This window comes from Abramis brama (genome assembly GCF_963993115.1).
Source record: "Abramis brama genome assembly, chromosome: 13".
Classification (NCBI taxonomy): domain Eukaryota; kingdom Metazoa; phylum Chordata; class Actinopteri; order Cypriniformes; family Leuciscidae; genus Abramis; species Abramis brama.
Genome location: NC_139975.1, coordinates 23,019,443 through 23,163,621, shown reverse-complemented (window position 1 = coordinate 23,163,621; position 144,179 = coordinate 23,019,443). Strand labels below are relative to the sequence as shown.

General features: G+C 37.0%; 6 protein-coding genes across 10 annotated transcripts; 3 read left to right on the top strand and 3 right to left on the bottom strand.

The window, feature by feature from the left end:
* Positions 1–6,887: 6,887 nt before the first annotated feature.
* Positions 6,888–16,616, bottom strand: slc26a2 (solute carrier family 26 member 2). Its single transcript, XM_084133297.1, has 4 exons — positions 16,289–16,616; positions 12,188–12,793; positions 11,361–12,100; positions 6,888–9,865 (listed from the first exon to the last, which is right to left on the bottom strand). Exons 2-4 carry the CDS (start codon positions 12,773–12,775, stop codon positions 9,091–9,093), a joined length of 2,103 nt encoding a protein of 700 aa, XP_083989423.1. The 5' UTR covers positions 12,776–12,793; positions 16,289–16,616; the 3' UTR covers positions 6,888–9,090.
* A 9,739-nt stretch (positions 16,617–26,355) lies between these two features.
* On the top strand, positions 26,356–53,985 carry shtn3 (shootin 3). 2 transcript variants are annotated; one of them, XM_084132641.1, is made up of 18 exons: positions 26,356–26,454; positions 29,498–29,556; positions 31,913–31,973; positions 39,571–39,665; positions 40,709–40,871; positions 41,007–41,104; positions 41,354–41,435; positions 43,292–43,386; positions 43,628–43,774; positions 45,700–45,853; positions 45,954–46,113; positions 46,226–46,296; positions 46,392–46,495; positions 47,278–47,292; positions 48,104–48,208; positions 48,448–48,568; positions 50,229–50,505; positions 51,417–53,985. In XM_084132641.1, the coding sequence occupies exons 2-18, from the start codon at positions 29,506–29,508 to the stop codon at positions 51,556–51,558; spliced, it is 1,941 nt and encodes a 646-aa protein (XP_083988767.1). In that variant the 5' UTR covers positions 26,356–26,454; positions 29,498–29,505; the 3' UTR covers positions 51,559–53,985. The 2 variants fall into 2 exon arrangements, with proteins under 2 accessions (XP_083988767.1, XP_083988766.1); XM_084132640.1 differs by lacking the exon at positions 26,356–26,454 and adding an exon at positions 29,299–29,360.
* Positions 53,986–58,119: 4,134 nt separating this feature from the next.
* thoc3 (THO complex 3) lies at positions 58,120–61,364 on the top strand. The gene is made up of 6 exons (XM_084132957.1): positions 58,120–58,339; positions 58,741–58,897; positions 58,984–59,188; positions 59,269–59,430; positions 60,394–60,494; positions 60,584–61,364. Exons 1-6 carry the CDS (start codon positions 58,160–58,162, stop codon positions 60,745–60,747), a joined length of 969 nt encoding a protein of 322 aa, XP_083989083.1. The 5' UTR covers positions 58,120–58,159; the 3' UTR covers positions 60,748–61,364.
* Positions 61,365–70,890: 9,526 nt separating this feature from the next.
* On the bottom strand, positions 70,891–92,087 carry cplx2b (complexin 2b). Of its 4 annotated transcripts, none has more exons than XM_084133168.1 (5): positions 91,979–92,012; positions 81,252–81,290; positions 80,292–80,447; positions 74,931–75,106; positions 70,891–73,646 (listed from the first exon to the last, which is right to left on the bottom strand). In XM_084133168.1, the coding sequence occupies exons 3-5, from the start codon at positions 80,320–80,322 to the stop codon at positions 73,449–73,451; spliced, it is 405 nt and encodes a 134-aa protein (XP_083989294.1). In that variant the 5' UTR covers positions 80,323–80,447; positions 81,252–81,290; positions 91,979–92,012; the 3' UTR covers positions 70,891–73,448. The 4 variants fall into 4 exon arrangements, with proteins under 4 accessions (XP_083989294.1, XP_083989295.1, XP_083989293.1 ...); XM_084133169.1 differs by lacking the exon at positions 91,979–92,012 and adding an exon at positions 91,788–91,803; XM_084133167.1 differs by lacking the exon at positions 81,252–81,290 and having other exon boundaries at positions 91,979–92,087.
* Positions 92,088–95,428: 3,341 nt separating this feature from the next.
* On the bottom strand, positions 95,429–103,442 carry slc25a48 (solute carrier family 25 member 48). Its single transcript, XM_084132335.1, has 7 exons — positions 103,225–103,442; positions 102,337–102,380; positions 102,052–102,123; positions 100,735–100,987; positions 99,275–99,550; positions 97,948–98,081; positions 95,429–96,144 (listed from the first exon to the last, which is right to left on the bottom strand). Exons 1-7 carry the CDS (start codon positions 103,268–103,270, stop codon positions 96,040–96,042), a joined length of 930 nt encoding a protein of 309 aa, XP_083988461.1. The 5' UTR covers positions 103,271–103,442; the 3' UTR covers positions 95,429–96,039.
* Positions 103,443–124,554: 21,112 nt separating this feature from the next.
* Positions 124,555–125,962, top strand: LOC311095355 (uncharacterized protein; the record flags this gene model as incomplete). Its single annotated transcript, XM_084133847.1, has 3 exons — positions 124,555–124,694; positions 124,882–125,164; positions 125,303–125,962. Exons 1-3 carry the CDS (start codon positions 124,609–124,611, stop codon positions 125,960–125,962), a joined length of 1,029 nt encoding a protein of 342 aa, XP_083989973.1. The 5' UTR covers positions 124,555–124,608.
* Positions 125,963–144,179: the final 18,217 nt, after the last annotated feature.

Below are 144,179 nucleotides of genomic sequence, written 5' to 3'. Positions count from 1 at the left end.
GCTGGAGAACTCAGCGGTCACATAAGTCTCCCGGTGCGAGTCCTCTACTGCTGCTGGCCACGGCCTTCTTCAGAGAGAGAGAGACAAGGGGACAGAATGGGATCTCGGATTTGCCCATATTGAACTGTTCCTAACACAGACAGACGGCGGGAGATCCCAATGGGAAGATGGGAGAGCTGGTCTTGCACTGGCCAAACAAAACTAGTTCATCCACTGGCCCTCAATGTAGAGATAAACAGAATAATTGGCAGAGGGGTGGTCACCTTGCATCTGCCATCATGAGCTCACCCTCCAGCCAGACCTTCTGAACAGTCAATGGCTTCATCTTAAATTGCTCTAGCGGGAACAGGCCGGATTATTGACCTCTGTGCCAATCGAACAGAGGTCACACTGGGTGTCACACTCTGTGCCACTGCAGCCCGTTCAGTCCTACTATGCTGTACAATACATGTTCCTATTATATTAATATACCTGATAAATTATTACACTCAAAATATTTAAAGATATATTATGTATGATTACAGTATATATTTATATATACCATATATTTCATATATTTGTTCTCTAATTGAAATGTTTCAAACAAAACATTTTTTATAACTATTTAACTAACAATAAAGGTCCTTAAAGGGGTCATGAAATGCATTATTTTGTTGTTTTATAATGTTTCCTGGGGTGCACTTGTAATGTTGATTTTTACATAAAAAATTGCCATAATTTAGAAATAAAAAGCATTTTTTTTCCTACCCTGATTTTAGCCCTCTGATTTGAAAGCTCTGTTTTAAGGGGCGTGTCTGCTGTGAGACTTCAGTGTTAACGCCCACTGCTGTGATTGGCTAACATCTTTGTATATTGAAATAGGTAGTATTACATGTGGAACTCTCTCGAAACCATTTAACACGTTTTTACTATTACAGCTCTAAAGGTTATCTAATCTAAACTAAACTAGTTGCAGTGATGAAGTAGGCGTTGATCTCCTGCAGAGGCGATCTTTCACCTATCATTGGCACATTCCACAATGAGTCGTTCATTGGGCTTGGTTATAATAAAAGCTGTTTTTGGACTAACAAGGAAGTTTTCAGTTCTGAAACTTACAGGATATTCTTACATGATGACCCCTTATATGCCAAAAGCTCAAGGTAAATGTTAAACATTAACATGTCAATCTACACTCGATAACCCATAATGACAAAGCAAAACCCAGATTTTTGATAACTTTGCCAATATATTAAAAAGAAAAATACTAAAATATCTAATTGCATTAATATTCAGACCATTTACTCAGTTCTTAGTTGATGCACCTGAGCCAGCAATTACAAACTCAAGTCTAATATGATGTAAGAAGCTTTTAGCTTTTTATTTCCATTTCCATTGTTTGGCAGTGGCTAAGTTTGAGCAGAGCATATTTATGAAAGTCTGACCTTTATGGAAATACCTCCTTAAATTGCAACACAAGCATATATATATATATATTTATTTAAGTTACAAAGTTCAAAAGTTGACCCAGCAGACCAGCACACAGTCTGACTCTGCAGCACTGCAATATACTGAGCAGCATTTGTTACAAGGAGCCCCGATGAAAATTTTTGCATAAAGTAATTTAAAAAAAAAAAACTCCATAGGAAATTATGCACTTGTATTTTGAAGAGAAACTCTCTTAAGAAAATAAATGATAGTCCTGCTATAAAGCCACAACACAAAGAGTCTAAAGCACATGGTGTTCTTCCAAGGTAGATTATAGATTCAGCATTCATTAGACCATGAATAGAGATGCCAATAAAGTTAGCTTATCTCAACAACCTGATTCAGAGCTTTATGTCTATGCAAATGTATTTACACCAGCAATGCATACAATCCCAAAACTACATCTTTGCATTTATTCCAAGAACTGTTGTATACCGAGTTGAGAACTACTGGAACAAAATGGATCTTTTCCCTTTACCTCTTATAGCTTACATAGCATTTAAAGACCGTTTCTTATTGATTTGAGGAAATGAGGCACAGGGAAGAGCTTTCATATGAATAAATGTGAAATGAGCTCAAATGGAGATGACAGATGCTTTCACTTATGCCCTGAGGTGGGAGATTTAGGCTGCTGAACCGATGACTGATAATTAATGGCACAATTACACTTCATTAAAGCGATGAGATTCAGATTAAATGAGAGTCCAGTCGATACAGAGAGTTCTTTAGAAACACACTGTTTATTACAGCAATAAGGACTCTACTCATTTTTCATTGTCATTTTAGTCATGATTGTGGACATAATAACTACAAATTCTATTACTCTCTAATTTTTTGTACTATAGCTGTTGTCATTCATATTATTGTTGACACTTTTTATGAAGCATGTATAAAGGTATTTATAATGCTGCTTATTATATTGTTGTTGATTGTGTATATTTTAAGCCGGGGGCACACTGTGCGATATATAATAGTCCTTTACGACTGTTGCATGCCAGAATGAACGAACATGATCTTCGCTGTAAGCCATGTCACACTGTAAGATCTCAGCTGTCATTACTGTCAGACTGTACGGCAGTCAAGATAAAAAAAACAGATGCACACAAGAAGACTCATCTGAAGTTTTACATCATCAATCCATGTCACTTTCAGTGACTGTGAGCTGCATTTACATGCGGGATAGAAATGGTGGTTTGCAAAAAAACAAAAAAAACAATCTCTTGCGTTAATTTTCATCATGGCTTTTCTTAAAAATATTTTTTTTTTTAAAAACGAAGACGAAGACTTGTGTATGGAGCAAGGGGTGATTTGTTGTTGTCTCACTAATATGTCAAACTAGCAATCAAAGACTTCAGATTTTGGCTCCTGATCTGATAAATCTGTTAGGATTCTCAAAATTTGTCACAGAGGGAGTAAAATAGCCCAAGCTTTAAAACAATTATTTTAAACTGAAGATAAGGTAATCTATGTGATAATTTGTTGCTGTGGCTTATTTGTATGTTTCTTTTTAATTTCCCTGTAGCATTATTTACTGTACTTATGTGTTTGTTTGTTTGTTTTTTGTGCGTTTTTTCTTTTCTTTTTTTTGCTGTTATTCTTGCTTTGTATTTTTTTATTATTTAAAATAAGAAAAATGTAATCACAAAAAATTTGTCTCAGATGGCCAAATCGTGGCCAAAATCATACAGCGCTCCAGCTTGGCTCTGTTTAAGGGGATGGGAGCCTAGCATCTGTGCCCCGCGGTGCTGGACCCAAGGCAGAGCGCCATCTACACTTGTGGGGTTAGCAGTTGGTTCTGGCTGACGAGCTTGGGACGGGTCTTTCCCAATCCTCAATCGCCAGTTCTGTTGCTCTCGAGCTGAATCTGGAAGCCCAGTCTCTGGTTTCTTCCTATCCGGCGGAGAACATGTTACTCAGCCGATCTAGTTCTGAGGAGCAAGACGTGACAGGAGTCGAGGAAGACGCTACATCTCAACCTGCCTCCTCCTCGTTACTGGCGTATGGGGAATTGTTGGACAGAATGACCCGCGCCACCGCCAAGTTGAGCTTGGTCGGTAGAAAGGCAGGAACGCGCTCCAAGCAATCGATTGGATGAGCGCTTCCTAGCGAGTCATAAACGTTGCGCCCCTGAGCCTTCCATTCCTCCAAGGACTTTACAGTGAGCTTTTGAGGTCATGGGGGAATCTCTTTTCTGCCCATGTCTTCCCCCCTAGCAAGTCTAATAATGTGAAGGGGTTGGAAGACAGCGGGTACACAAAGATGCCTCAAATGGAGGAATCCCTAGCAGGTTACCTTTCTTCTTCTTCTGTATCTTCATGAAAGGCTCCTACCTTGCCCTCGAAGCCGTGCTAATTTACATCAAAGCTTGTGGGCAAGGCATATTCGGCAGCTGGGAAGGCCGGCGGTACCCTGCATACCATAGTGGGTATGCATACCACTGAATACCACTGAAGGACGCCGATGTGGTGGGGGCCGTGAATCCTGCTGAAATTGAGGAGCTCCGCCACTCTTCTGATCTTGCTCTCCGTGCGCCTCCCTGCAGGCGGCCCGCCATCGGCCGCTCTCTTGCTGCACTGGTCGCCACGGAGAGGCACTTGTGGCTTAACCTGTCGGGGCTAAAGGAGACCCGGTTTCGTCTGCCGGACTTTCGGCACCACCGCAGTCAGCTGTGTTTGGGCGCTACACTACACGTCGCAGAAGACGCCCTTCTGTCCCCCCACCTTAACCTGTCGCTGGGCCCAGCTGGCAACCTGGTCAGAAGGCGAGCGTAGCTGCGGAGAGGAGCCGGGGTTTAGGAGTGGTCTCGCTCGAGGACCTCAGGGAAATCATCGAGGCTAAGAGAGGCAAATCAAAACCCTGCAGTTCCACATCTGACTATTTTATTTTAGTCCCTCTTTCTTGTCCCCTTTTAAAAAAGGGAATATTATTATAGGGACAGCAGAGTCTGTTCAGCCTGTTCTGTCCTAAAACTAAGCTCCCAGCTCCCTCTAGTGGGGACTAAGTTATCTGGGCTAGAGCACTCCTTATGATTTACGACAGTATATAATGAATATATGGAAGATGGGCAGTGTTGATTCTCACATTCCCACTTCTTATAATCTGTTACGCATTGGTACAGAGTGGCCTTCTCTCTGTGTTGCGCTTAAGGCTGTGAGATGTATATGAAGAGGGTGGGCTATTCCCGTGGCTCGCATCCCACCTCTTCAGTTGTGATCCTTACAGTACAATGAATTGTATATTGGTTATATGGAAGATGGGCGATATTGCTTCTCGCGTTCCCACATCTTATAATCTGTTATGCAGTAGTACAGAGTGGCTTTCCCTCTGAAATGCTATTAGGTGGCTCTTGAAACTCCATTCAGTTATGACATTCCCTTAAAGGTGTTCTCAGGAATGCCACGCCCTCGAACTATGCCTGTGGGCTGAATTATTTTTGATAGTCCTTCAGGGAAGGGAGCAAGCTGTGTCTTCTCTGGTAAGGTATGCAGCTCTGGCTTTGGCCGTAGGGAATTAGTCATGACAGCCGATGGTGTGTACCTCAGGGATGGGGACTCCCTAGAGTCTTTGACTTAATGTCAGCCAATAAGACACTCATCCCTTCAGCATGGCGGAGTGGGTACTCGTTCCACAAAGTGTCCTCTGGGGGACGCAGTGCGAGTTCCCATTCAAAGGGGAACATCTCAGGTTATGCATGTAACTATGATTCCCTGAGGAGGGGAACGAGACACTGTGTCCCCTTGCCATGCTTCAGGGATTTCTGTGCATGTCTCCTTCAGACAAGAAGCCGATGTCATGCTCTACAGGTGCCCTTTTATACTCACAGTCGCACCAGTAGTACGTCATAGGCTGTCGCCGGCCAATGTCAAGTTCATTGTCGTGTTTCCACATACTCTTCAGACACTGATCATGCCTGGGGCATTCCCCAAAGTGTCCTCTAGGGACATGCGTTACATGCGTAACCTGAGACGTTTTTTTAAAAAGTACAAATATTCCATGTGGTTTTAATTAAAATGAGGTCATGCAAAATGCTTGTATCATACTTTGTTCATTACGAGTGAATCATTGAGTCAGTCATTCAACCAATTAGTTTTTTCTCATTAAAACCAATTTTTTCTCATTAAAACCAAAGATGTTCATTAGTGATTGTATATCAAGAGCAGGGACACGTTTGTGTGCATTTTGTTTTGTGATTTCAATGGAACGAACAGAGTCTATGCAACGGTTAGCAATAGAGCATCTTTCTGTGCACGAGCTACTGCCATTGATAACAGGCGGAAACCACGAGCACTCATGATTTAAAAAAACAACACATTTCAGCATCAGATCACCTCTTATTTAACAAACAAATTAAATGAATACTACACGGTAAATTAGTACCGTGAGATGTTTCAAAAAGTGGTGGGGACAATATCAACACTGGCAAAAAGTGGTGGGGACATGTCCTACCTGTCCCACATGCAAATTACACCTATGTATCCATGCTTTATAGTAGTGTTGCCGAACATATTTACGTAACTGCAAAATAATGATGTTACAAATTAAATTACAATGAAAAAATGCTTATCTGTAGTGCCTTTTTGCATTTTAACATTTTCAAAATCCTGATGAAAGAATAGACAGCTGCTGTCTTTGCCATCCTAACACCTGCTAATGTCATTGAGATGCTCCATGTCTTTGAGACATCCTTTCTCTCTGGCAGCCTTTGAGATGAGACCAATATAAAATATTTTTGACAGGAGACAAACTGGTCATAGAATCTAAAGGCATCATAAACTGCAGATGCGCTGCCATGCATAGTTCTCACGCCAAACTTTCAGAACACTCATATAAAAAAATACCTGTCAGCAGCTAATAAAACACTGGAATGTTAGTACATTTTCATCTGCGTTATACAATAAATCTGTAGGTTTCTCAGCACTGATATGTCAGTATTTTCAAAGTTAAAGATAGTTCACCCAAAAATAAACATTTTGACTTAATTTACTCACCCTCATTCCAATCCAAACCTATGACTTACTTTTTTTATCTGCAGAACACAGACGATAATAAATAAATATCTTTATTATCAAAACCAAAATAAATCTTCTTTCGCCTCCCACAAAAGAAAGAAAGTCATTCAGGTTGGAATAGCATGAGGGTGAGTAAATGATGACAGAATTTCCATTTTTAGGTGAATTATCCCTTTAAAGACATGCATAATAACATGATCTGTGGCAGAACAATGCTGCACACTGGTGGTAGCTTTGAGTTAAAGCACAAAGTAAACAATATATGATTTTTCCCCTCACTTCAATTTCACTTTAAAAAGAATATAACTATAAAAAGACTAAAAGCACAGAATAAAATATAAAGTCAGTGAAGCAATATAAAAGTAAAGCCAATTTAGGAGATTTCTCAACAAGACAAAAACAACAGTTTTCTTTAAAGACAGATTATATTTGTAGAAGAAAAAAAAATGTAGGATATAGCCTATTTCACACCAATATCTATGATCACAAACATACAATATGTTGTCATATAGTTGCATAGATATGAAAATACCTGGATTTGCATAGAGATATTTTAAGAACATAAAATACATCTGTAACAATTATGTAAAGACTCTGAGCTGATGCAGTAATTATAATGCCAAGTAATTAAGATGCACAGAAACTAAAAGAATCTAAAAGCATTAACTTAAAACCATTAGAAATGTTTCAATAAATAAAGTATCACCATAGACAATGCGTAAGCTTAGAACATAAATAGTTCCCAGTATGCATTAAAAGGTTCACAATCACAATTCAACAGTATTTCTATTTGTGCTAGAATTCGATCAATGACTCATTGCAAAGGCTCCAGCATTTAAGAAACATTTAACAACATACCCTGTTGTAATTCAGCCAACAGGAGGACACACTGTGTCAGTTCCCTGAGCTTAGTACACGGTATCATTGGATCATCCAGCTGTGTCTCCAGCTCCTTCAGACCTGTTCAACAGGTCAGACATGATGCCATTAAAACGCTCTACTCTCTACACAAAACAAAAGCTGAGTCAAAATCGAATTCCTGGCCAATATCTGGCCTCTTTAGCAAAGCCTTTAAAGAAAGAAAGGATGAACATTTTCAAAAGCTACTCTGTGGCTGCACAGTCACAGTGACAAGGCACATCAGCATCTGGTGCTTCTGTAATTGAGGTAAATAACTGGTGACTGGGTGAAAGAGTTCAACTTGCATTCACCCAGACAACTGCTCAGTATATATCAAAGCTTTATGGTCATTTAAACCTGCACAAGTACCCATAAAGCTGGGTAAATGTCACAAATGAGATTATATATACATCACACAATTCTGACTGCATGAGCAACAAAACTAGAGCTTGTCTAGCATAGACCATTTATATTCATGAAGAAAGATCGAGCCCTTACTGAACTAGCTACTTAAATTAAGCTAAATGTGCTATAAAATGTGTAAATACATAATTTTAAGATACAAAATGACCTACATTTAACAACGTTTGAACTACTAACCTTAAAGGCAAAACAGCACATCTTTTTTTTTTTTTCAATACCATTTTTGTTGAAAGATGTGAACAGATGATTGTCAATCCATTTTCAGAACCTTAAAGAAACACTAAAATGTATTACCTGAAATCTTTTAAATATTATTTAAAAATTAAGCATGTTGTTTTGGACCCTACTGACATTCACTGTTCACATTCACTCAATAAAATAATAATAATTATTATTATTCACTGTATGGTCAAAATCACTGTTCAAAATATCTTCTTTTATGTTCCACAGAAGATCACAACATGTGGGTGAGTAAATGATGACAGAATTGTCCTTTTTGGTTAACTATCCCTTAGTTAAATTCAACTATATAATTCTGAAATCATTTAAGGTTGGCCCACACTAAAATATTTTTAAAATCTCATCAGATTTTCAGAGACCACAAACATGGCAATAAAAAAACAAAAAAACAGATTTAACAGTTTTGTTCCTATAGTGTGTGGAGACACGCGATGTGACCAAGAAAGCACACCACATATTAACAGATTCCATTTACAAACCACCAGAGTCTCGACTGTGAACACAGGAAACCTCGCAAAATCTCTCACGGTCAAACGTGACTTTGGAATAAACAAACATTGCGGACGACAGGCAAGAAGAAATGGCAATAATAGTGTTTGGACTGCTTTTCGCAGAAAAAAAAAAGAATAAGGTTTGGATGAAGTCGTGTTATGCTTCCGTCTTCTATCAGCTCATTTTCTGATTTGGTATCGTTTAGTTCCACGTGACAATCTACAGAGTGTGTGCGCGTTTGTCCACAACAGGACTTTTGATCGTAAATATTCATCATGATGGATATTTACGACTTGAGATCAGTGCGGCCCCGATGTTCTTCTGAGCAGATTCATTCACTCTTAACACCTCACTCCACAGGAAAATCTGATAAGATAATCTGTAGAACTATCAAGATAATCAGGACTTTAACCTAGGATAGTCGGAAGGGGAGAATTGGGCCCAAAATCTGCCCGATTATCTTTTAGTGTGTGGGTGCCTTTACATATAAATCTCTATATTATGCCAAAACAGACAAATATTCAAAGACAACTTTGTTTACAAATCAATACATCACAAATTATTACACAACAGTGTCACAATCACCATTCTTTGACTTCGAGCTTTGGGCATAAGAGATGGCATCACCAACAGTGTGAAACTTTATTTCTTTGGTTCCTTTCTTTGGGTCATAGTAGCCTCCCCTTCGCAAAGAATCAATGACGGAGATGTTGCATTGCGCCAAAAATACATTGACTCCCAGCTCCTTGTAGTCCTTGCATACCTCTTTCAAAGCATTGACTCCAGCAGTGTCCAGAAACAGCACAGGACTGCAATCTATGACCAATGCGTGTAAACTGGTGTGCTGTAGCAGATACACATCGGTGGACACATCCATCTCTTGCTTCAGGTCTTCTCCACCTTGTTTCTGATTCCTCTGCTTCTCTAGTTTCCTACGCCTGGCCTTCTCTTTAAGTGGATCCAGTCCCACACTGCGGTACAGTGACTTCTTAAACAGAGTTTGGTTGGCGTAGTAGATGGGAGCCTCGTATCGGAAAACAGCCACTCCTGGTTGGGTCTGAAGGCCCTTGTAAAACCCAATGTCCTCAAAGACCTCACGATCCCCTGCTTGGCCCAGCTGATGGACTTGGGCAGACTGGGTTCGACCTAGCACACAGAATGCAGAGACCAGAACTCCAACTAGCAGGCCTAGCTCAGTGTTCACTAGGGCTGATGTGGACATGGTAACCAGCCAGATGATAGTGTCTACTCGATTGGCACGCCACATTTTGGGAATGTCCACAAACTTTCGCAGTGCCCCACGGAGGTTGACGACTATGATGACGGCCAGAACGCATCTGCAGAGTTAAAGAGGACAAAATTAGGAGAAGTATAGTGGAAATACACACAGTTTCAAGATAAAAATGTGACTGGGAGTGAAAACCTGAATACTTTCCAAGGACACTTGTGTGTCTGAAACAACCTCAAATGTTAAGGTCTCAAAATGATTTTGGGTCAATGAAAAAAAAAAAAAAAAAAAAAAAATTATATATATATATAAAAAATGGTCATGTGATGTGAACAACATGCAGAATTTTATATATATATATATATATATATATATATATATAAAATTCTGCATGTTGTTCACATCACATGACCATTTTTTAAAATATATTAATACTATTTTAACAAAACTGCTGCACTATTTTTTCATTTGGCTTGAGACTTTTTTATAATTATAGTATCAGCCAGAGAGCTCAATCACCCAGATTTTTTTTTTTTTTTTTTTTACTTTATGCCCCCTAAAAATGAATTTCCAAATCAGAAAGTAAAAGCATGTTCATCATACTGTAGGTGCAGGACATTAATTTTTTTGCTCACCAGCCACTGTGGCTAGTGCTTTTCCAAAGTTACTAGCCACATTTTCACTGGCCACAATTTTGACATCAATACCATGGGGAAAAACTGCCATATAGATTTTTTTTATATCATTTCATAATTTGGCAGCAGGTATATTAGGCTGCTGTCTAAGACCTGATGCATAGATCCTTTATACTGTTACACATGAGTTTTCCTTCTCATCTGTTTACATTCACTTAAAACATAACTGACTGTTTACGTGAATACTCAACCCAAGACCAGCATTTTGTCATTATTTTGTGTGTTTTTGACTGTTTAAGTGCAATAAGCAGTGAAAAAGAATTAAAAAACAACTAAATTTAGTACTGAGAGGCGGCTTTATTTGCGCGCACTTTGGGTGTGTGTGTAATGCCGCGTTCCAGGCAACCTGTAACCCGTGTTTTTCCAACCTTATACCCGTGAAAGTGCACTGGAACGGCAGTCAAACCCGCGACTTCCCACCCGTGAACTCGTACTAGATCGATGTACTCCCAGTTACGAGTTGGAAAAACACGGGTTACAGGTTGCCTGGAACGTGGCATAACTCACTGTCGGAGAGATAAGAGATAGAGAAAGTGCAGCTGGTATTGTGTATCTATTCTGCGCAAAGTTAATTTTGAAAGTGTTTCAGATATTTCAGTATCGATATGTATCGAAAAATCGATATTTTCGACAACACTACATTGCACTTAGTTTATCATTTCAGATGCCTTTTTAAAAGGACTACAATAAAAAAAAAAAAAAGAATATATTATATCTAATGTTACTGCTGAAGCCCACCCACATTTGGAGGGTTGGCGGGTGTTAATGTCAATTATTCAAATCACTGTATGTATAATTGCATTTTTATTTAATGTTTTTTAATAAATGATTAGATCCTGACTCTTCCTACACTGACAATTTATTTATTACGAAGTTCATATAAGAGAAACTGACATAATTTATACGTACTTCTGCAACGAGTAGAAGAGAGGTGCAATAACAAGCAGGACGAGCAGCAGCACTAGAGCGGTCACCAACCCCGAGACCTGAGTCTGGCAACCTGTGGACTCCTTCACAAGAGTTTTGGTCAAAGCAGCGCTGGTCGTGAAACAACGGAAAAAGGAAGGAATGATATTACAGAACCCAATGGCATACATCTCCTGGTTAGGGTCCACCATATAACCATGCTTCTTGGCAAACATCTCTGACAGAGACACAGTAATGGCGAAACCAACGATGGCAATCGAGAATGCATCAACAGCGATATTGGGTATAAGAGACCAGTTCGGAAGCTGTGGTGGCATGAAGCCCGTGGGAATGTTGCCAGCTACAGCCGAGTCATAAGTTTCCTTAAACTTTCCGAAGTGGGAAGCTAGAGTAGCAGCAATGACCACAAAGAGCTCAAAAGGAATGGGGGCCTTGAGCTTAGCCTTGAAGCGGTTGTTGAGCTCTTTCGTGGGTATAAGTACAAGCAAGCAGATCACGCTTGTTATGAGGTCACATATGTTGGTATGACCCAGATTCTTCAGAAGACAGATCCAGGTTTTTATGAGCGAACCCCAGCCTTGGACACGAGGAAGGTGAAGCCCCAGAAAGTACTTCATCTGGGATGTGAGGATGGTGAGAGAGGCACCAGTCGCGAAACCGCTCAACAGAGAGTCGGAGAGGAAGACTGAGACAAAGCCAACCTGTAAGAGACCCATTAACACCTGCAACCCAAGCAGAGCAAGACATTAATACAATTAGAGATTTCAAAAATTTTATAGAAGAAGCTTGACCTTGATAGATGGAATAACCTGGTAGACTCCTGCTGTGAAAGTTAGTGTTGCTCCCACCATGATTGCATAGCAGCTTCGGTCACAGATTAGACCAGTGCTGTTGTCCAAATTTCCCATGATGGTCTGATTGGTGTCCGATGTGTATCCTGCCAGAGTAAGTTCTCTGTCAACAACCTGTCCCACCAGAAGGCACAATACCCCAAACATCCCAACAGAGATGTGCCTGGAGGTTCCCAGCAGGGCGTAGATAATGCTGGCAAAGAAGGAAGTATAGAGCCCATAAATAGGGTCTTGTTCTGCCAGTAAAGAATAAGCGATGGACTGGGGAACCAACAGGATGGCGACGATGAGGCCAGACATGGCATCCCCAATGATCCAGTCTTTGAAGTGATATCGCGGCAGCCATTTTATGATTGGAATGGAGTCTACGAGCAGGGCTTTGACTCGAGCATGACTGCAGGAACACTTTTTTTCCACCTTCCTTTTCAACACCTCTTTCCATGGCACCTTCTCTTTTACACACTCTTCTAAAAAGAAAGGAACATCCAACCCCGTATTAGAATCATCCTCTGCTGAAACGCTATCACAGTCCTCTTCAACTGGCATAATGTCCAGAAACTCTTGCTGAAATAGGACACAAAAAGTACATTAATTAATAATATTATTCTGACTTGAAAAGAAATCAGTTTGTATTACATATATAAAAATATAAAGTATCTTAGTAACACTTTTTTTCACATTCATAAAGATAGAGAAAAGAGTGTAGTTTGGTCTTTGGAAATCTTAAGATCTTATGATTACTATTGACTTATTATAAGTCCCTATATTATCTTCTTTTTTCCCTTGAAACACAAAACACACATTTTAGCCTACATCTGTCAAAATTACAATGCACCACACTGGCATGAGGTAGATGTATGGACTTTTCTGACCCTTTTTTTTTTGAAGGAGGGTGGGGGAGCATTTGCTGGATAAATGTAAATAAATTACTCATTGCCTAAGAAAGAGATTAGAATAATTTAATCAATCAATGTCAGTACCAGCAGACTTTATTATAGAAACATTATTAACACATCTACTAACACCTTGACTCTCTCAATCCATAAAAAAAACAAATAAAAAAAACACGTCTTCATCAGAAAAAAACAAAAATGTATAAAGCATCTGGCACAGTCTTGCTACTTTTCCAACTAAAGGATTCAAAGTCTATTGAGATCTGCTGCACGTTTGTCCTTATCAGTGAGGCAACATCGGAACTCTAATTTTATCTGCCTGTGATTTGGGTCACGTTATGTCAGAATTCACACAGTAGTAACATATGAGGACCATAAAGGATTAATGATTATATAGAGCAGTAAAAACTGTACTTTTGGTGAATTGTGAACTACTTAGCAGTACATAAATGGCATAACATAGTACATAAACTGAGTACATTAACTACTCAGCTGGACTGTTTTCAAATATTGGTGTATAATATAGTGGTGTAAATTGAAGAAATGCATATCTTTGCATGCTCTCTATCACACTTATTATATTTGTCATAACTGCTTAACACCAAATAAATTTCCAATGGACTGCAGCTTGCATTCTTCATATGTCTTCTAATGCATACATGTGAAAAATGTCATAGATCACTGAGTGATAATAATAAATGTTTATTGAGCAGCAAATCAGCATATTAGACTCACTTCTGAAGGATCATGTGACACTGAAGTAATGATGCTGAAAATTCAGCTTTGTCATCACAGAAATAAAATACATTTTAAAATATATTACAATAGAAAAACAGTTATTTTAAATTGTAAATCTTTTCACAATATTACCGTTTTTACTGTGTTTTTAATCAAATAATTAAAGACTTAGTGCATTCTTACTGAGCACAACATATTGAACAGTAGTGTAAAGATATAATAAAAAATTTACAGAAGAAAAACACATTCCCAAAACGGTAAAGTTGTATTTTATTAAAGTATCTTGGTAACACTATACAATAAGGTTTCATTTGTTATCATTAGTTAACTACATTAGTTAACAAGCAATATATTCTTACAGCATTTTTTAACCTTTGTTAAGGTTAAATCTTGTAAGTGTTATTTACAATTATTTGGCTTTGTAGAAGTCACATATAGCCTATCCCCAAGTAAAGTGTATAAAGAAACAAGATCATCTTCATGACACTAACCGGATGTGCCACAGTATTTCCAATTAATACAAATCAGCCCGATCATTAAGTACTTCAAGTCCGGATCAGTAGTTGCTGTGGAGTTGCTGAAGAGGTTCTTAGACTAGAGGAGCAGATAAGAAGGCCTGAATGTCCTAAACCGCGAGTACAACCATGCTTGGAAAATGATGATGCCTCCCTCCAGCATTATAATCAACCTTCCCCAGCTGTTAGAATTACGTCTAATCAAACAGAGTTACACATTGAGAGGGTAGCAGAGGTGACCAAGAGGCTTTTTTTTTTTTACTCAACATCTTTGAGTCAGTTTTTCTTTCTTTCCTGACAATGTGTCTAGACTAACCAGGTGAAAATAAACAAGAGATGCTGGCATTGATCACAGTCACACATACACACACAATGAAAACTTTAACGCTTTCCCTGCCATTGACAAACATTCTGTAATTTATGACACAACGCTTCCCCGCCATTGACGGAATTTTCCAGCTTTTCGTGTATTCACTGTTATATGGTAGGGGGCGCCATTAAGCATCTTCTGAAAGAGTACTGAATCTCTGGATCAAAACACGTGCGAAAAAGAAGCAGAAACCATTGATAGAAGCATTGCTATAATTAAAATAAAACGATCAACAAACATTAAACAGCATAAATCAAAACTGCTTAATGTTACAGAATGAAATGTCGACCCAGGATGAGGTATAGGACTGTGAAGCTTTTGGGGTGTTGATGGAATCAATCAAACTTGTGTCTTTTGTTATTTTTGTACTTGGATTGAAAAGCAGGACCACCTGGAGCGAAGACCAACATCCAACTCAAAACATTTCATAGGAACCCTGCTGAGGTTAATCTGCACCAAAACCTCAGTGGGGATAGATATCGCTATCTACCAGACCTCACAAAAGAGTGCTGCAGTGATAGGCTAATGTATTTTTGTAGGCCAACCTAGAAGTTATCATCACCCCGGTTCCCTCAACAAAAACCCAATAGGATTTTTCTATTGGTTTTTGGATTATTGAAGAAAAAAAGCTGTGAAAAACAAGTGCCCTTTTGGTTGGTACTTTGTGGTCCAGTTGGCAGTAAAGTGCGTCACTGTACATGATAACGTTCAGTCTGGGGCCACACACACAGGTCATGGTCGTGCATAAAAAAGAAAAAAGAAAAAAAGAAAAAGACATGTAGATCATAAATCAGCCCATTACATGTAGGCAAATTGGCTCATTTGAAAGGATGTGAAACCTAAAAGTCAGATTGAGCGGTTGGCATCACCTTTTACATTACGAATTTACTTTTTTTGTACTTTTTAAATCACATAAACCAAGTGGCATGAATTAGTGAAAGCTTATTACTGATGACGGGTACACATAACCCATGATCTCATTAAAGATGCCGTGGAATTCAGATGATGTAGCCTTGAATGATCAAAGGAAGTTTAGTTTTATACTAGAAAAGCCACGTTGCAGAAACCGTATTTGTACTTTTTTACTGTAAACTTGTGACAAATTAAAAATCGCAATATATATAGTCTGAAATTCTGAATAACTGCATATAGCCTACTGGTGCCGTTTCTCTCGCTCATGATGCTAATCTCAACAAATGATACCAAACATTCATAAATAACAGTATGCACTCTGCATTGCCTACATATATTAATACAGCGCGACGATAAATATATAAATTCCAAGATCACATCAAGTTTCAGCAAACTTAAACTTCTCGTATAGCCTAATCGTCTAAAATGTATGAAATATCATGAAATATATTGATATATGAAAAATAAGTAGCCTATATGAAAGAAACGACGTAATATAACAGTGGTTTGTTTCATGCTCTGTGATCTAACTTCATGAATGGCACTATTGAAAACAAAACTGCAACGTGTACAACTGACTCACATTAAATCCGCTGACGGAAAAGCTGCACAGATTGTGTTGAAAACTCACCTCAGCCCGTCAGCACAACGAGATCGTTTCATTCACTCATGGTCATCCGAGAGACATTGAATCACTCAAGAGTTTTGTTTGACTAACATTACATGTACAGATAGATACTTGTTGTAGTTCAGGATCTATTCCGTGACTTATGAAGCCATCAGTTTGTAATATCACGTGGACAGCGAAAAGCCATTACCACTGGTCACGTGACTGCTAATTCCTGGCTGGATCTGAAACCTAAAACTGTCTTCTCAGTATTTATATATTTTTGGTAGGTCGACAGCACAACCTCAAAGTTTCTACAGATCCTGTGTCCGGGTTGCGCAAATACTACGGCGAAGGCTTGACTTATGAATATTAATTGTGTGCGCCCAGTAGGTCTAACTCATTGGCCACAAGCAGACATAACACTGTGCTGAAGGTTTGGCTCATGAATATTAATAGAACTAATCGACGTTACAAGAAGGCTTCCAATCAACGTCAGCGTTGTCTATTTAGTCATAAGTTAAACCCTCGCAATAGTAGCCTATATAATTCATACATATTTAATTTATTGTCATCCAGGTCTGAATTAGAAATTAATATGACATAATGCCAAACTGCTTTGATTTACCTTATTGTCAGTAGAGATGAATTAGGGTAATTAATGTCACATAATGGTATAAGGGGTCCTAGATGGTGTATATCTTAAATTTCATAACATTTCTAATTAATTCATTGTCACATTTCTAAGTTAATTATCTGGTAAGGATTTAGGATTAATGTTCTAATAAAAGTCACTACACTGTAAAAATAAATATAATCAATAAGTTATGACAACATTGTGTTGTCATATGTTGCTGTAACTCATCAAAATAATTTAAGCAATTTGTAACTTTTTTCATAAGTTATACAAGATTCATCTCAGTTGTCAGTAAGTCAGTTTAATGTAATTTAAGTTAAAATGACTTAAACATCCAAGTTGATTGTACTTGGATCTATAAAAAAACAAGGCAGCAATTTGGGTTAGCTGAGAATCTGGAAATGTTGAAAGCATTTGTTTTAACAATACTGTGTTTCCTTCAACTGACCAATTAAAAATCCTCTGATAAGTGAGGCCTTGTCAGAAGATTGACAAAATCAACCTTATGTCAACAAGACAAAACAAAGTTTGTGAAAGGGGGGGTGGACTACTCACATGCAGCTCAAGAAAGAGATTAGAATAAATCAATCCATCAATGTCAGGATCAGCAGACCTTATTATCACTATTACATAATTTACCAATACCTTGACTCCCTCAATTAATTTACAAAAATCCAGCAACTTCTTCATCAGAGAAATCAGATGGCGAATATTATCACTCATTATGGACAGAAATGTAAGAAGCATCTGCACAGTCTTGCTACTAAAGGATTCAAAGTATATTGAGATCTGCTGTATGTTTGTTCTTATCAGTGAGGCAACATTGGAACTCTAATTTTATTTAGCTGTGACTGGGTTCATGTTACATCAACATTCACTCAGTAGCACTTTATGAGGACCATAAAGGATTAGTGATTGCAATTAGTAAATGTACTTTGGTTTTACTGTAAACTACTTATGCCAGGTCTTTGATGATTACACAGTATAAGTAAACATTCAGGGACAGGGTAGTTAATCAAAGCTTGTGGTTGTCTTACTTTCAGAACTGATTTTATTAATCAAAAAGATCTGATTAACCAACAATCAGTACACTGGAATGAGGCTGACAATACACACACTATCAAAACGTCTCTCAAAACGTTGAAATGTGTCTGGACATGATTATTTTCATGATTTTATTCTTTTGATTTTGTGTGAAATATGACCCAGATGAGAATCACCTTTGAGCCACAGCATGATTACTAAAGTTTTTAACATTTCTTTGACAGATTTTCTGAGCACCAATATATACATTCTATAGGGTAAAGGAAACCCTGTGGATCTGAGCATGAGTGTAAGTACTCTACTGCTGTGAGGCCACAGATTTTAATCCATATACAGCCTTTAAATTCCACATATACTCGAGGAAATGCAGCCACACACCCCTTGAAGAATCAAAGAGCACAGTGTTTGTGTGTGTGTGTGAGAGTGTGTGTGTGTGTGTGTGTGAGTGTGAATGTTCCTAACACAGGGAGGGGTTTGATGCAGTGCATTGGTGTGTAATCTTTCCATTCCTCAACATTCCTGTGGCAATAATTGTACAATGTTTTAATCATATATATATATATATATATATATATATATATATATATATATGAAGAGTTCAGATGCCAAAACCTCTAAGTGCCATCTGAAATTTTCTTCTAGAATGATCATTTTTATCAAGCTCGTTTATTTAAGTTCAGTAATTTCACTTAAATGGCAATTAATAGGTAATTTTCATTGCCATTTAAGTGAAATTACTGAACTTAAATATACGAGCTTCATAAAAATGATAATTGTAGAAGAAAATTTCAGATGGCACTTAGAGGTTTTTGCATCTGAACTCTTCATATATACACACACATACACCATTTATTTTAACAAAATACAGTAAAATCAATAATATTGTTAAATATTTTTATAATGTAAAACTATTTTCTGTTATAAGATATTTTAAAATGTCAATTTATTCCTTCGATGGAAAAGCTAAATTTTCAGCATCATTAATACATCATTACATTTCTTATCAAGCAAACAGAAAAGGGCTGTTTACTTGTGATGTTGCTCACTATTATATGAATGTTAGTCATTTCAACTGATGACATTCTCATAAATACAGCTCAATGCAATCAAATTAACAATCAGCTAACACATAAGGGAGCAGGCAGTGTCATGTAACAGAATGATTCAGTAGCAGGTGAACGATGAACAAAAATGTCCTCTCATGCACCATGTTTACATGGTTACAGGGCTGTGGCAGAATGAAAAAATATCATGTAATAATTATGTTCATAAAAAATATATTTATTTTTAAAAAGACATTTAAGTTTCATCAAGTTTTTGAATTTTAAACATTTTTAAATTGTTTCAAACATATTATTTGTTTCAGTTATGCTCATCTCTAATTTAATCAGGCTGAAACCATCTTTTCAAGTTTATTTTAGTTCAATGTGGACTGGTTGAAATTGATAGCTTTAGGGTAGGTTCTACCAGGAAGACTCTAATGCCACATATTTCATTCATAACTTGGGCAGAATCCGAATATCGCCCCCTAAACCCTCATTCACTATTCCCTATACGTTAGTCCACTAATACTGTTCACTTGAAGGAGTGAATGAAAAGGAGAGCGAATTCGGACAGCCGTTGAGTGTACAATGGTTCTACACTCGCTATTGCGGTGCAATGTGGGATTGAATGAGTGCACTCAGTTACGTCCACTATGGGTTCGGACACCACTACAAATGTCTGTCCCCTCAAATAATGACCTATTTGAGGGTATATGGGGCGATTTCGAATTTCAGCCTGTCCATCCAGGGGTATAGGCTCCGTTCCTGCCTTCATCTTCAGGCAGGATCAGCCGAATCTGTTTCCCAGGATTTGGACTAAGGACAGGGCCTACGCCAAATAACTTTTCTATACAACTATAGACATGCCACAGTGTATTGCTCTATGAATGGTACTATTGAAAACATGATCGCAAAACTGCAATGTGTACAACCGAGTCATCAAATCTACTGAAGGATAAAACCTGCATATGGATTTACAGTATTACAAACACACCTCTAAATGTTAGATGTTACTGCAATCCTACAATTGCACGCATACACACACCTGGAAGACATTTTTATCCAACTTGTTGTGCATTCAAACTAAGCCTACATTAGTACATATATTGGCATTGTACCCATGACCTTGGTTTTACTTTTCTAACACCCTTACAGGAACTAGAGCCGAGCTACAGGAACTGTCAACAAACCATACATGCAGTGACGTTACCAATGACAAATATGTCAAAGCTTCAGGAACACGTAGTACATACAACAGCTCTTCAATGGACAATATTACGACATTCAAGATAAACAGAAAGCACGTCATTGTTGTGGAAAATAAACAATAAAATATTCTGAATAAGAGACAAATATACTAATTGTATTTGATGAGGTTTATTTTCTTGCAAGAAAAGGTCAGCAGCCATGACAGTGATGGGAGGGTATCCTCTTGACTCTCAGAATGTTATCTCTCTAGGCCAATGATGGTATTTCAACCATATGTGGAACATTCTTAGACTTGTTCATCATCTTTTTATCCTCGACCAACACCCTTTTAACATTCCAATACAATTCCATATTAAGGATTATGTGTGCTCTTTTACTGTCATATGATGGTCACACAGATCTTTTTTTTTTTTTTACATCATAACAGCAGGTGAAGATTCAGGCAAAAATAGCCCATGTCATGTTAAAATAGTGAAATCATGGAAAAGTCACCCTTAAATCATTGAAATTCCTCCGTTCACTACTAAAATGCCCTCTTCCTTCCTAATCATCATGAAAGAAAAGCAAAGCCTTTTAAATTGCAACTGCCTCTTGGGCTCATTCTTCATCGAGCAAGGATACGTGAGTATTGCAGGTTCAGAGAGTTAAAAAAGCTAAAGAAAAAGATAGGAAAACATTAAATGAAGAGTTAAACAAGAGAGAAGTAAATATACAAAATGTAATAGTTATGGAAGAAAATCTTAAAAAAATAGAGGAGAGTAAATGTAAAGGAGCAAGTTTAAGAAGTAAAGCAAAATACATGGTTGAAGGAGAGAAATGTACAAGATTTTTCTTTAACTTAGAAAAAAGTAAAGGGCGAGCAGAAAGGATAAAAGAAATAAGGGGCAAAGATGGAGAACTAGTTCAAGAAACGAAAGGAATTTTGAAGGAAGTTAAAAATTATTATGAAGAACTTTTTAAAACAAAGGGATTAGATGAAGAGAAGAAAAAATATGCTATTACAGCAAATATCAATGAGAGTAGAGAATAAGGACAAAGCAGAATGTGATAAGGGAATAGGACGGGAAGAAATAAAAGGGGCAATAGATCTTTTAAAAACAAAGAAAAGCCCAGGTATAGATGGGATAGGAAATGAGTTTTATAAGGTTTTTAAGGAGGAAATAAGTCTGATTTTAAAAGACGTATATGAGGAGATTTTTAAGAAGGAAGGCCTAAATCAGAAGATGGGTTTAGGGCTGATGAAGATAATATACAAAAGAAAGGGGGACAAAACACTTTTAAAATTTTTTAGACCAATCACCATGTTAAACACAGATTTAAAGATTTTAGCAAAGGTTTTAGCGATTAAAGAATGTACTACCAAGCATTATAGAAACAAATCAGGCATATGGAATAAAGGGAAGAGACATCGCAGAAACAACAAGCAGTATAAGAGATATAATAAGTTATATAAATGGAGAAAAAAATAATGGCTATGTTATTAGCTTAGACTTCGAAAAAGCCTTTGACAGAGTAGAACATGGTTTTTTATTTTCGGTTTTAGAGAAATTTGGGTTTGGGGAAAGTTTTATTAAATGGATAAGAATTTTATATAAGGATACATTAACAGAAGTGAAATGCAATGGATTTTTAACAGAACCTTTTGCTATTTCAAGGTCAATAAGACAAGGGTGCCCATTATCAGCTCAGTTGTATTCACTGGTAGCGGAACCTTTAGGGTTGATAATCAAAAAGGAAAATGAAATAAAAGGAATAGAGATGGATGAAGGGAAGGAAATAAAGAAAATATTTCAATATGCAGACGATACAACAATAGTAGTTAAAAATGAACAAAGTGTTAAACATGCAATGGAAAAAGTAGAATGGTACTGCCAAGGTTCTGGAGCAAAAATTAATGAGGAAAAGACAGTTTACATGAGATTTGGGAAGGTACCGGTTTTAACAGGATGTTTCAGCTTTACCTAAGTACAAGAAATGAGGATTTTAGGAGTGGTTTTAGGGAAAAATGAAAAAATTATAAGAGACATTATGTGGGAAGAGTTAGTAGAAGGAATGGAGAGGAGGTTAATATTCTGGAAAAACAGATTTTTAAATTTAAAGGGGAAGATTTTAATTGTAAATGTGTTGATGTTGTCTAAGATGTGGTATGTTTTATATGTGAATTCAATGCCTATATGGGTTAGACAAAGACTGAAAACATGTATTTTAGATTTTTTATGGGAGAAAACCCCCCCAAGAATAGCTTATAATACTTTGATTGGACTGGCAGAAGAAGGAGGGATGGGGTTAGTAGATCCGGAACAAAAGATGAACAGTATGAGAATTAAAGTGGTTAAGAAGTATTTGGATGAAGAAAATAAAGGGGATTGGAAAAGTATAATGGAATTTTATTTAAATAAATGTGGGAATTTGAATTTGGGGGATAACATTTTATGGATGAAGTTAAAAAAGTGGATGATACAAGGAATACCAGATTTTTATAAAGAAGTTTTAAGTGCTTGGGGTTCTTTTTTACCAGAAGTGAATTTTAAACCATATGGAAGAGAGAGTATTTTAAATCAACCACTGTTTTTAAACAAAAACATTGTAATAAAAGAAAAGGAAATTTATTTTAAGAAATGGGTGGAGGTGGGAATTTTAAAAATAAGGGATGTTCTATATGAATTTAAGGAGGGATTTGTACCAGTACAAGTGATGTTTGATGCCTTGGAGGAAGCAAAGGAGGAATATAATGTGAACACCATAAAGAAACAATACGAAGAAGTAAAAAATGCAATACCGGAAGATTGGTTGAATGTAATTGAAAGTGGGGAGAAAAGTGAGAATAAAATAGAGGTGTTCTTAAAATTGCAAGAAAAGTTTGTGGATTTTAAGTCATGCAATGTTAAATGGTTTTATCATTATTTTCGTAATTCAGTTTTTAAAAAGCCTTTAGCAAATCAACTCTGGCTGAGGCATTTTAAAGAGATTGAAGAAAAGGACATATGGAAAAACATGAAATGGATATTTATGGACACTGATTTAGAATGTTTAGACTTTTTTATAAGACATAATGTGATTTTCACGGGAATGCGGTTATGCAAAATTGGGAGAGAACAAGATGCGATATGTAAAGTTTGCAACAAAGAAGATGAAGGTATTTCTACATTTGTTTTTATTTTGTGAAAAACTGGAAGAATTTTTCATTGTGATGAAAGAGATTGTGAATGAATTAAGAGGTAAAGAGGAAGATTTTAGTTGGAATAAGATTTTTATGTTGGGGCTGAATGAGGAAACTGGGAATAAAAAAGTAATTAATTTGTTGTTAGTCATAGCAAAAAGTGCAATCTGGAAAAGAAGGAATGTAGCGAAAAATAGAAATTTTGTAATGGACTTGTGGCTGTTTTTCAAAGGTTTGGTTGAAGATTATTTGCATACTTTGTACAAATATTTTAAAATGGAAAATAATGTGGATTTGTTTTTTAAGATTTTTAGTAATGATGTAATGAAAATTTTAAGGAAACATAAAGTGTTTCTGCTGAAAGATGTATTTTAAATAATTTCTAATAGGATGAATTTCGAATAAGAGTGAGTTCTGTCATTATGCATGTTCTTACTATGGAAAATATATATGTCTTACTATGTACTCTGTTAGAATAATTTACTGATCTGTACATTTTGTTTATAATTTTTTCAATAAAAAAAAAAAGAAAAAAAAAAAAAGAAAAGCCCTCACTTAACTCTTTGAAAGTATGTGCATACGTTATTCTCCATTAAAACAGAGTCTGGAATTCACTTTTTAATTAGTCCTAAAACAAAAATTTGTTCCAAACAATCTATCCTGTGGTAAAGTTCATATCTGAGCCCATTATGGAGCCACTACAATGCAACTGAGCAGCAGGGGTGTTCAGGAAACCCATTTAGACATTGCAATTCAAATTTGATGACTGGTGTAGAAACATTATCATATCAGATAATCATAATTAGAAAATATAAAGTCATAAAAAGTCATAAATGTGACAATGTTAGGAAATATAGACGCAATACGGTGAGATGACTACACCAGTTTATTGCAGTGTTAATGGAAAAGCAGGTAAGTTATTTAGGATGCAAAATTGAACAGCTCAATAACCAGAGTATTATCTGTGTTGCAGGTATTGTTGGAGATAGTGGATTTGTGGATAGTGAACGTGGAGAGCACAAACTTTCAGGAATGGTCCAAACATATGGAAAGTGGCTTATTGGCAGTGAAGAGGATCGTTGGGGACACAAGGAGAAGAGATTGCTGGAGAAACGTTGGAGTATTGTTAGAGGTAAGTATACAGGTGAGTAAAATGTAGTCCATGGCTGCATCCGAAAACTGAAAAATGCTGCCTTCGGAGGATGCATTCTAAGGTAGGAAGGCATCAAGGAATGTCCGAATCCAAAGTTAGCTTCACTTCATGTCTCCTGAGATCTGATTGATTTTTGAAGGCATCATAGATGTATCTTTCACTGCCTTTGAAATCTTACAATCCTGTGCTTTCCATTCCATTTTTTTCCACTTTTGATGTAATTACTATTGTAGTAAATAAACATTCACTTAGTTATCACCAATGCTCACCCTATTTTGTTGTAGATCATTAAACTGTTACAGTGCCTCAGAAATCAGTTTTGTGAGGTAGCCTACACCTGTAAAATTCCATACATTTACAGATTTGTTTTACAGTGTACCTTTGTGTACAAATGCTGCCTGCAAAGTCATTGCCTGATAGGGCAGCGAGTTGAAGCCCTTGTTGAAGACCAGACCGACTGAATGAGAAGTGTGTGCTCATAGTGCTCTTGATGAGGGTGCTGATTGGTGCCAGGTGATGCCAGATCAGTAATTGTATTATCATGAGGGCTGTGAGTGTGTAGGAACAAACAGGCAGGCAAAGGACACATAAAGGTGACTCTTAAAAGTCATAATTATGACAAAAATGTTGACTTTTAATCTCAAAATAATGACTTTTACCACATAATTGTGGATTATTATCTCACAATTATGACCAGTGTTGGGGAAGTTAGTTTTTAAAGTAATGTGTTACAATATTGCGTTACTCCCTAAAAAAGTAACTATTTGTTACTTACCCAGCAAACACAGAACGTTGGCACAACGCACCCAACCTTCTAACAACTTTTTAACAACATGGCCAAAAGGTTGCTATAACTACGTTGTGCGGTGAAAGCTGTTACAGCGTTGTCACAATGTTGACATTGAACCACCGTTCAGGGCCATTGCTTAAGGTTGTGCCTAATGGTGTCTTGACAACCACTGGACTACATTATGTACTCGTCACTGCCCTGAAAATCAGCCTTTTAAATTGCAACTGCCTGTTGGGCTCATTCTTCATCGAGCAAGGATACGTGAGTATTGCAGCTGAAGTAATTTAGCTTACCTCAGCTAAATAAGATACGCAATTATTCAAACACAACCTGCTACCGAGCTTTATCGCCTGGCTTTCGACTATGCTCCCCTCTCTGCAATGTACAGAACCCGGTTTTGTTCATTAAATGTTCTGATCTTTGCTTTTTATGTGTTATTTATTATACTTAAATTTGTATATTCGTTTATTTAATTTTTTTCACAAATGTATGACTTTTGGAAGTGCAATTTGATTAGGCTACCATATGCAGTTTTAATAAAGTAGAATTAACGTAACCTTCTGTCATTTTTACTCTTCAAAGTGTACACTTGCAGGTGTTGATTATAATTAGGCTAATTTACTGATAGCCTGTGGTGGATTTTCAATAGATAAAATAGTAAACATATTAAACTAACCATGTTTCTAACATCTAACCTTACTTTTTTTTTTAGGCCTAACATGATTACACTTTGAAACACAATGTACTAAAACGTTCTGTCCTGTGTTTTTGTATGTTGTGTTGCCATACCCCTTTTACTTTGGTTGTGTGAGTGTATAAATAACAAATTTGGGAATTGAAACTAGACCGATGACTAAATTTGAACCTTGTGATTAACAATGAAGTAATCATTAAAACAAAGTTTGCTTTACCTAGTAACAGAAGGGTTTGTCTATGAAAACCAATCAAATTGTGGGGAAATTATGTAATGCAGCATGGCATTTTTACCATACTTCTTTATTCTATAAAAACTGTTGTATTCTTTTAGCTGGTGGGATTCTCAATGGAATTTGTCTGAGATCCTCCGGCCTTGCTTCTTCTTGGGGGAGATTCTCTGAGAACTGTTCGATAGATCCTCTGGCCGTGATTAAAGCATTTGAAGGACATTTGCTGAGGTCTGTTTGTCGATTATTCCTGCGCAGGAAGTAAGCTAGTTATGGGAACAGGTATTAGCACCCAGCCGATGTGTAGACGCGCTAGGGTATAGGATTAGCACCCAGCCGATGTGTAGACGCGCTAGGGTATAGGATTAGCACCCAGCCGACGTAGATGTGTAGACGCGCTAGGGTATAGGGTATAAATATTATAGGCGCAGGTAGACTTAGGTCAGATGAGACAGGACTCAGTTAGGTTTAGGGAAAAATCTACGACAAGCCATTAACTAATAATAAGGATAAATAATATTTAAAAAGTATAGAATTATCTAACATCTGACTATTTAAAAAAATTAACCTCAAAACATAAAATGCTAAATGGGGGATATCTATATGCCTATCCAGCATAAAAAATAGTAATAATAATTTAAAAAAATTGTCAGAACATCATCTCTCAGTTGCTACAGCCCTGTCGCGTCTTACAATTCTACGTTGTTACAATGTTGCGAGCACGTAGAGAGCGATGTTGCTATGGCAGAGATGCAATTGTAAAATGCAAATGTAAAAATTGTCATAATTGTGACTTTTATGGCATAATTTGTCATAATTATAATTTACTATATGCTTTTTTTTTGTCCTATGTGGAGAAAATGGGCTTCCATAATTATGAGATTTAAAATGACATGTAAAAAGCTTGTAGAAAGTTGCAACAAGGGCGATGTCTTGGGTGAATGGAGCTATGGAGTGATCACTGAAGTATATTGGAATCATCATCAGAGGAATTAAAAAGAAATGTGGGTCAAGGAGAAACCAGGCATGTGCAGGTGAATGTGGAACGAATAGCTGAAGAGAAGTGTGTAAGCCAAAGAGGAGAAGAGCATGTGAAAGTGAGCATGACTGTTTGGAGAGGAGAAACGTGGAGAGGGTGCTGGGTTAAGTGTTGCAACTGTTGCATGTTAGGGCTTTGAAATCATATAATGCACAAGTGCAACAAGTGTGAGCTAAATATAGTGTATCATATGCAGAAGTGGTGAAAGCTGTTGAAATGAGGATCAAATGGAAGAGAAAGAAGACTAATGTCAGAAACTACAAAATGAATGTTATTGCTTGGCCAGTGCACTGCAAATGGATGGTTATGTTGTGTTAACCTGCATTCTTGCGATAACTGTGGTGTTGATAACACACATCAGTACTCAAGCAATATCGTTACTTTCAAATATCTGTCCCATGATGACTTGAATATACAGCAAGCAGCATTGCATGAAACTTAGCATATTTCACTAGAAACGTCTGTTTACATCTGCCATAATAGACCAAGGACCCCTTGTTGGACAGAGACTGAGCAGTTGTTAAATATTATATGGAACTGACTGAGTATTGTATTTTAAGAAAAACTTATCCTATAATAAGAAAAACTCTTATCCTATAATAATATGCATAATATATTAATGTATTTGCATAGCCTACTTTATGCTTCCATTTAAATAATCTTTTTTTTTTGATGAACAGAGTATTGGGAATTCATTTTTTACTTACATTTTAAAGAAATATTATAAGAGAATTTTAACTTTTGTTGAAGTTTTGGCTTAAAATAAAAAGGATAATAGAGGATACTATCTCGTAAACAGATGAGATGGATATAGTAAAAGTATCTGAGAGATTCTTAGATGCAAAAGAGCTGGTGTTATTGACTTATGCGATAGTTCAGACACTGGAAGAGGAGACGGATTTCAGGCAAATAACACACTATAGGGAGAAGTAGCAAGGTTTACTGTTAAATGCTGTACATTTTCCAATATTGAGTTCCCTTGTGATTTCTGTTGGGATAAGGAGGGGGACTCATCGAAAGCCATCAGAGGTCACAGAAGAGGGCACTATTGAGACGCTTTTCTCTAAAAGAGATCAAGATAAAAACGGGAAGACCTATCTAGATTTAATGGAAGCGGAATTAGCAATAACCAATGCTTCTTGATGTTTTACCTTTGAATCTTCTGTATTATTCCATAGAAAGAAACCTTTTTTTTTTTTTTTTTTTTTTTTAAATCGTTGTAGGCTATATAGACTATTCAGTAGGCCTATCTTCTTATTAGTGATTTCTCTTTTTTGCTTTAAATATAGGCCTATATATATGTATATGTATATGTATGTATGTATATATATATATGTATATGTTTTATGTTTGATACAAATAATGATGTTTGTGATGTTGATTTGTATTGTAATGTGATGTCATCGCTATTGTTTAATGTCACATTAAGAAAATAAACTACTATTTGATATTAATTAAAGGACAAAAAAATTATTTTAATGTTATTGCAAAATAAACAAATAGTCTGACTCACTGCTTTATGGGCGTGGGCGGTGCTGGGTGTTTTGGCGCGATATCCAATTAGATTTCTCTGGCGAATCCAAGAAGAAACAGTCTTTTGGATAATGAGTAAGTTAAGCCTACGTGTAGCTCTTCACCGGGAATTCATTCTCTGTTTCTTTTTAAGAGGTAAATAAAGATGAAATCGCATAGCTTTCTCTAAAATGAACATGTCATGCCAAACATACCCTATACAATAAGCAGATAGGCACTCAATGTATTATATTACAATATGTTTCCTCTCAGTAGTTCATTTAGCGTACTGAAGCGTCGTTGACTTCCATTGAAACTGCCTCTGTCGCTTTAAGCGGAGTTTGGCTCCCTCTCGAGGAGGGGATTTGCAGCGAGCGTCTTGTCACGTGACCTAAATGAATATTCAGTAGTTATATTCTCCTTACAGCAAATCAAGTACGTCGAACGTGACATAAGTATCTTAATATTCATGAGTCAAGCCTTCGCCATAGTAGACGCCCGGGCGGTACTGGTACATTGACTGGCTGAGTCTTGTGTGTGTGAGGAGGGGAGATGATGGATGCGCTGCCGCTGACTACCGGCTGTGGTACTGAACATTTCAAATATAACACTCGAGTCGACTAGTTTTGAATGGCAACGATTTTACTGAGGAAAGCAGCATATGAGATGATTGTTTAAATGTTGAAGGTATTGTTGTATGAGTAATTGTGTTTATTTGTGCAGTGAGTGAGATGGAGGCCGGTGGAGATGAAGAGGGAGAGGCTCGGGAGGAGAGCAAGGAGGTGAGAGAAGATGCATGCATAAAATAATAGACTATATCTTTAATGCCTTCGCGTCTATTTATTATAAACATTCTCTGTTCATGAACATACATTATTCTGTATGTAGTGTGTAAAGGGATGTGGCTGTGTGAGTTAACCGGCGTTTTAATCCATTCGAGGGTTGACACCCTTTTCATGTGACAGGGTCTGCGCATCTTTTGTATTTCATATAATAGTGCAGATCATACAGATGATGACCTTAAAGGAAAAATATTCATTAGTTTGCTTTGACACGCATCATTTGTGGTTGCAGATAACACCTCTTAATTTCTCCATTTGTGGTTTCATGCATTTTCATATTTTGGATGTGGTTCCGTTCGTATTAATATTTCTAATTCTTGAATGAAACGTTCCAAATAAACTGCATTTATTTAAATTTACGAACGTATTGATGGTTTATAGTGACACTAAGGTTTCAGGTATCAGTGGAACAGTATTTACATGCGTTTGCAATGTGAAGGAGAATTATGTGGTTTACTTAGAAAGATGCCAGGAGGTTTTCCAGAGCATTGCACCACTGACACTAAATCTGACAAAGCCCAAATGTATAATATTTACAGTGTAGGACCTAAGACAGGTGTATTCGTTTTGGGACACAAGACATCCTTAATGACCGATTGATATCCAGAATAAGCTAGCAGGAACATACAGTGTATACATACCCTCACATCTGCAGAAATCTGGTTCAGTAACTCAAATTGCAGAGCAACCTGTCAGAGAACCACAACACTGATATTTATTTGCACGCTATTGTGTTAAATGTAATGCTACAAACCCTACAGTTTTTTCTTTTTGAACACTACAGTTCAAAAGTTTGGGGTTGGTAAGAATTTTTAATGTTTTTTTTAAGTATGTTTTTTAAAAATCCTCCTGAATTCATTATAAAATGCTGATTTGCTGCTCAAGAAACCATGTCTTATTATCAATGTTGAAAACAGTTGTGCTGCTTAAAGGGATAGTTCACTCAAAAATGAAAACTGGACATTAATTACTCACTCTCATGTCGTTCTAAACCTTCTAAAAAGAAGATCTTTTGATGAAATCTGAGAGCTTTCTGTCCCTCCATTGACAGCTACGCAACTGATACTTTGACGCTTTAAAACGTTCATCAAGAGGTCATAAAACCAATCCATATGAATTGAGCTGTTTAATCAATTTTCTGAAGAGACTCGATCGCTTTATATGATGAACAGATTGAATTTAGGCTTTTATTCACATATAAACCTTCACCTCATACATCAGTTGTGGTAAATGGAAGCTCAAGCATGCTTGCTTAACATGCAAGAACCAATTAGGTTCATTCTCGTGTGACGCAGCGTGTTTGAGCTTCTGCAGGAACCAATGAGCTTTGTTCTTTCATATACACTGAAAACATAATTTTTTTTTTTTTTTTGGCTGCTTGTTCAAATTGCTTCATTAAAATGAGCTTAAAGGGATGGTTCAGAGTAAAATCAACCTAAGGTCCTTTGCACCATGACCTTGAGCCAAACACCCCCCAGAAGCCTTTTTTCCCTTGGTCGAACATTATTAAAGTTAGAGCTTATTTAGAGAAATCAGACGGATGACTTAGTGCAGGTGCTAATGGATCCAAGGATGTATCTCGTAAATGACTCCACTAATAATGTCCGGAATGGTACCAAACTTCTACAGTAGTACAAATAGGTTCTGTACTCATAAAACGAGGCATTGGAAAGTTTGTAAGTACATCAGGAGTTTATTTAAATAACACTTGCCTGGCGGCTCATGTTACTGCTAACCAGTAATTGTGACGTCGACGTCCGGGTTAGCAGTAGCATGAGCTTACATAGATTCAAAAAAGTTCCATTAATGTTAATAAATTATTTGCTTGTGTGGAACCACTGTCCATAATTAAATTAAGTTGGTTTAAAGAATCATTTTTAAAGTGTAGATTCGTTTTATGATCTCTTTTTTAACTTTTTGAAGCATCAAAGTGTCAGTTGTGTAGCTGTCAATGGAGGGACAGAAACCTCTCAGATTTCATCAAAAAGATCTTCATTTGTGTTCATGGTAATTGATGACAGAAGTTTAATTTTTGGGTAAACTAACCCTTTAATATTTTTTTTGTGGAAACCATGATATATATTTTTTCTGGACTCTGATGAAGAAAGTTCAAAAGAACAGCATTTTTTTTTAATAAGTAAAAACTTTTCTAACATTATACATGTCTTTCTGTCACTTTTGATCAATTTAATGGATCCTTGCTAAATCAAATTATTAATTTATTTGAAAAAAATCTTACTGACCCCAAAAGTTTGAATGAAATGGCATATATAATGTTTCTTGTTGTGTTTTTTAGTGCCAGAGACTCACTGCAGAGAGAGATGAGGCTGAAAGGCAACTCAAGCACATTAAACGAGGTAAGATCAAGAAAACTGACTGTTGTGAAAGAATGTAAAGTCATCATCTGCTATTTTTTTTTTTTTTTTTTTTTCTCTTTGTAAGGTACTGTATGTTTGTCATTCAAAGTGGGAAGAATAATATTGTAATGTGCAGTATAGAGATTCTGTTTATAGGTGCGGTACATAATCACTTGGATGTCATTAGTGGTAAAGCATCAGATTCATTTTCTGATCATCTGTATTGACCAGAGGTCACCAATCAGATTCATGCGGTCCAGATCCCGGCTCAGTCTGGACCACAAATCAATTCTTACAAATTAATATAATTATAAATTGCTTCTTTTTTTCATAGCACCCAACGTAACCCCCGCTGGTTCTTTTACTATGCTCCAAAAGTCTTGAGATCACATTAAACTGAAGTTACGATAGCCTTTTTGTCTATATGATGACGTATATTCAAGTGAAATATTCGGACAAGAAAAAAAATTTAGGTTGGGACTTGATATTGTCCATCAGGAATTGATTGGATGGTTGTGGTTTGCTATTGCTGTGATGTCATATGAGTGACAGGTTGTCCCGTCCTCACGCCAGTAAACATCATCAGAGATGAGATGTTGCTGCAAGAGGGAGGGGAAGTTATTTAAATGGAAGATTACAAGATTTAATTAAAGCTGCAAGCAGCATTTATCGGGGTTCAAGCAGTTAAGGCCCAAAAGCATCAAAAGTTATTAAGTTTTATTTAGCAAGCATGTAACCACTGACATCATAGATGGAAAATACCATTTACAGCCAATACAGGCAATGTACCATAAAATTTGGCATGCTTGTTAAGGATGTTATGTCACATATGCTAGAGTCCAGAGAATTGCCCTAGAGTCTAGGTCAAACGGCCTAAGAGTTATGAGCGATTCTGTACTTTTGGTTGCTGTAGCGCCACCTATGGGCCAATCGGGGCCATAGTCTGATAGGTTGTCCCCAAATTGAGGCCTACCATCTGGCCAGGTTTCACGTCTCTAGGCCTTACGGTTTGGCCTGCACGATGCGTTTTACAAATCCTTACAATTACAATAGGGTTTCAGCATTTCATGCTTGAACCCCTAATGATGATTCTTTTAATTCTCCTCCAATTCTCCTTGGGTATACCCTGTACCCATACATCACCTTTTTACGAAGATGAAGAGGTGAAGATGATCTCACTTGGCTCATCCCACTAAACTGACGCTTGGTGTTGTCTTATCTCATTTCCTATCCCCTCACCCTCACCCATATCACCATTACCTGAGGGCTCTTCTGAATGGTCTATTATACATAGGTGTTAGCAGGCGTTCCAGTCTCCATGGCTACTGGGAGCCAACCGTGGAGATGCTTTAGTGTTAAGGTGACCTTACCTGCTTTCATTCCATTTTGTGACATGTAAGGAAACCCATCCTCAGTTAACTAGCTAATTTGTTAGCACTCTGACAACACTCTAGCGGCTGCCAGGAACTGGATCTGGAAATTGTTCTCAGGTGAGAAAATGTTAATTCTTCTCTGCAAGATTGAAATTAGGGTTTCATTTGACAGGGTTTCACTTGCTTTTTCATAAAAAAGGCCCAATGTTGAACTTTTGCACTTATGTTTATATAGTGAATATGTGCAGCGCTGAGGAGTGTTTTTAACGCAGATTCAACTCTAAGTGCCTATTATTTATGTAGAAAATAGTAAAGAAAGCCTATTTTTAATTCTTTGGGGACACATTCTTTTTTGCTTGGTTTTATTGGTAATGTGGTATGAACAGACTTGTGCAATTACTACGGTTAATTGTTACCACATATTTTCTTAATCATAAAATGTATTCAGTGATAAAGTATGGGAGATCAGTTTATAATTTTACTTGGAAGCCTATTCGGTAAATCATTGTGAATATTAGTTATTGTGCATAACTGAATACTGAGATTAATCCAGTTTTATTTTAGACTATAGTTTTGCTTCTGCTTTTAGGTTATGCTTGCTACTCTTTTTTTTTATTGTTTTATTTTTTTTATTGGTGTCCTGGAATTGTCAGACCTTCCCTAGGGAAGCAACGTAGAGCAGCTGTATTCAGCTCTCATCACTGTCTTGTTATATCACTAAATTATTAAAAATCACCAATTATGAATTATTTATCAGTAGAAAATGAATAGGCACCTTCCTTTCAACCTTCCATTGTAGTTCATGCCAAAACCCTCATGCGCTTTCATATAATTTCTGAACTGCATGTCACCTTGAATACAATTTAGTGGAAACATATTCAATATGAATGTCTTATAAAATGTAATGTTCACAAAATGCATGGTATTTTCACAATTACCTTGAGAGTTATGTTAGACTTGTGCACCACTCTCGGTCATTTTTCAATGTTTTGTCAGTGCATTTATTTTATAACCTCACTAAATGGCACAAACATGACACAGCAAATGTCACAGTAGTTTGCCCTACTTGCTGACATACAGGACAATAGTCTTGTGCAGAGTGCATGTGATTGGTCTGTGTTCTATTTAATGATTGGCTGCTGCAGGGGAACTGCTGTTGAGTATCTGGGAGGTACTGGATCTGTGTCTGGCAAAGCAGCTGTCTCCCACCTCCTCTTTGGGACGCTTCATTAAGAATACCCTCTGCACTTATGCAAATTAAAACACAGGCCCGTGTGTCAAGCTATCGGCCCCATTACTCAGCTAATTTACCTTTACACTTTCCATATCTTACAGTTTGTGTGTGGAAAGAGAAAAAATGAATGCTGTTAACATTTTAATGCAGTCTACACATCCGCCCTGCGTTTGAAGTAGATTATAGGTTGCAAGCACAGACACAATTAGTCCTGGAGTTGAAATCAAAATTGCTGGGTGATTAAACCTGAACTGTTACGATGTATTAAAAGAGCTTAATCGCTGTGATCAAAATTGGAATGGAAGTGCTTCAGACTAAAGCCAGCCTAACATTTTCTTAAAGTGGCAGACAAATGCTTGTTTTAAGCGGCTGTTTCCTGTCTGCTAAGGATGCTGCTGCATTACTTTAAGCTTTCGTCTCTGTTCGACTGACTCCGCAGAGCCATATTTTGTTCGTACAGCATTAAGCGTGGTGGACTTGCTGACCTAGAATCTGCACAAAGAAGAAAGCCCAGAAGCAGCGCTCTCTCGGTCAATCATTGGAAGCCAAATGAGATGAGCAGATGAATTTGGACTGATCTGCAAGGGAAAGAGAGAGCCACACCCCTTTTATTGTCCTGCTTTATTTTCATGGGCCGCACGTGCAAACGGACTCAGTGTCAGATGCAGAATTAATGAATGACCCAGATGTAGTGTTGGGGGTAACATATTACAAGTAAAACGAGTTACGTAATCAGATTACTTTTTCAAGTAATCAGTAAAGTAATGCATTACTTTTAAATTTACAACGAAATATCTGAGTTACTTTTTCAAATAAGTATTAACAAGTATAACATGATCCTAATTGTAGTTCTAGACTAAAAGTGAGCATACATTTACTCCTCTTACTTGCACAAAAACAGATTCAGTATTCCTTAAAATGAGTAAAAACTGTGAAATGCAAACTCGGAATATTATCCAAACCTGCAATAATTAAATTGACATAAAACATATACTGTATACTTTATGTATTTAATCTCACTTTATTAACCAACGTCTTTGCTGCTGACCTGTGATGATCCAATTCAACCATACTAATAATCAAAAATGGCTTTAGATAAACATCCCATTTGTGTTTCATTGTTTTTGTTTTTATTGCTGAAGTTAGAGTTTTGAACTTTCTTCTCTTGCGTCCTATTCTTCTGCAATACAGAACGGCATCACATCTGAAAGGTTCGTTTGAGCTGCGCCCTCTACTGTACAGGTGTGAATTTGCATTTACTTCAGCCTGTGGCTTATTCATCTCACTTTTGGTGTGAAAGGGCCTTTACATTTGCCAAAAATACAACTTAAGATAAAAAAATGGTGATTTAAACAGTATACAGCTAGTTGGCGTGAAATTTCAAGCAGTTTCTGCTAGGGGTGTAACGGTACGTGTATTCGTACCGGACCGTTTCGGTACAGGGCTTTCGGTTCGGTGCACGTGTGTACCGAATGCAATATTTTGTGTGCGGAACATAGGTACATTTTCGTGTTTCCACACGAACATATTAAGTGGCGGAAGTCTCCGTGTTCAGCGCAAATCCCGCCCTGCAGCTGATTCTAAAGCATTACCAGAGCCCGTCTACGGAGAGCCTGCCCACTCCCTATTAAGTCCTATTGTACCGAATTTTGGTTGTAGTTCCACCAGAGATCCACTGGGGGTGATCGCCCATGAGTGCAAAATGAATGGGAGTCTATGGGGCTAGACGGCTAAATGTGTCTCTTTCATCCGATTACCGTTGAGAAATCTCGTTGAAAGTTCAACATGGGTTATAGGTTGAAAGTTGAATGAACGAGTACTTATGTCCTTTCGATTTCTTACAAGTTAAGTTGTTGTTTCCCATAACACGCTAGCATTCTGCTAATGAACGCTGATTGGTCAGTGAAGGACTGATTACGACCAGAGATACCGCTTGATGGCATCGTGGCATCCGAAGCGGGACCAGAAACAAACAAAACAAAAACTCTTCTAGCACGTGTATTTACCTGTGTCAGCTGTGTTGTCGATGCCTCAAGTGAAAAGAAAGTGCAGAGCGCGAACGCACCAGAGTGACTGAAGGATTGCCGTAAAGCAGTATCCTTGGTCGTACGATGTGTATGACGTCATTGACACTTTAAAAGACTTTTTAAAGCAAATAAGTGACTCTAAAAAATCTAACACCCCGCAATGTGCATTTCTTTGCATCTCCTTTTGAATACAACATTCAAATTACTAGACAAAAAATTATATCCTGAGAAAAGTGGATTTTGATGTGTATAGCGCCATAGACCTCCATTCATTCTGCACTCGTCCTGTGAGCGCCCTCATATGGAATCAGAGTGGAACTGCAACCAGTTCAGAAGCCGGAAGTGTACTGAGAGTGAAACTTCTCGCCTTATTAGACATTCTCTGGTATTACCTGTCGTCACTGTAACCTAAACCAATGAAATCGACTGCAGGGCGAAAAAAAGCTTTTCCGCTCTGTGTGCGCCGCCGCACTCTCCGTTCCGTGTGTGTGTGTGTGTGTGTGTGTGTGTGCGTTCTGCTCTGTCGTTAACGGCCCAAACACTCCAATCATGTACCGATCACGCACTGGAAAAGCAAAGTCCGCTCAAATAAGGTGAAATTTCTCAGTAGTAGACTTCTGTTTGCTGAGCTGGTATATGCTGGCAACAATGGTAAAATGACCTGCTCTGGTAATAGCTTTGTAGGACTATATTTTATTTTGATAATTAGTAAAAAAATGAAGAAAAAAAAAAATCTTAAATTGATTATGTTGATTGATTATTGAAAAATAATACATTAATATATTTGTTTAATATTATTTTAATATAGGGCTATTTTCTGTTCCTTTTTTTCCCCGGTGTTTCATTTTAATTAGGTGATTCTAAGTTTAATTATTGATGATAACAAGCTTGGAGGAATTGCAATTAATTACAGCAAATTGTGCAATTAATTAATTTTTTTTAATCGATTCCCAGCCTTAATTTTTAAATATGAGCAGGCCTACAAGCTGGGATTGGTAATGCTGCACTGTAATCATAGTTATTTATTTATATTTTTCATTAAATTTATTATGTGATATTGGTTTGAGACTGAGAGTATTTTATTTAGTGGAGAATTTTGCAGCAGTATTTTATTTCTTATTCTTTTTTTTTATTTTATATATATTTTATTAAAAAGTGTTTAAAAAAAGTGTAAACAAATTGTTAAAAAAAAGTTTATAGTAATAAACAACCTGCAGTTTAATGTTTGCATTTCTTTCCCTTACTGTACCGAAAATAAACCGAACCGTGACTTTAAAACCGAGGTACGTACCGAACCGTGATTTTTGCGTACCGTTACACCGCTAGTTTATGCTGTGTTCAGTGGTGTGATTTTTGGTTTAAAACGAATTATTATTCGTCTTCATATCCTTATGTTAATTAAGAAATGTCGACAAACCTTTTGTCTAGATTTGATTACATGATGTACAGTATGCTTGTAGACAATAGCATTAGCAAGCATTATGTGTTGGGTCAGTGGCTGTGATGGATCAATAAGCTAAAAAATGGATGGGAATGGATTTTGTATGACTTTTGCTATACTGAATTATACTTTGCTATACTATTTTGATTTTAGGTTTAAGCAAATGCTCTGATTAAAGTTGTGTAAAGATGTTAAAGCTGCGAACTTCACACGTCCCTGCCAGGTCATTCTCTCACTGGCTCTGCAGAGCTGCTCGCTGCCGCACTGATGCCCATCCTGCATATTTAACAGGAATGAAGAAACGGGTGTCTAAATCCTGCTGCATTTGATTATCCAATAGGATAATGTGAATTGATATATTATAAAAATCCAAATGTTTTAATGGTAAATATTATTAAATACAAAATAATCACATTTGTTTAAATTGAAGGACTGTTTTTTTATTATTGCTTTTTTTTTTTCATGTGATATCAGAATCAGTTTCATGCACCAATCCCTAAATAAGGGGTCAAAGTGAGGACAAGCATTGATAACGCTCCGCTTTCCATTCTCACAATTTACAGTATGTTACCACATAAAAAGAAAATTAGGCGAAATGTTTATTCCGAGAAAGGGCTCCAGGGCAGGCTGGTGATGTACTTTGCTGTGACTGCATGTTGAGAGACGCATCGTTCCTGCATAATTCAACAGCCTTTCATGGAATAATGTATTATAAACTCCCTCTCGAGATCATTTCCTGTGAAATGCACGGGCACAAACAATGCATTTTCCATTTTATTTTGACCGAACACATTATGTTATAATTGATTGTAAAAAATGTACCATTTTAAAGAACTGCTGAAAGTTTTTTTTTTTTTTTTTTTTGATGCCACTTTAATGTATTTTAGAAATGGTGCAATGCACTAAACACAAACGACTTGTTTAGGAGCCTCTTTGATGTGAGCTGCTCTGACATTTGCTATGACATCCAATCCTCTATTTGAGAGGCCAGTGTAGTGTATAGAGTTACAGTCCATCAATGGTACCCAAAGTGTTGGGAAATGGTCCCCATTGTGAGCATGTAACTGATAACTGTCTATCTCATTAGACTCCGGTAATGTGTCACTGATAATAAAACCACATCTAAATGAAAACGTACTTGTACAGCCTTGTACAGTTGCTATTTCCTCATTTAAGATATGTTCTATAATAAAAAGTAGCATTTGTGGATCATTTCTGTGCATCCGGATTTGACAGACCCCTCATGAACTGTGTAGAAGAGAGTGTGATGTTCACTTCAAGAAATACTGTAAAGAATATAAATGAAAACATGACTATACTCCCACTTTTATTGCCATGATAACAGACTTATATAGCTTCCTAGCTGATGCTTGTATCTAAGTAAAATGTGCATCTGTCATACAGGACTGTATTTCTATAGAGTTACTTCTATAGAGCACAGTTCCTGCATGATGGATTGGACTGTAAATATGACCTGCTGTGCTTTCATTTACTCATAAATGCATTTCCTTTCTTTGCACAGTTTCCCAAATGGTGATCGAGGAGGTGAACGTACTACAGACCCAGCTTGAGATTGAGAAATCTTGCCGGGAAAATGCAGAGGCTCTGGCTACCAAGGTGTTTATCCAACAATACTATTCTTCTGTTTTGTCGGAAAACCTTAAAAGCCCTGAGATACTCACAGCAAAGTTCTTTTACGCTCTTCCCTTAGGGGTAAAAAGAAGAACGAATTTTTTTTGAAATACCTTTTCAGCTGTAAACTGTTAGCAAACATCACAACGCCACCCAAGCTGCTGAGAGCTACTTTTATATGAATATGTAAACACATGCCGCATGCTTTCCTCTCAATAACAAAATAAACACACAACAAAAAATGACAGTGGTGAGAAAACTATAAACTCTAGTTAAGAAAGCATCTGATCAGTGATGTGGATATGCTTGCACAAGCTTTTCAATTTGGCACTTCATTCAAGTCGCGTCACATTTATTCATATAGCCCTTTATATCATAGACTGCTTTAAAGCAATCAGCTTTACATTATTGAACATTACAACTTCAGTTCAATACAAAATTGCTCTCCAGTGTGTTCATGTTTTTACTCGCGTCTGACTCTGATGGACTGAACAGAATACATTGACTGGGAGAAGATTTATTTAAAAAGGCATAGCCTCACAGAGCACATTTATGTAGTGTCATGGACCAATGGAAGTTGAATTTTTCACCTTTATGTATCGTCACGGGCCAATGGAAGTCGAACAGCCAGGCGAACTTTTCCGGAAAGATTGATTTTGCAAGCTGTTTCTAACCCCGGAAACAAACTCCAAACAAACTTTATTTTGGCCTGATTTTGTTCAAAATGGCGTCACACCAGTCCGTTCGGCAAATTCGCTTGAAGTCTCTCGAGGCTGTAATGATTTTGTCTAGTTATTTTTGTTTGTTTACATCTTCAGGCTCTACTAGAAAGCAATATAAGCATGAAAACAAATTCTGGAGTCAAAAAAGGAGACATTTTGAAGAATGAGAATTGAGAATCGGATCAGTCTGATTCACTAATGAATGATTTTAGACCATTGTCGAATGTGCCAAGGAGAGCTATGGCAAAAGTCAAAACTTTTCTGATAATTGATGGTCTTAAATCACTTTGTTTTGATCACTTTTAGTTGAACTGTGAGAACAGGAAGCTGAAGTATTTGAGCCTGTCGTCACGGCCGTGTCTGGATGAGCTGCTGCCCAGTATTTCTGATTGCATTTCCCTAGAAGAGGAGACTGAACAACAAGATCCCAGCTCTGACCCCTTTTCTCAGTATAAGCTGCAGGTCAAAGGTAAATACCATAATACCAGTGTATTAAAATGGGGTGCAGTTTATAAATAAGCCTGTGTACAATTTCCTTCACCAAGGAATCTGTCATCATAAACATCAATGGTACGTCCATTCCAAATTCCACATTTTTCCACAGATCTCCAAGAAACCGTGAGTTCTATGCTGGAGGAGAAGAAGCAGTTGGCCTGTCAGCTTCAAGAGCAGCAAAGGAAGATAGAGGAGTTGACAGCACTTGTGAGTAGCAAAGCAACTCTTTTACTTTTTACTCCGAATGAAAGGCCGAGCTCAGTTAGGCTTGACGGCAGTGGATGGGGGCCTGCTATGCAAAGCGTCTTCCAGTATTTTAACCTGTTCATAAATAATAAATGATCTTGAAATGAAGCCTGCGGTATTGCTGATCCTAAAAGGATATCAGAGTAACAATGTCTAATTGAGTTTCTTTGCTGATAGTTTCTCAAATATGTGCCTAATGCTGATTTACAGACTGAAAAGGAGCAGGCTGAGATGAAGGAGCTTTATAAAACCATTGAGCAGCAAAGCAAGACCATTAAGAGGTTCAACAGGGGTGAGTATGGACGTTGTGAATACAGAGCCTCTTCATTTCCTCACTTGTATTCAAATTCATGAGCATGACATCATCTCAAATGGCCTGCAGTGCATCTGTGCATGTGCCTTCCAAGAAGATTAATGTTCCCCACCAGCCCACTCGCTACCGGCCGCACGTCAAAGTCCTTGATCAAATTATCTGTAAAAGATTCACCACAGGAAGTCCCTCTGTTCCAGCTGGGGGTGATGCACTTTGTTTTGACATCCTCCCAGCTCCCTCTTTGCTCATTTGTGTTATTACTCTGACTGGAATATTGGAAACAGCTGTGCTCAGGTCATATACTGTACTGACTTGACTGACTTAGTGGGTTTTAAATGTTTATTTTTAAACTAACAGTTTTGCCTATGAAATCTGATTGAAGGAGCCACCGTGTAAAATTGCTGATATAAGTGCAAGTGTGATTGAATATCGGTTGAATAATACATGAATGTGTCACTGTTCATTAGGGCTGGAAACCGAGAATTGGTTCTTATTTTGAACCAGTTCCATTTGCAAAGAATACCATGGCAGTAAAGAGACAATACAACCAAAATATGTTTTCACAAGTAAATTACTATTATGAGCTGGTTCTTTTTAATGAAAATGCTTAAAAACCTCAAAAAAGTTTCTACCGTTCAAAAGTTTGGGGTTGGTATGTTTTTAAAGAAGTCTTTAATGCTCACCAAATGTGCTGCTTAATATTTTGGTGGAAACTGGGATACATTTTTTTTCAGGATTAAATGGAAAGTTCAAAAGAACAGCATTTATTTAAAGTAGAAATCTTTAAACATTATAAATGTCTTTCCTGTAACAATTGATCAACTTTACTGACCCCAAACGTTTGAACAGTAGTGAATGCTGACATAAAGCAACACTTTTTATTTACTGTGTATACCAGTAACTAAAAGAATCATTAATGTAAAATCAGAACCAGTAAATTCCTTGTGATTCCCATCCATACTATCCATTGAATAATCTATGCCTGTAATACTGTGTCTATTATGATATTTGCCTTACTATGGATGCACGATATATCGGCCACCATATCGGTATCGGCCGATATATGTTCATTTTTAATATTATCATTATTGGTCCGATAAAAAGATTTGGCAGATATCTTAAAGCCGATAAGTAATGGATTATATCCTTCAGCTGAGACACTTCAGATGTGCACTGTTCGCCATTATGGTTTTGAATTGCTTTAAATATGATTCAAAAAAAAATTTGGTAAGAAAAGTTGGCCATAGAAGTGTAAAAAAATCATTTTAAAACTTTCAGTGGTTCAAACTAGGCTACTGTACTTTTTTTGTTTGATTTATGTTGAAGTGCTTGGAGCATGTCTTTTAATGGTGAGATTTTTGTTTTTGTAATCAGGCTCTCAAAAATTATATATAAATTTGGATCTAAATTTATCGGCCAATAGATTGGTCATCTGCTTTCAAATATAAATAATTATCGGTTATCGATATCGGCCAAAATGTTCATATCGGTGCAAGTATCATTAGAAATAAAAAATCTTTAAACATTATAAATGTATTCACTGCCACTTTTGATAATTTTGATCAATCTTACTGACCCAGTAACAGTAGTGTATGGTACCTTAAAGCAGTATTTTTTTACTACTATATTTATAGTTAGAACCAAATATTTTTCATTTACTGAAAGAATCATTAATGCAAAAGCGGAACCATTTTCGATTCCCATCCATACTGTCCATACAATAGTCTATGCCTGTCATAATGTCTTTTATTATATTTATTTGCGTTATACCTGAAAAGGCCTTACAGGGATTTTTGCCAAGCCTATTGCTTTATTATCGTTGTTTATCTCTTTAGTGTCTATGATGGCCACTCATGAGTATGAAAGCATGAAGGAGCATCTGGATTTGGAGCAGAGCCTCAGGCAGAAAGCAGAGACCTATGCACATGAGGTATGGGACAAAACACATCTCCATTCACTTCATCAGTACACGGGTGACAGGACAACTGCAGTCCCTGCCCTGGTGGCCTCAAAATCCTACCAAAAGACAAGATAGTTGTGTATATATATATTGATTGTAGAGTTTGAATTGTGTATGGCTGCCTGCATCACAGTAGAATGTTTCATTACCTTTAGTTGTTGGAGAAAACCATCTGAAATAGTTGTTTCCTTATGTTTATTTTCTCCTGTAGATGATGGTGAAGCAAAAAGAAGCAAACAGACAGAGCATGATTCTGCTGCAACAGGTAGATCCCAGCATTCAACTGCTCAAAGCTTTGGAAGACTTGGCCAATGTGACCAAAACATTAGAAGAAGAGAGAATACAGCACAAAGACAAGGTAGGAAACCTCAGAGTCTTTTAAACACATTTGAATTTGATTTTTAGATGTACAAAACTGGAGTATATGTTTTCAGTTTTGATAGCTCATTAAAGGGGGAAAAAGTGAAATTTTACCCACATTTCCATGAACACAATAAGCCTCATGAGTAATCGTGGATTACATGATAGGATTAGACAATGGAATTAAATCTAAAACCCCTTTTCAGTTATTTAAACCAGTCAGTTAGGGCTTTTCATAGACATAAATCCTTTCATAACTATTAATCCTCTAATGTTCGTTTTTTTAGATCTTCGTAAACGGTTTTGTCTGTGGTCTTATTCACTAGCCACACACAATCCAGTTTAAGCAGGCACTAAATGGGATGAAATAGTGCTTTGTATTCATCAAACTTATTTAAAGTTAATCATTAAAAAGTGTTAAAGTCCAAATGGAAATTAAAACTGTACATTTATAATGTTGCCTTAATTCAAATGTAGAATTTAAATGATTGATTCTAGTTTTTAGTGTTTTATTTTTCATTTAGACAGAATAGTATTGACTATTTCAACACGGTGAAGTTGGCATTTCAAACAGCTGATTCAGGTATCTGGTGTCTAGTGTCTGGTTGAGTGATACTGTACAGTCCCAGTAGACTAGAATATGCCAGATCATAGAGCGCATTCATTGTTTTGTTTTTTCATCTGGGTCTCCTGTGGCTCTACTCTTCTACATTTGCATCCTCAGCAGTAACATGTCATAGTTTTCAAACCACATTAAATGACAAAACTGGTAGGCTGACCACAACCACAAATATATTAAACCAACACAAATCTCAGAGCAGATGAGATTTGCTTTCATAATGCTTGACAGATGCATTCAGCAGCTTTCTGTGGCAGCAAATAAAGAGTTTCCAGATCATCAGATACTTTTTACACATGATAGTTACAAGGAATCAGATGTAGGCAATGTTATGTTCATGCATGCAGTGACAAAAGGGCATTTGCAGCATTACTTATACTGACATATTTGTTTTAGAGTTTGTGAATCAGTAGCACTGTTGTGTCATCAGTCAATATACAGTCTGACCCGCAATTCAAATCCAAAGAGCATGGATCCTAACTTCAGACGTCACATAATCAATAGGCTATGTTAGCAAAACCTTGTTTACAAGTCAGCCTGTAAATATGAACTAATTCTTTGCCAGAGTCAAGGACATTTGAAATTTTGCACCGGTTTGGGTTCCATTTGAGTTTGTTGAACTCACCAATTCAATCTAAAAGAAAGAAACACATCATTTCAATATAACTGTTTATGGGCATTTAAGTCAATTTCTTATATTGGAGCATTCAAGTCCTCCTGGGAATTTCATATTTACAAGTTGGGAAATTCGTATATAAGTTGGGAAGTCGTAATTACGTCATCAGCTGTATTAAAATAGCTTGGGTCGGAGCAACCCAACTAACAAAAACATGGTATAAAAATGTTTTGTTTATGAAAACCTTATTTCTGAATGTTCTCTGAACGTTCAAAATGTCCAGTTGTTTTAAGAAGTTTTTCTTCATTATAGGGAACTTTGCCAAAGTTCTCAGAATGTTCCTTATTAACTGGGAAGAAGGTGATGTGCTTTTTCTGCATAAAATTCAACCAATGTTTCTACAAGAAACTTTACATTATGCAAAATGTGTAAAGAATTTGTTTTTGTTCAATTTATGAAGGTGCTGCAAATTAAATCATTATATATTCTATGGTAATTGTATAATACTTGTATAAAAAGTTTTTTGTTTATTTTAATACATTTACAATTAATACAGATGCTGCATCCATTGCTGCATCCGACATGTTTTCTCACTGGTACGCCACCGGAGACTTAAATAAAATCTGTGCATTCAAATACAATCTTTTCAACATGACTTGAATGTTTCATATGTCCCATTTGTTTGCAGGTAAAAGCTCTAGAGGCTGAACTGGAAGAATGTGCTTTGCGTAAGCAGCTAGTTCAACTGCAAAGGCAACTAGAGATATTAGATGAAGAAAAGAAAGAGATGGAGGGAAGACTGCAGGAGGAAGAGAAGAAAAACAGTGTTTTGGAAATGAAAGGTAATATTAAGGATGATTTTAAATTTGAAGGCCAGATACTACAACAGCATAACACTTAGGAACATAACATCCCGGCGTCCTTTTTTGTCGTTTGTCACAGTGAAAGATCTGCAGGCGGAGAGGAGGAGCTGTGATTCAGCATCAGCCCCCTCCCCTGGGACCGCTCCTCCCCCGGCCCCTCTTCCTCAACCACCTCCACCTCCCCCACCCCCTCCTCCTCCACCTCCCCCACCTCCTCAGTCCCGCTGCAACCCCCTCAGGTAACGCCCCACTTTACTGCACTGAAGCCAGACTGTCATATACCATCATTAAAACAGTGTTGTTCTTTATCCCAGCTGTGAACGTCTAATGACATCTCTTTGTTTACGGCAGCTCTCTCATTGCGATTATGAGGAAATCTTCCAAGGGAGGTAAAGGAAGCCCAAAACAAGAGCAAGCCCCAGGTGATTGTCCCCTTTTCCCTATAGTCAGAATTGTGTATTTTTATTCTGTTGCCCTATTATTGGTGCCCTGACAAACACTATCTCTCTCGATGCAGCAACTGAAGCTGTGGATGATGTTAAAGTGAAAGCCGTCAATGAGATGATGGAGAGGATTAAACACGGAGTGGTCCTCAGGCCTGTGAAGAGTCAGGACACTAAGGTTGGGCAAAATTCAGAATTTCATTGGCTCTCTTTATGAGTTGAAATTTGATCTGAACTTGCCACACTCCACATGATTTTGAATTGGAATTACAGGAAGAGGAATATATTGTATTACATTTGCAATTTAAAGAAATTTAACACAGTCACACAGCAGAACAATTTGATTCACCCAAACCAACTAAATTGGCAAAAAAACAAATACATTAATGTTTAATGTTTCCACTTAGTAAACTTACTTCATGTTATTTGTCTCTAATTTGAAGACGTTCGGGTAAATCTAAGCATTCTGTGAAACTGAGTATAATTCCATCATGGTCTATAAAATATGGACTAAATACAAAAATATATAAATGGCATTTCAAATGTTCACACTGCTGTTTAAAGGTTAGGGGTTGGTAAAAAAAAAAAAAAAGTAAATGTTTTTGAACATAAGTCACACCAATATACAGTAAAACAGTAATATTCTGAATTATTGCACTTGTTTTTTAATGCTGAATGCTTGAATGGATTATTAAAAAGTACTTCTACAGCAATACTTTTTAAATAATTTAATTAATTCCAATTTAATTTCTTAATGTCTTAATTTCTTAAATTCAAATTGCAATCCTACACCTTGTTTGCAACTCCAAATTCAAATTCAGAAACTAAATTTGAATTTAATAGAAATTTTAATTCAGTTGTAAATGGTACATTGGTTATGAATATATTGTGTGTATTGTGATTGATGGTCTGTTGTGTTTCTCTACTCTGTACCATCATCTGCTGACCTCATCGTTGCAGAGATTTGGCACGAAGGTATGTTCAACTCACACATATTGTTTACAGTGTTTAGCAACTGTCATCACACCAGATCATTGTTCCACGTGCAGCAGTGTTAACAGTTCAGACGGCTCTATTACAATCAAAGGAAATCTTGTGTTTTACAACTCAGCACCATTTTGTCAATACAAAGATCCTGTAGAAATGGTTCATAGCATTTGTTCGTCCTCCCTGAGGAAGAGTTGGGTCATTAAAGCATTTTGCGTATAGGCAGTTCATAGCCTGAGAGGGGACCCATCTTGTTTAAGTTATTGATGGACAAAGCCATCAAGATCATCCTGAGGCTCAGAGGAGCTGGATAACTTCAGATCAATAGCTATAGTCCTGACTTTAGAGATTGACTGCATTCTCATTATGCTGAACTGGCAGATTGTCTCTTGTTTTTGACTTTCGGACGTTACTCATCTAAAATGTGTGCATAAACTTAAAAACAACATGCTAAATCACCAATGTTATTTATATACTTTTATAGTATTTAATACAAATTTGAATTGGTTATTATTTTTACATTTTCATTTTTAAATTTAAATTAAATAAGTTAAGAATTTTATGAATTTCATGTTTCTTTTAATATTTCTATTGAGCTTTAGTTTTAGTCATTTTACTTTACATTCTACTAATATTTACATTTTATTTGATCTCAGGTATATTATTAATTACCGAAAATTATTTTTTTAATAGTTTTAGGTAAAAATAACAGTGATATTATATCATATAATGTTTTTTTTTGTGAGAGATTTTGTGATTTTATCATATAATGTAACTTTTCTTTGTTCCTGATCCACAGCAGCCGGTCCCAGTAGCAGTTGCAGCAGCAGCAGCAGCAGCAGCAGCAGCAACAGTGGAGGAAAAGCACCAAGAAAGTGCAATGGAAGAGCTGAAAGGCATTCTGGTAGGCTTTCTGATTAACTGATTTTAATACCCTCTTGTTAGTTATCTACTGATCCACAGATTACAGAAATCCATCCCATTATACGTTTGTTTACAACAAATAGTTCTATGATGATGATCATGGTGTTCAGTAGTGGTTGTGCAGATAAATGCATAATCTACTAAAGAATTCTTTGCTTAGAAATGCTAAACTCAGCAATGAATCGTTCATCAAATTCTGTTCTCTCTCTGAACCTATAGGAGACGGTGAAGAAGAGTCCCAGTCGTGGGTTTCAGGAAGTGGTTCATGCTAAAAAGGACAGTGAACTGGAAGTAATTCTGAGGAGGAGACGCAAACAGGCCTGTGATCCCGACACAGAAGGCAAGAGGATAAACACTACCCTTCAAGAACCATGAAATTGTTGAACGTATACATCTACTATGTATTTGCTGTTGAAACAGGAAGTATTACATACTTTATCAAAGGGCTTTTAAAATAGCCTGTAAGTGCTACAGTACACAGCTAGCAAAAATTTGTTCCAAGAATGTTTGCTAATGTTCCCATTAAATTTCTTGGTAATGCAAACACTAAGAACACATATACCATTTTATCTTTTTGCAAACATTATGGGAACATTACTTTCAAAGTTCTCTAAACATTCTGAAACAAGTTTTAATGTTTAAAAAATGTTAGACACAGGGCTGCCAACTTTTGAGTTTAGCTTGGAGCGAGATTTTTATTTATTTTTTTGGCGGGGGGGGGGGGGGTATGTAAAAACAAATATTGCATCACAATAAGTGTAATTGTGATTGTCAAAACATTTGGTAACTAAATAGAATTTTATGAAGTTTAGTGACAACATGTTACAATGTTTACATTGTACAATGACTGGTATAGGATACAGTTTTTATTATTGCTTGACAAAAATTTCAAGATTTCAATTCCATTCTTGTGATTTGATTCCGATTTTTATTCAATATTGACTAATTTGGATACATGTTTATTTTAAATTTTTATTTTAAAAAATAATCTCACCTAATGCTGTAAACATAGAGGGCCCAATCTGCTGGTATTATTAAAGGTTAAAAATAACATTAAATTAAATATAATGCAGTTTTTGTTATAATAACAATTATTTAATGACATAAGTAAAAATATAATAAATATGTAATATAGTGCTCAGCAAAATCTCCTCTCTAGCTATTTTTTCTATTCAATTAACATGCTATGGTCGTTAAATGGCTTTCCTGAGGTAAATGTAACGTTATGTGACATAATTGTTCTCCTGCTGTTATATTGACCTCTTTCCGTGGTTGGAAAAACACTAATTGGTCGATATTATGTATACTTTCGGTAAGTTGTACTGCATCTTTAAATAAAAAAGTAACAGGTGATCGGTTCACGTGCACTTGAACTGAGGCGCTCAGCGATCTGTCACGTCACATTTACAAGCGCCAAACGTATTTTTGTCTGAATTTCGTAATAAAATTGACGGAATCTAAGAGCTGAGAATTAGTTTAATATTAAAAGTACCTCTTTGCTCCACAATTTTTCTGTGCGTGAGAAAATGGATGTGTGGCGTGAGAGCGTGTGAAAAGTGTCAATTGCGCGAGTCTCACGGTGAATGCGTGAGAGTTGGCAGCCCTGTAGACAAATGTCCAGTTAAAACGTTCCAGAAAAGCATTCAATGAATGATGTAGGCTATAAATAATGTTTTTGTGCTAACATTTGGAGAACCAGGAAGAGAAAACCTGTATATTTTAAATGTATATACTAATGTCAGCGTATAGTAGTAAACTAGCATGTAGAAAAAAGCTAATAGGCATGAACTAAAAGCTACAAAAGTAATATTTGATGTATTTAAGTTGTGGTGATGATGATAATGACGTTAATGAAAAATGTATTTCAAGTAAAAGTGCAATGTGTCCTTTTGTTGGCACTGTTTATGACCTAAAATAAATGTTTGGATTTAGGATTGAAAATACCGGTGTTCTGCATAACTCGAGCGAATAATGACACTCCTTCATCTGTTGCTCTGTAGATGATGGGCAGCTGAGTAAAGTCTCGTCATCAAACAGCCTGAACGGGCGACACAGTTCTGACTCTGGCAAAGACACAGAAGGGCCAGGCAGCAGCTCTCTGTCAGGCAGTGAGCGCGGATCGAGAACCAGCTCAGACTCGGGCCGAGAGCCAGCCATGGCTCCGCAGAGCTCAGACTCTGGCATGGAGTTCAAAGGAGGCGCTCAGACAGACAGTGTCTGCAGATCTCTCTCTGAGAAAGAGCCCACTGAGCCGGTCACCAACGGCTGCTGTTCAGGGTAAGGTTACGCTCACACAACTCGTTTGTTCAGCGGTCAACCACAATAAATCGATTAAGATTGGGCTTTGTTACCTATTTTGCTAGATGTTAAAGTACCCCTATTATGCTATTTTAAAGATTCCTGATTTAGTTTTGAGGTCTCCTACAATGCATGCATCAGGTCAAAAAACACTTTAATTTTCTCATAATATACATTGCAGCATCACCTCTTTTCTCACAGGATCTGAAACGGTTTGATAATGGATCCAGTCTCTCTAAACCCCTCCTTTCTGAGAGCGTACTCTGCTCTGATTGGTCAAATGGCACCAGTCTGTTGTGATTGGTCTACCAATTACATTGCGTGTCAGAAACAAAACACCCATTACCATACCAATACCATGAATTTCAGCTCTGGAGTCTTCCTCAGCGCTTAATACACATTGATACGAACAGTAACAATGGCGTAGGTTTTACCGTATCAGTTTGAGCCTGAGTCCTCATCCATGCAAAGTGGTTTTGCTTTCACAGCGCAGAAAACAGCGTCTTCTCTTCCAGGCCTCAGATACAGCTACAGTGTTTGAAGGTCAAAGGAGATGCTGTTTGTGGACAGTCAATGAAGACCATAGGCTGGCATTATGCACATTTGTTACAAACCTACATGGGTTTGTGCAGGAAATTAGACTTGAATTACTGACGACTCGTTTCAGGCAGTTCAGAATCAGTTCTTTCTTTTGGGAGACAATAACTCCATTTATCTGCATTTTGATCTTTGAAACTTTGTAGACCTTTTACATTCACCGCTATATTACACACTACATGAAAGGTAATATCTAAAAAAGCTTAATAGGGGCACTTTAATATGGCATCTGTACATAAATATTATAGTCTGTTCACTTTTGTTGTAATTTTTGCATATACTTTTATGATCAGTGAAGTGAAGGATGGAGATCCAGAGAAGTGGACGGGGCCCAACGGGATTGGCCATACGGATGCAAGTGAAGACCTGCAAACCATCAGCTCCTCTGCACAAAGCCCCAATGCAGCAAACAGTAGCACAGACGCCGAATGTTAACGGCAAGTGGCGCTGTAAGGACAGCTGCATTATTTGCACAAAACCATGCTTTCGAAATTAGTTTGTTCCAAATTTAAAATCAGCTGTTCATATTTCAAATTATTATAGAAAGATCATTTCATCATTTGCAGCTTGATTACTATTACACTTAAAAAAAAAAAAAAAAAAAAAAACATCTTACCAGACACTTTTTTTTTTGTTCCTTTCATTGACAATGTACTGTACCTGCCTTTACCAATAATAAACACAGGGTGTTTAGATATTAGGGACATGTGTCATACATTTCAGATTAATTCTATAGTTGCTATTAGATTCATCTTAGATTCATGGATTCAACATCTGAGTCGCATTTCCATAAAAATGCAAGCAAGGAAACAATGAAGTGCGTAATTTCTGTGCCACTAGCAGCAGAATTTGAGTCTGTTTGAGCGATCTGAATAAGGAAGTCTGTGACACCTGAAGGATCCTTTAGCATTCCCATTCATCTCAATTCTTCGGAGACGATTTGGACCCCATTGACTTTCATTGTATGGACAAGAGCAGTTGAAACATTCTTTTTGTTTCACAGAACTATACCTTTAAGAAAGATGCATTTTGCTTGCTAACCAGTCAAACCTTGATGCCTCCGCCCCAATTGACAATTCTCAATCAATGTGTGAGTTTGAGGCGGGATTACCTGTTTGAACAATGGCGGATGCTGCAAGTAGCACAGAATTTACGTCATATTCAATGCAAAGCAGCAGAACAATCCTGACAGAATCACTGCACTGCACATCATGGCACCTTTGTTGTTCTAAAAAGGTCCTAAGTGTGAACTAGACTATCCAAACTTTAATCAAGAGATGCAATTATAAGCCATGTAATCGATTTTACCTTAAAGAGGAACCGTGGTGGTCTGTTCTGTCTACCTCTTAAGACACACCTCTTGGGGATTTGAGATCATACATCCTAGATATTAGGAAAATGAAATACCATCAAGTCATGGAGGGCTACACACGCATGTCTTCCGCCGTGGCGTTTCCAAAACTTTGCACTGCATGAATGCACTGTACAAAAGTTTGGCTTTGATTGACAGTTGCGTCATGATCAGATCTGCTCACTAGCTCTGAGCTGTTCCAATGCAATATCATCTGCAAATTGTAATATTGTGCAGGATCAAGCTGCCTCTAATAACTGCGAATATTTGCCTTGTGACTCATCTTGACTCTAAGTGGATCATGTTAATGGTACGACGTGAGTAATATTAATGAGACAGAGTTCTGGCCGTCTCATTTGTCCTGTTCTTATTGCCCAGCTAACAGGGAACGTTCCCAGATCTTTGGCTAATGTTCTGTTATGAATAAATGTTCTTCCTGTAACGTTTGTTCAAAAGTTATCCGGTGTTTAATAACATTCTTAAAATGTTATTTATACATTGTTCATGGAACTTTTTTTTTTTTCTGAAATGTTTTAGTTTTTCAAACGTTTTTTAAACGTTACTCCTCACTGCTCGTTCAGAGAATAGACAACTCAAAAGTATCTTTCTCATTATGTTTGCAAAATGATAAAATGTAACATTCTCTTAATGTTTTCTGTAATATTTGCATAACCAAGAAATGTGTTTAAAAACTGGACGTTTTGAACACTAAGAGAACATTCAGAAAATCACGTTTAACAACTTAATGGGAACGTTAGAAAAACGTTCTTAGGGCTCTTTCACACAGAATGTGCTTTGAAAAACGCACGTTTAAAAAAAAAAAAAAGTTGAACTGATTTTAATTTGAGCGCCACGTTTTTAGAACGCCATGTCATTCGCGAGAAGCTGCAAAAGACGCGCGCGAGGCGCAACGGTCATACACGTCCGTCTACCGTGCGATTACATAGACAGACAATGGAAAAGTAGCGCATTGGAATGGAAAAACGCGTTCTGTGCGAACGGCCCCTTTGAATATATTTTTGTTAGCTGGATGGTCTGAAGTCTTGATATCAGGCTACTTGACAGCTGCAATAATATATGGCCAATAATTGCAAATACTGAATTACTTGTGGTTGTATCACTTGTCAGAAAATCTGAATTGTTTTATTATATATTCTTGTTTTCACACTGTCATAGTTTTTAATAACCCACATTGAAGTGACTTATTTACTTTTTTTTTTTTTCCTTTTTTTTTTTTAAACTGTAGGAGACTTGTTTAAATGGCTCCTTAATTTCTCACCACCTCTGGAATGTGTTTTGGCCTTAATGTTTGCACCACTTCTTCCTTTTCGGCCTTATTGGAGTGTAGGCTTTTGTATAAGAACTCTGAGAGGTGATTGATCTGACTTGTGATCTTGAAATGTGTGTTTTGAAGCTTAACCTGAGTGTACCTGTTTTTATTTGAACTGATCTAAACCTTCCTCTTCAACATACCTTTTAAACTCAACTGAATAAACTTATGAAGAAACACAAACTGCTCTTTATACCTCTTTTTTTCTGCTTTTCAAACAAATGCATGTCAGCATCACATATTATCATTGAACTTGTAATTTAGCACAGTATATTGGTTGTGCATAAGCAATTTAAGTTAAAATGAGCTCCTTTTAATAAGAACTTGCGTAACAATGACACAAAATGACACTTGTACCTTAGGATTAAATACCGTACTTAAATCTTTCTTTAAAGTGTTTTTTTAAGTAGTGTGTTTCTCAAAGTAGTTGGTCTCTATAGATTCTCTAAGTGGTTTGTATACTAAAAGGGAGTTGTGCGTTCATTGTAACAAAAGAAAGTGCAAAACATTACTAAGAGTGCAATGAAATATACATGAAGGCATTAGCAGGTAATGCAACTGGATCTGCCTGTAAGAAACAGATCCTGGACAAATAGTGGAGGGAATTGGCAGAGAAGAAAAGGAGACAACACACTATATGAACTTTTCCGGGTTGCGTAGTTTGAAAGAAATTGCAAAAGTTTAGTGATCATTTAGTGATTATTACACATTTTCATTACGCAAAACCCCTAAAAGAATTTTAAAGGAACCGTATGTAAGATTGTGGCCAAAACTGGTACTGCAATCACTTTCAAATTACTGTAGAGCGGTGTATAGAGCTGGCAACCCGGATGCCGAAACACTACTGACTTCGTGATTGGTAGATAGGTGGAGGGTGGAGCATCAGGCCAAAACACAACATGACAACATCAACATCAGTTGAGGGCTGCAACTTCACTTTTAAATGACAATATCCTGGCCGGACTACTGTTGTCAGTGATATAAGTATTTGAAATGAACATGATTTCTTAATGTCTAGTGACATATCAGGGCCATTTTATGATTAATTGAAATACATTTCTTACATACGGTTCCTTTAACTCAAATTCCACTCAAACCAGCAACTGTAAGGAGCAAACAATCATCTAGGGACCGTTTACACAAAAACAGAAAACTCGTTATGCGTTTTGGCCATTCATTTACACGACAACTGCGTTTTGGGGCCTGAAAACACAAACCTTTGAAAATGGGATTCAAGGTGCACGTTTTTGAGAGCGATACGATACCATTATCGTCTTTGTGTAAACTACAAAAACGAATTTGTGAAAACTGTGACGTCATGTGCATGCGTTTTGCGTGTTCAGCCACGTAAGTGTTTCTTTACAAAGTCTTAGTTACATCGCCAACTACTGGCCTGGCATGAATAATACAGCGTTTTTAGTCTTTTCGCGGATCCGTGTGAACGGGGATCGTTTTGACAATGTTGTCGTCTGTACATGAAAAATGCAAAGGAAAACTGAAAATTTCTTAGTTCAGTGGTCAAAATATAATTGAAATCGCACTTGTTATTATCTACAAATTTTTTTTTTTTTTTAATTGTAGCGACTGTGAGTTAAATATATCATTATAATTAATACTTATGATATTTGTGGGTCAGACTGATCCTAGCTGGTTAGTTTTAATACATTTGACCAAAAATCACACTATGGAAAAAATAGCAAACAGATCACAACAGTATTGTATTGTAACAAAATTATGTTGGTCAGGCTTTTTTAATTACATAATTCATAATTAAAATTTGTCATAATGTCCACTTTTTCCTCATAATAATATCTTAGTATGTCATAATTATGACTTTTTATGTCATAATTTTGAATTTTGCCATATTTATTATGTAGTATCTCATAATTTCCACGTTTATGTTCAATTCACATTTCTATTAAACGTACAGTATGGCATTTTTCGCCACTAGGGGTCGCTAACCTATTTACAATAACAAAGGCGTAGATTGATGACGCAACATTTGCTAAGAATTATGGGTCTTGTCGTCAACGTCAAGCCGACAGATCTAATAATGTTTATGGATGAGTGAATACATCCATGTTTTTATCATGACTGTGATATGAAGCAGTTCGGGATTGCTAAGAGACAGCTATCAGCTCCACACGCGACGCGAGTCCCGCGGATATAAAAGGAATATGGACATTTCATTCTACCGAACTACACGCAGAATTACTACTCACAGGTCAGTTTATTAGACAAATTAAACTTGTGAGGTAACGCAGCGCTGTTTCACTTGGTCTAACATTACACTAGCACACTAAACTGCATTTGTTGAAATGTAACTTATGTGTTAGTCTGTCTGTATGAGACTAGCAGTAAACTAGATCAACATTAGAATAACATACAGATCATATTCTGACATTTTATCATTGTTGAACTATAAAACATTGATTAGTTTTATGTAAATGTGCTCACCTGTTTAATAAAGTAGCTACATGTAGGAGCGGTCGAAGTCTCGGACGTGGAGCTCTCGTTTATGTAACGTTACTGTCTATGGGAGCTCTCGGCATCTCGAAAACACCGCTGATATTGATTCTCGTTTTAGTTCTCCTTTTTTTATCCAAAGTCTGCTTGCCATGGTCCACAATGTTTGAACGAAACAACAACAGCGTGCAAATAGACATTGCGAACTACAAAGTTGTCCGCGTCAGTCGCTTTTGGTTACTATGGTTACTATCAGGCGGCTCTGGTTCATAGCTCTGGTTGCCACATAGACAGTATATAAACTGGACACAGCGACCCCATAGGTTTCAACGGAGAGAAGTTGAAGCACATTAGAAGGAGTCACTTCCTGATTGCCGAGCGTACTGCGCAGACTCAAACTGAGCTTGACGACGTGGATGTGACGTGAGCAGCCTGCCTGACAGTTGTAAGTTTTCTAGTAGCCGTGCCAAGCGAAATCGGAACCATTCCCTTCCGAATCTCGCAGAGACGGAGAGTGTGAGTAGGAGCTGTCCATGAGCTAGGAGCAGGAGCAACGTCATGACTCTCTATGGGCTTCTCCCTTTACTTTATCGGACTTTATGCCTCCACGTCCCCCCGATTGATTGCGAGCTTCTCTTCCTGTCTCTACGGTAATTTCCAGAGAGTCGCGTGGTTATGACGCAATCGTTAGCCTACTTTTACAAAAACTGCTTCTACGGGGCCATAACGTAAGATACAAGGTAATGGAGCCTTTTATACATTGTCGTGTTTCTTTAGAAATAAACAATGGACAAATGGAGTCTTTAAACGCCTCAGATGTAAAGTTATTCGCTGTCAAAGTGACGCGAAAATGAATGGGAGTCAATGGGATGCTAACAGCAGGTGAAGGCTTGTTAGCCAATGGCGGCTCCCGGGGGCGATATTTTTTTTCCCAGGATGGTAGGGGAAGACTCATGAATATTCATTAGGGAAGTCATCCCTGATTGGTCTTAACCCCAGTGACGGGTAGGTTTAGGGGCGGGGTTGGGGTAGGTCATCACATAGACCCCAGTGACGGGTAGGTTTAGGGGCGGGGTTAGAGTAGGTCATCAGACCAATCAGGGATGACTTCCCTAATGAATATTCATGAGTCTTCCCCAACCATCCTGGGAAAAAAAATATCGCCTCCCGGGGGTACCTTCAAAATAATATGAAACCCTGACCGCCTGGGTTGCCATGGCAGCACGAGCGGAAACCAGGGACAACGCGGATATGACGGCATTGGCGGCGACAAAACGGAAATAAAGATACTGGACGTTTCTCGAATTAAATTACAAATTTCTCCTGGTTTGAAAGTTGTTGGAAACAGTCGGGATAATGTAAGTACACAACTAAAAAAAATATATAACATAGATATAGTGATTTTTGCTATTTTTAAAGCAAAAAAGTTCCATATTGTGCCTTTAACATTTATTTGTATAGGGCTTTTCACAATACATATTGTTTCAAAGCAGCTTCACAGAAAATGCATGTGTCCACATTACAATTTAGAGTGATCTGTTATCAGAGCTGACTGTCAAAATAATGTCCACATGTTAGAGTTCTAAGATAATACAAACCATGCAGTTAGCTAACATGTATTCATTTTAGGCAGAAACAGCTTATTACAGCAATTATTACAAGTTGTGATCATAATGATTAACATATATAGAACATTTGGCAGTTGTGTATGTTGATTCAGAATCGGCATCATATGACTTTTGATCATCATAGTTATGAGTTAGCAAAGCTTGTTTTATTTTTCTTATGTGGAGGATTTTGACATTATTTATGTCATGTCACTCCCGTGCACTAGGTGGCAGTAAGTAACTAAAGATTGAGCTTAAATACACGGCGAATAACAAGCTAGCATGGCGTCCTCATACTATCAGGAGATGCAGGAGGTTTTCAGGAATAACAATAAAAGCAGAGAGTTCCCGGCTCACAGTGCTAAAGTGCATTCGGTTGCCTGGAGCTGTGATGGGAAACGTCTGGCGTCCGGATCATTTGACAAAACCGCCAGCGTGTTTGTCCTGGAAAAAGATCGACTGGTGAGGTTTATCATCTCCATCATCTGAAATGCACCCTGAATTATACAAGTGACTCATACATGTTGATTATAGTTATTATTGGTATCTAAACGACGTTTCAGCAGTTCTTGAACAGTTCTCAAATCCATGATCGATCTCCATCATTTCTGTTATTTTGATTAGCCTTTTTTAAAGGGATAGTTCACCCAAAAATGAAAATTCTTAATGGTTTGGAACGACACGAGGGTGAGTAAATGATGACAGAACTTTCATTTTCTGCTGAATTATTTCTTTAAGAAATACCACGTGACAACGGTATCTACTTTAATTTAGGTAGCATTTAGGTTAGCTGTGTTGTTTACGATGGCAATTTATTTGATTAAACATGAACTTGCTCACCCATGAATTATTCCATGTATCAGGTGAAGGAAAACAATTACAGAGGACATGGAGACAGTGTGGATCAGCTGTGCTGGCATCCCACAAACCCTGATCTGTTCGTCACTGCATCCGGAGACAAGACCATCCGCATCTGGGACGTACGGACCACCAAATGCATGGCCACAGTCAGCACGAAAGGTGAACCTCTAAGCCTCATCTCGGTCACATATTTTGTTCTCATGAGATATTTATTAATCTGTGAGATATTGTCTGACAACTTTCAGGGGAGAATATCAACATATGTTGGAGTCCTGATGGTCAGACAATTGCTGTAGGCAACAAGGATGATGTTGTGACTTTCATCGATGCCAAGACACACCGTCCTCGTGGTGAGGAACAGTTCAAGTTTGAGGTCAATGAGATCTCCTGGAATAATGACAACGACATGTTCTTCCTGACCAACGGCAATGGCTGTATCAATATATTAAGGTATGTTTATCTGTAGTTTTACTAATAGGCTGTATTGCACTAATGGGAAATCAAACGTCATGTTTCTCTCTCTTTTTCAGTTACCCTGAACTCAAGCTCATACAGTCAATTAATGCCCATCCGTCCAACTGCATCTGCATTAAATTTGATCCCACTGGCAAGTATTTTGCCACCGGAAGTGCAGATGCCTTGGTCAGCCTGTGGGATGTGGAGGAGCTGGTGTGTGTCCGCTGCTTCTCCAGGTCAGCTGATCAGAATTTAGATTTTTTTCTCATAAATTTGACTGTTTATCATAATTTTGACTGTCATAATTGTGACTTTTTATCTCAGAATTTTCACTTTTTCCCCCCCCCAGAATTTTGACTTAGTATCTCATTCCTCCAGGTCAGTTGATGCAGTCAACTGTTAACTAAAACTATTAAAAACAGTTCATAAACATGAAAAATATATGAAATCTAAATAGAAATATAATGCAAAACTAACACAACTGCCTATAACAAAATTACTTAAAATGGAAATGAAAACAGAAAATTTTTAAATAAAAGCTGATTCAAATAATTATTAAATATTGTATATAAATAATATACAGTTTATTATATAAATAATACTAAAATAACACTGGGCTGATGTTATGGTGTATTTACTTTATTATGGTTACCAATTAACAATTAGAAACTGAAACATGTAAATGATTTAATGCATTTAATCTTGTAATAAAATATATTGTGATTTATTACCTTTTTTCAAATACAAATGTTCCCAAAAGAATACTTTTGTCGACATGTTTTATCTAATAAGATAGTTCTCAATCTGTTCATTTCACATCTTCATATCCATGTCCATGTTCAATTGTCCCTCCTAGTATTTTAGACATATTTTTAATAGAAATTACAATCAAATAATAATATTTGCAAACTCAATTCTGTATATTTGTTTTTACAATACATATTGTTAGAAGCGGTTTTACAAAGAACAATTATTAAACTTATTATTATTATTATTATTATTATTATTATTTCCTGCACAGTGCTTACGGTAAAATTATGTATTGTTTCTCGCTACAATATCCCCATGAAAAATATCACAATACTAAGCTGTATTGAATTTTATTTATCAGCAGGCAAGCACATTGTAATTTGTTTTCTTATATCATATCATATCATATCATATCATATAAAGTCATATTTTCATTCTGAATCCCATAGGCTAGACTGGCCTGTGCGGACGCTCAGTTTCAGTCATGATGGTAAAATGCTGGCGTCAGCCTCTGAGGACCATTTCATTGACATCGCTGAAGTAGAGACAGGTGAGCAGATACATTTTGAAATGATCATGAAAGCTTGAATTGTGTTTTACCAACTTCTTCATGTTTGTTGTTGTGTGTTATTGCTGTAGGTGAGAAACTCTGGGAGATTCAGTGCGAGTCTCCAACCTTCACTGTAGCGTGGCATCCAAAGAGACCCCTGCTGGCGTACGCCTGCGACGATAAAGAGGGCAAATACGACAGCAACCGAGAGGCAGGGACCGTCAAGCTCTTTGGACTTCCCAATGACTCTTAAGAACCAGTGTTTTTAGGTTGTTGTTGTTTTTTCTTCAGGCCTCATTTGAGGTTTAATGAATAGTTCGTTTGATTGACTTACTTTGTATTAGATTCCAACTTATTTTGAAGCAAAAGCTGTAAATAGAACAAAGATATTGTGATGTTCTGCTCTCATATTACTTGATGAGTTCCTGAATGATCAAGCTCTATAATTACAAGTATAAATAACTACTGCCTGCAGCTCATCTTCAGAACATAACATTTTTTCCAAAAAATCCATTTTATCAAGTCTGTGTAGAGGACTTGAAAATCATTTGACTTGAAGCACATGTTGTTGTTTCCATGATTGACCATTTTGGGGGAAACAGTTATGGATTTTTTTCCTTTAGGAATCTTGACATTCTTTTGTTCAAATGCACATCTCGTACCTCCAGTTTTAGAAATGACCAGCAGAGGGCAACATAAGCTCAAAGAGGCAAGGCATGGCAATACTGTCCAATACAGGCTTTTTTTTTTTACTGAAATAAACTTATTGTATTTTTTAATGAAAATTGTTTCATGTTTGGTGTGTTTATGATTTTATGAAACAAAAGCCTTCGCTGGAAAATATGAAGCACGATATCTTAATGTGAGAGGAAGAAAAAAAAAAAAAACTGAAATGGAAAAATGTTTTTTGCTTGTCAAACCTTTGCTTGTCAATTCAATTATGAATTGTGCACAAGCTATATTTATTTACTTATTAATTATATGAAGAAACGGTATTGGATTATTAGGAATTATTAGAAGAGCATCCTGAGTTTATCAGAATCGTAGGCTATAAAGTTCTAGCAGAATGCTGTAATATTGTATGTGCCGTGATATCATAATGGCAAGTTAAATATTAAGCCTGTGTCTGACACTTCAGAATCTCGCCAGAAGTAGGAAGTCATCCCAGTACTTTTTGCCTAGTCTCCTAAACTAGGGCCTGAAAATTGTTAACTTATTTTGGTGAGTTAAAGCAATGTAAAAACATGCTGTCATAACTTATTGATCATATCATTTTTTACAGTGTTCTTTTGTCACATACTGTTTTTCACCTACTACTATGGAAGTATGCAATTTCGGATGCAGCCTTTAACCTTTAACAACATCTTTTGTTGATCCTGGAACAACATTCCTGTCCAAAAATATAGTCCTCCTAACCATATACCTATGCCCCTAAACCTAACAACCTATAATGTTTCTCTAAAATCAGAGGGAAATGATACTTGTATAAGATTATGTTGAAGCATCTAACCCTGATTGTAAACCTAAACTTTGCATTAACTTTGAACCTATCCCTCAAATCTGATTGGTTGATTGAAATGTTGTTCCAGGATCAACATGCTTGGTGAAATCCCGTTCTACGCAGTTTGGTGGAGGGCCACCATGGAGCAAAACATTAGTCTGTAGACTTGGAGCAGTGTCCAGTCAGCAGGGAATAGTTTGTCAGGGAGATTAGGAACACCCCCCCCACCATCTCCCCCCCCCCCCCCCACCATCCCCCCCCCCCCCCCTCATCATTTATCTTTGTCCGTTGTGACAGACTTACTCAGCACGCTCGTCCTCCCTGCCCACTTAAGGAGCCTCTAGTCTGGCTGGTGGCAGCTGTCCTCACCCTTCTCTGGTGACTCACCTCAGCCGGCTCCAGGGTGGCTCACTTTCTACAGGCGTCCTTCGATTGATGCTTAATTATATTTTATTTCATTTAGCAGAGGTCATTTCCCTTGTGATGTCCAGTTTCCAGGCTTTGGCCCATCACCATTATTTGCATCCTCTTGTTTATGGTTGAGGATTTAAATCTTTATCTGGGAGTTGGTCATTATTTTGGTAACATGATTTAGATTAGGGAACACATTCATTATTTGCTATTGGAGTCTTCCCTCAATGAAGTCCTAATTATTATTATTATTATTGATAGTAGGCTAAGTAAGGTAGGTTTAGGAAAGTGGTCATGCAGAATAAGGCATTAATGTGCTTTATAAGTACAAATGAACAACCAATAGTATGCATGCTAATAAGAAACTAGTTAATAGTGAATAATAGTGTTCCCTAAACTGAAGTGTTAGTTCTGGTCTTTGAATTTGATTGGATGAGCAACACTGAGTGCCAATATTCAAATAACATCATTACGGCAGTATAAGCCAACTGCACAAACATTTTGAATCCTTTATTTTCCAGTGGCTTTTAAAGTTACAAAATATTTAATGGTATGCACCCTTCAAATGAATTTTTTAAGACTTTTAAGATTTACTGTTTGACCAAAACAATTTTTGTTTGTTCTGTAGACATAGACGGATCATCTTTGCGTTTATGTGCTCGAATAATCTCTAGGAAGATACGTTACTGGTTGGAAACAAAGGTCCAATCACTGCTTACATTTTATAGAAAACATGTTGAAGCCTATATTGAAAGTTGTTGGATGACATTAATGTAATGTTGATTTTTTTTAATGGGGAAAATCTTAATCCATAATTGTAAGAGTATGTTATTATTTCTTATTACTTGAAATACGTTATTTCTCGTAATTAAAAAAATATTTTGTTTGTAATTATTTCTCATTTCTTTCTTAGATAAACAGGCCTGAACATTTGCTGGAATTATAAGAGACTTGAATTTTCTGTAAGATGAATGACAACCCCTCTTTTTCATTTGTTTACTTTTTTATTTTTCTCCCCAATTTTATTGGTGTGCCTTGCTTTATTATTCATTTATTTGGACTGATGAATACCATTATTGATATATGTTTATCATGTTCAATTACAAAAAAAAAACAAAAAAACAACATTACCCAGTAGGTAGCAAGAACATAAAAGTGTTGTTAAAGAATTTTATACATTTTAGCACTGTCCAAGCATACAATTTTAGCAGTTTACAATGAGTTCAGTTTACAGAAATTAAATAATAAACATTGATTGAACATTTAATTTATGGGGTTCTAAACTAGAGAATCCTTTTTGGACATACATTTATTTAACAGTTATTTAGATGAGCTTCTCTGATCAATTCTAGGCCTACATAACCTATCTTTAATATGACTAAAGATGTTTGGTTCATGTTTTCCTCAAGTAAGGACGATGTTGCAGAACATCTAGTAATCTGCTTAATTTTGTAAGAACATTTACATTTTTGATGTAGGTACTAGTTTTAAAATTGTTTAACATTTGCATATTGTATAAGAATGAGTAGTAATTTGAATATGGTTATACAATCAGATGATAAGAGTGTTTGCATTTAAATGAACTCAGATTTATTAAGAATTGAAGAATGGTCTTGTTAAATGAACAGCTACCAGTGATAAAATAAATGAATGAATCTGTCTAAAAATAACTTAAATTTACTGCATTTTATCAGGACTGCTGACATGAGGATGATTAATGTGTGTGTTTATTGATATTGATCATATAGTTTTATTGTGTTTATGATCTATAGTAAGTATTGGCCAAGATGCATAAAGCCTAATGTTTCTTTTAACTACTATTTTTCTATGCTTCAGGTAACAATGGAATTGTGTTCACGTTGTCATATGCCATTAAACACCATTGGTTAAACACATGCAGAATGCACACCAACACACAAATGAAGAGGCAGAAGTGAAATGCTTTCTGCTTTTCTCTGCTAAAATGACACGACACATTTTCGTATCTCCCCTAATTTCCATTTCAATAGATAGAGCTTCCAGGTCCCTTATGAGACTCTCTCGGTCCCTCAGGTCTTAATGGATTAGTTTCTTCACCAGCCATATTATTGGCTTTCGTTGCTCTTCCAATTTGTCTTTCAGTCTTTGCTCCAGTAATTTATGGGGCTTGATGTGAAACAAAACATTTTTGACATGCAATTTATTAGCATTCAGCAACCTTTGCTGTTCAACAATTCAGGCTCTCTTTTTTTTTTTTTTTTTTTTTTTTACAGCTTTTGAATGAATAAAATTTGCAATTTACATGCAGGTGCAATATTTTATGCTTAGACACTTTCCTGCACTATTTCTGCTCAAATATTCAGATTGAACTACATTTCTTAATATCAGGATGTTTCTTGTTTCTTTTAAATATGTGCAAAGTTTAACTAGTTAGCAAGCCTGACCAGTGTTGGGTAAGTTATTCCCCCAAAAATAATGAATTACTAGCTACTAATTACATCTTCAACAATGCAATTATATTACTGTACTAATTAGAGTACATTACATTACTTATTACTAATTACTTTCTAAATCCAATAGGGACAATCATATGAAGTAACAAACACAAAACTTGTCATCAGATTCTGACAGTCTCATATGAGCATGATATATATATAAACGTGAGTGGGTTTCGGTGAGCAAGTCCCACGTCAGCATTTGCTCATGAAATTCAGTCATAACCTTGCCTAATACATTTCAGGAAATCAGTGGGAGTTTTAAGACAAAGATATGAGACATCCATCCTCTAGCACTCCCTTTTTTGTGTGCTAGACAGACTATAGTCTTGTTAGCTCTTTATTTAAATTCACAAAAACATTAAAACATTTTTATAAAGCATTTTTATTTGCCATTTCCAAAAATTAATTTTGGTTTATTAATGTAACAGATTTACATTTATTTGGTTTGACAGATGTTTATTACAAAACATGCAATAAGAAACTCATTCTATATATTCTCCATACTCGTACCGTGGATCAAAACCTCAGATGATTGAATGCTTCTCAACAAACTTTTTTTTTTTCTGATAGCCTTTCAACTTTATCATTCACATATGACAGGCATTTATGTGATGACAGGCGGTCGAAACAAGATTTAAGTCTGTTACACAGTAAAGCAAACTTACTATGCATGAAAATAATGAAAATAAATGGTATTGCTTGATGCTGACAGCTTACACGACCACTTGTTCCAAACCTGTTCCGTTTGGAAGTATTATTTTATTAACTATAAATATCATCCAGTATTGTGCCTCAGGATGAACAGAAACATAGGGATTTTTTGATGTCTGTGGCACACTTTTGTTTTTCTCCATTGCAGTTTTAAGAAATGTATCATAATCAAACATATTTTTCTGACCAGATGAAGCTGAAATTTTGCAGTGCGGTTTAATCTGAGGTTAATATAGTTGTTTATTCTGATGCAGTAAACAGTTGACTAAGCTAAAGTTCCCTTTCAGTCACTCACGTTCGACATAGTCGTAGTGTCGACTGATTGGGATCACGCTTAGGGAGCCTGTCATCTTCGAGTATTGTTAAAATGAGCCAATGCACATTGGCGTGCGTGAATTGCATTACACGCCCCGCCCCGCAGCGCGGGTATAAATACGGAAGTGGATGCACGCACCACTTGTCTTTCGCTGTTACGAGTTACGATCGGTGTCGATGTCTCTGGAGCGTGTTGTTGTTTTACAACGAGCGAGTGTGTCTGTGTTCTTCTGGAAGACTCTCCCAGTGCTGGTGTTTCTACAGCGAGATGCAGCGGTGATCGCAAGCTACTGAAGCTCTCAACTGTTTCATTTATAAGAGTGTTTGTTGATGGCCGGTTGAGGGCGGAAGTAGTGAGTGCTTCACTGCACAGCCGCGGTTATTCCCCTGTGTGCTCCGGCACTGGTGAGGGTCCCATTTCCTAAAAGAGCAACACGGTTGTGTTTGCGTCTTTTTCAAGATGCCATTCCATCCGTGCGTTTCTGGGTGTGGTAGGGCTCTGTCCCCCTCTGACGGTCACAATAGCTGTGTCACGTATTTTGGCTTAAAGCACGCTGAAGCAGCTTTTGTGGATGAGTCATGTTCTCACTGCGGGAACATGACCATTGCGGTGCTGAGATCGAGACGCGCCTTCGTCCGCGAAGGTAGAGTCCCCATTCCCATGCCCCACTCGTGTTTCTTCTGGGCCAACTTCCCAGAAGAAGGCTGGAGTGCCGCGTGAGTTGGGTGATCTGAGGATCACAGTGAGGGGTACCCCGCCCAGCAAAGCCCCGTGGGTCCCTCACTCCTCCTTCGCACTGCAGTCGGTGGAGCTCCCTGATGAGCGCGCTGGTCCCTCTGTAGTGGACCGACCAGCCGTTTCGTTTGGGGCACCTCCAGAGGACAGGATGTCCATCGCAGCATCGGAGGATGAGTTGGGCTCTGGAGATGACGACTTGGCTGCGTTGCCTCCCTCTGGGAGACCAGCGCTGCCCAAGCCATATCCAGAGATGGCAGCTATGCTGAAAAGGGCTGCCGAGGCGGTAGGGCTCGTCTGGAATCCTCCACCGTGTCCCGAACCGTTTCGGTTGGATGATTGGTTTCTCGGGAAGGGCCGGGTTGGTTCTAAGCCCGCTGCCCCAGTACCTTTCTTCCCTGAAGTGCATGAGGAGCTTACTAGGTTGTGGACGGCACCTTTCTCTGCCAGAAACCGCCTAAGTAGTTCCTCCCCTAAGGCCTGTAAGTTCTCGTCCGTCCTTACGGGCAAGGCTTACAAAGCCTGTGGGCAAGCCGCCTCCTCTCTGCATGCCATGGCGCTGCTTCAGGTCCACCAGTCCCAAGCACTCATGAACATGCACAAGGGTAGCCCAGACCGTGAGCTCATGGGTGAGCTCCGCACTGCAACCGACCTCAGCCTCCGGGGCACGAAGGTTGCAGCTCGCGTGATCGGTCTGGCGATGTCCACCTTAGTGGTCCAGGAGCGCCATCTCTGGCTCAACCTGGCAGACATGAGGGATGCGGACAAGGTTAGATTCCTGGACTCCCCCATATCACAGGTTGGGTTATTCGGCGATGCGGTGGAGAACTTCACCCAACAGTTCTCTGCTGCCCAGAAGCAGACGGAGGCCATCCGGCACATCCTGCCCCCGCGGCCCGCTGCTGCCTCCACCCGTCCGCCTGAGGCAGATCCTCCGCCTGCACGTCACTGAGGGCATCCGTCTGCCGCCGCCTCTGCTCCCGCTGGGCCACCGCAGCAGCCTCCACCCAGGCCTCCGCCCATGTTCAGCACTATTCGTTACACTTCGGTGTTCAGCGAATGTGCGTCTGTCATGTGCGCGGTCATCGCACTCCTACTGGCGCTGGCGAAGGATGTGATTGAGCCGGTCCCTCCAGCCAATATGAAGACCGGCTTCTACAGCCCGTACTTCATTGTACGATCCCATATGTGTATTCTTCCACGGTACGGCTCCCTGCGGCGAGCCCGTGTCTTCCCTTGGCAGAGCCTGCTCTCCCGTTACTGACCGGTTGCGTCTCCCCCGTTATAGGCTGGAGCCACCTCAGTGACATTCCATATGTTGTACTGCCCGGTAAATCGCCTAGTCCATATGTGTTATTCCCCACATGTTACCTCCCTACAGGCAGGATGTGGCTTCCGCAGCGTATTCCTTCCAATGAAAGGTTAACGCTTTCCCAGTGGTCTTGTGGAACAGCAGTGACTTCCCTGGCCTAAGCCCTGTCCTATCTCCACCTCAATAATGCGGGAGGTTCAGGAGACTTTTGTCTAGGCACTGGAAGGTGGCAGCACTAGTGCTGTTTTAATAGGGATCCCAATCAGTCGACACGTCGACTACGTCGAACGTGAGCGACTGAAAGGGAACGTCTCGGTTACGTATGTAACCCTCGTTCCCTGATTGTTTTAGAAATCAAAGCCTCAAACACACAGCAAGAGGATATATATCTGTTTTACTACATCATATATATACCAGTAATTTACAGATGTTTAAGAAGCTGAAATTAACTGTTACAAATTCATTCAAGTTGCTGACAACAGAAACTAGCTCAGTTGAATAGTGCTTTCATTAATTCACCCCAAACAGCCACAAAATTATGGCACAATGTGAAAACATGCATGTCAAAATCTATATAAATGGTATATGTCATGTTTATGTACTGATTAGGCCTAAGTGTTTCTAAAATTCAGTACCTTATATGTACAAAATGATTAATATTTTTTTACGACCATGGCCTGCAGATTGACAGTTCTCCAGCTGACAGTGTTGAAGATTTTGCAGTATGTTAAAGTCACAGTAAATAAATGTATTTAATTTAATTTTTGCAGTGATAAATCCAAATTCTTTTTTTATTTATGCACATACATGGAATGGACAGTGCTGAAGTAAAAAGCGTCAACGTTAAAGAGTATCATGCATTTGCAGGCAAAGAATGAAAACAAATATCTTGTATCACTCCATTCTTGAAGTAAATTAAAGCGTGCAAATGTTTAATCCAACCCAAATGAAAGGTATGTGGTGGAAATACTCAGGGACAGGCATTAAGGTAGTTTAGATGTGCCTATCAGACAGTTACCATTTTGTCTATTTAAACGTGGAAAAATCTAAGATAACATCAGTAAATTATGGAGTGCCGCAAGGATCTGTGTTAGGCCCTCTTAGCATTTTAGGAAAATGCTATTTTCAATGCTGCCACTTGGTAATATTAAAAGAAAACATTAATTTAGTTTCCACTGTTATGCCGATGATACTCTAAATTATCCAAGTCTCAAGAGTGTGTTAAAGATATAAAAAATTGGACGACCAGTCATTTTCTTCTATTAAATTTGGATAAGACTGAGGTATTACTTACTGGACCAAAAACTTGTACACAGAATCCCTTAGAATACAATTTGCATTTAGAAGGATGTACTGTTATTTCATTCTCTACAGTTAAAGACCTGGGTGTTACACATGACAGAAACTTGTTTTTCAAAAAAATCATACTTCATATGTTACAAAAAAAAAGCCTTCTTCCACCTCAGAAACATCGCTAAGCTACGGAACATGCTATCTGTTTCTGATGCAGTTCACTGAAATCTCAATGATAGATTTCTGGATTTAACAGTTCTGCATTTATCAATCATAAGCACAATTTAGTGTGCTTTTATATAGCCTATTATATATTCATTAACAATGTTGCTGAGCATCCCAGGAATAAATTATATTAAAAAAATGAATACGTTAAAAAACAACAATAGGAGCACTGACGATATCTCAGTATTTAAGAGAATGAAAAGAGATCAGGTATAATATAATGTGCTTCAGATCTCATCATTAAAATTATTTCAAATCTATATTATTATCATATTTCTACTGCTGGACATCTACAGACTGATAGCGTCTTAAAGATTACAGAATCACCAACACAGTCAGCCCTTTTGCCCAGTTTATTATGTAATGTTCATGTAATAAAAATTACATAAATTAAAATTCCAAATATGACTGTGATACATACGGAAAGATGGAAGTATTAATAAAGTGGGAATTGAAACCTATAAAGTGTTTTGATTCAGTGGGGAATCAACCAACTATACTGTGACCTCAAAAAGTATTTGAACACGTGAGCCGCAATCAATGTACAAATTTCGTTGCGTTGGATAACAAAATGGCTAAACTTTATTTCCGTGTCCTTGTTACAATGTAATTACATCTAAGTACTGAGTAATATTAGGTAACTACATGTACTCACTATAGAATTAGGGTTTGCACTTTATTTTACAGTTTGTGCACTTATGTGTACTTACCCAAGAAAGTAGTGGGCAATACAAGGTAACTACATGGGTTTAGGTTAGGTTTAAGGGTAAGTTCAGGGCTATTACCTAGTTATTAACCAGTTATTACAATTACTATAATAAGTACATAGTATGTCCATGCGGAACACGACTGTAAAATAAAGTGCTACCAGGTTTGGTTAAGGGTTACTTGCATGTAATTATGCATCATTTATAGTTATTACTATAGTAACTACATGTAACGTGTAACAAGGACACTGTAAAATAAAGTGTTACCCAAAATATCAAATGTCTATCGAACAATATAAGTGGAACAAGTTCATAGAGGTAATGTGATGAACTGAAGTCAGTTCTGAGAAAGTTTGCAGATGACACTTGATATTTTGTATCCTATGACATTCATACATGTTTAAGCACAACCCAAAGTGTCCAAATACGTTTTGGGCTGAACCACTGCATGAATGTTTATGCCAAGAGGTATATTGGAAGTACAACTATAATATTACATCTTTAGTCAAATGATAAATGACTAGAAATGACCCTAGTTTAGCAGTAGCAAGAGTTTTGAAATGATCTCTCAGTTCTGTCAGTACCAAACAACCTGAATGATAGGCCTGATGATAATTCACCATGTCCCATCAGACAGATGGGAACTAATCCCAGGATAAAGGGTGCAGCTTCTGTTGCAGGGACAGAGATACATTAACAGGTACAACCTGACGTTCTGATTTGGTATTTAATGCAAAGTTTATCTGCATGCATACAGGAACATTAGGACTCCCATAACCCGATTCCACCAACTTCATGACAATGAACACAGCCTACTTTAGACTGCACATAGTGTAAGAGACATCAACAGGTATAACAGGAAGTAACATTTTACAGCACAAACAGGTATTAGACGCACATAAATACACGGTTACATTGAGAACTGACATAGAAACACGGAAATGTCATATACCTTAGTATATACACTTTCTGACATGTACTATGAAGAGATAAATAGATATCAACATATTTTTACAGGTAACAGATGCATGACTACAAGATGATCATTTTTTCATTAATTATTGCAGTCTAACAATATGGCTTTGACTAGTGAAAAACCTTTCAGCACTACAAAAAAATAAAAAGTCAATCTCATTCTTTCCTTATAATAAAAAAAAAGTACCTCTTTACTGCTAAAATTAAAGTCTACTTGAGAGTAGCATGTGTTATTCTAAAGTATGTCATTCTGTTCTTACTAAGAATTTATTTTTGACAAACTTTACAATCTTAAAAGCATTTTGATCACAGAACAACGAAGCCTAATTGGTACAGATACATTCCTGTAGTTATATCATTTGCTAACAGAGTTTAAAAAGGGAGACATTTTCAATCTAATTGGAAAACAACTTTGAGTAATCTACAAAATGAAAACTTACCTATAGGTTTATATTTCCCATCATGCAATAGAATAGCCATTTGAGCATTACTTTACAAAATGAGTTTGCCTCAAACCCAGTTTTCATTAACAGTTATGTAAACATTTAACACCCCCCCACCCCCCCCCCCCCCCCCCCCAAAAAAAAAAAGTGTCCAACGTGTTTATCAAATGGCAGTGTTTACTCAAAGCTTAAAAACATGAAGACATTGATAATTGAAATAAAAAGCCTTAGTTCATCATATTTACAACCCCACATCCGATTTTGCCAGCAGTAAGATTTTGGGCAGAATATGAGCTAGCATTTTTATAAATCATGTTGATATAGTTTCACAGCAGGATCAGAATATAACGGTTTCTCAAAATGACCACGTCATATTTCGTTGTAATAGATCATTTAACTGTCTCTTGTACTGTGCCATTCACATCTTTACTAAGGTGTATAACTCTCTCTTTGGTATTTTTTATTTTACTGTTGTGATTGAAGCTCATGTATTAATTTAGTATATTTTCATCAACAAATTATTATTTTCAACAACGCCATGCTTCCATGTTCTGCAACAGTACTAAATTTATTATCCTACAGTACATGTAGGCTTGTTTTTTAACGTTAACAATTACCTACTTTTTTACTGAAAGCACATTAAAAGTCATGTCAGACCTTTATGTAACTTTCAGCTAAGGCAGGTATTTTCATATTGCAGAACATCCCACATATATTTTTTTTATAAAATTTGAATGCCAATTGATAATGTTTGAATTGTTTGTATGAGACCATTTAATTTCTGATTGTCGTATGTGATTTGGCAGTGATGAATGTGCTGTAAAACAGTGACTGACCTCTGAATACATACTGAAACATTTGTAGAATCTTGTATTTCATCAGAACTTGAATCGTCCTGGATAACTCTTCATTGTAAAGATTTGGTCCAGTTTGTAAAAAAGATAAACTGTGGTTTTGTCACAGTTCTAGTACATACTGAGCTTTTCCTGATCTTTTGTTGGCAAGGCTAATGTGAATATCAGTTGTGGTCAAATCAAGTTCTATCTTACACTACACTCTTAAAAATAAAGGTTTTTCTTAGTGTGAAGAACATTTTATAATCTAAAGAACCTTTTTCCAGTATAAAGAACCTTTTGTGCATTGAAAAGGTTCCATGGATGTTAAAGGGTCTTCACGTTACCATCGATGCCAATTAAGAACCTTTATTTTTTAACAAAAATAAAATTAATATCAATACATCACAGACAAATGAGAACTGCCAGGCTGCATTCAGGTGGTCTAACATGGCACAACTAAGACAGTTTATCAGCGTCTCCCGTTTTCACAAATACGTATCGATGGCGAACGCAATTCATCTTATAGTAAGATTTTGACCTCATGCACACTACTAAAAGCGTTACGGCCGCATTCTGCACTTCACTGATTTTTTTGTTTTTTTCTGTGAAAGAAGGAACAGTTATACCAAGCTACTGTTTTAAAATGCTCTGACCCCACTGTGTTTGAAATAGATACATAAATATCCAAGTAACCATCATATTCCCAGTGCTCAGTACCAAGATCCTGGAATGTGCCGTTACTGTGGGGCTGATCGTTGAGTACCTAAGGCAGATAACTTTCTAAGTATCAGAAACCCTGGTGATCAGTAAACAAATAGATATATATCTATAGAAAGTGTAAACAGTTTGAACCTGAATGGCAGTGAAAAGACCAAACGTTGTTGGGTTATGATTTGTGTTTCTATCCATAGAAAGGAACAAATAAAATTCCGTCAAGGCAGTGAAAAGCCTTTCACCTGTTTGGCAAAAATCCCCCCTCTCCCATTTTCTTCCAGAAACAGCTTTGTGTCTGTTACTTTTTAAACATGTCCTGCAGAGGTCCCGGCAGGAATTTGAGAACGGTGTCTAGAATGCTTTCCTCATCCTCGTCATCATCTGCCCCGCAGCCGGCTGGGATGGCCTTTTTGGGGCGAGTCAAGGAGCCCTCGCACGCTTGTTCCATAGCCGCTTTCTCCTCTGCTTCCTTCTCTTCTTTCTTCTTTAGTCCGTACTATATAAACACATATACAATATAATCAAGATAATTAGACAATAGGAGAAGAGGGCTTGTTAGAATGTTGAAATGATGCCATTTCTCATTGTACTGTAGGTCTACTGTATAGCCTATATCTCATTTATGGGAAATAAAGTAAAATACCATGAACTGCATTATCCAACTATATGCACAAATATTAACATGTTTTATGGCAATTGTATGCTATATACTACACTATAGCCTATACTGTATGAAATAATATACTATATGCTATATTCTTCTATACTATACTATACTATACTATACTATACTATACTATACTATACTATACATTACTCCAGTCTTCAGAGTCACATAATCCTTTTGGAATCATTCTAATATGATGATTTTCTACTCAAGAAACATTTAATGCTTAATGTTTCTGTGGAAACAAGATAGTATAAAAAGTGAATAGAGTATTCATTTCTTAAATAAAAAATCTTACTGACCCCAAACTTGTGTACTATAGTATACTACATTATACTATATACACAAGAATAGAATAAAGTATAGTATAAAGTAAAAAAAATCAACGATTTTTAACGACATCATCTTAATTGCCATATTTTGGATTAATTTAGGCCAATTAGACATTGCTGTGTTTTAAGATCAAAACTCCATACGCAAATGTTATTTTGTATTTTAAATTCATGATAGATTTTTATACATACTGTGCAATAGTGTATTCTAAAGTCAAACATCAAAACATTTATCTTGCAGGATTTAATTGTCGTATTTATATGCATGTAGCAGAAGCCTGTGTCTGAATAGACCTACAAAAGAGGATCAGGCAATTCGTCAAACAGCCAACAATATTTATTATCTTGGCCTTAAAATCACCCAGTTCTGATACATTTCTAAAGTCTCTTAGGCTCGAATTGGATCAGGCCATGTCCAGATGTTCTCATGCTGCTTCCTGGCTAAATTCATGATCCTGTAATGACCTCATACTCTCGGCTCTATTTTCCTTCCTTAAGAAGGAGCTGTTAAATTAGCTGTAATTAGCTGACATTAAGACCTCCTGCAAATGTGACATTTCATTAAAGGGTAATAGAGATTTTTATTTGATGCATTATCCCCCCACACACATTAATCATGAAGTCCCGTCATCATGGTATAACGGCTTCATCTTGCTTTAGTTTGAAATTGATTAGCAATTAGCAAATGATCCCATGCTTACCAATTCTTCTAATTTTCCCGGTCTCAGTCTAAACAGTTGTCACGAGAAGCTAAAGTGGATGGGAAATGTGAAACGAATACCTTATCTCGAATGGCCTGTCTGACTTTTTCTCTCTCTGCCTCCATACGAGCATGTTTGGCTTTTCGTTCATCCTCTTGTTGTCTCAGCGCCTCCTGCCTTTCTTCCTCCTTCTTCTGGGCATCAGGGTCCTTCTCCTCCTCCCCGCCTAACATCTTCCCCATGTCTTTGGTGGCCCCTGTGCCAAAAAAAAAAAAAAAAAAAAAACGCAAAGAAATATTATTACTATTATAGAAGTCACCTATAAGTGGTTTTCAATGGCTGAAACTGATATATAGAGCCTTCCCAGAAGAGAGTAAGCTGTTATTTATTTACACTATTATTCAAAAGTTTGGGGCCAGTTAAAAAAAATAATTATTTTATTCAGCAAGGATACATTAAATATATCCAAAATGACACTAAGGACATTTACAATGTTACAAATGATTTCTATTTCAAATAAATGCTGTTCTTTTGAACTTTCTATTCTTTAGAGAAGCCTGAAAAATCATGGTTTCCACAAAAATATTAAGCAGCACAACTAATTTCAACATTGATAATAATAAGAAATGTTTCTTGAGCAAATCAGCATATTAGAATGATTTCTGAAGGATCACATGACACTGAAGACTGGAGTAATGATGCTGAAAATTCATCTTTGCCATCACAGGAATAAATTACATTTCAAATTCATCAAATAGAAAACAGTTTTAAAAATATTTCACAATATTACTGTTTTTACTGTATTTTTGATCAGTTAAATGCAGCCATGGAGAGCATAAGAGGCTTCAAAAACACAAATTCCACTGCAAAATCTCCTAATATGATGATATACTGGAGCCAAAATGATGAAGGCAAACAGACACACCAGAACGATGCATGTGCCACTCCTGTCGCTGCCATCTGTTTAAATGGTGCGACTCTACCTATCACGCTGTGTATTTTACATCATGTTTCGGTTTCAGCAAACAACAGCCACAGGTTATTATGGGTAATGCAGCAATAAATGCTTTTAAGCAATGGCCATGTTTGCATTTGCCTAGATATCCATTTCAACTATGTTTTTAAATATACAAAGCACAGCTGTGTTTGAAAATTAGTACAGACGGTCTCAGAAACATGCTGAAAGATTTGGTTTCAAATGCTGTCCTATTGCTTTAAGTCATTAATCATTTGCATAATGGCTTTGCGTAATGTGTCTCTACAAGCAACTGTACACTCATTTATTATTAAAGGCAGTCATTTATTATGCATGAGTTTGTATTTGAAATCCAGCGTCAAGGTCTACGCATTAACTTCACATGTGTTTAATTGCTTCCGTATGACACTCAGGGCACTGAAAGGGAGGGGAGTGAGAGTGTACTCTTTAAGTGGCCTTTAACTGTCTGCGTGTGTATGTTTAGGACATCTTGAGCTGACATAAGTCCTCTCATTGTGTCATGCTGCAGGTTGCCCATGGTCCACAATGACCGTATGAATTCACTCACTTTCTATAACCCAACACTAACCCACCACCAACCCCAAACTTCCTGACCGATAAACCTTCCTGACCAATGAGGTTCATTCTCGAGTTACGCAGCACATTTGAGCTTCTGCAAGAACCAATGAGGTTCATTCTCGAGTTACGCAGCACATTTGAGCTTCTGCAAGAACCAATGAGGTTCATTCTTGTTACGCAGCACGTTTGAGCTTCTGCAAGAACCAATGAGGTTCATTCTTGTTACGCAGCACGTTTGAGTTTCTGCAAGAACCAATGAGGTTCATTCTTGTTACGCAGCACGTTTGAGCTTCTGCAAGAACCAATGAGGTTCATTCTTGTTACGCAGCACGTTTGAGCTTCTGCAAGAACCAATGAGGTTCATTCTCGAGTTACGCAGCACATTTGAGCTTCTGCAAGAACCAATGAGGTTCATTCTCGAGTTACGCAGCACATTTGAGCTTCTGCAAGAACCAATGAGGTTCATTCTTGTTACGCAGCACGTTTGAGCTTCTGCAAGAACCAATGAGGTTCATTCTTGTTACGCAGCACGTTTGAGTTTCTGCAAGAACCAATGAGGTTCATTCTCGAGTTACGCAGCACATTTGAGCTTCTGCAAGAACCAATGAGGTTCATTCTTGTTACGCAGCACGTTTGAGCTTCTGCAAGAACCAATGAGGTTCATTCTTGTTACGCAGCACGTTTGAGTTTCTGCAAGAACCAATGAGGTTCATTCTCGAGTTACGCAGCACATTTGAGCTTCTGCAAGAACCAATGAGGTTCATTCTTGTTACGCAGCACGTTTGAGCTTCTGCAAGAACCAATGAGGTTCATTCTTGTTACGCAGCACGTTTGAGCTTCTGCAAGAACCAATGAGGTTCGTTCTTGTGTTACGCAGCACATTTGAGCTTCATCAAGAACAAATTACTTTTTTCTCGCGTGTCAAGCATGTTCGGTTGAGCTTCTGTTTATGTTCGCAGATTAATGTTTATATGTGAATAAAAGCCTAAATTAAATCTGTTTATCATATAAAGCGATCGAGTTTCTTCAGAAAATTTGTACTAAACCTCTCAATTCATATGGATTAATTTTACGATCTCTTTATGAACTTTTTGAAGCGTCCAAGTGCTAGAAGCGTTGCTTTTTAGTCAAGTATAATCTGCGATCTCTGAGTTTGTTTGTTGGCTTTCGTGGCTGCTATACGCTGTGTTTACCACCAAATGGCAACCCAGGGTTTTCAAAATACTATATAGATTACATACAGCACCTTTAACTTAGCGCCACATTTTTAAAATTCAGTGTCACTCACGAGAGGCTGCAAAAGACATGAGAAATGAGCACAACATGGACAAACATGTCTGTCTAGTGCATGTTTACATAGAAAAACAACGGAAAAATAGCGCAGTGGAATGGAAAAACGCATTCTGTATGAATAGGCTCTTGGGGTGTAATTTCTGTGCTACCAAACAAAATGTTAAAATTATGTTTTTTTTTAAACAGGGTTAATGAACACTCCTCCTTTCTGCCATTGGTCGATCAAACCGATAGCCCTGCCTTAAACTCACACAATTGGTTGAGCCAATGCTGCTGTTGTCGGGCTAGTCGGGATACTCAAACAAACAGAGTAAAGTATTGATAATGATAAACAGCCACAGTGCTACTCTTTATGGGGAAATAAATCCACAGATATCTTAATTATAATTGTCTCTGCATATTAAACTGGGATATGACAAAGTATTTAAAAAAATGACATGCTACACAGCATTAAGATTGAAACATTCTTCAGATTTTCATGTCACATGAATTGTTCTACAAACACAAAGCAATTGCCGCTCCCCAGAGCTTAAAGCAAGATGTAGGCCACTGAATGTAGTTCTGTTGTCAAGTTTAAAGACACACAGAGGGTGGTTAACATAACAAAAGAACTGCTTCCCTCTATCAGATTCTTCATGGCTTTACATCAAAGCGCTAGGCAGGAACAGCAGTGATGGTTATGGATGGAAGAGCAAATCTGGGCTCTGGATAACAATGGCGCAGCGGCCGGAACTGTATTCCAGTATCTCTGGAAAAAGGCTAATTCTTAATGATATGTGAATTATCGGAGCTTAGGAAATTAGCATATTAATTATGTTCTTTTATAACGGTAAAGTAGTAGTAGTAAAATAGGTCACTTGTATTTTAGAAGCACTGCTAGCCTTAATAAAGCCTCAAAAACAAATATCTGCATAAAATTTAAGGAGAAGAGATTCTGAGAATGATTAATAAGAGGTTGGTGAGTCTATCTGGAGATATTTTTTGTGTGATTATGCCCTCTTATGATATCACATGAACGCTACAGCCCTATCCATTAATAAGCATAGCTGTCCTGAAGCACATTTTTATTACATTTTATGCGTTTTTCTGTTTTCCATCTGTCTTTAATAAAAGTCTTTCACACCAACAGACAACAAACATAAACTGTTTTTTACAGTCTGCTGAACGCAGAGGGCAGCGTAAAGTGACTTCTCTGTGGGATCTTGAAGAAATTCTATATGCTTCTGAATAATTTGCAAGGGTTGAGAAAAACTAGCGAGGGAAAGTCTGTTTAATAATGGATGATTTTCATGAGTAAATCATGCTTCATTACCTCAGAGCTATGGAGCAGAATTTAAACTATGTCGTTTTATAAGGTCTATGCTGCTATCACAGTAAAAATCACTACATTTGGTAAAGATTTTAGACTTCAGGATCAAATTCAGGGCACATTTACATATCAAAGCTTTCTTGATATATTACAAGTGCTACACGAAACATTTCTTTCATATTTCATTTTACATTTCACAATCTGACGTCTTGGCCTCATCCACGTGGAACACCAAAGGAACTGTGTAAAATATGACGTGCAGTGAAAAGACAATCTGTGTTTCTTAAAGACACCTCACGCAGAAGGTCATTGTGTGGTCACACAATCTGCTACATCTGGCCCACTCAAGGGAATTGAAAGGGGTGAAATACATTTCGTTTTACTGCCCATAGTCACTCAGCTGATAAAAACAAAATCATGAAATTGATTTAAGGTCTCTTTGACCTTTAGACAAAGTTATGTTCATGGTATGGTGCGAATCTATAACCTATACACACAACAAATAAATGTCAAATACAAAAAACTATAACCAGATCAATAAACCGTTTGTTTTATTACAGTTAAAAATGTATGAATTACAAACAAGATATTGCTGACTTATTGCCAATTACTAGCAACATTTTTTGTTAACTTCTAAATGAATCTATTATTTTAATACTAAATAATCTAATCTAATACTTATCAATAAATATCAATTGCACATTTTAATTTTAATTGCACATTTAATACATTTTACAGTGAATACAAATGTATCTCTTAAACACCATCATCAGTTCCTGGTTACATGCTAATATTCATGTGCAATTTTTCAATATATAAATATTTAGTAAAAATAATAATATATTTATACAAAATATAAATATAAAAACTGATCATAGTTATCAGAACCAAACATAGACCTAAATATTATGTATAATAACAGGCATATCCTGTGCTTACAGCAGGCGATTTGAAATGCAATAATTATGAAATGTATTTTTTTTATATATATATACACTTTTTAGTATTATGGATAAAAATGAAAAAAAATAATTATAATGTTTCAATTATTTAATTATCAATAAATGTTGTTGTTGTTGTTGTTGTTTATTTAATTGATTATTTTAAATTTTACGGTGAAGAAAAATGTGTAATCGTCATCAATTTCTGCCATGCGTCAAATGAAAGTTAAATAATGAACCAAATAAATGCAACATATAGAAACAATACAATCTGATTCTTGGTCTTGACCAAACTGACATTTGGATAAAGACTAATATGCTAGTTTGATAACATGACACTTACCGCCCAATGCTTGCTTCATCACAAAATCCATGATGCACTCAGATATCTGGTCCTCTTACAGCTAAAGAAAATGTTGCATTTAGTCTTGCCGTGATCCTGATTCTGCCGCTCCACCACAGTGTGTCAGTCTTCTGTGTCCTGATGAATCCTTCACACCTATTGGGGGAAAAAAATAGGAAGAAAAACTGATCAGCATGCAACGTCAATCAGAAACACTCAGATTACAGTATAATATTGATCACTATATTTGTCAATACAACCTCATCCACCACATCTGTTAGTATTTGAGCTGACATTTGTGCAAAGCTACCATAAAAAGTCGCAATATCTGCAAATAAATGCACATTTATGTTACTCTGAGCTTCTACACAAATCCCACACAGCAGGTGCTCAAAATAAATTCACAGTCAGTTCTGAAAACCCACGGAAGTCAAAGTAATTATTGCTTACAGGAACACACTGAACATTTCCAGCTACACCGTGACATTAAGGCTATCAGAGTTATTGCAGATTTCATCTCAAGGAGTTGTTTGAAACTTTAAGGTTGCTTTTCTTCAGCAGACAAGAGATGGTTTGTCATTTGCCACATTTGAGACATTGACACCAGACCATAACATATGCACACACAAAAAATCGTTCAGCTTTTCAAAGCAAATATGAGCTGCACTAAGCTTTTGAATACTAAAAAAGATCCGAAAATGTTTCCAGCACAGGAACAACGAAAACAAACCAGAACCCTATGATGGTAGCCAAACCACTCTAAAGAGACAAGACAATACTAAAGAACAGCAGTTCTTATATATATATATATATATATATATATATATATATATATATATATATATATATATATATATATATATATATATATTAAAAAAAAACATTAAACAAACTAGCATTATGTGTTTAACTGTTTGTAACCAGTTATGTATTTGCTTAAATAAATCTGCTTCCACTTACCAGTTTACTGACTTTTGCTATTTGTTCTTCTTGAAGTAACTGAACGATGAATAAACAAAAAAACGACTTGCTCACTGGGTCCTGATAAACCGCCTCCCTCTCTCTCTCTCTCTCTCTCTCTCTCTCTCTCTCTCTCTCACTCTCTCTTTCTATCTCTCTGTCTGTCGCTCCAATAGCCTCATTCATACTCCCCCACACTCCGCCTCCTCATCTTTCCATCTCCCTTCAGTAAAAGGAAGTTAATTTTGTTCAATTTAAAGGACGGATTACCCCAATTACTGCATGTGTCTGTTTACTTAATTTTTTTTAAACAATTCTTTACTTTTATAACATGTTTTTCCTGTATTATCCCAGTAGAAATTCCACACTTCTGTTTAAACAAACACAAAATTAATTAAAAGCAATAGTTACATGCATACATAAAATAAATATAAAAAGGGGATGAATGTAGAGAGCAAAACAGCATGACATGCTAAAATTCTCTGAGACGTTCTCTAAATTCATCCCATCTAAAACATCCCCATGCACAATATTTATTGTTATTGCTTTTTACGAAGCTAGACCCTTGAGATTAAAAGCACTTTTTTTTTGTTTTAGACAAGAAGAAATTTTTTAATAAAAATGAGTGTCTACTGTATATAGGCTAAGTACAAATAGCCCACCTTTTTGCAGAGGCTATTTACACTAACCCCGCCCACCAATTTCTGGTTGGACCAGACACAATTACAAAAAAAATCTGTCTAATAACAGGAGCAGTGGTGTCATATCAGATCAGAAAGGCGATAATTTAAATGAAAATGAAGAAAATATTCAAAAAGTGGAAATAAAGTGGTATTTAATAGTAGGAAAAAAGTGTTTATCGGGTAGGGTGGTAGGTAGGGAAGGTTTTATTGTCCCAATATGGTGGCATCCATTTAATGAATTTAGCAATTTACACTCAATATGTTGTTATTATTGCATACTGTTTTATACTACAATACACTGAGTTGCAAATAGTATCTGCCACTATTTGCACAAAGTTTAAATAGCATCTAACCACTAATTACTTTTAGTACAAATAGCATCTATCTACTAAATTTTACACTTAGTGCAAAGAAAACACTGCTAATTTTAATTAGTGTAAATAGCCTCTGCCCAAGAAAAATGTTAAAGCTAAAACAAAAAATACACAAATTAGTAACCCTGACCCATCCTTACATGCAATGGCTGATTTTCTATTCCAGAGTCAAAATGGGGCTGTGATAACACCCACCATGTCTGATTAGCATAACACAGTGTCCTTGCGTGACCTGTGTCCTTGCGTGACCTGCGTGTTTGCGTGCTATTTACCAGTTCATTTCAACCTGACTCCTGTGAAACCACTTCTACCACATCAACACAGCAGTCACCGTATTAATGTAGCAAACTAAGTCTTGACAGTGTTTTGTACATAAATGCTTCCATTGAACTGTCTTTAGAGTGTTTTCATACGTGTAATGAATTGAGAGACCGAGAAAAGATGTGGTGCAATAACCATGTGCATTGAATGATTTGCATTATCATACATTGCTTTGCATCTAATTATAAATCTTTTTCTGTCATCCCCTATAAAACCATATTCTATTCAGCTCAAGCATAAGTCCTGGTGAATGCAAATTATCTAGCATCCGAATGTGAAGATTTGTAAGACAGCAAAAGTATATATGTCATCTGAAATCTCACAATGCATTAATGGTGGGAAGATGTCAAGGAGAAACAACATTCTGATTGATTCTGATTGTGCATCTCATCCATCTTTGAGCTTCTAAAATGATAAAATGGGATTAGAACGAAAGCCTCAAGGTTACAGTTTGCTAACTGAAAGCATAAACTGAAACTTTTATTATGAAGCTCCTTTAGATCTTCTTAAAGCACGCATGATTGCACAGGATAGCTGTATAGTTTAATACTAAAAATAAAGAAGAAGAGGAGATCATATACTTTCTGAAGCTATTAGTGGATCCTTATGTAAGCTCTACTTCAGTGGCAAACTACGAGATCACCACAGGGCGTTTGATTTCCTAAACAGAGACTCACTGATGCATGGCACAAAATAACATTGCGATAATATGATTATTAATTTGAGATGCTTATTGCACTAAATGCTGTGGTGGATTTTTGAAATCAAAGGTCTCAGGAAAACAACATAGCTGATTAAAGCATGGATGGAGCTGGCTAAGACTTTGCCCAATCAGGCATGAAATTATTACTCTTCCTATTAAAGACTTTACACAATTATGCAACACAATAATGCATGAATAGAAACATGGTCTTTGCACATGTACAGGAAACCTCTCTGAGGAAGTCATTGCTTTAGCTTTGCTAAGAATAATAGATGCTTTTTATGGGTTTTGGGTCCTATTAAATTTCTTTGCTGCAAAAACCAGCAATAATATGCCTATAAAAAAAGCAATTATAAGAGACTCTCACATGCCTGGTTGAGAAAACACTTCAGCCAGATCACAGCAGATCTGTACGTGAGAGATTTTTCCCCATTTTTTTGGTCTGAACACACATTCACAAATCAATTGATTTGCTTGGGCAAATGAACAACTTGTTAAATAAAGTAAATAACTGTGAATGTATCTGGTACATTGTAACTGGTAGATTTCCCACAAGTCACTTTCTCTGTGGCAGTGGAATAATGACTTCAGTGAAGATTAGTTCTCCATGATTCTATCCCCATCCTCTCTTATTTTCTTTCAGATCCTTTCAAGGACAGGCATTTAGGAGTGATACACATGGTCCCTGATTGCATCCATTAAGCCTATTGGAAGCTACCTTCAGCCACAGCTTAATGACTCAGGTAAAAGATGCCTGGGGCCAGTTCAAATCAATAGATGTGGACAAGGAAAGATTCATGACTTTCCCGACAACCCTAGAGCTTTCAGCTTGAAGGGAGGAGTGAGTGCAGATACACAACTTTAAAACACATTAAAACTCTAAAACCTTGCTGGCAGACAGTTTCTTATCCACAGATGCCTTGAAAGCATAAGGGAGAGACAATAGCATCAAAACTTTGAGGAAATATCAGCATGGTCATCATCTTTTCTTGTTTCTTGATGAACTCTGCCATATGAATACACCACACAGATTTGTTCATTCCAGACAGACTGTCAGTCTGTGCATTAAAGTCCCTATGAAATGGAAGTTGCGATAGTCTTTTCTTCCATATGACATATAATTGAGTGAAACGCTTCTTAAACAATAAAAAAAATGGAGGGCAGGACTCGATCTTGTCTGTCAGGAAATGATCGGATGGTTGTGGTTCTCTATTGCTGTGATTTCATGTGATTGACAGGTTGTCCCGCCCTGACGCCTGTAAAGACATAATCAGAGAAGAGATGTCCCTGCAAGAGGGAGGGGAATTTATTTTGATTAAAGTTTGTGAAGGCACGTTATTTAAAAAAAAAAAAAATTATGTTCAGGGATAAATCATAGTCTGCATCATTTTCTCATCTCTGCTGATGTCTGTGCACAGTCCGTGAAACACAGACTTAAACACGGACAACATAAACGAAAGGTCCGCTTCTATAGTGCACACTTTAGAGCTCACAGTCTTTGAAACGCGTACATACTCAACTATGCGTGACACAGAGCAGTACCATGGAAAAGTAAGTAATCAACTGGTTGTAAAAGCAGACTTGGGGCACTGGGTAACAATGAGACACTAAAGTCTCTTTATTTGAACTGGTGAATTATTATAGCTCCCTGGAACTTCCAAATATGGAGAGAAGGAACCTGGAGAGAGGCAATCCTCCGATTTCTGCAGTGTGTCTACCCTCAGCTGATGCCAGCGTTAATGGCCACTGCAGAACCAGAGCACTCGCCCACCGCAGGAGAGGAGCCCAAGCCCACCGCAGAGCTGGAGCCCGCCACGGACCCTGAGCCAATGTCAATGCTCATAATGGAGCCAGAGCGTGAGGCCACGTCTGTTCCAGAGCCGAAAGCAGCCGCCTAGTTTGACCAAGTGTGTGTGTCGACTTCTACCTACGAGCCGCCTCCTCTGCCCAGGCTAGTTGTTCCCTCAGCCCCGTCTTTGCTGGCGCCCTTCAGTCCCTCGGCTCCTTTACTAGCTATAACTTGCTCGGATCACTTCTAGTTTGCCAGCTCAAGCCAAGATGTGTCGACTACTTTGTTCCACCTCAGACCTCCAGGCCCGTAGCTCCAACTCGGCCCATCGAGCAGTCAACTCTGCCTTGGCTCCAAACTCCCTCGGCTCCACCAGGGACCGTTGTCTCCTTGGCTCCACCATGCTTCCTCGTCCCACCGGCTTAACCTTGGCCAGATATCGCCCTGCCTGCACCACAGACTTGCGAGCTTTCTTCTGTGCTTCGGTTCCACTTAGAACCTCCGACGGCCATGATCCACTTCGGCAGCTTGTCACTGCGACTCCGCACTGCTCCCTAGAACCTCCATTGTCTCCCGGTCTCTTCAGTCTCTCGGCTCCACTAGGGTGTCCAGACCTCTCGGTTACACTGCTGGTCGTTGGACCGCTAACTCTGCCTTGGCTCCTCCCACCATCGATTCCGCCATGGGCATTTGTACCACCTGTGCTCTGGGCATCCACCTTTTCCACCCTGCAATCACCTCCTCCCTGGTTCCTTCCACTGTCAGACACTCCATTGCTGTGTTCACCATCAGCTCCTCTAGGGGTACTTCCGTCGTCTGCTCCACCCTGGTTCTTCTTGCCTAGTTCTGGTTCCTCGCCAGCCCCTCGACAGCCCCCACCCTCCCTGTCCCTCTGTCGATCTGTTACGGTGCGAGGCTGCGCCTTTCCGGAGGGGGTGCGTTCTGTCACCACTATGTTCAGTTTAGCTTTTCATTTTTCATTTCATCAAGAACTTGAAACATCAAGTTTAATTTTCATGGACTCTAGAATCGTCATCACCTTTCGCACTGCTACCGACGACCCTGTACCCAAGTTCCCGAGTTGGGCATGCCATAAACTTAAAACATGGAGGAGGGAAGCTGCTGTGACTGGTATTCTTAATTAGTTTTTTCCACAACAGCTACATGCCTTGTCTTGTCGTTAAAGTAGTGCATATTTACATACATGAATAATCATTTGAAGCATATTAAATGTTTTATACACAGCGAAAATTCTAGAATTGTCAGCAAGCTGACTATTTAGCTGACTATTGTTTATATGGTTGTCAGTAAATGGGACGCTAAATATAATTTTGGCTTTAATAAGATTTTCCAAATATATAGGCAAGAATAAACCTGGTGTCCTTCATGATTCCATGATTCAGAACTGGGAAAAAGAAAATTTCCAATAGCCCGTGAAGGCAGCATAAGACCTTTTGAGTGAGCCTTTTTAGAGACCAGTATTATTTATGCATACCGTAAAATGACAAAAAAAAACAAGGGATGCTGCTTGTATTCTAACCATCCAATCAGTTTAGCACCATAAAGTAGCATAGTACTGTGTGATTATTGCCAATTTTGCAATTACACTGTATAATCAAATTTTCCCAGTTGTTTAGGAGAGAAGTTCTACTAGGTCGCATTGCGGAAAAAATAATGGGTGTGTAGATCTGTCCCATTTATATTGTGTCCTCTAAAATGAGGATGTTTTCCCAGTTTTAATAAAAACCCAAAGCTGCAAGAACGCCATGTACCTGAGGCTAATAAACATGCCTGACATTTACAAAGAAATGTTTTGAGGTTTACACCATTTACACCATTACCGATTCAAACTATAAAACGAATTTCAAGATGAAAACAAAAATGTTTATCTTGAGTAAAGCAATAAAATGCAAATGATAAAGAAAATATATTAATTATTTGTTTAATTCTAATGCTGAAATTAAGTTATTAACATAATAGTTCCTGACATTTGCAGCCAGAGACAAGCCTGAAATGAACAATATTTTTCGGTTGAGTTGTATGTCCATGATGCCTATGGCGAGTCGTTCACTTAGACCAGTTACATTTATTCTGTGACATTTCTGCTGAGTTTGCCAATCCCACTTCGTGCTTCAATTATTACTTGATTTAAAAAAAAGCAAAAATGGCAAATTATCATGTAGAAGTATGAAATCACACACACAATCTGGAGCCTGGAAGTCTGCCAGCGCAAAATCTTTAAACCACATGCCATAATTTTGTTTAATTGTCATAACATAAAAAATAAAAGCACTGATTCCACAACTGTAACAACAAACCAAATGGTTTCAACCTACTAGTCTGGACAGTAAATAAGGAACTGATACGCTTTCTGCAAAAGGGGAGATGTGGGAGGGATACAGGAAGGCAGGGCATGAAGGGTAATTAGGTTAAACTCTGAGCAGCTCTGCCTGGTTTACAAAGCGATTCCGACAGAAAAGCACCATTCACAATTAGATTAAATATAGGGCATGGGGCCTGGCTACAATACTATACAGATCCATCCCAACACACGGAAGCAGGAAAGCAATCTGTTCATTCTCAGCATGTATATATTAATACATCATGCCTGGAATCATTTTGCCGGGAATCTGCATTTATTAGCACAACAAAACACAGACAGCGCAGAGCGTGTGGACCATGTGTACTGTTCTGCAGGTACAGTGCTATATCACGAAAACACTGCAGAATGAATGTAATTCCACAGAGCCGGATGAAAAGGCATCCTCAGAGGTCTATCATGATCTATCAGGGCAGCAGCAATACATTTTTCAATGTCTCAGAAAACCACATAGGCTAGGGTCTGTATAGCAGCTGCTAGTCATTAATGTCTTGGCTGAAAAAAAGTACAATATAAATATAAAAAACAATGTTTTGTTTTGACTGTAATGAAAAATAATATATACAGTATGATATATAAAAAGTAAGATAATATTATTTAATTGTGTGTTTAATATATTTCTGATACATATAATGTTACAAGAGAGTCCCAAAAATGTGTTAAAATGTAATTTTCATCACAGAATGCTATGAAACCCATAATTTGAGATGTGGTGGAAATAACACAGGTGGGTATTTTCCTGTTCAGACAAAAATGACAGAATTGCCCTGTAATGAATATACACTGTAATCAATTGTATCCATCAAATTAAAAGTGGTGGAAAAAGTGCAATGAAATCTTAGTAGAACTCAATTTAATTTTTACAGTACAGTAAGTTGTAATTTCTAAAACCATTTTCAGTGTACAACCAAAGTACAGCCTATATCCCTGGATGGGAAGCACTGTCTCTGAAGAAAAATCTTATATTTTACAACTATGTATAAAGAGTCAACATTGACCCACTTAAGACAGCATATTATTATTACACCCCCTGGTGCGTGAGAGCAGTTGAAGACACTTGATTTCAGGAAGGGGGTCTGCAGCGACTCCCACTGAGCTCCTGCTATGTAGTGTCAAAGCCTATCATTGCGTGCTGGGTTGGGCTCACACAAGAGGTCATGGGAACCCCCCTCTCCAATGGGGGCCAATTAGCTCTTGTTACATTAAAGTTAGCATGTCATATACACATTACTCTATTGCTGTTGACTGCACCGCTTAACACCCGATTCACACTTCCCATTTTGCTGTATTCAAAACCAGGTCTGTTCATTGCAAACAGATGGGCCTTGACTGCAAAAAAAATAAACAGTTGTGCTGAACGCACACAATATTTCCGTGTGCAATCTTGTGAAAATGCCAGAATAAATTTGTATACTTCATACTGTGAAACACTGGACCACCTGTGCAAAGAGATTAGAATTTATGCATTATGAAATATGCCTGGTATTGCTTTACATGTCAGACAGATGGTTTTTCCGGATCTTCTTGGGCAGAAAAATCTTCATTGGGGCCAAGAAATGTTTTTTTTTTATTTTTAAAGTTAATAAAAGTCTTTCATTATTTAATTATTATATTATTCTATAATCACAATACCTCAGACTCAAGTTGACCAGTGTTGGTAATACAAAAGTAACATAACACATTACTTTTCGTAACACAATTAGTTACTTTTTCAGTGAGTAACGCAATATTGTAATGTAAGTATCACACTGCTGTTGACCCAAAGGTTGTCCATTTCAGCTAAATCATGCCTCTTCTTGAGTCTGTAGTGTGGTGTTGCCAAGTGGCTAACCATGCAGAGGGAGTTTAGAAATCTGGGGAAGAGAGATAAGCTTTCAGTTGAAATACTTGCTGCAAGCATTTCACCCAAAGAGCATTATCTTCAGACCATTTAGCCAGATTAAAGGTCTTTTAAATTATAATCAACCTCTCTAACATCTTTCCACAGCTTGACACGGTAACATACACATGTAGTTCACAAAATCGCCCAATCAGACCAGGTGCAGACCAAGCTTTATTCTTTAAGGAAGCGTTAGATTTCCCTCAGTGTTGTGTTGTGTTTATCGCATGCAGAAACTAGTCGTGCTAATTAAGGGATTATCTGAAGGAAAAATTATCTTTCAAATTTCCTAAACCAGTTTATCAATAATCACAAAAGAGACAAAAGCTTCTATCAAACTGTCACTCCACACCTATTGGCCGTTGGGTTTTGTTTAGCAGCTGTTTTATTACAATTCTGAGAAATTTAGGGCATTTCAATGGCGACAGCAGAACCATAGCCTGCAAAAAGGAATATGATCATAAAGCCTCACAATGCAATTTGATGGAGGTTGGACACAGCTATAAATAATTCAGCACTTGATTTCTCCCCTGCAGCTAGACCTCTCCTGACGACTCTCAGTAGAAAACACACAGCGGAGGCTTCAAAACCGCCACTCCACACCTGTCACAAACAACACCTCACCTTACACTCGAGCTGGTGGACAGATTCAACTTTATGCCTGTCTGAATTTATCCTTTATTGGTTTTAAAATACTTTCAAAACTGGCTTCAGCATGCAGACCAATTCTCTAGGCTAACTCTAGTGACATGAAACAAATTAGCTTTAAATAAAAGTTTAAATTCTTGTTCACATTTTAAAAAACCTGTTGCTTTTAATTCAGTAGGCTATAGCCAAATCTAAAGCAAACTCTTAAGCATAAAAATCAGTTAAATAGGCTATTATCCAGAAATATTACACATGAATGTGCATTAGACACAAACATTAAAAACAGTCAAGGAAAATGGTGCATACACCACTGACTGTACTTTGTTTTTTGCAAAGTTGCATGGCAGTTTGAATGCTATAACGTCCAGTAAACATCAAGCAGCATAGCCAATCTAAATTGCAGCATAGCCAATCCAATTTTCAACACGTTTTTCTGAAGCAGAAATAACGTGATCTTATCTGTTCCTCTACTATACATCCATTTCATGCATCCTTTCTCTCTTTCGCTTCTTTTATCTCTTCTTTTCACTCTCACAGCACAAGAATAATGGTCAAGGGTTAGGCCTAATTCCCATTCTTGCCTGGGGCCAAAAGTAAGAAATAGAAATGTGCATTTACTACGTCCAATCAGGGCGAATTCTTTTGAAAGCTAGAGTTACGCATATAAAAATAGTCGTGATGCATGCAAAAGCCATTTCAATAGCTCATAACATAATCACTGTAACACTGAAGTATCAGGTTTTCAGAATTGTATCTTATGAGAACTGATTATAAACTAAATTTCATCTTGATCACATGCTTAAAAAATATTGCAACACTTGCTTGGGTTCTCAGCAACCCCAGATATAAACATTACATAAACAAATGAATTCATGCGCACATGATAAGATAAGCCTAGATTCCTGCCAATTTGAATCAGATTTTTACTGTACAAATGAAACCCCACAAAAACACTACTATACTGGTTATGGTTAAAATTCATTAAAAAAATGCACGCCTAATTTAAGTTAATATCTGTCTCGTGGTTCAAAGAAGCATATTAAAGAATTTGAAGCTGAAAATAAGAGGTTAATCTCACAATTTCTATTATACACTTGCATCGTAGGGGTTTCACATAAAAACAGTTTGTCTCAACAGAATATGTCACTCACTAAATACGCAGTTTGTTACTTTAGCTCTGAAAAACTCATGGTAACCATAATCAAATTATAAACTCTTTCCTACATTTTTATTTAAGGACAGTTAGATGCTTTAAGTGTTCATGTTTGAAGAATTACATAATGAATCAATGCAATGGACAGTAAAAGTAGCCTATATATAGGAAAGGAGCTGTCCTACTGTATACCAGCTACTGTACTGGAGCTCAAGGCAATTGTACAGATACTGGTTTCTCATACACCCACTGTACACCAGAGAAGATCTGGAGCTCAAGGCAATTGTAATCACAGACAGGTTTCTCATACACCCACTGCACATCAGAGAATCTTAATCTCACTGTACTAGAAAAGATCAACAGTAGAATAATGTAGGCCTATCTTATTCAGTTGTTTTTGGCCTTGCCCTCTCCACCGGTATACAATGCAATCATGCAGTCCATCAGATTCATCAATTGCTGCACCTGCGCATATTGTCGTCTCTCTCTCTCTCTCTCTCTCTCTCTCTTTCTCTCTCTCCCTGATCATGCACGTCGCGCGCGCTTCTGTCTCTACCGTTTACCTGAAAACACACGAGGCATCTCTCAAAGCACTTGACAACTCACATTTCACTTGCCCTTTTCTTACAAACATGGAGCTGAAACTGGCAGATCACGCCTTACCCTGCGTGCCCAACCCTCTCCATCGCCGAGTGCGTTCAGCACCAGGAACATGCAGCATTCAATGGCAACATCGCGCCGAGTCTGAGCAAAAGGATGGAGAAAAGAGAGCATGCGAGGAGCGAACATTTACAAACCTCCGCGATGAGAGAGAGAGAGAGAGCGAGGTGGTCCTGACTGCTTTGAATTCAGCGTCTGATGTGATGTGTGTGTGTGTGCTGCTCCGTATCGTATCGTAGCTCTCTCTCTCTCTCTCTCTCTCTCTCTCTATCTCTCTCTCTCTCTCTCTCTCTCTCTCTCTCTCTGCCTCCACCCTCAGCCATCTACAACTGATCCTACAGCATTATGAGGAGATTTAAAACAACTCCAGAGTACAAACAAAGGTGCGGGGTAAATATATATTTTAAAAACAATTGTACATACGTTTCAGCCGGGGTTTCAAACCTTACAATAAACACTAAGGTTAGATTTGGAAGTTAGTAAGAGGTAGTCATAGCAACAACACGCCGCTTCAGCGCTTGCGGTCGGCAAAACCAAAACACGGCCATTAATATCTTCCAATTGTAGGTAGCTGGATATCAAAATCAAACTTTAGTCTTTTGTTTAAAATGTGCTAATAAGAATTTAGCTCACCGCGCCAAATAACAATTTGTGTTGTTCGAGACATGATTCAATATTATTTAAAAGTTAAATTGCAGCATTGTAAAAATCTGAATGTAAATGCAAATGAAATTCCATTGCTTTGGTGGTTGGAAAATTGTATGCTGAATAATGACTTAAATCTTATCTGCTGAATAAAATTTGAATTTGTTGCCGTTGCACTGTTTTTATTTTATTTATTTGTTTTTATTATTTATTATTATTATTATTATATTTTATATTATATTTGTGCCTGCCTATTTTACCTAAGTGATTTATTTCCGAATTAATAAATCGATTTGTTAGTGACAACTATTCGGCTCCACGCTATCAAAACGGTTTCGAAAAAAATGCGAGGGCGTCGGAGATGAAGTTGTGAGATGGAGAAGAAAGGAAAATGTCTTCAAGAAGTATGACAAAATATGACAAAATTACTGAGCAGTTCAGGGCTTCAAGTGCAGGTCAGTTTCATTTGTAATTAGCGAAGTATTAAACTTAGCGAAGTAGTAAACAAACTGCTAGCAAATGTTAGCAGTAGAACTTCTATCCATTCCTTTCTTCAATCAAAATACTGTAGCAGCTAGCCTGCAAAAGGACATCGATTTATAGGGAGGGAGCTTGGGCAGATAACACAAAAAGTTATCCATCAACACATATATTAATACTTTGATAAATTTAGATTCGATGCAAACATTTTTTATTTAGTTTTTTTGCAACAAGGTGGAGACAGTTCTCAGTAGGCCTCCTGAACTGGTGAAGAAGTGACAGGTAGGCTACAAGAAACAAACAAAAAAAGTACACACGCAAGGGAGATACAGAGATATAAGGTAAAATGAAGAAAAGGAAAAGTGAAGTGAAGGTATGTTCGAGAGAGAACCTTTAATCCCAGCTTGGTTTTAGACCATTATAAGCCATACAAATAGTTTTGTTGTGGGTGTATGGCATGCCCTTGATATATATATATATATATATATATATATATATATATATATATATATATATATATATATATATATATATATATATATATATATATGCATATCCATTATGTTAAGATTGTGTCTTAAGAAGTATGGCCAATAGCCAAGGGGCAACCAGTGTTACTTTTCGGTATCAAATTAGATCAATCTGCATTTTTATGTATCTGACTTTAAAAAGCTTAACAGCCTTTAAGACAAAAAACATTTTTTTAAAGGTGCAACAAAGGTGCTGAAACGGTGTTGAATATATTAACAATACAAATAATAAAGAATAATGTTCAGTGACACTATCTGTCAGCAGTGTGGTATTATGTGCATTCAGCTATTTTAGACATAGTGTTTTTCCTTTCTGAAGGTCAGCAGGATCTGGTTGTGAAAGCGCTGTGTACAGTTGATTACTGATCCCTCATTACCTCCTGGACATAGACCTGAACAAATATTACTGACAGGTGCTCAGGCTACACTGAGTAACACAATCAGTTCAAACAAAGCAGAACATGCACCAGCCATATGGGGTCTGATTTCAGAGATCTGCTCCATTAAAAACTGGCTTTATGACATCACGTCTGTGAACAAGAGAACAATGAAGTTTAGGTAGCTGTAATGGGAGCCACAATTAAATCATAACCCTAATATGTCACTGAGGGAGCCATGAGGGACACTTTAAAGATAAAATCCATACTGAAGGTTTTGGACAGATTAATGTCGTGTGCATTCGGCCACCAACAACACCATGTCACATGGTGAGTCTTTTTCATTCTGTGTTAGTAACTTATTAGCATACTTTCAATACTTTTGAACTGTACAACATGATGATAGTAATTCCCATAATAGATACACTTTCAATGTTTGGCAGTAGCTGGGTGGTTGTTGGGGTGTTTAAATAATAATAATAATTATTAGTAGTAGTAGTACCTGGGAACCTGCAAAAAACATGCAACATATTGCTTTACTTTGTGTGCTCAGCTCACTATATATAAATCATATTTTTATTACATGATGGTCTGATATCTCAAGCACACACATCATCTATTTGTACAAAAGCCTGGAAAAAGAACAGGCATTATGCAGCTGATTGTGATGAGCAGGTCATCCATCATCATTAGGCTGTTTCAAGTTGTCAATATTCATGCACGCGAATAAGTTAATAAGACGAACAACAAAAATAGATCAAACCTCTGCTGCATACGGAGCCCCCACATCTGAGTCATCGTTTTTAATTGCAGGTGTTATCATTATTCCATCTATTTTTTTTATTTTTTATTCTCAGAATATAACATTTAAATATTACTTTTGGTACATTAAACTTTACTTTTCTTTTTTAGTGTGTGCACAGCTAAAGCAATGAGCGTTAGATGAACATGGATGGATTTAAAATAGAGACATAATACACAAACAGAATGGCATTTGTGGTTTATTAATGTAGTCTATAGCATATGATTTCTGAAGCACGACTAAAAGGGTTTTTGGCAGCATCTATATGGCTTAATTGACTTGGACTTATGGTGTTTTGCTTGTGGCTAGGGAAAAGCAGCGTCAGTTTTCAGTGGTGGTGGTGGAGTTTGGCAGAGGCCATTCAGCGGCAGTGAGGTTGACAGTGACAATGCTGGCTGGTGCTTTAAACGCTGCCTGTGTCCTCAGCTGTTTTCACTTAAACCTCATCTATCACTCCACTGCCTCTACATAAAAGGAGACCGCTATTACTGCATATACGAGAGATCTGGGACTGTGCTCAGAAGGTCGGGTTGCAGCGTGTTTTCAGAGGAAATCATTTTGTTTCTGAATAAGGTTTGTAATTACTCAGACATACTGATGACCCCTCATCAATGCTTATTAGAAAACGTTGCTATGGCAGGTTTGTTTTAGATACAGTGACACCATCTGGTGGAAATGTTTTGTCTTTATATTTCTGACATAATGAAACAGCGCCACCTAGAGAATCAGAAATAACACCAAAATCATTCACGATTTATTCAAAGGACACTTTATATATTATATTTATATTACTTTTACATATATTTCCTTGACCTTATATTCCCCTTTCCATAATAATTAAATGATGAGAGGATAGTGGAGGTTGTGTAAAAAAGCATTAAAAGTATTTTCAAGGACCCATGACAATGTTTTCATATGAGCATTTTCCGACATACCACAGCTGAGAGCAAACTTATTCTAAAAAAATAAAAATTTCTATTTACATCAAGTAAAATACATTTGAAGGTGATTCATACAAACAAGCATGCAAACACTTTATATTACAGGTTCACTATATAATTTGTTTCCATTTGCATATTATTGCATTAGCAGATAAACCTAAAGGCACTCCACACTGAAAGCCCACTGAAATTATCTAAAAATATAATCATATATTAAAATATCTCAGCAAACCAAATATGTTCAAAATTGTTCACTATTTTCTTAATATAAGAAACACAGATTCCCTGATACTCTTCATTGTATCAACAATGAACTCACATAAATGCCATATGTAAGTCTACATGCCATTAAAATCACAAATCCTATAAAATAATTTCTGAGAGCACATATTGTGCGTTAGCTTGTTTCAGCTTCAGTCTGTGTTAGAAACTGCGGAAAAATTGGAGGGAAAGCTCGTAACCAAGAAACATGGTTGCACACATTGGAAATCCTCTGATAGCATTCACGGTCGCCCCACGAAAGAAAACCTGCATTGGACATTGACAATCAAATGAAAAAACAAAAGCATCAGTATTATATTTCATATAATTCATTAAACTCTGAATCAGCATGTTTAAACATAAACAGCAATTAACTTCATGTGTGCCCGTGACCTATTTTATTTGGTCTGACATATAAATTACTTCAGTAGTGTAATATATTGTATATAACTTACTGGTGTAATATAGTGCATATTTGAATGACTCCCTTATTTTAAAGTGCCCCTATTTTGCTATTTTTAAAGGTTCCTAATTTTGTTTTGGAGGTCTCCTACAATACATTTACATGCACCCAAATTATTTTCATAATATATACATTGCACATCACCTCATTTCTCAAAAAGTCTGAAAATATTAATTTAGTCTCTTTAAATCCCTCCTTTCTAACTCTGTGTCTAAACCGGACGAGAGTGGTACGATGTGACGCAACAAAAGACAATAGTACCATTAGTGATACTGTCTACACTGGATGTGGAGCGACACGACAAATCCCCAACACTTGCGATACTTCTCATAGGAAGGACTAATGGATTTGCAAAGGTCGCTTTGTCGTGTCCAGTGTGGACAGTTTCTAGCTGTTGCAGAGTGGCGTGATGCGACACGTCAACGGTCACGTCAGTTGTAGACACGTGCTGAATCCGAAATCGTCCCCTATACCCTCAAATATGGCATTATTTGAGGGGACAGCCATTTGTGGTGTCCGAAACCATAGTGCTGTCTTGTTATTGAGTGCACTCATTCAATCCCACATTGCTCCGCAATAACGAGTGTGGACAGACGATGTACACTCAACGGCTGTCCGAATTCGCTCACTCGTTTTCATTCACTCATTCAAGTGAACAGTATTAGTTGACTAACATAGGGAATAGTGAATGAGGGTTTAGGGGGCAATTTTGTATTCAGCCATGGTGTAAGTATTCTGCTCTGATTGGTGGCCCAGTCTGTTGTGATTGATCTACTCTGCTGTGATTGGTCAGATGGCCCAGTCTGTTATGATTGGTCTACTCTGCTCTAATTGGTCAGATGGCCCAGTCTGTTGTGATTGGTCTACTCTGCTGTGATTGGTCAGATGGCCCAGTCTGTTGTGATTAGTCTACTCTGCTCTGATTGGTCACATGGCCCAGTCTGTTGTGATTGGTTGCCCTGGGGGCCGCAAAAGATTTACTAGGGGTCACCAAGCTCGTCGTTAAAGATTTTGAATGTTAAAATAGGGATCTCCTGGAAAGAAGTTTGGGAACCACTGGTCTAACGCTTACAGTGCATGTCGTAAATGAAACGCCTATTACCATATCTGAATTTCAGCTCAAATTCCAGGCCTCACCTACTACTACAGTGTTTGAGGGTCAAAGTAGATGCCGTTCGCAGGAAGCAAATGAAGACCATAGGCTGGCATTGTGCAAATTTGTTACATTGTTACATGGGTATGTACTGAGACTGGAATTGCTGACGACTCGTTTCGGCAACTCAGAATCGATTCTTTCTTTTATGAGACAATAACTCCATTTATCGTGCACTTTGATCTTTGCAGGCCTTTTACATTCAGCTATATTACACACTACATGGAAGATAATATTCAAAAAAAGCATAACAGGGGCACTTTAAAGATAACTGACTCAAATAAAACAATCTTATTTGGATGTAACCACATTTTTTTAGGCTGACCAAACGAGTTTGACAGTGTACTTGTTTACTTCCTTTTGTAACTGTTTAGCAGCTATGCAGCTGCTACATTAAAACTTTGTTTTCAACCTTACTTAAACAAATATTGTGTAACATCCATCACAAACTTACATGTATTCCCTCTGTCTTGTAACTTTGCATGATGCAATCCATAATGCCCTTGTATTTCCTCTGCTGCATGGCATCGGCCTGCAACCTGCTTTTCACCACGTCCGTAGGTGTGGCGGTGACCCATGAGATGGATCCTGTGGAACAACAGCATAAACACAAGTGAAATCTCATGTAGAGTATCCTTAAAATGCTTGACTCCCACTAGACTCATATTTAGGTTAAACCAGGCTCTTCCCGTCATTTACCGATAGGAGGGGAATTTTAAATGGGAAGTACAGTGATAAATCTCAAAACAATCCACCCTCTGACTCCCCTTCGCCAACAGTACACTTGCTAATCTGTGCATGACTGCTGAGAAGTAGTTTGGTGTCATACAGAGGTTCTGACACATCTTTTTAACTCTGTTGAACTTGAGAAAACAATTTTGAAAAACAGCTGTGTTTTTTGAAACAGACATAAAAACACTACATCTGGTGTTTCTTTACGCTCTTAGAAATAAAGGTTCTTTTTTTTCTCACACCAGTGCCATTGAAAAACCTTTTTGGGTTCCCAAAAGAAACTTTAAGTGACCAGTTCTTAAAATAAACTTTTTTTTTTCTTGGTATGATGAAAATTGTATCATGAAAAATATGTTTTATTTCCAATGGAAAGGTACCATGGATTTTAAAGGATCTTCATGAAACCATTATTGACAATAAAGAAAGAACCTTTATTTATAAGAGTGCAAGTAAGGATCACATTCAGGCAAGAAAAGAATAGCTCTCTTAAACCTAGTGAACTAACTCTGGAGAGGGCATTTTAAAGTTTTACGGTATGAAAATGCTTTCTGAGATAATATTTGACCACATTTTAAGGGCATGATTTTTTCTCTCCAAACCAGTTCAGCGCAATCTCCGCCCACAGCCGATTCTGAAGACGCCATTGGTCATGCCAATCTCAGTGCTGATTGCATACACAGAGCTACAACAATTTAATCCCTAACCCTACCCTACACCCTAACATTCACCAGTGAAATTGGCTGGAGAGTGGGATTTGCTCTGAACTGGTTTGGCAGCATTACATGTATCTTTTGCAGAGAAGGCAATCCAAAAAAAATCCACAATCCAAACAAGAAAATTATTATATATATAATTCATTATATAATATAATTCATAAATCAAAAGTGCAATATATTTCAAGTGGACTATTGTTGGACATGTTAACATCAAATTCTATTGAAATCGACTGCGAGCACGTGCATTTGAGAGGGTTTCAAATCAGTCACTTATTAGGTTCCACTCAGTATAACAGCTACTAGGTTTTGGAACAGCTCTCATGTCTCATTTACCTGCTAAACCTCCTGCTAGCCATATGCTGCAGGGATTAGGGGTGCCATTGCCATCAGGATTCAGCCAGTTACAGAATAATGCGTACGGTATGAAGTACAGGGTGTAACCAGGTATATCCCGCAATATCATGGCGCCCGCTCCTCGGTAGAGCCCTTGAATGCCCTCGTTCTCCAGGACAGAACTAATGCAGTGCAGCGGCCCTCTGTACATAGACTGGGACTGAATTCCCATTGACCGAAGAGGGACACTCCCATTCCCAGCAATGTTAAAGTTCTCTGAAAACACACAAAACAGCACGTGAGCAATACTGTGTCTTTTCATAGACATGTTTTTTCACAATTGTTCGTTTCCTTGGAAATGATTAGCTTTCAGTAATCATTACATAGGATTGTTTCCTTTAACCCTTTCTTGCATAGAGGTCACTACAGTGGGCATCTAATTAAAAAGCCATTTATTTACGTATGCATGGGTTTTGATGGCATAGTTGCACATCAACCACTACAATGCCACCAAGTGGCAAGCCTTATATGTGGAATTTTTGTTTTCTCCAAACCAAGATTGCCAATGGCCAGTCAGAAATGTCAAGTTGCACTGGAATATCCATCCATTCCTTCTATTCTAGAAGACTCTTGCAGGGATTTTTTTTTAACATCTAAGGACATCTATTTTCCAAGTATTGATTTTAGATTGGGAGGAAATTCTGATTAGTCATGTCCACTAAATTGGACATCATGCATCACTAGCTATATCTCAGCTACAGTTCATACTATTACTGTGAATGTTGTCTTCATCTGCAGTAACATTTTTGGCTGTAGATATTTGTGTTATTAGATAGTAATTTGCAGTTACATCAAAAAATTATTCTGATTATGTAATGCACATGACTTTTAATGCGTTACTTTACTCGTTACATCAAAAAAGTAATCTGATTTTATAATGCACTTTACTTGTAACGGGCATTATCTACATAGTCTGAGTTGGGTTTCCACAGAGTTGAACCTTCACCGGTTGTAGAAGTCTTTGGTGGAATCACATCCTCATGTTCTGATATCAAATACACGTGAATTGCAAACTCAAGAACAAACTCAAGTGCATTTGCAATAATTGAGTCTGTATTATATTTTTTGTATATATTTTATAGTTTTCACATGATTTTATATAATTTTATTAATTGGTTTGTTAAATACACACAGTATTACGGTGCTATTACTGTATTGTTTAATACAGTATCTCTTCAGTTCATCTTCATCTGAAAATCTTATGTAAACTATGTCATCTAAATCACATCTAAAATATGTGTAAAAAAAAAGTTCAAATCCTGTTTTTCATGCCTTAAGAGCAATACAATCACATACTGACTTTGGTTATCATAAATCATGCATGAAAGGGTTAACATGAATAGGTTCAGTTCTACTCCATCATAGCTCCAGGGTGCTAAAATGTCAAGACTCCAACTTACCTGCAAGAACAGGTTGGGCTTGCATCTGCAGTCTAATTTTGACAAGGTCAACAGGGGCACCCACCCCCACCGAAACCAGACCGGTTAACATGCTCGCTACAGTCAAGTCAAGCATGCTGCAAGGGTGTCTACTGTCACCGTAACGATATCTGCTAATGAGGCGTTGTGTGTTGCTGAAGACACCGAACACCACTGAGTTATAGAGGGTGATGCTAGCCAGTGGAAAGGACAGGCCTTTGAAAAACCCTGTAACCTGAGACAACACAAAAGAGACAGATATCTTTGTCATGAGTTGTCTACTTTTGCTTCTAAGTAAAGGAAAAGTCTGTTCATACCATAAATGGGGTAATTTTTTTTTTTATATGCAGTCCATCCTGGGGACAACTGGGAACATAGACCCAGGCCCTGTGATTGAGAGTATAGCCTACTCATTGGGCTTGGGGGATGAGGGGGCCCACTTACACAAATGTTGTCATATGCTCTGTGATATTTATTGGTGACTTTGGTCAATCCTATACGTCTTAATATATTATACAGAATTATGTAAAAATAGGGTGTTTTTTAATTATTTTACTACTTCTGTTTGAGATGTTGCCATTTATATCCCAAGATGCTGCAACATTTTACATGAACAACTGGGAATTTATTAGGAAATATTTCAGATGTCTTTTTTTTCCTTTTTTTCCAATTTTTCAATATTTACCAATATTTTCTTTGGCATTATTGGCATTTATTTTGTTTTCAATAATCCTCTAGGAAGTGACATGGTCTTTGGTAGAAATTACAGTAGTCAACATTTGAAGTGGATCAAAAAAGTTAATCAAAGTTGTCCTAAGACAAGAATGGGTATTGTTCAAAATTCATGTATAACTTTGATGAAAGGTTTTGATCCACTTTAAAAGTTGACTACCGTAGTATGATATTAACAACATTTGAGAACAGGATGAAAAAACTATAAATGACTAATATAAATTATCTTAAGTAAATAAAATTCTAAATTAAATAAACCTAAATTACTGTAACTCCAATTTATTCATATAGGCTGAGTGTCAATCTCTGAACAATGGCTAACTTTCCTGATACCATGCTGTAATAGCCATCTTTTCATTCTGTAAATAAGTTTTTTTATATATGTTATAAAGTTAAAGAGCCAGAGGTTATAGCTCTAAATAGCTGTAAAGGTATAGCAAAACAGAAATGGCTCAATAAATACAAGGCTGTCTGCCCTTTTGGAGTAATTGTGATACGGTTATAAAAAAAAAAATGCTTTTCAGTTATTTTTTATTTAATTTAGTCTATAAATATGTAAAGTCTTACATTTTCCTTTTTGTAGATGGATACAATACAGTGGAGAGTATTCTTGTATCCATTGCCAGCTTGTAAACGAGTCTGTAAAAGAGCACAAATGAATTTTTCTCATTATTTCCTGGGTTGACTTCATTCCTAACCAAAAAATGTTATACCTGCCCAGTGGATAAAAACAGAAAAATAATGCCTTATGAAGTCACTTGGAGTGTAAAACCTATTAACTATTTATAAATATATAATAAGTACATATCTTATTCCATCTTACATTTGTACAAAACAAATCACAAACCTTACCTTGACTGTGTCAAGCGGATGTCCTACAATTACACTGGATGCTCCTGCAACAAAAACAGTGACATACCTTGGCTTCAAAATGTCAAAACTGAACTGTACAAAGACAATTATAATGATAGATGTTTTGCATAGCTTTGTAGGAGGCTCTTCTTGCAGAACACAGTGTCCGTTTTCATGAACAAGTTGCATTGTTTTGAACATTTCATGGTGGATGGGCAGGGCATGCACAATAGGGCTTTACAGAACAGACTCTTCCTTTGAATGGAGAACCAAAACCCGTTTTTCCACCAAAAATCGTTTAAGGCTGAGAAATGTAGACCAATTTGCAAAAAAATTGTGCCAACGAAATCTGCGTTGTTTGCAAGAGCGCGAAAAATAGTTAGATATTTTGTCTGATGGAGCAAAGATTTGTAACACTTTACTGAAATGGTTTCGTAGCCTACAAGTGACACATTTCGTTAAAATAGACATGGATGTATATTAATTTAAGACTTAACAACAGAAACAACACATAACTAATAAACATAAACAACGACTCAACGACGCCCCTCACGCGGCTTCTTGCCATCTCTCAATCAAACTTGTTTTTCTACTTTTTAATTGACAGGTTTACCATTTTTGCGGTAGGACCTACTTGAAAAAACATTCTAAAAATGCTGATAATATGCTTCTTAAACAGCTAAAAGTGGTAGTTTAATTGAAACTTACAAATATGTTTGTAATAGATTAACTAGGCTACTTCACGAAAAAAAGTATAAACTATTCACTAAAGACGCATACAAGCTGTTAAATCGCGCTATTGCTCTCCGAAAATGTATACGGGTTGGGTTTGTTTGCAATGTTAAACATACAAAGCTTTTTACTAAATGCAAAACAAATAAAACTCACCTCCAATCCATCCTGCTACAAAATCATCCAGATGAAAGACTGTCATTGTACAACAGACTGAATCTTCACTGGAGATTTCCACATAAGAGTCGGCGTTGATACGGTTTAAATGTTGACGCTAAACATCTGTAAACTTCATCTAACAGTATACGTCAGATCGATAAAGGCAAAGGTAAGTTAGTTCAGTCTCATCCAGACATTTAAATCGGCGAGGAGGGAGTGTATGTGGGCGTTGCAGGCATACAAAAATAGATTTGTCCACCAACACCCATAACGACTTGATTAAAACAATTTGCTGCAAACATATTTCTCACTATTGTGTAATATAATGGGTAAAGTGCGTGAATCATGTGACTCTTTACGGAGCTTCGGAGTTCCTCTATAGATTGAGGAATGCCTGGAATGTGGTGCTGTCCATGCTCACATAAAATAAAACGAAACCAATATGTTTTTCACAAACCACAAACGTTCTCTTGAAAATAATGCTTAATTTGTATCTAAATGATAATCTTGACAATCATTTACTCTCCCATTGGCCAAGGCCTTGACATGCAACCTTATAGGTTGAGATGTAAACAAACGTTCGGTAAATATGCTTCAGTCCATGTGGAAAGTTACAAGTCAGTGTCACTGGCATAATGGAAAATAGTTCTGTACTGAAGTTTTGCAAACTTTTGTATGTGAACATATCTATACGCATAGGACTTATCAGAAGAGCAATTGAACACTATAAAAAAATTCAACCCACAAAAACTGAAAATGTAGTTTGTGCCTTAAATCAAAATGATGCCAATGGTACAACCAGCAGTGAGTTCATTGCACTTTTTCGACCACTTTCAATTTAATTTCTGATTCTGATTGAAACCCTTAAGCTCATAGAATCAAGTAGTCAATAAAAGTCAGAATTTTTTGTGACAGGAATTTTTGTTGGCTGTTATACTGTAGGTCTTAGCTAATATCACCTGCACCATATGGAAATGTGCAACCTGAAGAAGTCTGAAATCCTCTCTTGTGTAAACTGAAATCACATTCCCTTCATTGTGAAATATATTGTTGATTCACACGCTCTCCAAAAAGTTTTGGCACAAACTATGACAGAAAATGAACCCTATGACATATCTGTAACTCTGTTGTAAATCCAACTAACAGGGAATGTTCTCAGAACTTCCCTAACGTTTAGGCTAGAGTTATGAAAACATGTTCTTCCAGCAATATTAATAGAGCATTCGTTAAAAGTTATCTGGTCTTTAATATTGTCAAAATGTTACCACTTTTTACAGCGTATGTGAAAATACGCTGTACACAACAAACATAAAAAAAAGATTGCCTTGCAGGTTGGTTGGAAAAATAAACTTGGGCAAGGCTCAGTTGACTTAACCACAAGACACACAGATGCTATGGAATTTAAAGAAGAATTTTGTTTTATAGAGTAAAAAAAAATAAATTATAATAATAATAAAAAAAGTTCAATAGAGTTCTCAAAATGTTAGCCCAAAAACATTATCTATACATCGTTCATGGGATTTTTTTTTTTTTTTTTTGTTGAAATGTTTTAAGTTAAAATTTTTAAATGTTACTACTTGTTTCAGAATGTTCAGAGAACATTCAAAACTAACATTCCCATGTCGTTTGCCAAATGCAATGGTCTATAACAAAGAACAAAGATTTCTTTTTAACGTTTAGAGAACATTCAGAAATAATGTATTTGTAACTTAATAGGGTGGTTAGAAAAACATTCTTAGAACATACTGTATCTTAAAGCTTACGCTAAAAACACAATGTACAGAAGTTGCCATGGGGTTGGGCAAAACAATATTAAAAACTTGGGCAAGGCTCGACTGCCACATCCTGATTTTGCCGAGTTAGACGCGTTGGAACAACACCCCAGCCGGGAAATCATCTCTACCCCAAAACCTAATAAGGTATCCTTAAAATTACAGGGAAATGATTGGTGAATAACACTGATGTAGAGGCAAGTTGTAAACCTAAAGTTGACATAAACTGTAAACTTGTCCATCAAATCTGATTGGTCGATTGAAATGTTGCACTTAGTGAAATCAGGTTTTGCCTGCAACTGCATGAAATTAGTTATACAGAGAGCGAACACATGCAAAATAAATATAAATATAATATATATAAAATAAAAAGATGTTGTTTTTTGCCTCATTCATGTTGCACACTAATGGTGCAGTCAAAATGGCAGAAAATCTGGTTTAATGTTTTGTTTGACTATTTGGCCCATTGTGACTTATCATTAACTCACTCAGAGTAATAAAGTCGTATTGTATGGGCCTTTTTATGCTTTGTCACCTGACCTGAGATGGGTGAGGCTGCGATGCAATCCACTCATGTGTTGCAGCAATCCATGCCCTGGCTGCTTTGAAATGCAAGTTTGTGGAATAAAAGGTTTTTTAAGGATTTTGAAAAGAGCAATTCAGGATTCTCTGATTAGTGTCTCTGAGCACAGCTATTCTTGTGATAAGTGATCAATATTTAACCACACAACACAGCCGTCTTATCACAGCATACCGGATTGCATACAAGGTACAGAAAGCCCCGTCTGCCTGTGCAAATAACTGACTAGGCAGCTCAAATGTACTTGTACTCATTTTCATGCACTACAAGAGGTCTCCTGTGCATCTGTTGTAGACTTGACTACTAATGAGTATTTGTTTGGGTGTTAAGAAGAGGCTTGGCTGTAAATTCTGTCAAACGTCAGCAGAATAAATTAAAAGCCAACATTGCGTGGACAAAACAAAGTCTTTGTTTCTGACACAGAATGAGTGCATGCCTGTGAGATTGCAGCCTTCGGATGTTTTCTCTTAAGCTTTCAATTTTGGCTTTTTACAACTGTGAAAAGTTGTTGGTCTGAGGTGAGGGACGAGGAACAAACAACTAAAATAGGCTGGGACATGCATTTCTTTTGAATTCTGGTTAAAAATATATTTTAAAAAAACAATCACATGCAGTTGCAGGTCTGGATCATCCCCCCCCCCCCCCCCCCCCCCCCCCCCATAAATATACTGTAAGACATGACCAAAGAAAAAATGTGCATGATACTTCTGGTTATAATTCATAGAAGGCTGAGCATTCTTGTTGGTCAGGTTTCTTTGAGTCTGCTAGAATTAGAAGTTGGACAGGTCAAGGTCTCTGGTTTCAGTGCAATGAAACATAAAGTCCTTTTAACCAACTCATGTGCTCTTGACCCACTGACATAGTTAAAGGGATCTCCTGTAAGTTTCAGAACTCAAGACTTCCTCAGTAGTCCCCAAACAGCTTTTATTGAAACCTGTGCGAACCTGTCCAAGCTGTCCGAACAGCTTGTTTCGGATTTTGTCACATTGTAACGTCATAGTGCAATGAAAGACCGCCTCTCAGAAGAAGATCAAAGCATACTTCTACATCATTGCCTATTCAACCCCGTCTACCAATCCACATGTTTCACGTAGTAGTAAATGCGAGAGACGTAAACACAGGATTACTGCAGCAACAAAACCATAGAGATGCTCTGAGGATTACAAGATGTTTTACAGTGCCAAGTTGTGGAAAAACAGTCTTTGCATTGCCATCCTTCTGAGCCTAAGCCTAAGAAAAGCGTGGATGAACTTTATTTTTTACTAAGTTCCAGTCAGATTGTGTCAGTAAGACACTCGTTTGTTCGCTTCATTTTACTGTGGATTAGTTTTTAAACAAGATAGCGTTCCATGCAGGCTTTTCAGAGACTGAAAATAAAAGATTACGCAGTGACGACTATGTTGGATCCTACGGTAGCCTACACTGTAAAGAGGTTGCTGTAAATTTTACAGTAACTTACTGGCAGCTGGATGCCAGTAATTTACTGTAAAATGTTTACAGTATTATTACTGTATTTTCACTTACAGTATACTGTACCATTTACTGTACTTGTATTTACAGTATTATTACTGTATTTTCACTTACAGTATACTGTATCATTTACTGTACTTGCATTTACAGTATTATTACCGTATTTTCATTTACAGTATTAGTATTGAGTTTATTTAATTTTTTTTTCATTTAAATTTTTATCATTTTTTTTTTTTTTTTTAAATGTATGTTTACCCCACCCCCCAAAAAATCACAATAACTCACAAACATTTGTCCTTATAATATTATTTTTAATTGTTGAACATTTTGTTTTAGAAGTACAAATGACAAATCTTGACCTTTAGGAGCCACTAGCTGATGAAAAAAAGGGAACATCTCCAAAGTCCATAGAATTAATGTCCTGGTGACCATTTGTATTTGTAGCATGGCAAAAACATGCACTGAAAAACAAAACAGGCCTTAAAACAATAAAATACAGTCAAAGTCAGTTTGTGTTCTTAAATTTCAGTAATTTTGCCAGTCAAAGTTGACAAGCTCTCTGATGAGAAACACTGAGGGGTTCAGGCTGAGGCTTTTCTTTGGACCTTTCCAGATTTCCATCTGATCTGTGCCTTTGGTGTTTGGTGCCATCAGGGTTGATTCTCAGAATGAACCTGCAAGCACAAGCAGGGAAAAATATATTATTTTTTCAGACCGGTGTTGGCAGAATTTTCCCTAACTCTCAAACTTGATGCTGCATGTACTTTGACGTTAATAAAAGCACTACATCAGATTCTGAATCCACCTACAGTAGTGGTGGTGGAAAAAATCGATTCTGTTCAGTATCGCAATATTTTGCGCACACAATTATATTGATACAGTAGCGCAAAGTATTGCAATATTTAATTATAAAATGATCTGTTTTACTTTCAGGTTTTAAGGCTGTGACGGTGGCAGTTTTTTACCACTGCAGTGGTAATGGACCAACAACTTGCGGTGGTTGGGGGGTTGTTTTGAAAATTGAAATACATTTTTTTTAGTGTTTATTCGAGCAAAAAATTCAAAGAAGCAACACAAAGCCTGTAAAGCATTGAAATAAATATCAGTAAATATTAGAAACTTAAATAATAGAAAAGTTAAATCTATTAAAAAAAACAACTTTCGTTTAATACTTCCACACAAAGACGCGTGATTCCACATGAAGCCATACCGCTCTGCGCTTTGAGAGGGATGTGGGACACGAGGAGGAAAGAGACCATCGACCTATTTTCTGATATCTTCATGTTTTCTACATGTTGTAAAAGGTATGAAAAGCACATTTAATCTTCCACAAGGGCAAGACAAGCTATGTTTGAAATTGCGCTGCCAGTGAGAGCGAGACTAAAAATCACCCGCGCGTGTGAAACGCGCTTTACAAATAAACTTGACGTGCCTTACATGTCTAATAATAACAAGCAAAAATTGTGTTGAAATGAATCTGACGTGCAAGTAAAAATGTAGGCTATCTGTCCTACAACGTTTTTCTACTTTACCACAGTAAAGAATGTGAATATAATAGGCCTAATTAAAAGCAAACCAAGCTTTTAACGGTTATAATCCCCTTCGAAAATCGAGACGTAAGTGAAGATTTTGGGGGAAAAACAAGAGATTACATGCAGGGATGAGTCACGATTTTTGAATATTCGATTAGTTTATTTAATTATAGAATATCGAATAGGTTGTGTAATTATTCTCTAAAATAAAATCTCCATGTTTTTGGTGCTAATGTGGTGGTGACGCGTTCATATAATTACGTTCTGTAATAAGGTCCTGTGTCCTGAATGTTCAAGGACAAAGTTGTTGCACTACCCTCCTAAGTTGCACTTCAGTAAATGTGTAGAAGATGTTCACAGATTTAATGTGACATTTGAAGTGAGTTGAGCAGTCTTATTTTCCTCATTTTTTGTAATGTCTTTGAATAATATGGGGGAGATGAATCGCAATATATCGCAGAATCGAATCGCAATACTTGCTGTATCGCAATATGTTAAGAATAGCAATAATATTGAATTGTGGCCCAAATATCGCAATACTATCGAATCATCAATTTTTTTTGCCAATTTCCACCCCTAACCTACAGGGATGGTATTACCTCATAATCCATTACATTAAAATCATTAAAGCTTCATTATTTTTCAATACATTCCTGTAGTTTAGATTTCCAGGGAATGGATAACTTAAATTAAACTTAAATACAATGTAAGTTGCTTTGGATAAAAGTGTCTTCCAAATGCATGCATGTAAATGTAATGTAATGTAAAAAAAAATATATATTTTGGTTAATGCTTAAGAGTCGTCTGTTAGCAGTTGTAACTGGATGATGATTCTGCCCTTCATTGTCAGCATCCATGTTTTTGCTTAGAGAACAGACTCTCCTGAAACAGACAAAGTCACAAACTTTTAGTGTTATAGTTTACAGAAAAAACTAAAATACAATAACAGAACTTATTACTAACAACTTTCCTCCTCCTCCTCTTCCTCCTCCAACGTCAACCAGTTCTGTGTATTGGTGGAGAGCGTCAGCAGTGATGTACAGTCCGGAGGGAATGGCTGCTGCAAATTCAAAATAAAGAACAGAAACTGAGGGATGATGTCATCTTACTCACCTGTAGATGTTATCACCGTTACGAAGGCAATCACAAAAAGACTCCAAAATACACCTCCGACATTGCAGACGACATAATTCAGACCACAAACTTGAAAATGAAACAAAAGATGAAATTAACAATGGTGTTGGATAAAAGGTTAGTACTTCTATTAAATTATTTAATGTGCTGTATACAAAAGAAGATATTTTAAAGAACATGAGCAACCAAAAATATTTTTTCTATTATAGAAGTCCATGGGGACCAGCAACTATTTACCAACATTCTTCAAAATATCTTATGTTCAGACGAAAGAACTTCATGCAGGTTTAGAACACATTGTGGGCGAGTAAATGATGACATACATAATATTCTGTTTAAGGTGTACTATCCCTTTAGTTTTACTCAGTATTTACGTTGTACATCTGTCAAAAAGTTGTGAAAGAGGAGACAGAACATACCAAAGTTATTAATAAGTTTACTTCGGCTAATTTAGGTGAAGTTAACCATAACGTTACTTACCAGTTGATGTTATCACTATTATTCATAACGACGGCAATGAACCCAGGTAGCAAACAGACGTTGGCCCAGCGTTGGCCAGACATCTGTTGGGTGCACATGTGCCCCATCGGGACAGCCCAAAGTGTGGGCTGACTGTGGGCTGGCCCACACTAAGTAGAGTGCACCGGGAAAAGTGTGGGCATACTGTGGGTACACTGGGAAAAGTGTGGGCATACTGTGGGTACACTGGGAAAAGTGTGGGCATACTGTGGGTACACTGGGAAAAGTGTGGGCATACTGTGGACAATGCAAAGATGTGTTGTAATATACCTGTGGCCTTAACAAACAACAAGATTAGTTTGGTTGTACATTACATTTGCCACAATACATGCAAAATAATTGCACTTGTTGAAAGTCGAAGTAGTACATTAGAAGTTATATGTTTCAAATAATTTAATTTATTCAGTCATGTAAAAAAAAAAAAAAAAAAAAAAATATATATATATATATATATATATATATATATATATATATATATATATATATATATATATACACAGTGAGGAAAATAAGTATTTGAACACCCTGCTATTTTGCAAGTTATCCCACTTGGAAATCATGGAGGGGTCTGAAATTGTCATTGTAGGTGCATGTCCACTGTGAGAGACATAATCTAAAAAAAATATATCCAGAAATCACAATATATGATTTTTTAACTATTTATTTGTATGATACAGCTGCAAATAAGTATTTGAACACCTGTCTATCAGCTAGAATTCTGACCCTCAAAGACCTGTTAGTTTGCCTTTAAAATGTCCACCTCCACTCCATTTATTATCCTAAATTAGATGCACCTGTTTGAGGTCGTTAGCTGCATAAAGACACCTGTCCACCCCATACAATCAGTAAGAATCCAACTACTAACATGGCCAAGACCAAAGAGCTGTCCAAAGACACTAGAGACAAAATTGTACACCTCCACAAGGCTGGAAAGGGCTACGGGGAAATTGCCAAGCAGCTTGGTGAAAAAAGGTCCACTGTTGGAGCAATCATTAGAAAATGGAAGAAGCTAAACATGACTGTCAGTCTCCCTCGGACTGGGGCTCCATGCAAGATCTCACCTCGTGGGGTCTCAATGATCCTAAGAAAGGTGAGAAATCAGCCCAGAACTACACGGGAGGAGCTGGTCAATGACCTGAAAAGAGCTGGGACCACCGTTTCCAAGGTTACTGTTGGTAATACACTAAGACGTCATGGTTTGAAATCATGCATGGCACGGAAGGTTCCCCTGCTTAAACCAGCACATGTCAAGGCCCGTCTTAAGTTTGCCAATGACCATTTGGATGATCCAGAGGAGTCATGGGAGAAAGTCATGTGGTCAGATGAGACCAAAATAGAACTTTTTGGTCATAATTCCACTAAACGTGTTTGGAGGAAGAAGAATGATGAGTACCATCCCAAGAACACCATCCCTACTGTGAAGCATGGGGGTGGTAGCATCATGCTTTGGGGGTGTTTTTCTGCACATGGGACAGGGCGACTGCACTGTATTAAGGAGAGGATGACCGGGGCCATGTATTGCGAGATTTTGGGGAACAACCTCCTTCCCTCAGTTAGAGCATTGAAGATGGGTCGAGGCTGGGTCTTCCAACATGACAATGACCCGAAGCACACAGCCAGGATAACCAAGGAGTGGCTCTGTAAGAAGCATATCAAGGTTCTGGCGTGGCCTAGCCAGTCTCCAGACCTAAACCCAATAGAGAATCTTTGGAGGGAGCTCAAACTCCGTGTTTCTCAGCGACAGCCCAGAAACCTGACTGATCTAGAGAAGATCTGTGTGGAGGAGTGGGCCAAAATCCCTCCTGCAGTGTGTGCAAACCTGGTGAAAAACTACAGGAAACGTTTGACCTCTGTAATTGCAAACAAAGGCTACTGTACCAAATATTAACATTGATTTTCTCAGGTGTTCAAATACTTATTTGCAGCTGTATCATACAAATAAATAGTTAAAAAATCATATATTGTGATTTCTGGATTTTTTTTTGATTATGTCTCTCACAGTGGACATGCACCTACGATGACAATTTCAGACCCCTCCATGATTTCTAAGTGGGAGAACTTGCAAAATAGCAGGGTGTTCAAATACTTATTTTCCTCACTGTATATACACAATACAATACATTACCGTTCAAAAGTTTGGGGTCAGTAACATTTTTTAAATACTTTTGAAAGAAATCCCTTCATCTCATCAAAGCTGCATTTATTTAATAAATACATTAAAAAGAGTAATATTCTGAAATATTGTTGCAACTTAAAATAACTGTTTTCTGTTTTAATCTATTTTAATAATTACATTTTTTACAATAATTACAAAAATGTTGTAATTATTAATGTTAAAAATGAATTTTCAGTAGCCAGCATCGTCAGCATGTAAATCGTGAAAAAAAAATTCAGGAACGTTTGAACAGAACTGTCAAAAGAGCAGCATTTATTTTAAATAGATTTGGAGTAAAAATAAAAATACATTAAAAAAAATAAAAAGCGTATTAAACCACATCACAACACATTAAGGTGGATTATGAATAAATAAATCAATTCCCTTTGGATACCAGAAGATCTTTGCCAGATCTCCAGTCTTCTGGTTCTTCTGCTCCTTCCACCATCCCAGTCTCTTGCATTATGATTTAACAGGATCATGATTTAACAGGATCAGGATCAACCCCTTCGGATGCTGCGGCCTGGCTGTTTTTTGTGCCAGCATCTAAAGTGAGAGAAAAACAACAATTGAAATGTTAACATAAAAAAATGTATTTAAAAAAAACAAGGGTTGTCCCAAGTGTAATTTATACACTTGTGTTTTCCCAAGGGTTAGGACATTTCCACCTCAGGGAACAAATAATCTTCTGAGAACCTCTAAATGCACTTTGACTGGAGAAACCTGAGAATAATTTGAGTTCCGGAAAAATAGTTACAGGTGTTGTTTATTATTATTAAAAACAAATTTAGGCGGTGTTGTTGAAAGAGAAACATACAGAAAGTGAACCAATTGAGGGCATGATGAAATAAGAGCATGAGAACAATTTACTAAAATTATCAACACAATGTAAAGAATAATTTTGTCAACTTGACAACAAGTATTCACACTCATGTCATTCCAGACCTGCATGATTTCTTCTGTGGAAGATGATATTTTGAAAAATGACTCAATAAAAAGTAAATGGGATCCAATGGGATTTTCATTGTATGAACAAAACAGATTAAACATAATTCAAAATATCTTCTTTTACATTCCACAGAAAAAATGAAAATACATTTAATGTCTTTATCAAGAAATCATTGATAGCTTTGACCTGCAGCCTGAATATGCCGTTATTATTAAAAAACAAATAGAGGGAATGTGTCTGACGGTCAAACGTGTAGCCTACTTACCCAGAAAAAGAGTGACCTGTGCCTGAGTGGCTCTCTTTTGAGTTTATTTAGCTGTTTGAGACACATCACAATTGAGGAAAAAAGAGAGAAGACAACTGAATATTAGTCAAATATTACATAAATCTATACAAATAAAAATTATTGTTTTTTCATCAGTGATTATTGACTAATTAATATGTCAGGAGTTCTCAACTCTGGTCCTCGAAGTGCACTGTCTTGCAGTTTATGTCCAGACCTGATCAATCTCACTTGCTCTTTTAACCAGAAGAGCTCGATTAGCTTGTTCATGCGTGCTGGACCAGGGTTGGTGCTAAAGTCTGCAGGACAGTGGTCCTCAAGGACCAGAGCTGAGGTCCCCTGCAAAATGTTCTGAACATGACTAGATGGATCACTTACAGCAGTGGTGTCCAGTTCCGGTCCAAGGAGGAGTTTAGCTCCAGCCTGTCTGTAGTGTCTGCGGATACTGAAGACCTCGATCAGCTGGTTCAGGTCTGCTTAACTGGGGTTGGAGCTCAATTCTGCAATCAGGATTAGACTGCAATAAATACTGAAAAGAGAGAGGACAAACAACATTTCAAATACAGAATTTGTTCAGGGGGTGAGGAACATCTCATTTAAAAAATTGGATTCCCAAAATATTAACATAACATAAGCAAAATGTTTATGAAAATATAGTTATTTCTATGGTGCAAAGAAAGTTTTTGTAAATGTCTATGACAAATCTACAATGCAAAAACTGAGAATGTGTCAGACAGTGACTACGTTTACATGCAGCCAATAACCCGTTCAAAACCGGAATATTAGCAATAACCCGGTCACGCACGGCCACGTAAACACCGGCAAAAACCCGGATATGCTCATATCCCGGTTTTTAAAAACCCGGATATGATCCCTGGGGTACCCCTTTTCTAACCCGAATATTTGGTCATGTAAACGCGTATCGGCATATCCCCATCAAAAGGAACATTGATTTGTGTTCTGCGCATGTTCTATTCACAAGGAATCTTGAGGTGCGTTCCATTCGACAGGGTCCATACGCAGTGTTCACTGCTCCCCTACTCCCTGAGCACGGTATATCAGTTGAAGTGGACTTCACTGACAATAACCGCTCATTTGAAACGCCCTGCAAACGTCATCAAAGAAAGTCAACGACGGGGTCGCGCAGATTATGATATAACATAAATATATATATAGGACTACATTCATATTTAAATTTTTATTATTATATTATATATTTACAATTATATTGCACTATTTTACAACTTCCTAAAATAAAATCACTTTACTTCACAAACTAGCTAAGCTGGCTGCATTCACTGAGGTAAATTATAATCATCAAAAATAGTATATGTAATATTCACAACAATAACTGTTAAAAATACTGTCATTTGTATAACAATGGCGAAATGTATGAATACTTGCACACATATGTAAACTCCTCCATCGTTACGCCCGTTTCACACATACTCCGTGTGCAGTGTGTGTGCGGTGCGTGTTGCAGTGCGTATGCAGTGCAGGAGCAGCACGCGCTAAAGTGCTTTCACATAAGCTGCGTTTGCAGTGCGTAACTGATCCGGCTGTACCACAAACACATTGTATTTCAAATCCAGAAGTTATCAGCAAATTCTATTTAAAAAAAAAAGTTTTTTGTCAGCATTGCGATTCTCTTTGTATACATATATACTCTTTAATAGACGTATTCACATTAAACACAATTTAAACAAACTATTATTCAATGCATTACTTCTATATAATTATATATTAAGTTGCTCAAGCAAGTGGTAAAATATTTAACCATGCACTTATATTAAAATCGCATACATTTTAAATTAAAACTTAAAATTGACAAAAACAGCAGACTCCCTTTCTTTTGCATAATTTAAATCTTTATTCAATAAATCTTGCATGTCACAAAGAACTTGTTTTTCCACCTCCACGAATGAGACGAGTGTTGTTCATAATGTCGCCTTGTTGAAGTAAATTGTATTTTTCCTTGATTTACCCCGGTCTTGAAGTAAAAAGATGACTGTGAAAAATAGTAGGCTAGTATTTAATTAAATGCATATGGTGAGATTATTACATTTTATTTAATTAAATGCATTTATGATGAAATTACTACATTTTCATGTCAATCTGTATTCATTTGACCATGAACCATGTGCTGTCACTTTAATTCAGCGTTTCCAGCACAGCAAAAATAGACTCGGTGCGGAAACGATCGCTGCACTGCTGTATACGCACCGCAACTGGAACGGATCGCCGGACTGCAACCGCGTGCAGTGTGAAAGCTCTGCCTCTGACCTGTTAACATGGGTACGGAAAAAAATACGCACCGCATACGCACTGCAAACGGAGTATGTGTGAAACGGGCGTCAGTTATGACCGTTCTGACTGGTGATGACGTGGTGCGCGAAATGACAGTTGGGTGATCATCGCTCTCCACTTCCTGTGAAGTGATGTATCGATGTTCCCTTATTCCCTATGCCGTGCGCAGTGCCCTTCGAACTGAACATGTTCGCTCCCTTCGGATTGGAATCTCACTTAAGATGGCGGAATACCCTGTGAAGTCCACTTCGCAGTCCACTTACAGTCAAATTTTGAGGAGAGACGGCGCATACAAAAACCCGCGTGCAGTATACCGGAAGTAAACAAGAAGTAGAGGTAAACATGACGAGACGCAGCACAGCACCACACTTTTGGAGCGAGGAGGAAAGCGCAAACAAAGGTGGTCAAATTGCAGCTGACCATACCAACGTTGGCCCAACGTTGTATTTCTGTCAGATAGGTTGGGCCAACGTAACCAACCAATATTGACGTTGGCCCAACGTCTGTTTGCTACCTGGGAAAGGCTCCAACACACTCCATCGTTACAGATTGCAGATGGCATTATCCAGATCACAAACCTGAAAATAAATCAAAGCATATACGTGAAAATATTGTTTGAAACCCGCACTTAAACAAGGGTTTCGTCTATCTCACTTTACCTCAGTATTTCACGTTAGTTCGCTGTTAGTTCGGTTAATGTTAAGTTACCGACGACTCCGCCCGCCTGATGAGCTAACTTGCGTTAAAGAGGCAGAGGAACACACAAACATTATTTTTTATCGTTTTAACTCAAGAATATTTCGGCTAATATAGGTGAACTTAACTCACCAGTTAATATTATCACCGTGACAGCGACCCGGCCGACAGTCTGGAAAAAAGGCAGCAATAAGGCACCAAAACCATTCTGACTGACAGTCAGGGAAAAAAAGCACTAAAACCATTCAGACGAAAACAAAACGATAAATCATGTTAGTTTGGTGTTAACATAAGTAAAAACATTTGAAAATGTTTGTTTTACATAAAATAGAAATAATATACTAACCTTTTTGGTGAGTTACATGATCTTTTGTCCGTGCATTAACTGCCACTTCACCCCTCAAAAAAACACTTGAAAAGAAATCTCTCTTGCCATTGGTCAGTTTTTCGCGGGCAAGTTCACTACTGTAAATTGATTTACAGTAGGGAAGAATTACAGTAGTGACCCTATATTTTCCCATAATTCTTTGCTGTTTACAGTAACATACTGTACATATTACAGTAAAATACTGTTCAAATTACAGAAATCCGTTACAGTGTACAGGTATACTGTGGTGCTGCAGTCAAACTGTGAAAAGTTGAGATTTGTTGTTCTTTTCTTTGCTTCAGCATTTCTATAGGGTTAATGCGTTAGATTGTCGGATATGGAAGAAAGCACATATGGGAACGCTGCTTTTGTTATTATCTGTAATCCTGAATAAAAGCTTCAGTGAGCGACATCTGTTTTGCCATCATTAAGACATTACAACACGTTTCATTTTATTTAACACTGCAAATGACAATGTACTGTATATAGCCTACGTTTTTCACTTTATCGAAAAGGATGAACTATGAATAGCCTATAAGAATGACATTGTGACAAACTATGGTACATTTCTTCATTCATAATTCCATTTACATGAAACACCATAAGTTATACTGTCAAATATAATTGTGGTAAGTCAGCAGGCCTACTTAAACTTTATTAACCACAACCAAGACTTATAAAGCATAATATGCATAAATATTTTACATTGTTTGCAAATGTTTCAACTATGTAACAAGATATTTTTCAACATCGGAAGTTTTCAAAACAATTCCACACATGTATTGGTGGGGACGTTGAACATATTTTAATATTCAAAACTGTTACCCAGTGGGCATTTACTTCCAAGTCTTGAATGTGGCACGAATATCAAAACGGAGTGTTTGAAAGAGAGGGTCAACAACAGGATAGAAAATAACATATAACTTTTGAATGCTTTTTGATGTAAAACTCCTGACAATAGAGAACATTATAATAAAAAATAAAAAAAAGTGTCCATGACCCCCTTTAATCTCAGAATTAGAGAACCAACATGATAACAATACTGTAAAAAAACAACAACCTGTTGTCGTGACAGCCTAAAACCGAAATGTTCAGTACTGACATATTCATGTTGTCCTATCACAAAGAAATATAGTTCAGTTAGGTCAGTGACCTGAACATGTTTTCAACCTGCTTGAAGTCTGTGTTGACACAGTGAATCGCAACCACACATCGGTAACCCTTGATTTTTTTTTTTTACTTTTGAAATTGACAGTACAAACCCTATCTGGAATGAAAAAACTTCCAAATAGAAGGATATATTTAAATAGAACAAATATTATATTATGTTATGTTGTGTTATGTTATATTAATTATATTATTCTTACTTATAGTAATAATAAAATATTATAGCAATTATAAATAACAACAACAATAATAATAGTTTAATCCAAACAATCACACACATAGAATTCTACAATTATTCCTTTCTAGAATTCCCCTCCACTTCGAATAATTCGTTTGACCCCAAAGTTGCGTAAATGTTCAATTCACAGAATTCAAATAAACTGAAATATGTTGAGTCACTTTAGACGTCATTGTAAAACCTTGACAAGGGTGTGTTCAACTTGTTGATTCCCATTGGCTCTCAGTGCACAGTGAGATAAAAGCCACAGACCTTCAGCTTTAGCCCTGTCAAGTCTGGTCATTTTTCCAACTGTAGAACAGTGACACTTTTTGTTATGCTTTGATCACCGTGTGTACACATCCCAACAGCATTATTGCAAGCATAAACATTTTGGACAGCCCTGACTATAAACCAGTAACCAGCCTGATAAGTCTAGTGTGTAAACCACAAAGAGATGTGCAAAGTACGACACTAAAGTGCTAAATATACTAAAAAACTAAAATAGAATTTTTATATTCTATATTGCTTGCTATATTCTATACAGTATATTTTCATGTTGATATATTTACACACACACACACACGCCTTAATGTTTGCACAACTTCCTTTGTGCAATAATGTCTTCTTGTTAGAGAGATATGTAATTTACTTGAATATAACTATCGGCTTAAATGAGTAAGAATTCCCATGAATATAGCAGCAAGCAGCAATTATCAGAGCTGAGCGAGCTATCTGTAAAAATGTTATTTGAACATGTCATTGTGTAAATTAAATTGAAATTGTCAGGGGATGATTACAATGGTACTTAACCAGTTGCATAGCCTACACAGCCTCAGATCCTGAATGGCATCTTGCCATGAAAATATTTCTCAAGAGAAACGACTGTCATCATGAACTATGAATGCAACTCAGACAGCCAATCAAACCAATGGTTTCGCTAGGCCCTTTTTATGAGGGCTTCAGCAGCTCCTCCCCATCTTTTAGTCAGTGCGTTCCGTGTGTTCTTTTGGCAGAAGCAGAGGACAAGGTGTGTGTATTGATAGATTGTTATATCTGCATCTGTGCAGGTCTTTTATCATAAAAGGAGTTTACATGATGCGGGAGCAATAGGCCTACATCCACTGTAAAGTTTTCCCTGCGTTCACACCCCTCATCTTACAGTTGTTTTCCTCCTGCGAAAATGGATTGTGAAGACATACTTTAGAAAATGGTATTTTCATTTGAGAATTACATTTTTTTTAAAATTAAAACACATTATTTTGGATGTGGCATTAGAGTAACATCATGCACATAAATTATAAAATACACTGTAAAAATGATTTGTTGGTTTAGCTTAGCTTATAGCCTTAAAGGCACACTATGCAGTTTATGTTTTTGTCAAACAGCGCCTCCTAGAGTCACTGTGGAGTGCTTGTATTTAACGTTACTGTCGTAAATACCACTCACGCACACTCAAAAAAAAAAAAAAAAAGCTGTTGAACGAACTTAATTAAATTAAGGACATTTTTTCCACAAAAATGAATTACATTTTTCCAACAAAATCTAATTTGTTTGAAATGATTTGTTGTAATCTTGTTGTATGAACTTAAATTCATTTAGTCATTCCTGCTAGATAAAGTTTTGTCAGGTTGACTACATTTAATTTTTGCCCTGCCTAAAATCGCGAACATTATGATTTTAGTTAATTTGACTTTACAGTTATTTCCAATGATAGGAGCTACTAGTGTTCAGTTTAGTTAAAACCACTTTTTACAGTAATATAGAATATTACTTATGCAGGTCTGTGAAAGAGATTTAATGCAGGTATAGAGTATCCTGAGGCCCACAGCCCTAAACTAATCACAGTCGCCACTCTTTTGCATAATGGTAACCACAAAATTCAAAAACATTACAGAAAGTCCTCTAAGTTTCTAATATTAGTGAATATTAAACACTAACATTAACTAACAACATCTTTCCATTTACAGAAAAACATAAAATAACACTTTAATCCCTAAATTTACCCTCCTAATGCAGTCCCTTGCAAAGCATGCTGGGAACTACAGATCCGCTGCCCAGTTAGTTGTCAACAAAAATGATTCATGTTTTCACACAAATTAATTAAGTAAACTTCAGTTTTAAATATATTAGTTTGATTGAACACAATTGAATTAAGTTGTGACAAAATATTAAACAATTGTGTTACTTTTGCTTATTTTAATTAATTAAATTTAACAAGAGGTAAAAATTAATTTCTGACCGCGCTTTCTTCGTCTTCTTCGTTGACTCTGCCATGATTCACGTCTGAAATGCGTGCTAGTGTCTTCCATAGAGGCTGCTTCATATGTTGTTGATGTATGTGACGTTGTGCCGTAAAGCAAGTCGTGATTCTCGCAAGATTTGGCGGGGCACCACCTCTCAAACTTGCATTGCTGGTTTTGCCAGCTTTGCTATCGGGATGAATCACCCTACTACGAGTTCGTTTCCCATCGAAATGATTTTGAAGCTGTATATTACAGATTTTCTCGATTGTTTACACACATTTTCTGGTACTTGAGACACAATGACCACAACATGTAACTCATTCACCAACCCCCTGAACCAATTCTGCTGAACTACAAGCACAATTCCTGCTTTACACTCAAATTGCAGTTCTAAAACACACTTTTTTCAAAACACTACACACAATTCTCTGCTTTGGCACAATTTTCATGCAGAAAATCTCTTGTTTTCACAAGGAACACACTGCCATTCAAATATGCACACTGACTCATCACATGGGCAAACACCCGTCACACAGTGCAAGGGCAACAGGTGAGCTCTTCAATGGAGCAATGGATGCCAACATTGGATTTTTTTTTTTTTTTTACTGTAACTGTATACAGTAAATTCTTCTGTTGTTTTGTATGTAGACCACTGTATGAACAACTTTGTGTTGGTTGGGATGTACACTGTGTATATTGTTTTTGTGGGAAAAATAAAATATATTTGTTACCATGTATTTGTGTGTTCTGAGTATAAAAACAATATTCTCAAATATTTTACAACACACTTATGTATGTACTGTCTGTAGTAAGTGTAACACTGAACAAAAAAAGGCCTAAGTCATTATAATGAATGGAGAAGAAGTGTAATCCATTCATCATAGTGTTTTACATTGAGCACATCAGTGTTCAACTGGTTCTTATAAATGTCTATTCATATGATGGTTTGTGTGTGTCATTTGAAAACAAAATACCATTTTGAGAAGAAATAACATTGTTTTGAATGTAAACTTTCCTTTTGCAGGAGAATTTAGGGGTTTTGCCCATTGTGTGTGTTTTTTTGGATTTGTGTGTAGAGTTCTGAGAATATGAGGCATGCTTTCAGAAAATGTGTGTAAACAATCGAGAAAAACTGTAAGGTACAAATCTATAGTATGCCTTTAACTCAAACTTAAAAAGTTTGAGTTTCATCTAAACAAAAGATTTGAGTTGATGATGCAAAGAAGGAGATCAGTTTATTCAATAGACACTCAAAATATTATGTTATCTTAACAGCATTTGTGAATCTAAGCCGATTTGACAAAAGATTTGTGAAAAGTTGTGATTTGAGATTGTGACTGACCTCGAGAGTTTAAATCCGTGGGATTCCTACAGCTGATGTCACAAAGAGTCATTCAGAAGCTTCATCAACGATTCCGAACATTCTTTTCATGTTAATGACGCATTGCAGTGATTGACAAAAGAGGGCGGGGTGGTTATTCTCTTTAATCAAATTAACTTTATTGGTTTCTATCATTTATATCAGACCCCGCCCTTCAGATCAATTGTTGTTAATCACTGTTTAAACCTTATTTACAAAATAATAAACCGAACCCGAAAGACATATAGGCTACAAAATAATGAAGAACTCAGTAAAACAGTTCACTTTACATTTACAGTTTTTCTCAGTTGTTTACACACAAATACTGGTACTTGAGACACAATGACCACAACATGTAACTCATTCACCAACCCCCTGAACCAATTCTGCTAAACTATAAGCACAATTCCTGCTTTACACTCAAATTGCAGTTCTAAAACACACCTTTTTCAAAACACTACACACAATTCTCTGCTTTTGGCACAATTTTCATGCAGAAAATCTCTTGTTTTCACAAGGAACACACTGCCATTCAGATATGCACACTGACTCATCACATGGGCAAACACCCGTCACACAGTTTTACAATTAGCAATCAGAGCTTTAGCATAAAAGAGCAACAGGTGAGCTCTTCAATAAAGCAATGGATGCCAACATTGAATTTTTTTTTTTTTACTGTAACTGTATACAGTCAATTCTTCTGTTGTTTTGTTGGTTGGGATGTACACTGTGTATATTGTTTTTGTGGGAAAAATAAAATATATTTGTTACCGTGTATTTGTGTGTTCTGAGTATAAAAACAATATTCTCAAATATTTTACAACACACTTATGTATGTACTGTCTGTAGAAAGTGTAACACTGAACAAAAAAAAGGCCTAAGTCATTACAGTTTTTTCCAACTACTTTCACACAAAATCTTTTCATGTCACACGATTTTTGAAAACTCTCACTCAAAGTGCAAAACTACATACCAAATCTCCAAAACCATAAGCTATTTCTCAGCCTTTGACTCAGTTTTCAATTGCATTAAACACTTTTTTCAAAACACTACACACAATTCTCTACCTAAAACACAAAAATCTAACAGGAAGTGACTTGCTTTCCTTTTCCAAACACAACCAGTCAAAATGCTACACTTATTCACCAGGTCACACACACACTCCTCATATGTGCAAACACAAATTGCTTAACTGATCACTAACCAATCACTGCTTTACTGTATTTTAGGCCTAAATAGGTCAAAGGTCAGATGATCTGTTTTGAACAATGGATTCCTGGGACCCCCCGGGACCCCCTGGGACTTGATTGAACATAACATTGTTTTGAATGTAAAGTTTCATTTTGCAGGAGAATTGAGGGGTTTTGCCAATTGTGTGTGTGTTTTTTGATTTGTGTGTAGAGTTCTGAGAATTTGAGGCATGCTTTCAGAAAATGTGTGTAAACAATCGAGAAATTGCGTATCTAAAATCACGTTGTAGGCACATGACATATGACATATTCTGATCACAAGATGTCGCCATTTGGACAGTAATTCCACAAACAGGAACTACAGAATATTCCAGGTATCAGGTCAAAGTGCACGTGCAATTATTACAATACTTTTAAGAGTATCTTAGAATAATTAGTATAATCTTACAGTCATTTAGGTTACCACTTATTGTGTGGTGCAATAGCCATTATTTTTCATAAATATATATCACATCAATACACAAGGAGAATTGTTTTAATTTTTATGTGCCTCACACCTTCAGTGCATGGCCTCTAAATCAGATTTGCCAGTGTTTTTTTAGGATAAAAAAAAAATAGAACAAAAAACTTTTCCCATCTTTTGTTGTTACCATCAAGGTATGTGTCCAATCAAACTATATTTTGTTGTGAATACTGTATTTTGCTGTCAAATGCACACACAGCAAATTCAGATTCAACTCGGTAAAATGGCTGATGCTAATACATCATTATACAAACCTGAAAAAGCCTGTATATGTATATGTAATTTTGTATATTGTTACTACGCCATTCATGGCAGTATTACAGTTTTTCTCGATTGTTTACACACATTTTCTGGTACTTGAGACACAATGACCACAACATGTAACTCATTCACTAACCCCCTGAACCAATTCTGCTGAACTACAAGCACAATTCCTGCTTTACACTCAAACTGCAGTTCTAAAACACACTTTTTTCAAAACACTACACACAATTCTCTGCTTTAGGCACAATTTTCATGCGGAAAATTTCTTGTTTTCACAAGGAACACACTGCCATTCAAATATGCACACTGACTCTTCACATGGGCAAACACCTGTCACACAGTTTTACAATTAGCAATCAGAGCTTTAGCATAAAAGGGCAACAGGTGAGCTCTTCAATGGAGCAATGGATGCCAACATTGGAAACAGAGGCAGAGCCAGAGGAGTGAGAGGAGGAGGAGGAGGAGGAGGAGGAGGAGGAGGAGGAGGAGGAGGAGGAGGACGAGGAGGAGGAGGAGGAGGAGGACGAGGAGGAGGAGGAGGATGAGGAGGAGGACGAGGACGAGGACGAGGACGAGGACGGCCAAGGACCGTAATCTCTGATGAGATCCGAGCCACTTTGGTTGATCATGTGGTCAACCATGGTCTAACAATGAGGGAGGCTGGGCAAAGAGTACAGCCAAATTTGAGCAGGTACACTGTGGCATCCATCATCCGGACTTTCCGAAATGAGAATAGGTAAGAAATCTACTCTCACTAGAAAATTGCAGTACTACATATCAATACAGTACTCAATGAGTACAGTAGTACAGTATTGCCTGTGGACTGTTCTGTAGGACTGTAAAAATACTGTAAAGTATGCTTCATGTATATAGGAAATGTATACCTACTTTGTATTTACAGTATTTTACTATTTGTTTGGCAGAACTGAAAGATTACCAACACAAGGCGGTCGGGAACGTGTTCTGTCTCCTGAACAGGAAACTCAAATCATTAACATGGTCCTAGAAAACAACGCCATAACATTACGGCAAATACAAAGAAAGATAATAGAAAACAATGACATATTTCAAAATATTGATAGGGTAAGCTTATCAACACTGGACCGTGTCTTGCGCAGAAATCATCTCAGGATGAAGCAGGTCTACAGGGTGCCATTTGAACGCAATTCAGAAAGAGTCAAAGAATTGCGACATAACTATGTGCAAGTGAGTCCCACAATTGATGCATACTCCCAACACTGTATACAGTAAATTATACATATTTCAATATTGTAATCATAATGATTGTGCTTCACAATAGTGACCACTCCATGTCTATTTCTGATATTGTCATGTGTGTTTCAGAGAGTCCTTGAGCTAGAGGTGGCTGCAGTGGAGCACCAGTTCATCTTCATTGATGAGGTTGGGTTCAACCTCACAAAAAGACGAAAGAGGGGAAGGAATATAATCGGCCAGCGTGCCATTGTTGAAGTCCCTGGCCAGCGCGGAGGGAACATCACAATGTGTGCAGCGATTACCCATCACGGCGTCATCCATCACCATGCTACCCTTGGCCCCTACAACACCGCCCATCTGATCACATTCCTGGACACCCTACACAACACACTCATTCCACCAGATCAGGTAGATGGCCCAGAGCAGCTCAGGTACGTTGTCATTTGGGACAACGTAAGTTTCCACAGGGCTGCTCTGGTTCGTAACTGGTTCACTGCCCACCCACGCTTTTTAGTTGTTTATCTCCCTCCATATTCTCCATTCCTCAATCCTATTGAGGAATTTTTTTCTGCCTGGAGATGGAAAGTGTATGACCGAAATCCACAAACGCGTATACCTCTTCTCCAAGCTATGGAGGACGCATGTGGAGATATAGCAGCTGATGCTTTTCATGGCTGGAATCGCCATGCTAGGCGATATTTCCCCCGCTGCTTGGCCAGGGAAAACATTGCTTGTGATGTGGATGAGGTGCTGTGGCCAGACCGCAACAGAAGAGAGGATGCAGCATAGTGTTTATTTTTTATTTTTATTACTGTAACTGTATACAGTAAATTCTTCTGTTGTTTTGTATGTAGACCACTGTATGTCCTACTTTGTGTTGGTTGGGATGTACACTGTGTACATTGTTTTTGTGGGAAAAATAAAATATATTCGTTCCCGTGTATTTGTGTGTTCTGAGTATAAAAACAATATTCTCAGATATTTTACAACACACTTACTGTAAGTATGTACTGTCTGTAGTAAGTGTAACACTGAACAAAAAAAGGCCTAAATCATTATGATGAATGGAGAAGAAGTGTTTTGCATTCATCATAGTGTTTTACATTGAGCACATCAGTGTTCAAATGGTTCTTATAAATGTCTATTCATATGATGGTTTGTGTGTGTCATTTGAAAACAAAATACCATTTTGAGAAGAAATAACATTGTTTTGAATGTAAAGTTTCATTTTGCAGGAGCATTGAGGGGTTTTGCCCATTGTGTGTGTGTTTTTGGATTTGTGTGTAGAGTTTTGAGAATATGAGGCATGCTTTCAGAAAATGTGTGTAAACAATCGAGAAAAACTGTAATAACTTTCATGTTTAATTTTTTGGAGACAATTTTGTACTTTTGTTACTGTGTTGGGTCTGCACTGAAGAAGAAAAAACAGCACATTAATTTTTGGGGAGGTTTTATAACCGAGAGATAAATTTGTAATTTGGTGTGCAAACTGCAGTTATTTGACAACTCAAGCATGTTTCTCTTCTAGTGAACACAAGGGGGCAGAATAGTATAATCTATTATTTTGCCAACCTTACACAAAATGTTTGGTTTCTCCATGGTTTTGTACTTTAATTACCACTGACCTTTTCTCTCTTGCTATAGATTCTAATCACGGAGCACAAGGCTTCGGACCGATCCCTCCAGTTCAGTGGAAATGTGGAAAGGTGAAATTTCCTATAAATCTTTCCAGCACGCACTCCTCTGCCCTTGCAGATGGATCATGGAACTGAATACTCATTGGTTCTGTAATAATGATATCCTTTTTCTCACAATTCACTTGTCTTTCTCTCTCTTTCATTCTCCTTTTTATATCTAAATGTATGTAGGCTTACATTAACAATTGAAACTATTTAAATTTTTTATCATTTATGGTTATTTCTTCTGAAGCTTATTACACCATCATACCACCGGAATAAGTATTATACTCACCAAGGCTGAATTTATTTGAGCAGAAATTCAGTAAAAACAGTAATATTGTGAAATATTACAAACAAATATATATTTATGTAATTTATGTAAACTGAATGTTCAGCATCATTACTCCAGACTTCAGTGTCACATGATCCTTCAGGAATCACTCTAATAGGCTGATTTGCTGCTCAGTAAACATTTCTTATTATTATCAATGATAATTTCAGGATTCTTTGATGAACAGCAAGTCTAAAAGAAGAGCATTTATTTGAAACAGAAATCTTTTGTATTTTGTATTGTATCTTTTCAATTTAATTTAAAATTCACCCAAAAAAATGAAAATTCTGTCATTTACTGACCATCAATTTGTTCAAAACCATCATGTTTTTCTTTTTTCTGAACATAGAAGAAGATATTTTGAAGAATGTGGGTAACCAAACAGTTGATGGTAGACAAATAGCCAATGACTTCCATATGGATAAAAAAAAAAAACTTTCTTTTTATTAAAAACAGTTGTGTGCAGGCAGACTAAACTCAAGATTGACAAATATATGAAACTGTGCAGTGACAGTTGGAGGGTAAACAATCTTTCAGATAATCAGTTGAAAGTAAAACCATTAACTACGGCTTACAGGGACAATGACATTGTGTGCTCATAGCATTACAGATTTTGTTTTCACTAGTGTAAACTGAAAAATATTTACCTTTGCGCTTCAACGTAATTTGCAATCCAGGAATCTAGTCTAATTACACAAGGAAATGACCACTGTATTGGCTAGGAAGTGTAAAGCTCATTTGCATTCAACGAGAATCACAGTGAAGAAGGGCAACGAAAAACAGCAGACAGGAAAATCTGTGGGCGTCTGTCCGTACAGTAGTAGTAGCAACTATAAATATTAAACTGATGTATAATTCATAAATCAAAAACTCAACTCTTGGAGCAACACGATTGCGTGCTGAAACAAAACAAGATCGACCGCTAAATTTAGAGACCGTAGAAGGACACAGTCCTTGAAGGGAAGGGTAAGCGCTGTCCTTGAGTCACATGAACAGACTGTGTGAATCACACAAGGGTGGATAAAGCAGTCAAAGTTCTACAAGAACAAATTTCTTATGTAAAAGCATGACTGCATTTTACCCTACAGCAGCAGATTAAAGGAGAAGCGACTTAATGTGGAGTGACAGTCCTAACGGAACTGGCTGAGAGTGTCGTGGTATGGCAACGCACCGCTGACTGGCCACAGATTTACAAAGATTTCTGCGAGATCTACAACGACACCCAAGGAGGAGCTGAAAAACTGTCTAACAAACCAGGAAAGGTTTTCAAGCTGCAGAAGGGAGCGTTGAGAATAGAGCCATCTTGCCGCTCCTGTCTCATGCAAAGATTCCTGACACCTAGTGTTGACGGCGCACTCTGGAGACCTGCCTTCAGTCCTGCCTCTTCCCTCCACCACCTGTACAGAAATAAACAAAAAAGATGCTCCTTAAGGGGGTGTTGTTGCACTGGCTGTCTCTCCATGTTTCTGACCTCTGTATAAACAGTGAAATCCTCACTAGCAAAGAAGGATCTGAGCCACTTTGAGAAGAATGAGGTTGCGAATCAGTGGAAATTCTGCATGTTATTTACATGCACCGTGTGAGCAAATCTGAGGCGACAGAGGTCCAGCATGGGAGAGTTGGATGTATAGTCCTCCAGCAGCAGTTTAAAGCTGGCAGGCTGTTGTGCTTAGTCATCTCTGGATTTTCCTCCCCGCGCTGCCAGGCCTGGACGCTGCTCGGTCTAGACTCTGGCTTCCATTGGTCATGTGCAGCTGGGAGCTGTCAAGCTTTTCAATCATTTTAATACGTCTACGGGGTACCGAGGACCTCGATTTCATCTGATAATCCGCACCAGCAGCGGAGATTAAAAAGAGAAAAGAAAAAAAAAAAGCCTCCAGTTGTGCTCATCTGGTTTATCAAGAACATAAAAAGGGAGTTTTATTAATCCATTTTGGCATAAATCTAAATCTATACTAAAATATATAACTGCAATGTAATCTGATGAACAAACTTTCATACTGTAAATATGTTTATAATCTGTAACATGCGCTAGACTCCCACTGTCTGGTGCAATATTCTCTAACTCAGGTGATATTTATATTTATATTATTCATACTACTCAAAATACTGTAAATATGTTCATAATCTGTAAATGTTTATTCGGACTAAACCCAACTGTGACCCTACTTTTTTACTTTTATACAATTTTTATTTATTTTTTATATATTTTTATTCTTAGAATTTGTATTACTATGTTTCTTGTTGTATTTGTATTTGTATATGTGCACTGGAAGCTTCAGTACCAAGAAAAATTCCTTGTGGGTGCAAGCACACTTGGCAATAAAGCTCTTTCTGATTCTGATTCTGATTCTGATACTTTTCATAACTAGCTACATTGTGAAAACTGGAAAAGTGAAATTCCTTTATTTATTGTCATAATTTCACAATAACTGACAATGTAACTTAGAAATTTTAACGTTGTGACAACTTCATAGATCAATAGTTTTATGCTGGTAATACATTATGGTAATACAGTATATACAGTATATATATATATATATATATATATATATATATATATATATATATATATATATATATATATATATATATATACACTGTATATACTGTATATATTATATGGGTGGACATGAAGTATTTAACCTAATGTATGTCCTCATTTGCACACTAAGGCTAGGTATATATATATATATATATAATTTTTTGTTGTTGTTGAAAAACACTAAAATTTACACTAAAAACACCAACCCATAGTAAACTCAGGAGTAAAAATGAATAATAAAATGTAATAAAAATGGTATTGATCAACTTGTTTTTGCTGACTTGTGTTCTATTATAAGCAATATGACACATCCAAGAGAGAAAAATATTCAGGCCAGCATGCTGACTGCGAATTTAATATGACTTTAACACACCACTTCAGTAAACAAAAAGCTAATATTAACTTGCATTTTATACCTTTTTTGCCAGTTACTTTGTCCCTTTTTGCTCCGCCAACAAACATATTAATAAAAAAAGCCAAAGCAGGAAACAAGTGTATGCTTTTCTTGAATTAATCAGTGCTTTCAATTTGAACAAATCAAATAAATTATTTAGTGACTCACTCATAAAGACAGCAACTTGTTTTGTTCCTGATTAGATCAGTGTTTTTGAATGAATTGGATGAATGAATGATTTAATGACTTACTCATAAAGACAGTCACTTGTCACCACCTACTGGTGTAACCAGGAATGTGTGTTGTTGAATATTAAATGTCCCCAACTAAGCAAGCCAAAAGCCAAGGCAACAGTGGCAAGGAACCAAAACCCCATCAAAGTGACAGAATGGAGGAAAAAAAACACAGTACACATCTTCCTTACTTGAGTGAAAGTACAGATACTACTGGTCAAATATTACTCCGTTACAAGTAAAAGTTGTAAAGACCGATTTTTACTTAAGTAAAAGTACAGAAGTACTCGTTTTTAAAAGTACTTAAGTATCAAAAGCAAAAAGTAAATGTCAATGCATTGTTTTATTATTTATTATAATATTATTATTGTTATATATACTTACAGTACCTTATGCCTCAAAAGCAAAGCGAAGCGTTATGACTCAAGGACCTTGACAGAAATGTAGTGGAGTAAAAAGTATGATATTTGTCTTTCAAATGTAGTGAAGTTAAAGTAAAAAGTTTCCAGAAAAAATAATACTTAAGTAAAGTACAGATACTCAAGTACAGTACTCAAGTAAATGTACTTTGTTACTGTCCACCTCTGGCAGAATGCCTTTGGCATGTGCTCAGTGAAAAATCGGAGCACCATGCCGCACCGCTAAACAAAAAACGAAAAATCAGAGCGCCGCTATCAAATATCATAACTTGTATTTACATGAGACTGTATTTGAGACTATTTAAGAAATTCATTACAAACAGAAAGACTTGTTACAGAGCAATGTATTGTCGGAGCGGGATTGAAATGAACGTTGTTTTACCTGTTAGTGTGAGCGGTACATGAGAGGAGCGTTCGCTTGTGCCCAACATTACACATGTCGGGTGCTTATAAATTGGAAGGCTGTGTCCTATAAAGCTTCATTTCTCTGCCGACATGTCATCAAGCATTGAAGGTCATCTTAATTTGAAAAATCCTTGGAAGGCATCCTTCATTTGGCGTAATTTGAAGGCTACATCAACTGTGAAACACCCACAATCCTTTGCACACATTCCAAAACACAAAAAAGATTTGGCGGAAAATGGCTGCTTAGTTTCATTTAGAAATGAAAATAATAATAATGTTATTGGCATTGAAGACATGTTTTCTTTTGTTTTGTTGTAGATTCACATAATGCTAAACATCCAGTAAGTAACTGGGAGATCACAGACAGTTTACATTCACTGGTTGTCAAATGCACTTTTTCTTTTTTGAATTTTCATTGTGAACACACTACTCACTCTTCATACTACAAAATTGCATAGAACCGTGCATACTGTAAGTATGCGAATTGGTATGCACCTTTGGGAGTGGACTAAATATCTAGGTTTCTAGTTTGTTCAAAATACACAAAAGAAGGATTATTTATCTGACGGCTATGACTGATCCTTTAAAAAGGATGTAATTAGTGGAAGCTAGTCTTGATTGGCAGGTGTGTGGAAAACTGCAATTCTCTCGGTCTGGATATAGCGAGCCACAGAATGTGTTTGCCTGAATTGTCAGTTTCTTTGGTGCAATGACACATGTGCGTCCCCTCTTGTGGAAAGGATTGCATGTGCACCAGTTTGGAACATGACACAATCTCATGGGGATGTTGGAAGCCTCATGCATCATGACCTTCATTCCTGTCTGTGGAAACTCTATAGTTTGAAGGGAAAGTTGTGTTATGCTGTGCTTTACAGAACATACTTCTACATTTTGAGGCAGCTGGATTTCTCTCGGGACCTCTGGGCTTGAATTTAGTTCTTTGTAGGCTCTTTTCTCAGTTTGGTTTAGATTTCTGATATCATTTTATGCATTTGGATAGTCTGAGATTAAGTGATGAAACAAAAGAGAATAAAAGATTGTTCATAATCAGCTCATCCTTTTAGAGTTCCCTATCCTGTGCCAAGGCTATTGTTTGCTAAATCAACCATGAAAGGGCTTGTTGTTCCATCTCATGCTCTCCTCTCTGGCCTTGAGGCTTTATTGTCTTCTGTCATTGCCTTAAGTAGGACTGAATGCTCATATTGGCTTTCAGCCATAGTTCCTGCATTCTCCCCTCTTGGCCTCAGTAGTTGACAGGGTCTTCACCATGGCTTTCTCTCTAAATAGCACAAAACTCCTACATTAAGTGCCTTCTTGCCTGTGGTGGGCCGAGGCCCATAACCCTACTCATTATGGCATATTGGAGACATTTAGGGTCTGCAGTACCTTTTACTGCTTGGGATTGTTTTTATGGCCATGGTTTAATTAAGTTAGTCAGTCTTAATGTAGGAATAGTTCATTTCAGATGGAAAATTATTTCATTTTTTTGTGTCCCATTTCCAGATTTCCCTTGAAACCAGTGTTTGTTTGATGTGATTCATGTTTATTTGACATTAAAAATTTCCCATCAGATTTTTTCTGATCCGGAAGGGGTATTGTAGTTATACAATAACTTTTATAGTTTTGAGGTATGGTATGGTTCTTCTGATTATCTGCCTAGCACCTAAAGGGACAAAAGAAAAAATGCTTTCAATGCTTTTGAGAAGTTTTGCGTTTCCTCAAGAAAATTTGCATACGCTCGCAAAACCTTTGTGAGGGAAATAATATGAGCTAGGAGGAAAAACTTTTGCAAACGAACGCAAAGTTTCTCAGTTGGAAAGTAAAGTTTTAGCAAGCAAACGCAAAGTTTCTCAGGGGAACACAATACTTTTGCAAGTGCAGCCAACAGTTACATAGTGTACCTTTAAAGACAACATTTAAAGGTGATTTTGTATTCCCCAAATATCTAAAAAATAAAATAAAATAAGGCCCACCCTAGATTCTAAATTCAATATACAGATGTTTACACGTTACATTTTCAAGCCATTTGATTCAGCGTGACATATTAAGGTCTATTAGAAAATAATTCATCTCTTGAGTAGCTGGCTGAAAACCCCTCAAAAAAGCTCTTTTCAGACAGCTTAATCTTTTGATCCCCAGTCACACTCTCCTTTTGTATTTAGGAGGTATAGAAAAGGCAGGTGGTGTGTACAGATTTGCTGAGTGAAAGATGTTTATGTTGCAGGCAGACATCCACACGTTTTATAGGGAACAGATGGCAAATACACGATAAGAGCATCTTGGGTGCTGTCTTTATGGAATTTGTTGCTTGTTGTTCTCGATGCAGTGCAAGGCCGCTTCAGAGGAAAGTGAAACACTTCTGTAATCAGATCTCTAAAAGCCATATGTTAGCCCCTTTATTCTTTAATTTATCAAACGTTTGAACTTGCATAACAAAGGATAATAATGCAGTTATGGGAAAAGTAGCTCTGATACTTCTGACAGATATATTTGGCAAAAAATTACAGTACATATTGAAAGAGTTATCTGTGTTCTGTTTCTTATAAAAAAAGAGACTTTCTATAGATGACATTTTCAGTGATTAATGTGTTTTTGGCTGCAGTGTTCTACAGCGATTAAAATGCATGAAAACAGTCTCTTTGACAGTTCCTTATATTGTACAGATAATTATTTTGACATACTAAGTCTTGAATCACATTCACAGACTAAATTAATCATAATGGCTGTTATTTACTGTCACTGTACTAATTACAATGACTGTTTATTTTATAATATTTTGGTAACACTTTATTTTGATAGTCTACTTTAGACATGATTCTACTAGCTGCAACTACATATCATTGACTCTCATTAGAGTATTAGTAGACTGTCTGCTTAATATCTGCTAACTCTTTATTGTGACAGACACTGTACTGACTATAAGTAACTTTGGAACTACATGTCAACTTACAGTATTCTAACACTGACCCTACCAGTCTACGAATACTTCTAATGAGAGTTAGTTGACCTGTAGTTGGAAAGCTGCTTAGTTAGTAGAGTGTATAAAGTGTACCATTGAAATAAAGTGTAAGTTGACCATGTATCTGATATTAAAGCAAAACTGTATACATATTTCCCCCTTAGTACTGTTGTTGCACCCTCTAAAAGGATCAGGACAATAACATCCATTTACGTTTTGTAAGTTTATTTGCCCCAGTTTTCTTTTTCATTTTCTATAACGAATTTGGGGTTTAACTTGAACAACAAATCCTTTTTTTCGTAGTGTGATTGTTCAGTATGCATTCTCTCTCTCGGTTCTCATCGGCTATATGCTTAATATCTCTTCCCTTTATATGCTGTATTCTTTTTATTTATTTTATACTCCCCTTTATGTCACGGTTAGCTGTATAAATCCAACAAGAATGAGATGCGTGACACACTCAAACATAATGTTAACGCGAGACAAAGAACTGAGGGTATGTTTACACGACAACGATGTAATAAAAGCATAAAAGTTTTTCCTTTGTGTTTTTCACCTACAGATGATCCCCATTCACACGAATCCGTGAAAACGACTAAAAATGCTGTATTATTCATGCCAGGCCAGTAGTTGGCGGTTTTTACTTTGTAATGAAACACTACACACCTATAGACAGAACACATAATGAACTGAACACGCATGCACATGACGTCACCATTTTCACAAATTCACGTTTTTGTAGTTTACACAAAAACTTGCACTTTGAATCCGGTTTTCAAAAGCTTGCGTTTTCAGGCCCTGTCATGTAAATAAATGTCAATTTTTCAGTTTCAGTGTCGTGTAAACACCCTAAGGGCTAAAATACACAAATGAAGATCATTAAAGGGAAAGTTCACCAAAAAATGAAAATTTTGTAGTCATTTACTCACCCTCAAGTTGTCCCAAACCTGTATGAGTTTTTTTCTTCTGTTGAACACAAAGGAAGATATTGTGAAGAATGAAGGTTTTTCAAAAATATTCTTTAAAATATCTTCTTTTGTGTTTAGCAGAAGAAAGAAACTCTTACAGATTTGGAAAAACATGAGGGTGAGTAAATGATGACAGAATTTACATTTTGGGTGAGCTATCCCTTTAATGAAAGGATTAATCAGAAACCATGACAACTAATAATTAGCTAGAACACAGGCAAAACATTGACAAATAATACCATGATTAGAAATTAAACAATACAATGAAACTAACGTGACATGACTGTTACACTTTATTTATAATATCTGTGAAAAATAAGAGATGACTGTAATAATGTTGTTTCTTCAAGGGCACAACACTGTCAACAGAATATTTGTCATTAATAATTAACAGAAATTAACAGTCTTCAGAGAGCAGAATGAAAAAAGAAAAGAAAAGATTGCTGAATATGAATGCAAAAAAAAAAAAAAAAAATTACATTAAACACATTGCATATCTTAAGTACACACATTAACTTTGATAGCCCTAACAATAAGTTGTCAAATCTTTTTATTTTTTGTGGACCCTATATTACCTTATAGGGGGTCCTTTTTACCTTTACGGCCCCTTGGGATTGACTTTTACCGTCAAAGGTCTATAGATATACAAGTCTAGTTAGTGAGGGTCTAGCGGTGGGACCCTCTCAGCGGTGTGTAAAGAAGCGTGAAGGTTGAGTTCCCTCAGGAAGGTTGAATACACCAGTGTTTGAACGCCAGCACTGTCAATGCTAATCTAAAACAATTGAAAGAAATAGTATCTCTGCTCTTCCACAGTTGGAGCAAGACTGTGTTTGTTTTTGTCAAAAATGACTATAACGTTTATGATTCCTGATGATGTAGTGAAAGAGTCTCGTCTTAGCAGGTCAATGCCATTACACCCCTCACCTTCAGACCTCCTCTCTCTTTGCTTGAGCAAAAAAAAAAAAAAAACCCTATTATATCAGGTACAATTCCTCAAACACACACCTGGTCTCAGCCATAAATCTCTGTCTCCATTATAGTTCTGCCAATAGCATGGCCATGCTGGCTGCACACACTCTTTATTGTGGGGTTTGATGCATATTTCACCGTGCTGGGGTGTGACAGAATGGGGTTGGAAAATGAGGGAGCAGCTTCATTACGGTACTAGTGGATTGTTCGCTGGAGCTGCCAAAAGTGGCATGAAATGGGGGGGAAAGTAGCAGGAGAAATGGAGGAAAGGACGAGAATGAGGTGACAGGAATGAGATAAACTGTACCAAACATCAGCATCTAATTTTTCTCCCCTTGTTTCTGAAGCAGCAGTCGCCGTCTCCACCGTCAAGTGTGTATTGACTGGACGGCGTTTAGCATTATAGCCATTAAAACTTCCAGAGAATAGCTGCAGGTTTCTTTTCACTTCACAAGCATGACTCTGCATCACAATGTGGTGTAAATGTTCAGCCCTGCTATTTGTGACATGAAAAACATAGATGTATTGATGCTCCAAAGTGCTGATTATTTTTGTGATCATCCTGTCACAATGTAAAGCAGACTTTGCAAAGAGGTTGTTATTGGATAAGGAAATTAAAAACTATATTTTACATGAAAAGGTGCTTTTCTTAAAAGGGCAGTAGAAAAAAAACAAGAAAAAACAAACAAAAAAACTGTTTTGGCATAAAAACATTTTAAGATGGATCTCAGGGGGAAAATAAATGAAAAACAACTCATATACGATGGTGCTGTTTTCTGTATTCACTTGAGGTAATACTTAAGGCTCTTTCCCCAAACGTATTGATGCTATTTCTTCAAACTGTTTTTTAGCTGCAGGGTTTTGTGTCTCGATCCTTATTGACAGCTCCAGGCTTATGTAGCAACAAAACAATGCTTCATGATTGCTGCTGTTATCTGAATCATTTATCTTTTTTCCTTCAAATTGCCTGGTGCGATGTGATCAGAAGCTGATGATTATGTCTTTCCAAGTATGGCACTAAATTTGAGATTAATCTTTATTTCCGATAACAGTGCAGTGTGCAGTGTTTTTGTATCGTTTTTTTGGAAAGCGATTAAGTAGGCTTATTCTTAAAACAAATATAATCTACACCAAACAGCCAGCCAACTTAAGTAAAAACTCTTATAGATATATCATCAAAATAAATACAATTAAATAAATAATAAATTACATTATTTTAAGTCATCTCTTTGAGACCAAGTCAGTCAATTTAAAAAAATTAAAAAATAATCTAATTTTATCTTATGTTCGTATAGGAGGCAATCTTATAATGTCAACCCGGTTACCGTAATTTTGTATAGTGAACTGATATGCTAAAAAGTGGACATTTCTAGAAAACTCAGCACTTGATATCGCCATTTGTCTTTTTAAGACACAGTTTCAGCTTGGAAATAGTTCTTAACCTGTTGACATCAACCCTGTTACCTTCCTGAAGACGCAATTATATTTCAACGTATAAAATTATTAATTTAGCTCGGGATGGGCACTAAACTATTAATTAACACTTTAAATACTTTATTTGTCTGATAGAACCATTAAAATATTGCATAAAATTTACTTCTCAAATTGGAAAAGGCACAGTTTCATATTATGACCCTTTTATATTGCCTTTCAATGGGGAAAAAAACTGTTTCCTTTTCACCATCAAATCTCACTCCGAGTCATAAAGATAAAATGTTGGATGGAGGAGGGTCATCTGAATCAATGGGTTCTTAACTTTGATGCTATATGGCATACTTAATGAGAAAAATATAGTTTACTACCCCTTGGCATGAAATGCTGGACTAAGCTTTTCTCCAAGGGCAGCATTCAGTCTGACCTATCAACATTCAGTCCAGCATCTGCTATAAATTGCAAGGCTGTGCGTTAGAAAGGACTTATATTGATTACTAAGAGTGAGTAGGACACTAGAGCTCCGCTCTATTTAGATTCTTATTAACCAGAACACACACACAGAGACTTGGCTTAAAACACTCCTACTTCAAATACATCCGAGATGCTTGGAAAACACCAATATTTCAGGACGATTTTGGGATTCTGTCATTATAGCATTACAAAGATGCTCCAAAAAGATGTTTCAATGAGAAAAACAAGTGTAATTGTTAACACTTTTAATTTTGGATTCTGCGAACATGAGAAGTACTAACGTATTTTTTCTTTGATCTTCATTGCAAACAATTAAGTGTTTGATTTAATGAAGCATTCAAAGGGAAAATAATCGTCTAACTGAATGAGAATGAGAAATACAGTTTGATGTGATTGTTATTTCACATGTAGAACTGTAAAGGTTTTTATAAATCTGTCTCATGGTCTCTCATAAAAAAATACTAAATCGGTGTTCTGAGTCTCTCTGGTCGTGGCATTGGTTGTGATATATCCTATCTAATAACTTGTCATTTAGAGACAGTTGATTTAACACAAGAGGCTTTATATTGGTCAATGCTGGTGTGTCTGGCAGCATAAATGGTCAAAATTTCTCGCATGATGCATTTATTGAACTGCAGACCCACTTTAGTCCACACTTGGAATCAAGATGGATGCATTAAAACCTCACAGATCAAAACCTTTGGCGAAGAGAAACAAGATCCTTAGAGAGGTATAGGCTATCAGGATGAGGGATTTTTTTAAATTAACCTTTAACCTCCTCCGTCTCTATTACATTTTATTTTCCCAAAGGTAAGAATGATGTTTCATTGGTGCTTATATGCAAGCATGCCATCTGCCTCTTAATAACTCTCCATATGGTGGTGATCCAAGTGTAGTCAACATTTATTAAGCTGTGATTCAGAGCCCAGGTCAATATTTTTCTGTTGTTTAAAGGGATAGTTTACCCAATAATGATTTTTGAAGGATCATGTGACACTGAAGCTTGGATGTATATACTTCAAAATCTTTAGTTTGTACTTGTGAGAGAACACAGCGATCTAAAAGAGCTGCAGATGTCAGAGCAGGACAATGTGCTGTAAAATACCAAATAAAAGGATTTAGTGCCAGTACTAAAGATGCTGTCATATGATGATTAGCAAGAGACAGAGAGTGCAAGCTTATGATTGCCATAAAGCTGAAATAAACGAGTTTGCTAATAAGCAGTGACACATGCAAGTAAGCCATATGCACGCCTTTACTTCTGTTGTTGACCAGTTGGTGAAGACCTGTTCTTGCATCAGAGGCTGCAGACTGCAAGGAAGGGTTTTTGTAGTGCAAGCTTTGTGCCTGCATTGCAGAGGCTGTCGGAACACAGATTGATTTGTAGATATTGAGACAACAGCGATACGTTGCAAAGATCACTTACATCAGCACTCAAATCAGTCTTTTGAGCTAAAGCTAGGGAAGGAGGTGATGAGACATGATAACACTTGATGCTTTAATTAGAAATTTCATTGCACTTTTAAGGTCTGGTAAATAAACATTTCAAATAATATGGCCGTTTTAACAATGAGGTTGTGTGTTTGTTATCAACTGACAACCATAAAGTGTATTTATTGCAGAAGAAACTGGGCAGTGTTTGATTAATCAATCATGCTATTATGGTTGATTAATCAAACACTCATATTAAAGTTATTAAAGTTATTATAGCGTCAGTTAATCAGTTATAAATATGCAATGACATAAAGTACAAACAGTATCAATAATTTAAGTTTAAAAAAAAACTATTCATATTTTTCATTTTACCAGCATATATTTACCATAATCAATGAAAACTGCATGGTGTACAGTATATGATGAACCAAATCATTTTCAAAAAGGTAGTTTGCACTAAATGCATAAACTATGAAAAGTTAATTTAAACATCATGGCATGTTATATAATATAAATTATTATAATAAAACAACTTGTGTTTACCTCAGATAAAATAAAAATGACTTTCCATAGTTCCATAGGCACAAAAACACTATGGGCCCTATTTTAACGATCTGAAACGCAAGTATCAAGCGTGAAACGCAAGTAACTTTGTGGGCGGGTCGCTGTTGCTATTATACCGGCGGGATAAATGACTCTTGCGCCCGACGCAAATCTAAAATGGGTTGGTCTGAAGTAGCTTCATTATTCATAGGTGTGGTTTGGACGTAACGTGAAATAAACCAATCAGAGCGACATCTCACATTCCCTTTAAGAGCAGACGCGCTTTTTCCTTGGCGGATTGCTATTATAACGGCGGATTTGCCAGACGCACGCCAGGAGCGGTTCACAGCCGAGGAGACCGGCGTTCTCGTCAGGGCCGTAAAAGACAGAGAAGTTACATTGGGGATGGGAGAAACCCACCCAAATTAGCTTCGGTTAAACAGGCGTATAATAATTTGGGTAAATGTGTAAGCTAGATTTATGCCTATTTTTTCACATCTTCATGGACACAACAATGATTTCCCTCGTGTGTTAATATTTTTCCTTGTAATAATGTATGGTTTTCTAAAAATGAGAACTGCTGCGTCTGTGTGTAGATGAGATAAGCAAAGTGCATGCGCGTTGTGCACACGTTACATTGATTATGGCCAAGCATGTGCCCTTAAAATAGCATATGAATAACATGCGCAACGCGCCACTGACTTTAGACTAGGTTTTTCCTGGTCAGTGGCAGAATTGTTTTCTAAACCTGCAAAATAGCACCAGGGAACGTTTGCGCCGGAACACGCCTCCTCTTTGCGCTGAGCCGCCCCCGGGAGCGCTAATGCATTTCCTAGTTTACCGACGTGCGTCTGTGGAGGGAAAAGTCCGCTGTGCGCGGGTGCAAAATAGGAATAATACATGCGTCGGTGTACAAAGACAATTGCGCTGGGTGCAAGATAGGGCCCTATGACTTTGAGTGAATCTCATAAACAGTATTTACATGGCGAAATTGTATCCCAAGCTGACATTTCCACTGACACTAAAGTTCATTGTAAATTAGCTTTACCTGTGCTAAATGACCTGCCTTAGACTGCTGGAGAAAAGACACTTAATTGCTTTCTGTTTGTACTGTGATAATGATGAAATCTGCACAATGGCAGTGTCTGTCTGACACCATTCAACAGGCATGACACATTGTAATCTGTGTTTATAAACCTCTCTATTTCAGTCTGATGCTGGATCTCTTATAATAGTCAATTTTCAGAGAGTATGTAATTACAAATAAGGTTAAATGAAACTTACAACTATTTGACTCTACTTTCAGTTTTGAAGTGAATTTTGCTCTTATATATATTACTATTAATATTCTCTCTAAAGTAACACTGCTTTGTGTACACTGTGCACTGTGTAAATAAAAAAATAAAATAAAAAATAGTGCAGTATTTTGTGATTCGCCATCAATCACTCTCCTCCCAGCATGCACTGGGGCAAACATGGATACATTGTTTGACTATTTTCTAGTTTGTTGATTTTGTTGTCACATTTAGCAACTTGTCTTGTGATGTCAGGATGATTTTTCTCTATTAAAATGATCAGTCTGCTGATTTTTACCCATGTCGTCTGCAGTTTTCAGGTCTGTGTGTAGTGAATTAAGGTATTTCATGAGTGTTTTACAAAAAGTTTTCATAGGATGCCAATAGTTTAACACAACAAACACTTGTCTTCCTTTACATGTATGTATTTCTCATAGAGAACATTAGATACATATTCAGAGATTCATTTAAATAAAGGGAAACGTTTGCAAAATGAAAAGATGTTGTGATCATCTTTTCTTCCACATTGTGATGTAGCGATACAGCTTCTGAAGAATGTGGGGCGGGACTTGATTTTGTCCATGGGGAGTTGATCGGATGGTTGTGGTTTGCTATTGCTGTGATGCCATGTGAGTGACAGGTTGTCCCGTCCTCGCGCCAGTAAACATGTCCTCAGGGAAGAGAAGAGGTGTCACTGCAAGAGATTACAAGGGCACATGAATTTAATAAAAAAATATATAACGATGTGCATGGACAAATAATTTATATATTCCATAAAAATGATAGCAGATTTGATGACAGTCATAAAACCTTCCAATTTTAAGTTTAAGAAATTGTAGTGTTGGTTGCAGTTTTTTGCCGTATTTCAATTCCATTTTTCTTTTGACACAAACTTTGTATATTAGTTTGAGAAAAATGCCATAAAGTTTGGCATCTGGCTTCATTCCACTTCTTCAGAAATGTATGAATCCAGCAGTTACACTGAATGAGTCATTCCTGTGCTATTAATCATGTGCTGAGCTCAGTTTAGACAGCTCTGTCAGTAGAGCACAGCATGCCATGTTAAGAGCAGTGCTTGTTTCTTCCTGCCTCTTTAGAAAACAGTTGCCTCTCCTTCTGTTTACAGTGGCGAGGGTAACTCCAGAAAAGTCATCATCTTATCTGAGATGTTATTGCATTACATGAATTCAGGCCTGTATGGGGAAGCTCAGTAAAGAGCTATGTGTGTGTTGAAATCTGGAGAGAGTCATAGATTTAGATCCCAATATTTTGATCCCACTCTATCCATCGAGAGTTTAGACTGTGAGAAAACGGTGGTGAGTTTCCCATCGAAGGCTTGGGTTTAGCTGACAGTATTACTGTATATACACGTTTGAGTTTTCTCAAGCTTGTGAGACAGTAATCAGTTTTTAAGTGCAGACCTTTAGAAATTTATATTAAAGTAAGGATAGTGATTGACCCTAAACTTCTAGGTAATCAGCTAAAATTATATTTTATTCTTAATCAGAATAATAAAGCATTTTTCTCAAAAATACTGTTTATTGCCATTCCATGTTTAAGCAACATCACATGAACAACATCCCATATTGTGATATATAATGGAAGTACTATAAAAAAAAAAAAACATATGGAATTCATGAGATCAATAACATGCATTTCATGCCAACTTTAAGTTATACCTTCAGCACGATTGGGAGTTAGTTTTTGCATTTTGCAACAGTTCAATTAACAAGTTAATATTAAGTAATCTACCGTTTAGACACAATTTTGCCAGTTGTTTTGTTTATTTGCTAAACAAAGCTGAATCTCAGAGTTATTCACAGCATTTTGGAATGAATCAGTTGAGTGAAATATTCAATAACTAACTCATTTGTTTCATTCCTGAATGAATCTGCTCTTTTAAATGAATCAGTTGAGTGAAAGATTCAATGACTCACTCATTTGTTTCATTGTTAAAACAAATCCGCTGAGTGAATGATTAAAATGACTGAGTCATATCACATAAACTTGCCAGTTTTGACAGTCACTTCTTGGTTCTTGCCACCTACTGGTGTAACCATGTAACCTGTAGAAAGATTCACTGAAAATTCCCACCACTGACAACCAGAGAGCTGGAAATTATACTCAACCACTTAGTTCACAAATCACAAAATAAATAAATCATAATGAGTTCTGTCATCAGTTCTGTATCTCAATAACTGTAAGAATCAAAGTCCAGTTACACAAATGTGTGTTTTTTCTGGATGTTGGTTTCAAACATTTTGTGCGAGTTAGGGATGCAGTAAAATCTCAAATGATTCGGATGCTTTCTTGTTTTGTATGAAATATGTGCTTGTTGCCATAACAAGCACATTCTCCAGCACTACACTCTCTAATTTAACCTCAAAATGTTTATAAATCATTGGGGTGAATAGACTTAGGGCCCTTATTTGCACCAGGTGTTGCATGAAACAGCTTGTCCTACCTTTGAAAGTCAAATTTTCTACACAGTGGCACTTCACATTAAGATTCTGAGACTGCGACTGAAAACAAGATGCTCTTAATTACACTACAGTGAACAGTCAAGGGTAATTAACCAATAGGTAAGGTGAAACATTTGTGTCAATTATGCATAAGATTTTAAGTTAAAATCTCCAGCTGGTCATGCATATTCCCTAATATGTGAAGAGGTGGCTGATATATACTGAAACACAAAAAAGTAAGCAGGGTTTCTCTAAATATTCTTATCGAATAGCAGTGGCAAAAGGTTGCAAAGGATGAATCGACCCCCCTGAGAACAACAAAGTCAACAACTTGTCATTATTAGAATGAATAATGAATCCAATTAAGATATTAATCTCATACGTGGTGTACTATGAATTCATAAAGTGAGAGTTGCTGCATTATTCATCCTGAGAGGAACATCATCTCTCACACCAGCAAGGGGT

Excerpts from the sequence above, each read along its gene's own strand:
- slc26a2 (XM_084133297.1), bottom strand. The coding sequence starts at position 12,775 with ATGCCAGTTGAAGAGGACTGTGATAGCGTTTCAGCAGAGGATGATTCT. Across the intron at positions 12,101-12,187 it reads TCACAGCAGGAGTCTACCAG|GTGTTAATGGGTCTCTTACA; the intron begins GTTATTCCATCT and ends CTTGGGTTGCAG. Across the intron at positions 9,866-11,360 it reads CTCTTCTACTCGTTGCAGAA|ATGCGTTCTGGCCGTCATCA; the intron begins GTACGTATAAAT and ends TTAACTCTGCAG.
- shtn3 (XM_084132640.1), top strand. The coding sequence starts at position 29,327 with ATGATGGATGCGCTGCCGCTGACTACCGGCTGTG. Across the intron at positions 29,361-29,497 it reads GCCGCTGACTACCGGCTGTG|TGAGTGAGATGGAGGCCGGT; the intron begins GTACTGAACATT and ends TTATTTGTGCAG. Across the intron at positions 40,872-41,006 it reads GTATAAGCTGCAGGTCAAAG|ATCTCCAAGAAACCGTGAGT; the intron begins GTAAATACCATA and ends ATTTTTCCACAG.
- thoc3 (XM_084132957.1), top strand. The coding sequence starts at position 58,160 with ATGGCGTCCTCATACTATCAGGAGATGCAGGAGGTTTTCAGGAATAAC. Across the intron at positions 58,340-58,740 it reads TCCTGGAAAAAGATCGACTG|GTGAAGGAAAACAATTACAG; the intron begins GTGAGGTTTATC and ends TCCATGTATCAG. Across the intron at positions 59,431-60,393 it reads TGTGTCCGCTGCTTCTCCAG|GCTAGACTGGCCTGTGCGGA; the intron begins GTCAGCTGATCA and ends TGAATCCCATAG.
- cplx2b (XM_084133167.1), bottom strand. The coding sequence starts at position 80,322 with ATGGATTTTGTGATGAAGCAAGCATTGGGCG. Across the intron at positions 75,107-80,291 it reads GATGAAGCAAGCATTGGGCG|GGGCCACCAAAGACATGGGG; the intron begins GTAAGTGTCATG and ends TTTTTGGCACAG. Across the intron at positions 73,647-74,930 it reads GACAGGCCATTCGAGATAAG|TACGGACTAAAGAAGAAAGA; the intron begins GTATTCGTTTCA and ends GTGTTTATATAG.
- slc25a48 (XM_084132335.1), bottom strand. The coding sequence starts at position 103,270 with ATGACAGTCTTTCATCTGGATGATTTTGTAGCAGGATGGATTGGAG. Across the intron at positions 102,381-103,224 it reads TGTAGCAGGATGGATTGGAG|GAGCATCCAGTGTAATTGTA; the intron begins GTGAGTTTTATT and ends TTTTTGTTGCAG. Across the intron at positions 98,082-99,274 it reads GCTAGCAGGAGGTTTAGCAG|GATCCATCTCATGGGTCACC; the intron begins GTAAATGAGACA and ends GTTGTTCCACAG.